Source organism: Acipenser ruthenus, chromosome 5 (genome assembly GCF_902713425.1).
Source record: "Acipenser ruthenus chromosome 5, fAciRut3.2 maternal haplotype, whole genome shotgun sequence".
Taxonomy (NCBI): Eukaryota; Metazoa; Chordata; class Actinopteri; order Acipenseriformes; family Acipenseridae; genus Acipenser; species Acipenser ruthenus.
In genome coordinates this window covers 41,567,504-41,711,682 of record NC_081193.1, presented here as the reverse complement: position 1 = coordinate 41,711,682, position 144,179 = coordinate 41,567,504, and the positions used below count along the sequence as shown (strand labels likewise).

Below are 144,179 nucleotides of genomic sequence, written 5' to 3'. Positions count from 1 at the left end.
TCTAGTGCAAACATGCTGGAAATAATAATACAGTAATTTGGTCTTCTATTTTGTCATTGTAGCTTCCTTTTAATAATCTTTTCCCACTTAGCCTCTACTTTTCGCTTTGATAACTAGAAATAAAATAATGCATAAATCCAAAAGTAATACAGTATAGGAAATAAACAATAATTCTGGAAAGCCCTGTAACTAAGTATATTGAACCACAACAATGGTGAAAGTCTTTGTTGGGCTTTACAGAATGGAGGTGATTGTAGTTTTAAATGGACCTATTCTATGCGAGATGTCTTTGCAAACAGTGTGTTACTTTTTGTGATAGACTAAATAATACATCAAAACAAACAACAAACTAAAATCTCAAACCTCATTGCTCTGGTTTAGCTCAGGCCACGTCTGATTTAATGACGGCATGGACGGCGATTTACTGGGAGGCGCTTCTACTGGGGAGCTTGAATAGCCCACTTCAGCAGTCTGGTCAACAACTTCTAAAAGTCAAGAGGAAAATACATTTGTTATTCATGGAACATGCTTTGTTAATTCATTTTCAATGCTTAACCAAATAGCATACAGAAATGGGTTGCTTCTCAACAATCTGCCGTACTAATCATTAACAATAACAATAATGCAGCGATTTCAAGGCTAGGATTTATTGTAAATCTTCTACCTTACATACAAACACTATGGAAATTTCCAGTTTATGACACATCTGTTGTCCTCCCATGAAATACATGGTTAACATTCAGAGTGTGTTCACGATCAAATTCCATTCTGTGCTATTCTATTTGGTTAAATTATATGCTGGATTACTTAAGCACTAAATTAAGCACTAGATTCTGACATTTTTTTTTTTTTAAGTTTAAAACAGTTTGCTATATTTTACAATTTTATGGTACCAATAAAAAAAAATACGCCGACATTAAAGTTCACAAATAGAAAATGCCAACCTTTAATTTCAGAAATGTGCGCATGTGTAATAAAGCTATTTTTTTTCACGGTCTAGCAATTTCCTGTAACACCATAACTATATACCCTATAATGGGAAATTTTGGCAGGAAATTTTGGCAGGAAATTTATTTTGGCTTTATTGGTGGTTTTGATTGGATTGCCAATAATACCTCCACCAATCAGAGGGTTGCATACAGTGAGTGATCCCGCCCTCTGACAGTTTGGTATGCAGCACAGATTAAACAAGTGCTAGGCAAGGGAAAGAATGTGTCAGGTGTCAAAGTGGATATGAGAATGGCAGTGATGAAGCCAATGTGTTTGAAAACATTAAAAGTAGACTGGACATTTCCATTAATGGATTTTAAAAAATTAGGAATTTATGATCAGGCTCATTAAATCAGACAGTAAAGCAGGTAGACAGTAGCAGAGCTGCATACAGAAACTCAGTTAAATTATGAGCACCCCTAAGCAATTTGAAAGTGATATCTCTTCTACTTTAGAAGGAACATGCACTTAAAAATCACTTGGGAATTTGACAATTTTCCAATTTTAAGGCCCCCAGCAACACAGAAATACTAAAGCGGTGGTACTTATTTTGCATGAATTCTACAGAAGACCTACCTGGCTATCTGTACACTCATAGGGCTACTGACATTCTAAACATCATTTTTAGATCCTCAAAATCACTCCAGAATGAGATGCGTTTCAAGTATGAATACCCTCCCCCCCTTTGTGTATCTCAGCAAATCTTTATCATTGAGCTTAAATATTTGGCCTGGTTTCATACCTGACTTGTATCTTCCACTACACAAAATATAAGCTAAATCAAAATCCTGAGGCAAGGATTTTCCTGGTTTTTGGTTGATTTGACACAGAATTACCCAAATGCCTATCGTTAAAGTTGACTGCAGTTAGTAATTCTTTCCAATTACCGGTACCTTAAAATTAAGGGCCATATAAGAACAAAAGATATTGTAACACATTTTTTGGAAGGCCTTCTTTGTTGTTCTCCAAGTTGCTGCAGTGACATCTGTAGGTGCTATAGCAAGTTACTGTAAATGGGATAGTGTTTTAGCAGTCAGATTTCATTAAGTAAACATGTATTTGAATGTTTTTTAAATTAAAAGTATAAATGCAAAAATGTGTGGCATTTTTCTTTGTAAACGTTCTAAGTGAAAAACAATCCACCAAGGTGCCAAATCCGCCGAACTTAATGCTAGCCAAAATTTCCCATTATATGGTATAGTGAATCCTGTATGCTTTTATTACTATTCTGTTAACACAAACCATTAAAATATGCTTTTACCTGCAGAGTCATCCAGATCGATAAGTTTTGGCATGAGGCTTTCTGGCAGCTTTTCTGGTAGGTCATAACCATTCTTTCTGGCTACTACAAGATGAAATGCAGCGCAGAACTCGTCTAGTGTTAATGCGCCATCTTTATCAAAGTCTGAAAGCTCCCTGAAATACACAGTACAAACATTAATGCAATATCTTAAAAACCAATAGACATTAGAAAGTATAGCCTAGTTTTAACATGCTAATATTACTTGAATCGGTGGCACCAAAGCTACTTAAAATAAGCATGGCCACCAGTATTTGTTACAAGTAAATTACAGCACAATTGTTTACAGTACCCAATCTATTTTCTCAAATCACATGGCATTCTACCATAACAGTTAAGCTTAATAATACAGTATACGTTAGTAAACTTCATAAAAGTATTCCTCCTGGCCAAACACTTCCTTTATCCAACCATGAACCAAACCACATAAAAATACAGCAATGATACAAATGTGAAGCCAATCAAAGTGTTTTGTCTTAATCATCTGTGAAATCAATAATTTACATAACAGCCATATAATGTCAGAGGTTGTTTTAAGTCAACACCACTTTTTAAGTTTCTGCCAAAACAAGCAGGAGCTTTTCCTAAGGTATTAGTGGCTTTGGAGATTAATGTAAGAATGGAGTATTACTGATCTGTATAGTACAATTAATTTTTAAGTATACCTCTGCTTTGCACCCAGTTTACAAAAACAAAAGCATCCCATGGAGTATAATCAAAAGGGCACGTCATACCAGGTTGAATGGTTTGTAAACATGAAGTAAAATAGAAATGTGAAAATGTGGCACTCAAACATTTAATGTTCAGCTGTAAAGGACGTTATAGAGAGATACCAACTATAAAGACCATATGTTAATGTGTGTGGTCTGTATGATATGGCCCAAGTTTAAAGCAATGCGGCAGTGAAATAGTTATTTTCCAGACAGCACTGGTAATGGAACTTAAGGTAAGTATCCTGGATTTAACAGGGTGTATAATTTTTATATTTAGGAGGACTCTGATTTCAAAACTAGTTAAGGATGTTAGAAGCCTATGGCATTCTGAGTATTTAGAAGTTAATCTGATCACACATTCAGAGCACAGCTTCAAAAGTAAATATTTTAACCCCAAAATGTAAAGTGAATAATGTTGATAAAGTCTGACAAAGTCATATAAACTTGTAATAATGGGTTTAACAAAGGTATGATTTTGAGCTGTCAAAATAATAGTTAATTGTATTAAACAAATAATTATGGGGGAACAAAGCATGCTTCTCTGTCAACGCCAATACAATCCAAATAATAAAACATATAACAGTCTCATGACCTTTAATTCATTAAGGACATTCTCCTGACAAATGACAAAAGTAGCGACACACTTGGAGCAACAATCAAACTTCATTTTCTAGTGTTAATCTTGTTTTGTGTACAACTAGTACCTGAAAATATAATTGGGCTCAAGTGTTATACAGCGGATGCAGTAGTTTTGCTTGATGTCATCAAGAAAGAAAAAAAAATGCAAACATCAGGTAACGACGAAGACCAAAATGAAGCGATTAAAAGCCAAGTGACAAAACAGTCACTTGGAACAGAACTGAAACCTCCCTTCATCTCCCCTGTAATGCCAACCCCATGACGTTTACGTTTGTGTTCTTCCTCTGCGCAGGACACAAAGTTTATTGGGCGACTGATTTTACTGAAACGTTGCATCTTTGAAGTAAGTGTAAAGTCATTTACAAAAATCTGGAGATTTATACCGGGTTGCAGGGGCCGGTTGTACTAACGTGATCAAAAAATAGGCCACGTTTTACCAAACATTTTAAAACTATTTAACGTAATATGTTGTTTAAAACATAACACAATATATTCATAATACAGTTGAGTTCTTACCTATAAACAACAGTAACACATTTAAAGTTTGTGACTTGATGTCTGTAGCTTGGTGTTGTTTACATTATCGTCATCATATTTTAAGTGATTGTAAGCTGAAATTACATTTTTAAAACACTCTTTTCTTATAGCAATACAGTACTATAGTACCATTCTAATGGCAAAACATTCACAGGCGGCTCTGACAAACCAGATATTCTAATCCATCGATACAAAGCCCCCCAGCTTCCTTGAAAAAATCTGCGTTTCCCTGGTTTCTTTTGCATTTGTTATGCTCTCATTAGTATCCAACCTGGTAGATTCAGCGTCCTTCAGTTCTGGCAGATTCTACTGTACTTGCTGAAGCGGTTTTCTCCCACTGCCAATTAAAAAAAAAATTTAGCCACCTGGCTAACAATTTCATCCCGAGGGCTACAGTGAAATGTACTGTCTTTAAATTGGGACTTTAGTGCAGTTCGTGCGAGTACATTAATTATTGTAGGTAGTAATTCATAGTTATTTAAACCACTCACAGGCTGCAACCTTCAACTCCACAAACCAGCCAGCATTTTTTACAAATAGCAAAACATGTAATGAACAATAAAATAAACATTTTATTTGTGTCATCGGTGCCAACTTCAGACAGAGCTTCGTGGTCGGCAAGGTGACACTGCTGATAATTTTTCCTGTCATCCTGTCTGGTGTGTCAGTTTTTCAGCACACAAACAGGTGACTGATCGAGCTGTAGGAGCGTTTACTAAAGGTTCAAAAGGTACTAGTACCACAATTTTGTTAGATTCTAACCCTGTATTATTATAACTGCAGTTTTTAACTGTAGTATTTTATAGTACTTGAAATGTTAGCGTAAATGCTGTTTTCTTGTGTTAATTTGGCTACTGTAACTCGGCATATTACTCAGTAAACTGTGCGAGTACATGCTGTAGACAAGGGGAGTTTATCGGCTTCAATTCCCCATTCATCCTGGAAAGTCCTTTTTGTTTCTCTTTCGGTTATTTTTTTGTGTGTATACAGTGATTTTCTGTTTATGTGTATGGGTATACAAATATACAAAATTAGCCACTGCAATATTTTACAATATAAATATAAATATATATATATATATATATATATATATATATATATATATATATATATATATATATATACACACACACACACACAGAGCATCGAAATAAACTTATCACTATTAAAACACATTTAGTTTAGAAAAAAATAAGGTATATAAATGATTGACATTGACAAAATGTTTTAGGTTTCTTTTTAATCACCCAAGCATTCATCCTTGACCATGACATGCTTGAGTGACTATGACAGAAGCATATGAACTTAATCACCTAATTAGTGAGACAGTTGATTGGACACTGGATATGGAGTGATTTCAGCTGTTCAATTGCAGGCTTGAATAAAAGCAACAAAGAAAGCTTATCCAGGCACTACAAGAGGAATGGGCCAGGATTCCACAAGACAACATGCGAAACCTGGTGCAAAGCATGCGTCACAGATGTACTGCTTGTATTGCTTCCAACAGTGCCACACACGCTACTAGCCTGTAACTTTCACAGTATCCCCCATCCCCCCATAACTTGACAGTAAAATGTCAATTGTTATTCAGCAGAAAAAAAAAGTCACTGCACCTGCTCTTTCAATCACATTTAGTGAATTTTATCCTAATAGAAGTGATAAGTTTCTTTTGATGCTCAGTATAATATATATATATATATATATATATATATATATATATATATATATATATATATATATATATATATATAGTACTGTGCAAAAGTTTTAGGCAGGTGTGAAAAAATGCTGTAAAGTAAGAATGCTTTCAAAAATAGACATGTTAATAGATTATATTTATCAATTAACTAAATGCAAAGTGAGTGAACAGAAGAAAAATCTAAATCAAATCCATATTTGGTGTGACCACCCGTTGCCTTCAAAACTACTTTATCCTGTCTCAAAGACAACTGCATTTTAATATTTCATTGCAGTGGAATTACACTGAACGCACAACTTCATAAGTTTACTCATCTTTCTGACCATTAGCTGTTTGCTACGGATTCCAGGGGCGGTTTCAGTCTGAATGTTTACAAATCAATGGCTCGGGAGGGTGGGAATAAGGAAATTCATAAAGAAAAACAGCTATTTTGTTAACAGTGAAGCAGTATAGATGTGACATGTTCATATTCCGAAGATAGATAACTTTAACCACTTTTTTTTCCCCACTATATTTTTTCCCCGCGTACAAGCGTCTGGGTCAAGGGGAGGTCAGTCAAGAGTCTGAAAGCTTGTGTTTAACATTCAAAATGACTAATGGTATTGAGATAATTCATTAAAATTTTTTAATTAGAACAGTGGTTTTGTGTTTCTACTTAGCAACATGACCCGAATGCAGTAGATACTGAAAAAAATAACCGGGTTGTCGATAGTTAAGTTTGTGTGAGCCATAACCGTGGCTGTAGTAATCCCATTGGTATATTATTGTTGTATTAGTCGCTGTCCCCTTTTTAGGGCTCCCAAAACATGCCTAGAAAATCAACTTACACAACGTTTTTTACAGTAACTATTTATCTTAAGCTATATAATTCAGCTTTAATTGCAACCTACTTAGGGCAGCAGTGTGGAGTAGTGGTTAGGGCTCTGGACTCTTGACCGGAGGGTCGTGGGTTAAATCCCAGGTGGGGGACACTGCTGCTGTAACCCTGAGCAAGGTACTTTACTTAGACTGCTCCAGTAAAAACCCAACTGTATAAATGGGTAATTGTATGTAAAAATAATGTGTAAAAAAGAATGTAATTGTATGTAAAGATAATGTGAGATCTTGTAACAATTGTAAGTCGCCCTGGATAAGGGCGTCTGCTAAGAAATAAATATTTTTTTATTTTATTTTATTTTATTTTTTAACCACCTTTCTAGACCACTTGATTTTTTTTTTTTTTTTTTTTAAGGGGGTTGGGGGGTGTGTTGGTGACAGACCAAGATTTTCACACATCTATGGCAGACAGCTATGCCACTGACCTAGACTTAAGGGCTATTCACAGCTGGAGCTAAGCAAACGACACGAATACAGCACGAGTACATAAAAAAAAAAAACCTTAGCTAATCATGAAAAGAAAATACTGTCTGCTTTTGCTCCTTTTGTGGAGACGAAAAAAAAATACAACAAATAAATAGTCTGGGTACACCACACAGTAAAAAAAATGACATTTAACAGTGAATGTTTATATGTGATCTGGTTTAACACGTAAATGAATACATCTACACATATTTCTTTGTAAATACTGAGAAAATTAGTTTAATATACTTTTTTATTGATTTTCAGTTTAAATAAAATCTTCAGTTAGTGTGTGAATGTGATTATTATTATTGGTCAACATTATTTAAACAAAGAAGCGTCATTTTACAGAAATACGAAACCAGTGTGTGGTGCTCCCCGTCACTGACTAAAATTAAGGTGAAATAAAGAGATAGACATACCATCAATTTCCAATTGATCTGTTATTTCTTACCATATGGCATCTTTCTTTTTATTGTCTTTATAACCACTGACACTGGCATCATAAAGAACATTATTTTTTCTTATATCGACTTTAATAATTAAATTCTCATTGATGTCCATCTCTCATTTCTGTGTTAATTTCTGCGTGAACGAGGCAGTGACCACCTGACAGTCTCTCCTTCGCCCGAGTAATGACGCGTTGTGTACAGAAACATAGAAGGCTCGCGCAGACAAACTGTCAGTTTGAGACAACAAGGCAATTCTATCTTTGGAGTAAGGGGGGAGTTTGCGTAGCAGCTACAGGAATATAGAATGGTAACGTACACCTCTTCATGATGACCCCCACCCCCCCCTATCATGTATAAAGGGTTTCGCAGCCTCGCAAACAATAACAAACATGCACGTGAGAATCCATTGCACGGCCATGAGACTCTCAACATTGTGAAAAACCGTGAGTTTCACGGATAAACCTTGAGACTTGACATGCATGATCATGTATGAAATTAAGTAGTAAGTCCATTTCATACTTTTTCTTTTTATAGAGGATTATACAGACAGGATCGCACGGCTATTCCACAGCCGACCGTGGACGGGAGCGGCGCACAATTGGCCGAGCGTCGCCCAATATTTTTGTATGAAACCCACGATCAGACTTAGACTAGAAAACCACAGCATACACTTGTGTACCGAGTATGAAGGCAATATCTCAAAGCGTGGTGGCCTTCTTAGGCCGCAGGTAAAAGTGAAGGATGCCCGCAACACTGAAAATTTGATGTTACTAACTTAAAAACTTATTTGGATATTAGCAGTAGTAGTTGCGAGAGGAAAGCTGGCAAGTTGACTAACTCATATCAACTCCCTTAAACTAAATTTGGCAGTCTATTGAGTAGTGGTTCTAAACAGATTTGGCTATATACTTTTTAGCAACAGGCATATTCATAGCCATAAGAGAACCCACTCATTTTACCAGCAGCATGTATACTTTTTAAACAGAATATACTGAAACCTAGATAAGGTAATAATTTTAACCAATCATACTTACCAAATGTGAGAAAGCTCAAGAATAGGAAGTTTTGATTTTGTAAAGAATTCTTTTGCTGCAGATCCTGGTGAGATGAACAAATAAATAAATAAATAAATAAATAAATACAAACAAGTATGTCAGTGACATTCATCCCTAGCCACAGGTATAAATTAAAAATGTAAAGCTCTCATGAAAAAGTATATACAGTATTCCTTTGAATTGAAGACACTGCCCAAATTTCCCACCCTCATCTTGAGAAAAAAATAAAAAATAAAATAAAAATGCATTTACTCATATAAGAAACGACATATGGAAGCAGTTTACAGCCATCTGCTGTCGCACAAAGCATTACAGTTATGCGCTGCTTCACATTTCCAGCTGTGATTACTCGCACATGTTTTTCTCCCTTTTTGTGAACTGTGGTACTGCTTGGCAAGTTGAAAAATATGGGGGTCTGATTAGACCCGAGTCTAATAACAAAACACTGAAATTGTAAGTTTCTCTTTGAATTCCTCAGGAAGCTAATGATGCTTTGTGATAGGGAGGACCCTGTCGCTGGTTCAGCTGCGCTGCTGCTGTGGTAAACAGGAAGGCTTGCCTGGAGCTGAGCTGATCGGGAGGTCCCGACTGGCTGGGGGGCGTGCCCGGGGAGCCCATGCCTGTTAAAGAATGCAGCAGCGCCAGTTTGAGGCTACTGCACCACGGCCATAGCTATACAGACGGGCACTGGGCGAAAGCTTGCTTTGTTTACAACGAGGAGGAGAGCGTCCACTCCACAGGATAACTGGTTCACTTGATACATACAAAAGTATAAAGATGACAATTCTCTTGCAGGCATGTTTACTCACCTGGAATGAAACCATTTAAATCTGGCTGAATGGTTTTAAACTGGTTAATATAATACTGTCTTTGTTCATCAGTGATCTTCCATGGATCATCGTAACTACTAGATTGCCTTCGGATTTCATTTGCTGTTGCAGCAGAGGCCACAGTTTGTACCGTTGTGCTCTCCTAAATAGTTGTACAGAAATATTTGTTTTAATAAAAATAAATTTATATATATATATATATATATATATATATATATATATATATATATATATATATATATATACACACACACACATATATATATAATCATCCTACCTGAAACAATATGGTATCTTCGTTTTTCTTTTTGAAAAACACTATAGAACACTAGTATTTGAAGCCATCAGATAATATTCCTTAACGAATAGAAAGACGACCAGCGTTGAATTGACAACAGAACTGGCAGAAGGCACAGGTGTCGTTGTCCATCAAATGAACAGTACGCAGGTCACTCTTGAAATCAGGACTAAAAGGATGTGTTGCAATAAGAATACCTCAGTTAAGAAAGGGGAACACGACTAAAAGGCTAAACTATACACAAGAACACAGAAATTGGACTATGGAACAATGGTCAAAAGGTGCCTTGGACTGCTGCTGGATGGACAATCAATCAAACAAACATGTGCCTTCTGCCAGTTCTGTTGTCAATCCAATGCTTGTCTTCTTTCTATTCCTTAAGGATATTATCTTCAAGTATTGCTCATCCTTGTTAGACAGCTTTTTGGGTCTTTCAGTCCTGGGTTTGCCAATTACAGATGATGTTTCTGTGTACTTGCTGATTATGCTTCGGATACCAAACCTTGAAAATTGAGTGATGCGAGCTATTTCACTCAATGTTTTTCCTTCTTTACTCAAGTCAAGGTTGTTATACTAGTTGAAAACAGTAGTGGAGGATTTGAGTAAATTGTTGATGCTCATAATGCATCAGAGTAGAAAAATGCAACATGTCTAAGACTTTTGCACAGCAGTGTGTGTATACATGATATATAATTACAAAAATATCTATTAATCAAATGAACCTGTTAATCTTGGTTTTAATCACTTATTTAATTGATACAATTACTGCATCCATCTCATTTAAGGTTGTTTTATTACTGATATTATTAATAATCATCATCATCATCCAAAAACAACCCAGTATAAAAACCCTGTTTTGCTATTTCTGGATTCTCTAAGGTTTTTTATTTATTTACAATCCAGCATTGTTGTTAAATTGTTTGAACCAACTGCCAAATCACAATGGAGTCAGTTTATTACTCACCTTACTGCATTTACAATTATCAATTTCACTTACTCAAACTGATGTTTTTCATTGCTGTTTTATTAATAATAATAATAATAATAATAATAAATAATAAAATTTTAAATTATCTTTTATTAATAACTTGAAATTGCCTAAATAAAACAACACATTTACAGAGCAACGGTTCTATCCTCCATAATAATATCATTTAAAATAAATGTGGTTATGGATATAAAACAAAGCTACAATGTTAACAGGTCTGCAGTCCAACAGCAATGGTTATACTTATAGTATCGTACTCAGCTTGATTCATGGGTTTGCAGCAATCCTGAATTTCTAAAGGAGTACTCTGTCGAAACTGACAGGTTTCATTTGTTGTTTTATGTAGCAGAAATGTAGTGTATTTTGAGAAGTGAAAGCATGTTTAGCACGCAGGTGGTACAGCAGACTAGATGCACTTCTGTGATACTGGAACTCACTTTGACAGTAGATACAAGTAACCCTCGTTCTATCTAATGAACCATGAGAAAGTTTAAAAAATAAACATCCCATTCACAAGTCCTTAACTTTTTTTTTTTTTTTTTTTTAATTTAGTCGTTGCCAATCAGTTTTTTTTTTTTTTATTATTATTTTCTGCCCAATTATTTTTAGGCTCAGCTCACCGCTACCACCCCTGCGCTGACTCGGGAGGGGCGAAGATGAACACACGCTGTCCTCCGAGGCGTGTGCCGTCAACCGCCCGCTTCTTTACACACTGCGAACTCACCGTGCAGCCGCCTCAGAGCCACAGCGTCGGAGGACAACGCAGCTCTGGGCAGCTTACAGGCAAGCCCGCAGGCGCCCGGCCAGACTACAGGGGTCGCTGGTGCACGGTGAGCCGAGGACACCCTGGCCGACCTAACCCTCCCTCCCCCCGGGCGACGCTCGGCCAATTGAGCGACGCCCCCTCGAAGCTCCCGTCCACAGTCGGCTGTGGAATAGCCTGGACTCGAACCGACGACGTCCAGGCTATAGAGCGCATCCTGCACTCTAGCGAGTGCTTTTACTGGATGCGCCACTCGGGAGCCCACAAGTCCTTAACTTTGAGTGCTTTGCTACATAATGGGGTTCCGTGACTAAGTTGATGACAACACTCATTCAATCCTGGCATGCACTAAAATGGTTCCGCGGGAAATGAATTACGGTATGCCAAGAGGGACAAGACAGGAGTGCGATTAACATGCGTTAATTAATCTCCCCAAAAATGTATGCACTAATCACAGAAGTTAACTGTGATTAATTGACAGCCCTAATATATCTTATCTATCTATATACACACACCGGATTCTGCCGAGTCAACGCCTAGGGGGCGTAAAGTTGTTGTTATGGCAAAAGTGTGTGTATGGGGGGGGGGGGGGGGGGGGGGTTGACTAGGGCAGAGGAGAAATTACAGGCATGGTTGCAGAGGGAGTATTTTTAACATTAGGTAGGTAGATTACGTTTACAATTAGGCATGCTTAAAATTCAAAGGTAGAGCGCAGTCACAATAAAGAATCAAGAAGTGCAGTTAAAATATTTATTGGCTAGTGAAATACAATTCAAAGTATGTCCACTGTTTTGTCATTTCCAATATTTTCACAAAACAAACAAACTTTAAAGCTAGTGTGCAGTGCAAAAGCACTTCATGAAAAAACACATACAATCACAGACAAAAGTATTTGGGAATTTTAAAAAAATGAGAAAAAACCCAAATTAATTGTTCTATTGAAAGATATAAATTAAAAGTAGAGATTCAACTTTATAATAATAATAATAAAAAAAACATTATTACATAACATGCATAAAACTAAAAATAACATGCAAAACCTAATTTCATACTTTGACAAAATTTGGGCACCCTTACATTAGTATTTTGTGTGCCCACCCTTTGTTTCCTTTACAGCTTCCAGTCTTCTTTTGCATTTTGAAACCAGTTCCAGGCATCTTTCCGGAGATATTTTTGCCCATTCTTCAACACATACAGCTTTGAGTATTGCAATCGACTTAGTTTTCCTTTTTACAACAGCAGCCTTCAAGTCAATCCACACCCTCGATGGGATTCAAGTCTGGGGACTGAGATGGCCAATCTGAAATCTTCCTTTTTTCATAAATTCCTTTGTAGACTTCACAGAATGCTTAGGGTCATTATCCTGCTGGAATACAAACATCCGTCCAATATGCCTTCCAGCAATGGGTAATAAATGAGAGTGCAAAAAAGTCTTTTGCAGCACTCATTGATCTTCTACAATACAAAGGTCGCCAGTGCCTGAAGAAGAAAAACAAGCCCATACCATCACACAACCTCCACTATGTTTAACACTGGGCATGATGAACTTTTCTTTAAATTCTTCTCCTCTCTTCCTCAAAACATATTGTTGCTTTGTTAGTGAAAAAAGTTATATTTTAGATTTGTCTAACCATAAATTTGTTTGAAGAAATCATCAGGCTTCTTCAAGTATTCAATGGAAAACAATCGCTTTCTTTTGGTGTATTGTTAAACAAAGGTTTGCATCTTGGTTTTCGCCCATGGACATTCATCTTGTTAAGATATCGCTGAATTGCTCGCTCGTGAATTTCTTGACCATCTTCTCTCAATTCTTGTGTCAAATATTTTGCAGTAATTCGAGGATTTTGCCGGGCTGCTTGAATGATTCGTCTTCCAGATTTTGCAGGAGCTAGTTGCAGTAGTTCCTGTTCCCGTTTGTCAATAATAGCCCACACAGAGTCTTTCTGCTATTTTTCTGGTAGTATCTCCTTTTTTGTTTAGTTGTATCACTGCCATTTTGAGATTGTTGCTGTACTATTTAGTTTTAACCATTTTTTTGTTGCTTTTCTGAATCACAAATTTCCAATTTATTTTGATGACTATTTATTCTATAATTATCATCAGGTGTTGGTTTTCAATCATGACAATTGTCAATAATTAGCAACGAATGGGTTTCATACGAAATATGTTGATTGCCCAAATACTTTTGTCAAAGTATGAAATTAGTTTTCATTTTATGCATGTTATGTAATCATTAATTGTTTTATTATAAAGCTGGATGTCTATTTATATCTTTCAATAAAACAATTAGAAATTATAGAAATCACTTTCTTTGTGGTTTTTCTCTTTTTTTAACTGACCAAATGCTTTTGTTTGCATCTGTATGCAAGTTAAAAAACACTAGAATAAAAGTTGCTCCATTTAAAAAATATATAAACACGTGAAATCTACGTAATCTCTGCAAGTAAGAAACTGCCCTGTCCAGTATGAAAACACAACACGAAATAATAAATTAACATCCAAAGTAGCACTTTAGCATTAAAATGTTCAATACAAAAAAAACGGTGCCCGAGTTATAAGCTCTTTCGGTGTCTAAGAAATATGGATTGTATCGTAACAGGAAAGCATAATCAATCAGACTGCAGTCTGTATCATCTGATCCGAGCCGAACTCCACATCTTGTTTATCTGAACCAAAGATAATCCTAACCTTAACCCTGAAAAATCTTTTATAGCAAATGTTGCTTTTCTGGATGAGTAAAAAAAAAGTTACAATTTCAATTAGGTTCTGCATTATCATATTGAAATTTCTAGCACCTTGTAGACAATACTAGCATAGCATCAAAGGGTATGAATAGTTTTGAATGAGCTTTTTTGGAGTTTTGCAAAAAAAACTTTCCACAAAAAATATTTTTCATATAATTATGTTTGAGAAATTTCTAGAAATTATAAATTTCCATTGGGGTATGTAAACTTTTGACTACAACTGCATATTTATTATTATTATTTTTTTTTTTTAATAAGGAAGTGGTAGTTAAAATGTCTCCACTAAGATGTCCAGTGATGTAATATTACTAAAATAAAGCTACCTGTCAGTTCAGTGTACAGTGATATTAAGTATGTAAGCAAATTCTTAACTTCCAAACAAACATAGGCGAATGTTAACAAACGATGTAGACTGTCACTACTGGTTTTGGAAACCTAACTACGACCAAACTACAGATAATGCAACTGCTCAAGACTTGTTAGCCATTATTTAAAAAAGCTAATAAGTCTGCTGAACCATGTGCTGCACTACCTGGAGTGATGCAGGGTGCATTGTTGGAAGTGTGCTGGAAGGGGGAGTAGCTGTAAAACTGACCCAGCTTTCTTGAAGAGGAGGAGGAGAGTGGGTGGGCCACATCCCATCACCAGTGACTTGTCCTTCCAGAGGAGAGCAAACAGAAAATGAAACATTAGACAACACACTGCCATTATTCGAACATATCCTGAATTTAAGTGACATATATCAGCGATATTAACCCTTTGCGGTCCTATGTCAGACCTGGTCCGACATTGCAATTATTCCTATCCTGTCCAATGTCGGAACCTGACCGACAACATAAAAAAACGGGTTTCTAGTCGTTTTTTCTCCGGAAAAAAGCCGAGAAAACAATTCAATGGCCGAGTGGGAGCGACAGGAGCCGAGACAAGCCGAAAAAAAAAAAAAAGGCGTATCTCATGCATTGTCATACTTGCTCCTGGCATCAGATAACAGCGGCCATAAGGAAACAAGCTGGCTGATACTGCATCAGCGCTCAGAGAATATCACGGACATTTGCAGAGCTTTTTTCAGATGTTATAGTAATAAAATAATGACTTGGATCGCATTATTGAGGCGTTTGGTGATAAAACGAGTGATCAGGAGATGATTGATCGGTATGTATGACTATTATTATTATTATTATTTATTTCTTAGCATATGTGAAAACTATAGCGAACGAAAGGGTGGGGCGGGGCTGGAGATGCCTAGTGAGTGCTTTGTTGATATGCAGGGCCTTTTAAACCCGTTTGAGTGTGGAAAAAAAATACTTTTAAACAGTGCGTCTAAAATTAACTGCGCGTGTGAAAATAAATTGGACCTGACGCGCCTGACACGCACTTAATAAATGGACTGCAAAGGGTTAAGGATGTGTTTTTTTTTTAGTTTTTTTAGTTTTTTCCAAATAAAAATCAACAGCTTTTTGATATGGTTGAAATGTCCTAAAATATCACTGCTGTAATTTGTAATTTCTATGCTGTATACTGTTTGGATCTTGCTATAGGGCAGTACAGTTAAGACTAAATGCACAGGGAAAAGGATTTTCCTACAAAAAAGGAACATACACTGAAAACAAAAATAAATAATGCAATATTTGCCACCAAATTCTGCTTTGAGCTCCTTGTATATTGCTTTTTGGTGGGGGTGGGTTACCACAATAAGTGCATGGTGATTAAATCAAATAACTTAAAGCAAAATGTACTAAGTAAATTAAGGTGTTTTTTTCATATTTTTTCTATAAATGTACATGATCTAAAACAAAGTAAAGCTCAAAAAATATTAATTTCTAAAAATCTATACATATAAACTAATTTCGATGGAAGTCATTAGAGCCACTGGCTTACAGCAGAACACAAAACCAGCCTTTTTTTTCTACATATATGCAGAACAATAAAGCTCATCTGTCATATACCTGATTGTGCTTCTCTGAAGGGTGTCCAGACTGTCCCAGTGGCTGCAGGCGGCCTTTCCGAATTTCCTCCACTGGGATGCCGTCTGTGCTTTGTCCAGGAGTGGGGAGAGGTTGGAGGAGACTGATGTGGGGAGACAACTGGAGATGTGGAATCAGGCTGTAGAGAGATAGAAGTATCAACATACAACTTAAATAATTAGAGAGCAGGGTGAATCAATATGGGCCTCTGAGGGAAAACAGCATCAAAGTAATCCTGGGAAATATTATATTTTTTGTCAATATGCTTTAATGTTTTTGACTGTAACCAAGCGAATGAAATAGAATGGTGGCTTGCTGCATTTTTTAGGGAATGGCAGGTGGACTTGCTTTTTATTCGGGTTAGAGAATAGCCTATTGATGACTGGTGTGTCAATATTTTCTGGACTAAGAGAGCACAACATGTATCTATCCACTACCTGTAGTTCTGCTGTAGGTGCACGAGGTTGAATCATTTCATGACTTCCAGAGACCTTCTTGACCGGTATTCTGCCAGGTGGAGGAATGACACCCGAGTATGTGCCTTGGTTTTCAGAATCTGAAGAGTACATTGTTGTGTGTCTAGATTCTTGTTCATTTTTTGCCACTACAAGTCTAGGCAGAGGGAGATCCTTCACTGTTAAGAAGAAAAAAACACACAACAATTAAATTATTTCTTCATATTAGGAGAAAAGAACTAGTAAAACTGTGAAAACGCCATCATAATGATTGTTATAAAAGTATTTTGAATATCAAGGCATAAGACAGTATGTGCCATTATTTTCTTTTGCAACAATTCATACCAGTCTTGCTACATAAGTCTTTATTCAGAATGAAGGTGGTGGTACAACGAGAGTATACTGCAGCAGGTTTGTCAAAAAAACATGCACATGGGTCAAAAATGGATTATGGATTACAACATTTCAACACCTACTGTAAGAACCAAATCAATGTTTTTTCTATATATTATGGAACAATTCACGTTACACTGCATTCATCCCTTGCACAACAAAGGTAATGGCACTCACCTGTGTTTAGGCTTTCTACCCGCAGCGGCAGTCCAGACTGTGCTACAGCTACAAGTTTTAATGCAATGTAGAACTGGCTACGCCCAAAATAGCCCAGTCTTTTTGCTCCACAAAGTTCTGTAATCTGAAAGACAAACACTTGAAATGTTATTGCAGAATTTAAAATAAATAAAGCATTTTCTAAAGATCTTCAAAAGGTATATTATTTTCTGTGCAATTCATTTCTAAGCACTTACTCGTCTGCTTAAAAATTAAACAACTAACAACATTTAGGCTACTGATCACTCTGGATTTTCTGTTGCTCATTTTGGACTTCACAAACAGACACTAACTGCTCTATAAATTACATACTTGCCAATTTGCATGATTACAAAATGTAGGTCTCTAGAGCAAGGGATTAGGGAATAGGATTTGTTACCCGTAAGTTATCCATACCGTAGGAATTATGAAAGAAATTTAACAGTGGAAAGGTACAGTAAACCCAATTTTGTTTTTTGCACTGAAATATCAACTAGAATACGATTTTTTTTTTTTTGAAAGCATTACAAGTGCTTCATCTAGCCAAAATATCAAAGGTCAAAATACAATACACCATTGTGTATTATACAATGTGTTTTTATTTATTTATGTATTTACTTTTTTAAGATAAGATTACACTCAGATTAGACAGCAGGGCATGAAGGTCATGAAGGGCAAGGCAATGTTGCCTTCGTTGGGCGTGAAGATTCAGTGGCACCAAGGAAGTTCTAGGGGGCAAAAAGGCAAAACATAAATCCAACCCAAGGGCACCAAGGCGATTTCATACTCATTCATAAAACAAAAAAGAAATAGAGAGAGCCTATTACGTTGATTAAATTTGAATTAAAAAATCTATGTTTTCTGAGTGATCCACATACTAATTGTTACAAAAATAAAATATAGGTCACGTTTCCATTGTAAAAATAAAACGGTATAAAAAAATCCAATTTAAAAACAAACTTTCATTATGAAAAAATACAAAGGGTAATTTGCCAAAAAATAAATATTCAGGGTATTTTTATTAAACTCGGTCACACACTACTTACTAATACATAGATTAGACTTGAGGCTTAGATGCCTTGGTGATACAACAGCACAAATAAGCGATAGTTAACAAAGATAGCAAACTGGCTGAAGATTTACTCATGGCTGGAGTTTAATAACGATAGTGGTCAAATTAGTTGTTCGGTCTGCAGCATCTGCACAACTGTATTTTGCAAACCGCTGTTACAAAACCTGTACAAACAACTTGGCTTTGAAAAAAAAAAATAATAGAAACTTCCATCAGGCAATGGAGAGTGCTCTGCATCACAATGATGAAAAGCTGGATGTAATAATAATAATAATATCTTTATTTTTATATAGCGCCTTTCATAGTGGACCACCATCACAAAGAGCTTTACAGAGGTAGGCTGTGAACTGTGCATTATATGGATAGTCACTTACAATAGGACATTGATTTAACATCTCATCTGCAGGATGGAGCACAAGGAGGTTAAGTGACTTGCTCAGGGTCACGCAGTGAGTCAGTCAGTGGCAGAGGTGGGATTTGAAACAGTGACCTTCTGGTTACAAGCCCTGGACTTTAACCACTGAACCACACTGCCTCCTCGTACATGTTAAATATTTATATTTGAGAGACTTTATAGTGTCACAGTTCTTGAAATGTACAGTTGCAAAGGATTTTGTTTTGTTATGGTGCATTGCTGGCCACTCGATTCAGGAAAAAAAGCTCCTAATATACTAAAATGTCCACTGTTTTGGGGAGGGATTCTCTACACATTACACATGTATTTCATAGAGCAAGCGATTCTGAAGAGTTCTGTCTATACTTTTCATTACCTAAAATAATTAGTTCAATGAATGATACGCTCCCAAATTTGCCCCTCCCCCCAAAAAAAAATTTGCCCCCAGGGTGAAAAATGGCAAAACTGGCATGTCAACCATACTGATTGGCTCATGGTCCCCATATTACGTACTGAAATCTATAGCAGACGACTTCATGACAGTAGGATAGGTTCTATTGCTATTAAAAAAAGGAAGCTGCTCGGTACTATCTGCAAAAAAATACCTAAAATTGACGCGTGTTACATTCATTGTACGTATTTACTTACACATATCACAGGGCAAAGTGTCCCATGAATTCAAATCAGGAGTTCTTGTGGAGAATAGTCAGGCTTCTATGTTTTCTCATTTAAAATCACAGACATCAGTCCTTCACTTACATTTTCAATTAGAATGCTCCATCAGTCTAGTTTTGGATCGATTAAAAAATGTGTTGAAGTACATTGTTAGACAGTAAATTCATAAATTCCACCAGCATCAAACCTAATGAGGTAGAATACCTTTATCCAACCCTTTTTCATGTTCCCAGAGCAGTTTGGGTTGTACTCTATCAAAAAAATAGGTGCTTTTGTTTTAGAAAAAAAAAAATCAATAAAACATATTGACCCAAAGCACTATCACTTTGCAAGATGAAAAACAACTGGGTATAGTCGTGGTATGTTGCACATTATAGCCAATATGAATAAATGTTTGAAAGAAAAGCAGAATACCCATCAGGTTTTTGTTTTTTAAATTGTATTGTATTTATTGATGTATTTATTTATTTATTTACTTTTTTTTCAAATGAATGTCCAGTGAACCACAACCTGGACTACTTGTACAGTTATAATCATTAGGCCCTGGTATAGATAAGGTATGTAAAACCTCAAAAAAAAAACCCACATTAGTCCTACAGTAAAACAACACAACAGCTATTTCAATTTGTCATTCGTATGCTTACTTTAGTTTATAAACACAACACATCTGATGAACCTATTATGTTTACATAGGCTAGGCTTAAAAACAAAAGAACCAAGAATTGAACACAATAGAATGCTCAAATATTTCCAAAAAAACAAACGGAATGCGTTTGTCATCAGTCAGAATTGACACATCCCTTCCAAACCTAGGTCAACACTGAGTGTATAAACGACCAAATTTGGCAACTACTATAAGAGAATAAATGTAGGTAAACTGTTCTAAATAAGTATATACATGGGCGTTTATAACATTCGTCCATTTTTAAAATATGTACATAATTAAAATGACAATACAATGTACTGAATAAAATTTACTCACAATTAGCTTCAATAAATCAGAATCAATTTATTTTTCTCCGGCTGTTGCTGGGTGTTGCTGTGTGTCTGATGCAACGGAGGGCTGACTATCACGACATAGCTTGTTGTTAGTAAAACGCATGTCTTCTGTGTCACTCATCTTCAAATGCTTAAATAGCGCATGCTATCTGGTATACCAAAGATATTTGCGTACACTATTGATGCTCTGACGCGTTGGTAGAGAGATACACACATTAAAGTGATACACACAAAATACACCAGAAATCTAACAGATTAAACCACACCAGTGATACGTCTGTGCTGTTGTATGAAAACACATTTATCCATCTGCCTGAATCAATTCGTATACATCAAGGTGAGAAAAAAAGAATGTGTTTAAGCCACACCTATAGTTGTATAAAAAAAACATGCTACTGTATTTTGTCTATTTTGAAACACTGTCCTTATGCTAAAGCCAAAAAGACGTTTTCAGGATAAAAAAGTCGCAAAATCAGTGCTACTGTACCTTTACTATATGTGACAAATCTACCCATATTGAGTAGCTCCCTTCTCTCCAGAGTCGCAATGTAATAGGATGGGAAAACAGAAGCTACAAGTTCAGCATCAACATGGAACAGAAGAATGAGGAACATACACTTGCGTTTATTTCTATTTGTTATAAACAAGCAAGGTTTTAGAAAGTTTCACTGATGTGCATGATATTTTCTATAAGAAATATTAATGTATGTATTTTGTTTTACCTGCAGTACCAACTCGCTGGGTAGTTGGGCCGCCCGGAAGAGCTCCAGCACCCTCCCGTTGGAGGCCACTTTCTTAGTGTTGTCCGTGTCGCAGTAGGCGAATAAATCCGAGTAATATTTCTGTTCCACATCACTTAGGGTTAAAGTTTCCATTATAACATAAAAATAATATCAAAGTAGCAGAGCACGGGGAAATAAACACCGAAACACAACACCAGCCGATCTGGGAACAAATAAACTTTTAAACTGAATAAAAAAAAATAAAACAAAAATAGGTAATTTCTTTTAAAAGTGAGCCCCGGCTTCTGGGATTGGTGCAACAGTCTACTTGTGTCTGGCTAAAGTTATGAATGGTTTTTCTGTCTGTAGCGGGTTAAAGTTTGTTGTCTTTTTATTTTCTGTAATTATTAATAGGAGGAATAAAGTTTGAGGCTATGTGGGCTCCTTCCATCAACAACCAACGCCGCCATTCTTGCGCCCAGTGACGTCACTACACAAACAGGCGAGTCAGTCACCGAGAAGGCGGAGGAAGAGGGACCCGGATGGAGCTAGGCTCATCAGTGACCGCCCTGCCTGCCTTCTTTCCTTGACTGCTCCACAGCTAACAGCAAACTGACAGCTGAAGTTTGTGCTATGCTAAGAAGTACAACAGCTGCGGAGGGCAGCTGAGCCTGCCCTGTATTTAAATTAAAATACATTACATTCTCTTCGCGTTGCCACGAAAGGCAAAGTATCAAGTGTTAGTTCAGACCCCGCCTCGTTTTCATGATTTGTTAAACGGACTGAAGGGGGGAAAACATATAAAACACCGTAAATATATTTTTTTATACAGTTATTATCTTTTAATCCCGGAAAACAGATGATCACGTCTGTTTAGTTAGGGTGCATGTTTTTTTCTGCATTTTTTTTCTTTTCAAATATAAAAGTCAATATTTTGTACTTTGCCCACCCCGTCCCACACAGGTTAAGCATTCTAATGATCTCAGGAGTTCTCCATTGCCTTGCCTTTCCAGTATCTACACTCATATTAAAACCAGCATAATTCACCTATATTTTTAAATTGTGCTCGGATATACAAGTATAGTGTTAATTTTCAGGTACGTGGTAAAAAGTGGTACATGGTGCACTGCGTTTGCTCGCGCATGCCTAAACAACTGGTAAGAAAGCAGGGAAGTGCCCATTCAAATCTGGTACGTTATGCTGTTTTCAGTCTTTTACATCTTTTTAAATTGAATTTATCATATTTTTCTACCATTAAGAAAATAGTATGTTAATATTTATCATATGCAATACATTGGGTCTTGTACCTTTTTTTACTTGTGCATCTTTGCGGTGGGCATCTCATTTTGTCTTGTTCGTTGTGAATTTTTTTTTTTTTAGAGAAATTGATTGTCTGTTTCCAGTTTGAGTTTGCAAAAAATAATGTATAATTAATGGTAAATGTACCTCTGTTTGACAGTAGGAAAACACCCATCAGATTGCAATTGATTGCACCTGTACCAAAATCTGACAGTGTACCACCTTCAATGTGACAGTGTACCACTTTCTGACATTACACGGACCACATTGTGACGATGTACCACTTTCTAACACTACACCTGTACTTAATATATACTCAGACATATTCACAAGAAAACATCAGAACTACATTTCAACCTCTGATTGTCCTTAAAGCTTCCACCCTGTCTGGTGTATGCATAACAATTTTATCTTCAGTTTAATTATTTATATAACATTTTCAGAAAAAAAATACAATACAATATTTTTTTAAAGAACATATTAACAGTCTGTTTTTACTTTTTAATATGGCGGTAAATTATATGGCCCATAAAGTATGTAACACTTTGCCTAAAAATAAATGGGTGGAGCTCAAATATAACAATCTGAGTGCAATTATCTTGATGTCAGATTGGCAACGTTAATTGTTGTACAATATAAACCAGACCTCATTAACAGTGTTATTGCAAACTCCCAGCTATACCTACCTTCATTGTAGCCTTTCTGTACCATGGCCCTGAAGTGCAAAGCATTATACAAATCAAAAAACACAAATAAAAAAAAAAAAACACAAATACAAATAAAAAAAATACAAATAATAAACACAAATACAAATCAAAAAATACAAATGCAAATTAAAAAAACACAAATACAATCAAAAAACTGAAAACACTGTGGTATTTCTGTCAGTGTTACAATTGGTATTGCAATGCTAAGCCATGCCCCCTCACTTTTTGACAAAAGAAACATGTGCACAGCAGGATAAAAGCGCTTGTAGAGCACAGAGTTTAGTTGCGGTCATAGGTGCAGGAACAACTGGTGTTATGGTCTACAGGCCCTAAAATAACGTTTCATCAGGTTTCAAAATGTGTCAGATCATGACTGCAATAGGATTATGGGAGAGGGATGATACGTCATCCAGTTCAGTGGCAGACAGACAGACAGCCTTTCAGTGTGCAGCGCCTTTACTTTTGCTTTTTTTCAGCGCGAGAAATAGATTACTTTTTAAACGGGAAATATTAATTAATACTAGTAGTGTCATAAGTTGGTTGGTCATGGTATTTCTGTCAGTGTTATAATTGGTATCGCAACGGGAAGTATCATGAGTTTGTGTACAGTAACAGCGGTTAAAAACTACTATTTTAGTTAGACAACATTTTTTAAGTTTGACTTTTTTTGTAGCTGAAAAAGGTTTGGCTTCGATGCCTGTGAATTTCTAGCTTACCCTAATATATACACTATTGGTATGGCTTAACATTTCAATAATGGTGGCCGTGCGAAAGATTAACTTTATACTACACTGTACTTTATCTAATAGCACATAGTATTTACCCAACGTTTGATGACATAAAAACAACAACTGAGAAGTGCACTTCGATTTAAATCATCAATACGCTGTGACCCAGAAGTAAACTTTGATCTTCGCACACTGAAATTAATATCATCATGTAAAACTTTTTACGATGCTTTTTGAAAACAACTACAAATACACAGGCATCGAAGCCAAACTTTTTGAGCTACGAAAAAATTAATAGTAATAGTTTTTAACCGCTATTGCTGTACACAAACTCATTTATGGTAAACATGATACTTACCATTGCAATACCAATTATAACACTGACAGAAATATACCATGGCCAACTAAGAGTAACTCAACTTCAAAACTCAGCTTCCGCTTTCTAAACAGCCCCAACTTCTCCAGAAACAGATGGAGACTGTGCAGGGGTATCTGGGGGAGTGGCCTCCATCATGATATATTTCCGTTGTGAAATGACTTCCGTTGTGTTGTGGGCGTTTTGTATTTGTGTTTGCTGTTTTTGTATTTGTGTTAATTGCTTTTGCTTTTGTGTTTTCTGCTTTTGTTTTTTTGTGTTTTCATTTTTTTGCATTTGTGTTTTTTATTTGTAATTTGTGTTTTTCAATTTGTATTTGTGTTTTTCAATTTTTATTTGGGTATTTCGATTTGTATTTGTGTTTTTTTGTTTGCATTTCTATATTCAGTAGGTGCTGTATGAAATGTGTGGAGCACGAAAATCAAACCAAACAAAAAAATATGTTAGAGCAAGGGCAGCAAAGTCCTAATGGCGTGTGGAAAGAGAGTCCTTATGGTTGAGGTCACTCAGCATTAAACTGAGTTATTTGGAAAAGCCTCAGCCAACATCAGTTATACTACCAAAGAGGCCATATGGTCCTCTGTAGTGAAGAAAGCCAATGCTGTCGGTGTTACCAGGAGGACAGCCAACCAGGTGATGAAAAGGTGAAATTCAGCTATTGTGTAGAGACAATCACTCTTTATCACCACATTCTCCAGCATCCCAAACAAAGTGACCCTGAGTTTTAATATGCTTGTCCTCAACAAGAGCCAAGTGTTGCCGCATCAGGAAGTGTACCACAGCAGCCATTCTGAGGTCAATGACAGGTCTCTGAAGGTGTGTGGTTTTATACAGCTCTTAATTACTCACTTCTACAATGGTTTGCACCTTGTAAGAGGAGGTGCAATGTTTTTGGAGGGTCAGCAATTGCCCAAGTGCAAGTCAAAATCCAATTCCCTGCTCTTTTCTTCATTTGAATACATTTCAGTATCATTTAAAGTGCTAATTTGATAGTTGGTGCAGAAAGCCAGGTGAAAAACATTCTTTACATATGCCGCATTTGTAGTGTCCGCTAAAGTCCAATTTTACAGCCGCCAAGAATGTAGATTTTGGCCTCAATATGGGTGCTTTGCAGCCGCAAATCCCTTTGCACATATCCTTACATCAGGTCCAAAGTGATTAGGTACCAGGAAGCTACAGTAAATGGAATGGCAAGTGAAGCAATAGCTAAATAAGTTTATATATTTTAATATACAACATCATCACACAGCTGAAACATATTGTAAATTATATTATGTTGCACTAAACATACACTATACATTTTAATTTGAACTGACTGTAAAAAAAAGTATTTTCATCGCTAGTTATCTAATTGAGAGTTAATTATGTAGTGATTATTGCTCTAGTATCTGAAACCAGGGGCTGACTGTCAGTACTTTCTGGGCACCACAGCTGACTAAGACAGATGATTTCCAGTACATGAGAGTAGATGTTAAAACTACTTTCTTTCTATTGTGCTTGAGATCCCCATCCAGAATCTTTCCGTCTCAACCACAGCCAGTTGCTGCTCCTCTCTGCTGCTTCAGATAAGTTATTCACTGTGCAACGCAACTCTTGGCCACTGAATCCGACATCTCTGAGAAACCGGGTTGTAGAGTGTGCCACAAATCCTCGACAACCCACCTCCACTGGGTAAACCCGGACTCTCCATCCCTTCTGTTCCGCTTCAGCAGCTAGTTGAGCATACCACAGTTTCTTCCTCTCATAGCCTCATCTACAGCATCCTCCCATGGCACTATTAACTCTACCAGGTGAACAAGGCATGCTGATCCAAACCACAATGTCTGGTCGAAGGTTAGTGGTGGCAATCTCAGGTGGAAAAATAAGCCGTTGACCAACATCTGCCAGCATTTTCCAGGCTCTAGCAGCTTCCAGTTGTCCTGGGCGTGACTCGGTTTTAACACCTTTTCTTGGCGGTTGCTCTCCTGGGTGGAGGAATGTTGTCTTTTGTGTGTAATGTTTTGATGGAACAGGTGGCAACTTATTGGTCATGTTATGCTTGTCTTCCAATGCTAAGGCCAAACATCGCAGCACCTGGTCATGGCGCCAAGTAAACTGTCCTTGGCTAAGACCCACCTTACATCCTGTCAAAATGTGCCTTAATGTTGCAGGTGATGAACACACAGGACATGAAGGAGCCTCTCCTACCCAGAGGTTTAGGTTCTGTGGTGATGGGAGAACATCATATGTTGACCTGATGAGGAAACTGATCCTGCTCTGTTCCATTGTCCATAGGTCTTGCCAGCCGATCTTGCCTTGTTCCACACTCTCCCATCTCATCCATTCTCCCTGCTTGGCCTGGGAAACGGCCTTTACGCACCTCGTTGACTACCAGCTTGCTCTGTTGAGCTGGGGCTGCCTTGTGCCATGTAGGAAGAGCTGAACTGAGAGCAAGACCCCCTCTTCCATGCTGAACTTGCCCCATGATATCACCAATTGGAAGGGCAGCCTTTGCATCTTCCACAGCTTTCTTTACCGCCCACTTTCTTCCAGTTTTCAACACAGGTGCTGCCTCCCTCACACATTTGTCGCATGACTCTACTAATGTCATTTCTAGTCGGACATTGGCGCACTTAAACTCCTCGGTTAGAGCGGAGACTGGTAGCTGCAGTATTCCTTTACCATAAAGTCCCACTCTGCTGAGGCAGTGTGGACCTCCCAACCATTTCCTGATGTATGAACTGATTAAAGCTTCCAGCTTCTCTACTGTTGTCAAAGAAACCTTGTACACAGTCGGTTGCCACAGCAGCCTTGGCAGTAGACCAAACTGAAAGCACCAGAGTTTTAGTTTGCCTGGTAAAGCACTGCTGTCTATGCTCTTCAACCCTTCCACGGCTTGTTGTCTAACTTCTCCCACACGAACGGTGTCTTTTAGATCCCCATCGTACCATCTCCCAAGACTTTTCACTGGCTTCTCAGACACTTTTAATGTATCTACTACTTTACCTTTAATTATAGAGATGCTCCTTGATTTAGTGGGCTTGAATTGCATTCTTGCCCATTCAATGTGATGGAGATTAAAGAAGAAAGGCTAAAATCTGCAAGGTACGAATTAGATTGCAACCTACATCCTAGTATTTTCAATTGGGGTTTCATGAGAATACATTGTGCTCAGCATATTTTTTAGATAATGCTTCATTATTGAAAGAGGAAGTTACAGCTTTATATCAGTTTTCCCCCTATAAATAAATAAACACCCTCACTTTTATGTGCTCTTCATTTTCGGTATATATCTTCTGAAAATGAATTAATGACTATGCAAATAATTTTAACACAGATAACTGTATCAACATCATAATCTGCCCCAGTATAGAACTTAATGGAATTTAAAGCACTGGCAGAATTTGAATGTTCATAATGTTTTATCTGTTACAACTTCCATCCAAGCTCTCAATTACATAATTGGTCAAATTATTGGACTAATTGGACATTTAACACCTCTCCAGGCCTCAAAATGTTTTATAGGTAGTGTAGCTTGTATAAAGTGATTTTTTTTAAAAATCATGATCTGTAAAAGACCTTGATAAAATATAAAAAATGTCCAATTGAAGAAATAATTAGATCAATTAAGTTAATTGAGCGCTTAAGTTGGAATGAAAACCAGAAGACCCTGCAGCCTTCAAGGACTGCAGTTTGACACCCCTGGGTTAAACCATTGTTTTCATTGGTGAGATGAGGCTGGGGAGGGTGACACACATTGGATAAGACTAAAACCCAAATATTGTCTGACAGGGATTTTGGATATTTCACATAATATTCGGTTCATAGGTTTCAATGTAGGACCCTGGTACCCGCTTTCTTAAGAACTAGTTTGCACATCTCTAGCTGAAACTCACAGACTCCTGCTTGTCTGCCTGACCATCAGCTTCGCTATCACAGTACCATTCTATTGTTCTACCAATGGACTGCATCATGTTTGTAGCGGCCCTTGGGCTACCATTGCCCTTCAGTACTGAAACCATTAAATTGTCACTGTAGTGCCCAGTGGCGGAGGAAGAGAAAGATAGGCCCCAGGCTGGTGCAGGACCTTATTGTGGGCCCTGTCTTTATGTAATACTTTCATAAACATAAAACATGCCAAGTCAAGTGTTCAATATTTAACAATATTTTATTCTCAGAATGTTAGCATGAAACACTATATGACTACATGAAATAAGAAGCTTTTCTACTCGCCTACTTGAATTGCATTTTGCATGCATCTTTACTTCCAATACTAAACTCTTTTTAATCAAAAGCTAATAAGTTCATTTACCAGTCCCTCCAGGATTCCGCAGAAATTCACAGACATTTTCTTGCACAGAAAATCTTTTTTTTTCCAATGAGAAATACAGCCATATTAATTTGCGTTCGTTTATTTTGGTACCCAGCAGCATCCGTTAACAACTTCCACCTAAACTACAGGACAAATCGTGCATACAAAATATAACTGCAAAAGACTGCTGAACAGTACCCCAAAACCATCAATGAAGACAATAGGAAACTGTTTTGCAATATTGAGAGACCAGTAGGCTAAAGTACAAGTGACCGCGGCGTTCGAAACAGAGACGCCAATGAAACATAAAACAGTGCCTCATACCAGTCTCCATGCAAAGACAGTTACGAGGGAAGAAAAAAAAGTTAGAAAGCTCATTTTAATTCAACCATTTAAAAAAAAACATAATTAAGAGAATAGAAGTATCTGACAAAACGAGGGAAAATAAAAACATAATTACTGTCACTAGTAGCTACAGTGATATAAATATAAAGGTAACATCTGCAAATATAAATGTGAACGATATATATCACTGTTAAGTTTTTTTTTTCCAAACTTTTGTTCCCGTCTAGGGTCCTCAGAGTACGTGGGCCCCGGCTTCACCGACTATTCCTCCGCCACTGGTAGTGCCACTACATAGCCATTTAATAAGGGTAACTGGAGCAGTGAATCAGGTCAACATGTACCACCCTCAAATAACAATGGTTACTTTTGTTTTTTTACAAAGTTTTCACTGAGACAGATGGTAAATATTATTTAATGGACCATGGTTAAAGGCAGAACAAAGAGATCATCAGTCATCTTTATCGTTGTTAGAGCTCAAAGCTAAGCTTCTGAACTAGATGACTCACAGGAAAACTGTGATGAAAATGAAAGAGGGAGAAATATTATTCTGTTCTGTTTATTGGCATGAGAGTTGCATTAGCCATAAAAGTTTCTTATTCTGGCTTGGAGGACTGCGCTGCTGCAAGGACATGGACACACTGTTTCTTCAGCTGCTTTCTAGCTCTTGATAATCAATAACTATTTTTTTTATAACTATAGTGAAACCTCACAAATGAATGCAATGCCTTATTCATGGACAGATAATTGGGTATATATGGCTGTAACATGAATGGAAAAAAGGGAAATACTGTATTGTAACTTTGACTGCTTTTAATGAGATGTGGGGCTGGTGGGCAGCAGTAGGGTTATGCCACTGAATTCTTTGTGAAGCACTTCAGTGAGACTTTGTAAACACTTTCATGTAAGTGCTGTACCAGTCACAGTAAACTAACTGAACCCAAAGTATAAGCTTTGTTAAACACTTGATTTACAAATCACAAATAACTTAATAGGTATACATACTTGTGTTGGATCTTTCAGGTTGAGAATGTTTCTTCAGCTCGGTCAGGGTGGGGCTGGGCCTGTGCTGTTGGACGTGCCTTCTTTTCGATGAGACATCAAACTCAGGTGTTATCTGCTTTCCCTAAAACCAGTTTCTTGGTTAAATCCCCTCTGCACTCCCATTATCAGCACTAATCTGAGACACAAAAATGTGTGTGTAACAGGGCAGAAGTCCTGCATATATAAATTGTGTATTTTTGTATTTAAGTTTAGCTGGAATGGAGTTAATTACATTGTCCATTATCATTTTTTTCAAAGGCGGCTCCATTGATTCATGTTGTTTTTCATCATGCATGCCAGCAAGGTGCTCCAGTGCGTTGATAGAGTTCTTCCTTTTTTTCGGGGCTCAGTCCCTTCAAACGTTTGAAACGTGGATCCGCTGCTGCCGCTTCCTGTAGTAAACTGTGAGCCGGCAACTCCTGCATGTATTCATGGAATGCATTTCTGAATCTGATCACATAGGCCGTAATTAACAAAAAGTTTCAACCCATGGGAATATGCTGTAATATTCACACCCCCATGTGACCTGTTTTGACCAATCAGGATAGAGTATTTAAAACACCCAATAGAACATTTCAATATCAACACGCAAAATTAAACAACTAAAAATATACATGATTTTGGTGTTTTGTACAGATCTGTTCTACAATAGATGCCACTGAATATTTTCTTATTCCATGCCGAGAATGTTAGTTTTAGGTTCCCGTAATTTCGTATGTAGATGTTTCAGGCAACACTATCTGGCAATGTGTATAGTGGAATTTTAAATTCTCTTTTCTCTACCACGCTAAATCAAGTGTTATATATGAAGTAACCTATCCACATCTCATTTTCCTTGTTCAGACGGTAGATAATGGCTTTGTGTGGATCTAATATTTTATGATATTGTGATGGATTTTGTATTTAGCCAGCGAGAACATATACAACACTTGGTTAGGGAAATAGGGAGATCTCTGAAGGATCTAAATACAGCTGCTCTGTAACTCTCTATTAAACATTCTGATGTTCTTCCCCTAGAGTGATTGATTGACCCACTTATAACATATTTGATTACAGTAAAATTACAATGAAAGTAGGTCAGGAGCAATAAATTATAGTGGAGTTGTATGAAGATCCACCACTGATTGGATCAGGGGAGTCAAACTCAGTTCCTGGAGGGCCGCAGTGTCTTCTGGCTTTTGTTCCACCTGACCTCGCAATTGCTTAATTGGTCTAATTATTTGATTAATTGAACACTTTTCTCCATGTCTCCAAATGTTTCATAGGTAGTGTTCCTTGAATCAAATGTTTTTTTAAATCATCAACAGTAAAAGACCTTGAAAATATGAAATATGTCCAATTGAACAAATAATTAGATCAATTATGTTAATTGAGATCTTAAGTTGGGCTGAAGTTTGACACCCCTGGATTACATAATTTAACTAGATCCCATCCTGTTTTAAAATGTTTGCTGTGACATGTTTTTTATTTTTATTTATTTATTTATTTATTTACAGAGAATGGATATGCAAGTGGAAAGTATACCATGTAATAACACATTCAAGATTGTATGATGATGCACCTCCTGAATTTCAGATTACCAGAAGAAATGAATGTGCAGCATGAAGTACAGTTATTAGTCGAAGAGATACGATGACTTGGCAGCCCGAGTAAATTCATATTAAGTTAACTCTCAGTAATTAAACTCTCAGTATTAACTATCAGAACTCTCAAATGTGTAATGTTATTTGCTAGCAGTTGTGCATGGAAAATCATGATTGAAACCCTTAGTGGTTCTGTAAAGTTTTACTGAAACATTTTTGCCATTTATAACCCAAATACAGTAAAACCTACATACAGGGTCATACAGTAGTTTACAGAAGTACATGTAATATTGTACCTAAAAACAAAACAAAACCAAAAACTATTTGACACTTTAGAAAACTCTACTAGAGTACATTCAGTAGGACTATCCAGGTAAACCCTGTAACGTACACACGGGGCATGTGCATATGTATACAACATACTTGATTAAAAGATAACTTGGTGCCGGATTGCACAGTCATATTTACATCGATTTTAGGCAGACAAGACTCACAAATCATGCCAAGTTCCAGAATAGATTCAGAATTGCAGGGGGATCAATAAAGATTTGGTCATGACCCAAACGTTTTGATTGTCTGCCTGACTATGGTCTGTATGTCACACTTACATTTATATGTCCCCTAGAACCGCTTCTCCAGTTGTGATGAATAGGACATTCTTTACAACAACTTATTAACAGAATCAGGGAGCATACGGAGGTGCCCTATCTGTCCACATTTACATTTTTACATCTAAAAATGTAATTGTGACGAAATTTGGTTTGCAGTCAGGGGTTACATGTCTGTCTGTATCAAACTTTTACATGCACATATAGGGAGTGTACATCATGGTGATCTTTATATTTACAACCGTGTCAGGGGATGATCATTACTGACATACTTGACTATGTACTCCCTTCTGGTTTAGATGCCGATGGAAAGATCGGCGTGAATTTTGGAGTCTTGTTTAGAGATGGCCGATGTGCAAACCTCTTTGAAGCAATGGTATTAATATTAAAGGGTGCCAAACGCAAGGAGATTATCTCTTTCCAGGGAAAGCTGCTTCTGCAAGGTGTCCATGATGATTTGGATGTTGTACTGCTTCAAGTATAAGGCATTCCATACATAATGTGCTGTGTATTGACTTAATAATATATATGTGGCAGTTTGCATTTTGGTAAAGCAGTATTTAAATGTTTTCTCCTTAATGTCACCTATTTTATACAGTGAAAATGTGTATAATGTTAAACGAGGAAAGTTCACATTTTACATTTATACTGTACAAATATGTATTTAAGTCATATATATTATCTATGAGTATTGTTGTAATAAACCATAACAAATAGATAATCATATGTTACAATGTCACTGTATGAAATTGCACATTTAGTTAATGGGTTAAGCAAAGCACTGTAAGACAATGAGGCCAAGCAAAACCGGTTTATATGTACAAGCTTGGATAATGTTGCATGCATTTTTGTATTATACTGCTTATAGCAGGGATGTATTTTGTGTGGCTCTAACCTCTACAAAATGACACAGAAATATTTTTGAATCATCATGTGAGCCAGTTTATTGAGCATTAATAAATACTGTACACATTGAAGCTGGGAAAAGAACCATTTTCGACATAATAAACATTTGTGAAATTCATTGATATTTTTTACATTGTTAAACCAGATACACGAAGAAAATATCGCACCATGAATATTATCTTTACATACAGTTCAAACTTTTTTTTTTTTGCCGACTTTATTGACCCTCAAAAAAGTAACCTACAGTAGCATCTTGAGTTGTCTATCAACTGCCACAGCAGCCTTACAAAACAAACGTGCTAAACTACTTTAATTAATTTATTAATAGTTAACAATCTTGATAATAATAAACTGCCTCACTGTAAGGTCGTTCTTGTTTCTTGGGGTTCCCCTGCCAGTCCTATTTATAACGTTCAGTCAATGTGCGGAGGGAGGAGTTGCGTTTCGTCACTGAGACTGGAAGAAAACAGCGTCTGCAGTCGGGTTTCTGGCTGGGTTCCGAATCGGAGTCAAAACAAGAGACACGCCTTCTTCATGGTATGTATAGTCAACTGCTCAGAGCTGGATGGGAGTACTTAAACTGACAAGTACAGTAATAGAGATTTAACATATCGTGATATCCTTTGTAAACCGAAGAAATGATCGACATTAGCTTCTGCTAAAAGAGCTTTAAAATCGGACAAGCAAAAACGCCATGCCCAACCAGAAAAACAACAGGGGGAAGAGAAATAAACGCGCCAATAGCAGTGGCGATGAACAAGAAAATGGAGCCAGTGCAGCAGCAACAGCAGCACCGTTGGTAACTACACCATTATTAGGGGCTACGGCTGCACCTCAAAATGAAAATAATAATGGTAAGAGCGGTACCGTTGCTTAAAATAATGTTATATGTGTGTTGTCCCATTTCGAGGGGAATGACAAGTGGACGGTATGTTTGCATACATAACCCCAGCAAGGAAGGAAGCAAGCAAGCATACTGTACTTCGACTTGCGTGATGCTGTGTAACTTATGTTTTTGTGCGGAAAACGTGATTTGTGGTTGTGTTCATCTGAACAGCTTGTGCTTTGTGTTCTATTAACAATTCTATAGACCAACAGCACTATTTGGACAATACAAACTGGAGGTTCTGGTTGGAAATTTTAATTTTAAAGATAAATACAGTGTATACTAGTACATGCTTTCAGTAAAGAGAAAGAGGAAAGAATAGGCTTGCAAGTTCTGCAATATGGAGTAGTACCTGTACTGTGCCAAAAATGACAATTCATGTGAGCACATACGGCCACTGTACTGGAATATTGCATGTGTTCCGGGCAGTAGATCTTTTTCAAGTTTGAAAGCATGGTTAACGCTATGGAAGGCATTAGCTAAAACATTTATCTACTTGACTTGGGTTTATTTTGTTTTGCCTTAAGCTTTTGTTTCAGCTCCCACTAAAGCAATTTTAAATTTGATCATAATTGTTTAATTTGAGAAATACTCCATTGATGGAAAACATCTCAGTATTCAAAAACTCAGTTGTTTGGTCTTAATAATAATAATAATAATAATAATAATAATAATAATAATAATAATAATAATAATATTATTGTGGTTGTTATTATCTTACAGTAACAGCATCCATGCAAATCACCAGTTAAATGTATCAGTTATTAGATGCGGAGGTTGACTCTGGTCATTCAAAATGTGTTGATTTCATGAATCTAACCTGCTGTGCACTTCCTTCTGCTTTATTAGTGTCAAATGTGCAGTTTTGAAAAAGGCACATGTTATAGTAAACTTTTTATTATTATTTAAAAATATGAAATCTCTGACTATATCTATTGTTGCACTAAGGCCATTTCTTTAATGTCTTCTTACCTGTCATAACCAACCAGTTCTAATTGACTGATACTGTATGCTTTGACCAGGAGGCCCCAGCGGAGGTGAAATGACTCAGGAAGTGAAGCAGTCTTCCTGAGAGGAAGGCATGGAAAATGAGAACTTTCTTTAACCTGTACCAGACACTATGAACTAAAAAATGACATGTTTGATACATGCTGTATATCTATCAAAACTACACAGTGAGAGCAGGTTTTACCATATAGGATGCTACATGCTGCCAAACATGATTGGACTCTACAGGGAGTTGCTTTACGTTTTAACCTTTTTTGTGCACTTTTATTAAAACAACCTCCAGATAACACTGAATTCACAGAATCTCACTATGACTTGTGGAATTGCAGATGAACTACTGTAATTAGAGTAAGTTTATTATTATTATTTATTTCTTAGCAGACACCCTTATCCAGGGCGACTTACAATTGTTACAAGATATCACATTGTTTTTACATGCAATTACCCATTTATACAGTTGGGTTTTTACTGGAGCAATCTAGGTAAAGTACCTTGCTGAAGGGTACAGCAGTAGTGTCCCCCACCTGGGATTAAACCCACAACCCTCTCTCTGGTCAAGAGTCCAGAGCCCTAACCACTACTCCACACTGTTTAGTTTGTTGAAGATCAAGGAAAATACTCTGAAATTCAAAGGCAGATTTTCTGATAGGAAATAATAATTGGTAAATGGTATAAATTAACAAAGTAATGGAAATGCAGGAACAGTTTGATATTTGTGAAACTGATCTAGACTGAAGTTGGCTTTATTTTAACACAGTAGTGTTTTTTTTTTTAAAAACAGACTATAAATAAGTAACGCACCTATTAGTTCATTGTGTAAGGGCCCATAAACAACTACTACAGTTTCCAGAGGGTCCTTTGAGGAAACGGTAGTCCGCAGTACATAAAACAAGTAGTGTATAATTATTCAGTATAATTATACAAGGTAACATACAAGAGCAAGGTGATCCAACAACACTGACTTCTAATGAGCTTCTATTTAGTCTGTGGTGTATTGTAACCGTTTCTTCCTCACAGTATAGAAAAGCAGCTTGTTAATTTCTTAAGGGATTGGGCCAAGCCATGACGTTTTGCTCTGAAACCAAGGAAGGAAAAGGCCAGCTTATCCACATTTTGACCAATTCATATTGTTTCTCTCCTTAAAAAATAAAAACAAAAAAACACAGGTGTTCTATATTGACATAATCAACGATATTAGTTTTATGCTGATTTCATCCCAGTGCCAGATTGCCTAACTGTTTAACAATAACTTATATAAGACAAGCTGAAACACATCATAGTGAAATAATTCAAGAAACTGTCACTAATTAATTGTGTATGACTGCTGGAAAAAAAACTTTTTTTTCACAGTTTAACAATTGAAGGATGTGCTCAACTATATTCTTGAATTTAGGGATCCAAAAATGTTTTTTTAACTAGCAGTTTTGTGTAAACATAACTGCACTTGATTATTTTCATAGATTGGTAACATTGCAGCTAATAGGTCATTTAAATAGTTCCACAAACCGCACCTGCTGTGCGCTTCCAGAGCTCATACATCAACAGGTGTTATGAAGCAGCGGAAGATACCAAGCTACTGAACCCTGGAGACAAGGGCTCAGCCTCGACTCATTGGGAGCCTGGTATAGGAAGTGAAACAGTAGGTCACTTCCTGCAAGTAATCATGCAAACTGAGCTTTATTTAATCTAGTATGGTAAGAGAGATTATTCTTATTTTCATTAAAAATTTACACAAAAAGAAAAAAAGTCTCTCCCATCACAGAACTATTGCTACAATACATATGCATATAATATACAGTGGAGCTGAATGTTCAATATTTTTTGTTGAAGAGATTCATGCCGAGTTCAGCCCCCATTTACAGTACATTAAGAGTTATTATAAAATTAGCCACTTTTAGGGGGGGTTTTGTTGGTTAGAATTGTATATGACAGAACCTATTGCAACACTCCCCCTTAATATCATTAATTGGTTAAGCACTGACCTAGGGGAAACAGTTTCCCATAGTGGTGTGGCAGCAGGCTAAATCAAGTGCATCTTATGAATTATTTGCAATGAATACTAAAATAAAAAAAATGTTACAGAATTTTAACTTGAAAATTGTTGATAGGTTACTACCTCCAGTACCCACCAGCAGCACCCCCTCTCTTAATCATCCTTTTGGTCATTTTAGTAATGATGCCACCATGTCGGTAATGGTACAGTACAGTTCTGAATCCTCCAACTTCTTTCCTTTATGTTATTATACCTTCTATTGTCCACCAGTGTAACTCCAGGCAGCGCTCCAGATAAGGCTTTGGGTCTGGGAGTAACTTACCCTCTAATTTTAACACTGAGAAAAGTAAAATGTATTTTCAGGGTGTAAAATTCAACATTACCATGAAGTCATGAGTAATCTTGATAAATACTGTACAGTCTTTGATGGTAATGGGGTAGGCATTAAAAAAGAGCCTTCCATTTTTACGCATTAAATTGAAATTTAGTGTGTATCTCTGATTTTTTTAATGCGTAAAAAGTGGCAGGTACGTAGCTTATCTGGAACACTGACTACAGGTTCCTAAAGCCTGTTTGCCCTCATCAGCAGCCAGCCATAGTTGGTTGTCAATGTGAGTTCCCTAATACTGTTGTAGCTACTGTACATAATTCCATAAATCTTCCTCGTTGTGCACTTCCTTTCACTATGTAGGTCTTAATATAAGTGTAAAGTAACGCAGGCATAGCAAACATGTATTTTTAATTTTAAAATTGAGTTTAACACTATGTTCAAGTAAGTGTTCAGTTTGCTTGTCTTGCCTTTGAGGAAGTCTGTTACAGTGTCACTTCCTAGGTCATGTCACCCCAGTGTCTTAAGGGTCAAAGCATGTTACTGGCTGCAGAGCATGGCAGTTTGTAAGAGAAGCATCTGGTTGGTTAATAACAGGAAAGAAGGCCCGGAAGGGGTGGGGACAGTTTCACTCTCCATGTGAAATGACCAAGGAATTATAAAACAAGCTGAAGGAAGGTTTGCAAACAGGAATCTCTTTAACGTACCAAATATCATGTTTTAAAATGGAAATACAAGCTTGCTATAGCATGTTTCTTTGAAAACTGCACATTTGAGACATAATGAATGGAAGGGAGTGAGCCAGATTATTTACCCATAAACCCTAGATCCATAACCCCTGAAACACAACATTTAACTCTAAAGGGCAGTGTATATTGAACAATAATGAGGATCTAGGATATTATGGTTATGTATGGGCACTTCCAAAAAGTGTACAGTGCCTTGCGAAAGTATTCGGCCCCCTTGAACTTTGCGACCTTTTGCCACATTTCAGGCTTCAAACATAAAGATATGAAACTGTAATTTTTTGTGAAGAATCAACAACAAGTGGGACACAATCATGAAGTGGAACGAAATTTATTGGATATTTCAAACTTTTTTAACAAATAAAAAACTGAAAAATTGGGCGTGCAAAATTATTCAGCCCCCTTAAGTTAATACTTTGTAGCGCCACCTTTTGCTGCGATTACAGCTGTAAGTCGCTTGGGGTATGTCTCTATCAGTTTTGCACATCGAGAGACTGAAATCTTTGCCCATTCCTCCTTGCAAAACAGCTCGAGCTCAGTGAGGTTGGATGGAGAGCATTTGTGAACAGCAGTTTTCAGTTCTTTCCACAGATTCTCGATTGGATTCAGGTCTGGACTTTGACTTGGCCATTCTAACACCTGGATATGTTTATTTGTGAACCATTCCATTGTAGATTTTGCTTTATGTTTTGGATCATTGTCTTGTTGGAAGACAAATCTCCGTCCCAGTCTCAGGTCTTTTGCAGACTCCATCAGGTTTTCTTCCAGAATGGTCCTGTATTTGGCTCCATCCATCTTCCCATCAATTTTAACCATCTTCCCTGTCCCTGCTGAAGAAAAGCAGGCCCAAACCATGATGCTGCCACCACCATGTTTGACAGTGGGGATGGTGTGTTCAGGGTGATGAGCTGTGTTGCTTTTACGCCAAACATAACGTTTTGCATTGTTGCCAAAAAGTTCGATTTTGGTTTCATCTGACCAGAGCACCTTCTTCCACATGTTTGGTGTGTCTCCCAGGTGGCTTGTGGCAAACTGTAAACGACACTTTTTATGGATATCTTTAAGAAATGGCTTTCTTCTTGCCACTCTTCCATAAAGGCCAGATTTGTGCAGTATACGACTGATTGTTGTCCTATGGACAGAGTCTCCCACCTCAGCTGTAGATCTCTGCAGTTCATCCAGAGTGATCATGGGCCTCTTGGCTGCATCTCTGATCAGTCTTCTCCTTGTATGAGCTGAAAGTTTAGAGGGACGGCCAGGTCTTGGTAGATTTGCAGTGGTCTGATACTCCTTCCATTTCAATATTATCGCTTGCACAGTGCTCCTTGGGATGTTTAAAGCTTGGGAAATCTTTTTGTATCCAAATCCGGCTTTAAACTTCTCCACAACAGTATCTCGGACCTGCCTGGTGTGTTCCTTGTTCTTCATGATGCTCTCTGCGCTTTAAACGGACCTCTGAGACTATCACAGTGCAGGTGCATTTATACGGAGACTTGATTACACACAGGTGGATTCTATTTATCATCATTAGTCATTTAGGTCAACATTGGATCATTCAGAGATCCTCACTGAACTTCTGGAGAGAGTTTGCTGCACTGAAAGTAAAGGGGCTGAATAATTTTGCACGCCCAATTTTTCAGTTTTTTATTTGTTAAAAAAGTTTGAAATATCCAATAAATTTCGTTCCACTTCATGATTGTGTCCCACTTGTTGTTGATTCTTCACAAAAAATTACAGTTTCATATCTTTATGTTTGAAGCCTGAAATGTGGCAAAAGGTCGCAAAGTTCAAGGGGGCCGAATACTTTCGCAAGGCACTGTAGTTTGAATTTCCTTTTCTGTAATACTGCATTGGGTATCTGAAAAGGATAAACCTTTTCACACCTGTTCTTGTTATCTTATGAAAGGATTTGTAACTGTTAAACAATATACTATTTGGAATCCAGTTCACATCAGTCTTAAAAAAACAAACAAAAAGGAAAAAAAAACGGCTTTTAGAAAATTGAAGAGGATTACCCTCCTTCAAATACACAGATAATCCTCTTTGAAAGCGATGTTAAATTTGAAACATCTTGCTGTCACATTAAACAATAATACTGTAAGTCAGTTTACTATAACATAAGCCTAGTGCCAATTGTGATGAATTGTGTGGTAGGGTTAAGACCACCAGACTTATTTCAGTAAACGCAAAGCTCCACTTAGGCCTACAGAATTTTCACACAGTACACCCACTGCATATAAAGTAGTTTAAACCTGTGGACACGGGTACATTCTGGTTTTGAATCCCATTTTTTTCAGTAATCCTATAAAATGTGTTTCTTTGTGTATCAGATCCATCGAACTGTATAACTAGTTACATGACGGAAATTGAATATGGTTAAAGTAAATATTGATAGGTACGAAAGTTTACTTTTTTTGTGCTTATTTATCTTTGTTTTGTGCACGTTTCATTTTTTTTTTTATGTAATATTTAGTCTCTTGCTTGCCGTTGGAACATTAAAATCATTATATATCTCCCTTGCACCCCAATTTTCTTTACTATGCATAACAAACTTTGCAGTAAACTGCAGTTTTTTCCTTTGACGTAGTTTCCGGGTGCACCAAAAAAGGTCCCTGAAGAAATGGTGTTTTTCTTAGAGCAGAGCGTGTTCTGTCCAGACCAGAGTGACGTGTAACGCTTTGCAAGAACGCATCCAGTTTGACAAGAAATACAAGTACTGATATATCATTACTGTAGAATGTTAGTTTGTTTAAAGATTTTTATTTTAAATAGCACTTTGATGTAGTCATGTTTTCCATATATACAGTAGTGTATCATTTTAAGGTCATTGCTGATTTAACCACAAAATCATGTTCATGTGCGTATCCAAACACTTCATACAGGCGTCTGTTGTAGCTGAAAGGGCACTACAGCCATAATGGCCGTTAATAGACATACACTCTGAGGGGCATTGCGACAATTGAGAAGGGCACCCACAGCAATTTCCTGCATGGCCGGCATTAATTTTTAGCCCTATCAATCATTATACCAAGTTGCACTATGCCACGTTTTGAGAAGCTACAGAAAACAGCTGTGGACAATATACAATGAAACAAATGCATTGTGACATTCATTTAACTATATTCTTACCTACATGTAAATCATATTTAAGAAGGGACCCTTATAAAAGTTGACCATGGTAAATGTGTGCAGTAGTTTTATAGATTACTATGATTTCTCCAGGTTTTAGTCTGCATTTTCCACACCTTTTCTACCTTGTATTTTTTACATGCTTTACCATAAATCTGTATGAGTTATTATGTATTCCTATGATGTACTGTACCATGTTTTCAGTATTTTTTTCTACACTTTGGTAAAAAGTGTAAAAGCTGTTGAACAAACTGTAGTTATTTATTATTGTCCAAGTAGGTTCTGTTCTGGACTAGAAAGGACCAAAATAGGATAGATGGGTCTAACCGGTTAATGTTTCTTTCTGTGCCCTCACAGAACCAACTTGATGTATTTTTAAACGTAATATTGAACTTAACCTTTTGTCTGTGAGTGAAACAAGAGCTTCAAAGTGCAATCAACTCTCAATTATCCAGGGTAACAAACATGGATAATGCAAAGCCTAGAAAACATATAAAAACATATGCCGTTTACTGTACTGATTTTTCCATTGATTTCCTCTTAGACAAACCTCTTGAAGAATCAGACGTACTCATGTATGCAATTAATCAACACTTCCTTTTTTTTTTTAAATTCATGAACTGTCTGTTCAGCATTTCCGTATTCCACTGAAAGTTGTTTTATGGAACTACCTTTTTACAGCTTCTCAGCTATTTCAAGTTTTTCTTGAATTGTTAAAACCACACGTTTACGTTTACTTGTCGACATGTTTACAGTCACAATGGCACCGAGTCCCTGACCTAATAATGGAACCTGCACATGCTTAAAAGAATGCATACTATTACAGGTATAGTATACCTGTATTTTTCTTCCTTTTTTGCAAGCATGGGTAATCTGCAACCCGGATAATCTGCCCATGGATAATAGAGAGTTGACTGTACATTGTAACCTGTTGAAATATGCAGATTGTGGTTTATAAGACTGTCTGGAGATGCTGGAAGGTTACTTGGAGCACTCAGACCTGACTTTGAGAACACTATTAAGTACGAGTATTATATTGAGTATTATATTGAATTTAAGAAATGCCACATACTGTAGAACAAATTGGTTATTTCTTACATCCACGGGACAGAGTGTTTTAGGGAGAAAAGTCTGGTGTACCATCTGTTATTGAAGATTACTGTAGGCATGTTTTGATGTATCTTCAGGGTATCGGTGTATGCAGTCTGCAGTAAAAGGCTTGTTTTGTTTGAAATGGTGTCATAAATTGAATGATTTTGAAGTTTTTAAATAAAAAATCAGATTTTTTTATTTAAACATGAAACAGTTAAACACATTTTTTGTGTAAGTAGGGAATTAATTCTATTGATGGCAAGACCATTTCATTAGTGAGACAGATTGTCACTGATATCTCCTGAAAGTAACTTTCTGTTAATAGTGTCAGTTTTTGCATCTGTTAAATAATGACTGTAAACAGATACCCATACTGTGTGTACTGCTGGAATGTGTGACCATTTTTAGAGCATTTTTTTTGGAAAGTCTCAAAATATAAATCTTTTTTTTTTTTTTTTGAATAAGGAATTTTCTCAGAGGAGCACAACAATTTAAATTATTTTAAGGAGCAAGTAGGAAGATAATTGTTTTGGTTTAGGAGTGTCACTGTATTTGTATCCTCTGCAGGGATGGATTGATAGAGAGAAAGCTGTATACAGTATACTGTAGATTAATGTAACTCTTTTGGCTTTTACAGAAGCACCGTGCGCCACCCCTTTGATCTGCAATTTAGGCGGACTTATCGACCTGGAGAAAGATGACTACCAGAGGGTGGTCTGCAACAATGAGCTATGCCCTTACGGAAACTGGATGCACCTGCAGTGCTTCTTCGAGTGGGAGAGTAGTATTCTGGTGCAGTTCAACTGCATTGGCCGGGCACGCAGCTGGAACGAAAAGCAGTGCCGGCAAAACATGTGGACAAAGAAGGGATATGATCTGGCCTTCCGCTTCTGTTCCTGCCGTTGTGGCCAGGGCCACCTTAAGAAAGACACAGACTGGTACCAGGTGAAGCGTGTGCAAGATGACCGAAAGAAAAAGGTGCTGTCTGAGAAGAGCCTTGGCAAGCTTAACTGTAGTGCTGATGGAGAGTTGCCTGAGGTCCCCAAGAAAGGGAAGCATCCTGCAGGGAACAAACCAGCGCACAGGCCTGTGGGACTTGACCTGCCGCGAAGGCAATCCATAGACAGACAGAACTCGCAGGAGAAAGGTGCAACAGGCTCCTGCTGCAGCAACAACTTGGGCCGTCGCTCACCCTGTGGTTCACCTGGCCAGTCCCCACTTTTGGGTTTCTCCTTCTTCTCTTCGCCCTCCTCCGGTGGGCCTCGCAGTTCACGACACTTAGGCGAGTTCCTCAAGAATGCCGTCCACATGGACACCCACCGCAAGAACTTGTCCACTAGCGCTGGGGCGATACGGAACGCCTATTTCGAGCATGCGGCAGGACTGCAGATGCCCCGGCTATCCTCTGGGGATGCTCCTGTGCAGTTCCTTCGGCGGCTCGACCTGTCTGAACTCCTGGCCCACATCCCTCGCCACAAGATCAACACCTACCATGTGCGCATGGAGGACGATGCTCAGACCGGCCAGGGGGAAGACCTCAGGAAGTTCATCCTAGCAGCGCTCAGTGCCAGCCATAGGAATGTGGTCAACTGTGCCCTGTGCCACAGGACACTGCCCATCTTCGAGCAGTTCCCACTTGTTGACGGGACTCTTTTCCTTAGCCCCTCACAGCACGATGAGATTGAATATGATGTTCCCTGTCACTTAGAAGGTAATCACTTTCTATTTGTCTGCAGTGTGTCCTCGTATGTATGCATTAGTACTGTTGAAAACATTAGAACAAACTGACATACTTTAAAGTGCATAATTATGCTGCCCTATCATAAGAACCAGTGTTGTTAGTTGTATAATGCTGGAGCAGTGTGTACCAGTCTCCTTCTAGAATGATGTACTGTACCTACATTCTTGTACAATTAATTTTTTTCAGGGCTCAAATTTCATTTTTGTGTACTAGGGGGATTTCCCCCCTATGCTGCAGCCAATGGGGGGGATTCCAAAATTTTAGGGGGGAATGGAAAAAAAAGGCAAAGGCAAAAAAACTTTTACTGCATCATCATTCACACTGGTGAATGATGATGCAGTAGAGAGAGGTGGTAACACCAGAATTTTCTTGCACTGAAAGTTGCAGATATGCAGGAGCAACTTGGAAAATGCGCGATTCCCGCACTGAAATTCAAGCCCTGTTTTTATGAAAAGGTTTTCTGCAATATTCGTTTTGTTGCACTTTCACAAGTACACATTTTTTAGGTCCATTGATGCAGACATATTTAAAGATGCAGGCAAATTCAGATGTTAAATACAGTTCCACAATATAAAATGTTTGTTTTCTTTAAACTGTTCTATACGGAACAGACCTAGGGTCATGTGAAAAAAAAATGTAACTCAAAATGTTGATATTCTACTCCTAGAACTACACTATGAGCTGGGTCTGCGGAAAAACCGGAACAGGCAAAACTCGAAAGCCTTGCTGACAGCACTGCTGTCTCAATTGTCTATTCAGTATAAAAATAATCAATTATGGTGGGGCAAGACACATTTCATTGAGAAAACAACCTTAAAAACTAGGGCTGTCAGTTAAGCCTCCAAATAGCAATCGATTAATTGGGCACACAAAATCGAATTGCAGTTAAGTAAAAGCTTGTGCACAACAATTTAATGTGAGGGGTAATTACGCCTTGGTAACGTCAAGAGAAAAAGAAAATGCGGAAATCGCTGCCTAAAACATCATCATCATCATCATCATCATCATCATCATCATAATAATCCAAATAAATTCATTTACTAACCACAACATGCATACATCATTGATGTGTTTTTTTATGTTATTGTATATTGTTAAATATTCATTAAATGACAGTTCATTTTGAAACTCCAAAGAAGCGCAAACTGTATACAGTCAGTTTTCTTCAATGTGCACAATTTATTTACAGGCTGTTTGCCAGGAATACAAGCCTGTCGTCCTGCTCTTGGTTCAAGGTGGCGCGCTTTTTTGTTTGTTTACATCGAATACACAGAGGGGTGTACTTGCAAAGCATTTTCAAAACTGATTCGCTGGTAGGATGGGACCAGCAAATCAGATGCTAGCTAACACAAGCAGGAAAAGAAGAGCACGCCCACTGCTTGCCTGGCAGAAATACTGTAAATAGCAAGGCAGGGCGTTCGGTGCAGTTTCGTTGATAAACTTAAATAATGTTATTAGCTATGCTCGTTACAAAAATGTAATTATTGAATCGATTATCCAGTATTTATATCGATGTATATAATGAGGAATGGAATCGATTGAAAAATCGATTTTTGATTTAATCGTAGCAGCCCTATTAAAAACGATATATTGCCTAAAGGGAAACATCGGCAAGAGTTCCAAGGTCTGTCTGTTCCAGCTTTTCCCCAGACCCAGATCTAGGTGTAGAATGGTGAAATTGAGTTCTTAAAGTCAAAATTTCGAGTTTAAAAGTCGAAATCTGTAGTTTTTTAATTTTTTTTTTCTCACATGACAATAGGCCTCTTGCGTAGTTCTAGTGCTAAACCAATAATATAAAAACATGGCAGGCAGAATTATAACTTAGACAATTAATAATCGCTGGGAACGTCCTTTCAGAATAAGCTTCACTCCCAGAGCCAGACTGCCTTATTTGTGTGCCTATGTGAAGCAAAATAATCAACAGAAAATGTTCAATTACATGTACACTGTCCAACAGAATATTAGCTAAATATTATTTATCATCAATAGCATGTGGTTTAAAACTAATTCAAGACTTTTGCAGAAACAGAACTCAGTTTTGGTATTGACTGTATTGTTCTTACCTGGCAATTATTTTTTGTTTAAACGTGATAAGTGCATCCACCTCCTAACGTTACCTAAAATGAAATAATTGGTAGCTGAAAACTATGATTAACAGGCATAGACCCTACTCCATTTGTAGAGGCATCGTTCCTGTTTATCATTAAAGCATTTTGCCATTGATCACAACAGCGAATTAACAGTGGCATTGATAAACAAAATGGCCTAATTATGAAACCATTGTTAATCCTTTTAAAACCTGCAGAAAACACTGTACTATACTGCTGCACAAGGATAATTACTGTTCTTGCTGGTTAATTGTGATATGGCACTGGACACCTATTTTATTTGCATAACAGTGTGTGTCTATAGTATCTTGCGGAAATAGCTTGTATATTTCATAGCTACAGTATTTGCGCTTTGAGTCAATAGGGTAAAGGGTCAATAGGGATTTACAAACACACACACACATGTGAGAGCAGAGTTAGTTGCTCGGATCCAGCAAATGGTGTGTCACCAAATGTAGCAGGAGAACAATCCCATATGTTAAAATTGGACTGAATTTTGTTTCCTGTGCGTCACAAATGTGACAAGACTTTAACAAGACTCTGTTTTTAATTGAGTAGTGTAGTCATTCCATGAATGAGGGGAGTGGGTTGTTTACTGCTTTCCTCATGCATGAAATTAGCACACTGTGGAGTATTCTGTTTAAATCCAAAGTATAATGTATGATATGTGTTTAACAGCTGATTTTGGAGAAATACTTTAGTTGAAGCTCTGCATCAGATTAGTAGTGTGTCGTAATTTAGAACAATGAGGTTTGCCTGATTATTCTGTTGTTGGATTATTTAATACAAGATAGATTCCAAAATGAGATCCGGTTTAAAAAATAATAAATATGAAAATGTTTAAATATAACCTGAAATGTTCCACCTAAACTGAAGGGCTAATTTCATGTATCAAATAACTTTCTTTTTCTCTTTTGAAGGGAGGCTGATGCACCTGTATGCAGTCTGTGTAGACTGCTTAGAGGGGGTTCATAAAATTATATGTATTAAATGCAAATCCCAATGGGACGGTCGCTGGCACCAGTTGGGAACCATGTACACTTATGACATACTTGCTGCCTCTCCGTGTTGTCAAGTAAGTATTTGAAGGTGTTGGTAGGGGTGGGGTAAGGCTTATTGGTATCCATAATTTGGAATATTCTGTCCTACAATGAAAGTACAATCACACATAAAGTACAAACCCAGGGAATTTATAAAAGTTTCCTTTCAAGTACGAAATGTATCCATTACATAATGCCATCCATAATGGGTTAACTTTGTTTACCTGAAAATTGGGAGACTTACCAAAGCTGTCATGCAGTGACCGGCAACGTCATCACACCATGATGACAGTTGAACAGCATCATTTTCTTTTCAGCCTGATTCGAGCAGCTGCAGAGAGATTCATTGTTTCAAATGGTTTCATCAAAAGCTACGTTTTTGTTTAAAAAATGTATTTAATTCGATTGTATGTTTCCTTGTGGAATTAATCGCTGAATTATTTAATAATTTTAGTTTTTTTTTTTCCTGGAGGTTTTGAGTGTGTTTTGTGAGTCCGTACGGGGCCTTGTGGCACGCCGGGAGCCTGCGGCTTGCCTGCACTTCCCCCCCGTGGATCATTTCACCCTCCTCTCTGTGTCACGGTTCACTCCGGCTGGAGTTGTATCTCTGAGGAGATTTTTCAAGCTATCTGGGCCCAGATAGTCTTGTATTAGTGCTACCTAGTCTGGGCTCAGGCTGGTGTGTGCACTTTTGTATTGTGTATAGTATATATTATTTTGTACAGTGTCTGTTACTAAATTATTTGTATAGTGGTAGGAACTGCCTGTGTGCCGCTTTCTCCACTGTTTTCTTTTCCAGGTGCACTACGTGAGTTGCTGATATTTTTCAGCTAGCAGCATTTTCTGGAACCAGACTGTGTTTGGTGACTCACGCTCCTGTACGAACACTGACCGATCCGTTGGCAGGAGCCTTCCGATCGGAGAGCTTGTCTCTGTGTCCATGCTGCAGGTGGGCAGCTTTTAGCAACACGCTGTGAAGGCTTTTTAGCTCAGACTTTCAAGCGGGCACACACAGGCTCTACTGCAGTACCCCTGTTTTTGTTGCTAGTGGTCTGTGCGGTTCCATCCAGCCCCACCTGATACCACTGGCTGCACCAGCAGCTCCGGCCCATGCATTGTTTACCGGTACCGCACTGAGTGCCGCACTGGCCCGTGTACTGGTAATGAGACTTGCACTGTACAGGTCCGTGCATCATCCGTGCACAGGACTTAGTAGCAGTAGACCCGGCTTCCCTCCTTGATGCGCCTGTCACCCCAGGCCATACTTTTGGCCTGGCAGTGGATGAGCTCTTGAAGAGGTCGCAGCAGGTCAGAGTCCACCAAGGAGCTGGCTCACCTGCTGCCAAAGAAAGTGCCACAAGTCCGCAGATCTGCGCCTCAATGGTGACCCATGCCGCAGTGGTGCCCCAGACCCCAGCAGCCCCCCACGGGGCAGCCGGCTGACCCAGCTCAGTGAGGCGCCCCGTCCAACAGGGGACATGGCCGCCAGTATCGCCGCCCATTGCAGGCTCAGAGAGCGCAGGTGAAACCTGCCATGGCTCAGCAGCCCTGAGGGTTTGCTGCCACAGGCTCAGGGCTCCTTCTCTCAGAATTACCTGGCAAATTGGCAATCATGCACCAATGACATCAGGGTGCTGAGCTCAATTCAGCTCAGCTACCAGCTCCAGTTCAAACAGGGCCCTCCCCCCTTCCCAAGAGGTGACAACCTTGTTACTGAGGCGGGCTATCCAAGTGGTAGACCCCCTCAAACTGGAGTCTGGTTTTTACTCTTGGTACTTCATGGTGTCCATAGGAATGACGGTCTCCGACCCACTCTCAACCTTAGACAGCTCAATCTGTTCCTGAGGAACGGAAAGTTTAATATGCTGTCCACACAGCAACTCTTGCGCACAGTCAGGACAGGCGACTGGTTCACCACGGTGGACCTGAAAAACGCCTACTTCAATGTCCCCATACTACCAAGCCACAGAAAGTACCTGCGCTTCTCCTTCCAGGGAAAAGCGTACGAGTTCCGTGGGCTGCCGTTTGGCCTCTCACTAGCTCCTTGCACTTTTGAGACTCAAGGGAATCAGAGTGTTAAATTATTTGGACGACTGGCTCATTTGCTCTGACTCTCCAACACAGGATGCAGCTTATACTGATCTAGTTATCGAGCATTTAGGCAAGCTCGGTCTTATGGTAAACGTACCAAAAAGCCAGCTAGTGCCGTCCCAGGTTGTCACCTACCTGGGAATCTGCTTGAACTCAAGCAGTATGATCGCCACTTTGCCAGACGAAAGAGTTCACAGGTTCTCGTCCTGCCTAGAGCTTTTTCAGCTCGGCTAGAGACTGAAGGTGTCCACCTTCCAGCAGCTCCTGGGCCTGATGGCAGCAGCTTTCCAGATACTTCGTCTGGGTCTCCTCCAAATGAGCCATATCCAAGTGTGGTTCAATCGCAAGGTTTTTTGGAGTTGAGACTTCACCCCGACGTGGTGAACATGATTTGGGAGAGCAGAGATAGATCTCTTTGACTCCCAGGAATCAGCCCATTGTCCCCTCTAGTTCTCCATTAAGGAGAGCGAAGCTCCGCTAGGTGTAGACGCCATGACCCACAAGTGGCCGAGGGCTCTACTGTACGTCTTCCCACCGATAGACGTGCTACCGATGTGCCAGGAGAAGATCAGACGAGACCGGGCCAGGGTGATCTTAGTAGCCCCATTCTGGCCCAGGAGGACTTGATTTTTGGCGCTGTCGCAATTACTGTGCGACCACCCCTGGCAACTGCCTCTCCGCCGCGACCTGCTCAGTCAGACGCGAGGAACCCTGTGGCACCCTGACCCATCAAGCCTACAGCTCTGGGTCTGGTCCCTGAACGGCTGCATTTTAGCCAGCTAGGGCTGCCTGAGAGAGTTATTTCAACTCTTCAGAATACCAGTGCCGCTTCTACGCGAGCCCAGTATGGGTATAAGTGGGCTGTGTTCCAGCCCTGCTGTCTGATGTGACACTTCAACCCCACTACATGTCCCATGCCAGTCATTCTATAGTTCTTGCAAGACCTCTTTGATGAGGGGAAATCACTCTTGACATTGAACTTGGCAGCGATTTTTGCTTGCCATGTTAAAGTCGAGCTCACTTCCTGGTGGGGCAATTTTTGAAAGGGGCTCGGAGGCTGCGCCCTCCCCTTAAGGACAAGGTTCCTCAGTGGCGGCTTAACGTAGTGCTTGAGGCACTCATGAAGCCGCCCTTTAAGCCCCTGCATTCAGCCGAGCTGAAGCATCTGTCTTTTAAGATAGCATTTTTGCTAGCCATCACCTCAGCCAAACGTGTGAGCGATATGCAAGCCTTTTTGTGGAGAAAGCTTGTCTGTTTATCACGGAGTCTAGGACCAAGGTCACGCTTTCTTGCCCAAATGTATTTCTACCTTCCACGTCAACCAATCGGTGGAGCTGGAGGCTTTCCGCCCCCCTCCTTTCCAGTCGGTTAGGGAGCGTAAGCTCCATGCGCTTTGCCCTGTAAGGGCATTTAGCGTAGTATGTTGACAGAACAAAAAGTTGGAGGCAATCTGAACAGCTGTTCATCTGCTATGGAGCTAAGGCCCACGGTAAAGCCCTGTCTAAGCAGAGGCTGTCCAGTTGGTTTGCAGAGACAGTCAAGGTTGCTTATAAACGAGCCAACTTGCCCCCTCCTGTGAAGGTCACTGGTCACTCACAAGAAGTATACCTCTTGGGCGTTGTTCCAGGGTACATCTGTAACTGACATTTGCAATGCTGCAAAGTTAACCCATTATGGATGGCATTATGTAATGGATAGATTTCTATTTCAGGGAACCAGGGTTATGATAATAACATAACGTTCCTTTTTTTTCTTTTACATTTTTTGATTTTGGTGGTCATGAAGTGGCTGTGGCAGCAGTGGTGAATGATTGCCATTTAACCCAGAACTGAAAGTCTTGTGCATTAACAGAATAATCTTTTCCAAATGTATATTTTTGTATGCAGCCACAGGAAAGGGCTATTCACACTATAGCGTTTATTTGCTGTGTTTTCTATGGTAAAAAATTGAACCTATAGAATTGAATACTACCTTTCATACTTGTCCTGCTAAATTTGGATATAATCTAAAGGCAATATGGATTGGGTGCTTAGTTGCTGCATGGTTATGCCCCAAAGAAGAGAAAGAAAGAGAAGAATGTGGATTCACCCTATGATAACGAGCAACGAGAAACCCTAGGGGAGTACCAGCGTCTTGTGCAAGAGCTGAAATATACTGTATATATTTATATAATCTCAAATTGTGTTATGGGTAACAAATAATCTCAACAATGTTATTGGTAACAAAAACAAAATTTAGAAATACAGACAGGACTGCCAAACGCGATCATTTCGATGCGTCCTGATGTGTGTGTGTTTTTTTTTTTTTTTTAAATAAACAGTACAGTAAACGCAGGTAGATGGTATTGTCAATGCAGATCTAATGTCAGACAGCACATACAGTGTTTTACATTATTGGGGAAAAATACACATATAGTAACATATATGACATTTAATTTGCTGTAAGTACAATACCACTTACCTGCGTATTGTGCAGGATATAATTAGATACATGATTTTGTTTTGTAGTTCAGTCTATATTTAATAATGGGCCACGGTATCTCATGGCATGCACTTTCTAGAAGCTATATACCCAGACATTTAACAGAAACCTGTAGTCAAAACAGTGTGTTTATTTGAACATACCAATAGGGCTTACTTTTGGATTTCCTCATATTTTTCCCATAATTTCTTTATCTAGATATTTCTTGTGCTGCTTATCATAAAGAACAAGGTATTCTGCACTGCTATAATCAGACGTTCCCCCATCTTGCCTGTGACATTTGACGCGCAAGTCTGAATACAGAAATAGCAGTGAAACGTCAGGTGTAAAAAAACGCAGCGAATAAACGCTATAGTGTGAATAGCCCTTAAGAATGTTTTTTTTTTTTTTAATCAGCAGTCTGGTTCTTGTATTTTTATTTAAACATAATTCTTGGTAATTTCCGGTACATACGGTTCTAAACACATAACACATGACATGCAAATTTACTCCAGCTGTTTCTTAGTTGCAGAAACATCCAGATAAAGAGAGTAGAGTTAGATCCAAAGCACTTCATTATAGTGTCATGAAATGATGCAGTGTTATTTTCTTCATTTTCTAAGCATGTATGTTTTCCTTATCATGTATTGTTATTAATATTTTCTAATTTCTTCTTTTCATTCTTGCCTCCCGCCCACTCCCAGGCCCGTCTCAACTGTAAGCACTGTGGGAAGCCTGTGATCGATGTGCGCGTGGGGATGCAGTATTTTTCAGAGTACAGCAATGTACAGCAGTGTCCCCACTGCGGGAATTTAGACTATCACTTTGTGAAGCCATTCTCCTCTTACAAAGTGCTAGAGGCCTGTTGACGAATGACGTGCTAGTGTAGTATCATTTTTTCTTTTTTAGGTAGTACTATTTTATTCATATATTAAAGTGTTTTTCTGTGGAATGTTTTCTTTAACAAAAACATCCTATTTTTTCTAAAGAAAATAATAAAAAGGGGGGAAAGGCAAAATGTTAATTCAGCATAAATCATTAAGCACATCAACCGGTAACTTAAAGAAAAAGTAACAAGAAAATTCCAAATGTATACAAAGCTGAGGTAAAAAAAAAAGTTAAAAAAAACTTTGACGAGTGAATGTATCAGTAAACCAGATATTATTATTTTTTGTAGAAAAAAATATTTTAACGCAAGTTTTGCAGTATCATATATGTATGGATTTAACAGTGGACCTCCACAGCTATTTATATGACATGGATAAATGTCAGTTAAATGTTATTAACTTTGGTACCGTTTCAAACACATTTCAGTTCTAATTGCTCAGCCCTTGCTCACAGTAATATACAGAATTTCAGTTTCCTGCTACATTAGTAATATTTTTTGTAATACCTATTGGAATTTATATGGCCATGTTATACACATGTTTCAATTTTTAGCAGTTATTACACATTTATGTTGCTTTTACAAATTGTGACTTGATACAAATAAAGTCACATTTTATAATCCTAGTGCTCTTTTAGTTATATTGCAGGGATTCCCTGAAAAGTGCATCTAAGAATTAGTGATAATGTTTTCTCTTTGACTGTGAAGTGCCTTGACCTTGATGTAAATGTGTGCTATATTTTATGCCAGTCAAATGTCCCTACTTAGGGTTTTTTGCCAATATGAAACCATCAAGGTTGATGAATGTCATAAAAAATACATATCTATTGCAGTTTTGTGAAAGCTTGAGAAAGCAGCTGAGGTGGAAGTAATGTCTTAAGTAAGTGAAAATATGCAGCTGTCAAAGAGACAGATACCTACTAAAATCACAAAGACAAAAAAAAAAAAAACACATCAGTTGAGTTGCCTGCATTGGAACTGACATTTATTGATAACATGTAAAGAGTGCCTATTTAAAAACCCTTTGGTAAAAATGTGGGAATGCCTTGTATCAAAGTGGAGTTTTCTTCAGGGAACTTTTTCACTGCTTACTTTTAGGATACACAAAGGGAAAAAAAAGATGAAGCCATGCTGACTTGATTGTGGTCATGAAGTTAAAAATCCACAAACATAATTTTCACATGCATGCCACATTAAAGGCAATGGACCATGCTTTTGGTGTCCTTTGAAAACAATTGTTTGAGATCTTTTCTTGTGATATATAAATTCAGTGATCTGTTCCCAGTTGTATCTTTGTTAAAAGGACACTGCGCGTTGCATGTACCCTTATAAAAAAAGAAAGGTCCTTTGCACTTTATGGATCTTCATAGTAGATGAGAAAATGTACTTACTGCTTAAGTTAAAGGGCAATACCAAAGAAACGAAGTACTTGATATTATGCACTTGTAAGGGTCCTTAGCCATTCTTTTTGTTCAATCAGCAATAAAGCATGTCGATACCGGATATCTAAAGCATGTTGATAGCGGGTATCTAAAGTAATGGAGCTTACTGCAGTAAAACTAGAAGTCACTTGCATTGTGATGCAGTATGTTCTGGTAATAATACCAGTTATGTCACCCAGTGATCTGCAGTAGTGTAATACTCCATGGTGATTAGACTGTGGTGCTAATAGTGTAGTGTACCAAAGGGTCACGTAAAACACGAATGATTGAATTGCAAAACCCTACAGGGCATTTTAAAAAGGTTGTATTGTGTCGCATTGTCAGATGCCAAAAAAGATTCCCTCTCAAAAACCTCATGAAATAAATGTGCAAGTGACCTTTCAGTTCTTTAAAGGTAAACAAGCAAAGTTTTGTGTCCGTAAAATCCACTGTACATAGTAGTAGAAAACATGTGTGGTGTACTGCGTCTTTGAAAAGGCAAATTGAGGATTAACATAAAGACGGCTTTCACATTTTAAGTTAGACAGGCTTAACTGTTTTGATGCATTGATGCAGGCAGGTCCGTTGATTGAATTATACTTCTATTTTACATTATGGAGATTTAGTTTGTCAATCAGAACCAATATTCATGTTCTCTCTCCTCTGTTTTTTTTGTGTTATACATGGCAGAGAGCAACAACTGATGAAAGCAATACGGACCTGATTAGTGAGATATTTGCCTGACTTGTCTAAGTTATTAATTTCTATGTCATGTCAGGTTCCTTTATTATCCCTGGAGTTTGGGATATAGTGGGGGGATGTCTGTCTGTCAGAGTTTTACAGATACATAGAGAACCGCTTATCCAGGTGTGATGGAAGTGGTGTTTTTGAGATAATCAAAATCTGGGTATCGCAGTCTATCCCATGTATATACAATTTACATTTGACCAATTTTATTCTAGTAAACCACTTATCTAAACTTGGTAAGCACAGTATTTTTTTTAACAGTTCTAATTTGAGAGGCCTTGACTGAAGTGGTGTTTTCACCCATCCAAATATCACATTTAATTGTGTAAATGTATCTTGAGAACTACTCATTCAATTGGTATCAATGAGCAATTCTCAACATATATATTTCCCATGCATGTAGACACAGTTCTGGTAAAATAGGGACATCTAGAGTAGGGATTAGATGTTTCGTATCATACATCATAGTTCCAAGGTCTGCAGAAGAGCATATCCTGGTATGTATTTCCTTTGTGTTCACAGAGTTAGAATACAATTTCCAGAAAACTTTGGATAATTTATTTGTAAAATTTACATTTCTAAATTTCTATAGGGATGTAGAGCTTTTGAAATCAGGTTTGGTTGTGGGAAAATAAGTGGTCCTTGCTATGTTAGTGTTACACCTCTTATTGTTATCAGTCTATGCAGATACCTGATAGCCTTAAATCTGATATGACAGACAGAAAATTCTGATCCAGTCCTCAATTTGAAAGTTTCTATTTTAATGAACGGCCTGCTGTAAATGAAGTTGAAAACTTGACAGAATGTGAAACAATCTTTTTGTTAATGTATTACATGGGCAGGACCTGAGAGAAGCCTTTTCAATGTTAAGTGCCACTTTCATACTGCTGACAAGGGATGGGTATTTTGAACTTGAAACATGTTGATTACTATGCTGAGTTTTATTATGTGATACATATTCATTATTTTGTGAAGCAGAGAAGATTGGGTTTGAAACTGATTAAAATAATACAATTTGTTACAGTATTTGGTATCCCTTTGTACTATACGTATGTGGGAGAATTCCCCACACTGTATCTCCTTAACCTTCACTTATACTGTTTATTTTAGAAGAGAAAATAAATGAAGGTCTTGGGCAGCCTATCAATTTTTAACCTAAAAGTACTAATTCCCATTCGGTGTTTTTTTTATTTTTTTATTATCTTTTTTTATATCCCTTTGCTTGTTGAGATATGTAAGCCAGTACTGATGAAAAAACGGTATATTATTATCATCTATTGCACTTTATCAGATGTTTTCAGAACACATTGATTCTTGACTAGTATTCACCTTCAGTTCGTGACCATGAATCAGTGCCATATACAGACCCCCGAGCTATCGCCATACGCCGCTGCTGTCAGTCAAATTTGGTAACCCTGTGACCCTGACTGAGTGCTGCGACTGGTTGCTAGGGCGAACGCATTTTCCCAGCCTCTGCTAACATTCTTTTGGTTGGCCTTTTGTTGTGCGTAACTGTACTTTCACTTCATGCCAAATGAAGATTACCCTGAAGCTTGAAATGCTGTGTTTATGTGGTCCATTTAGATGCAGGTAGCAGCAGATATTACTGCAGGTGTGTTTTATACAGTTTACTAAAATTCCACAATTTTGCCATTTTGTAACTTGTTTATGTTATTTTCATTATACCATGTAGCAGCAAGGCTTTATAAAATAAAGTTTCATGTTTAGTGATTGTTTCTATAATTAGACTATGAAAACAAATACAGTGCAGACTTTTATTTAAGTGTGTTATGTGGATAATGATGTACATATGATATTGTGATGTGAACGGGGGAGCTGTGCAAATGTGTTGCATAGCGCATAGGATCATGGGTAACATATAAAAGAGCAGGGGATCGCTACTGACCCAGAGAAGATAGCTGTTGTGCAGCAGTGGCCTGTCCCCTCCTTGTGAAGCAGCTACATAGTTTCCTGGGGCTGGCATCCTCTGTGGAGGGAAGAGAGAGCTGTAGTGTACTTCAGTCGAACCCTCAGCCGTGCGAGCTGCTGGCGGTGCTGGAAGCCATCAAGCACTACTGCCCCTACCTCTGTGGTTGCCGGTTTCTGCTCCACACCGACCATGCTTTGCTGCAATGGCTGCTGCAGTTTTGGGAGCCGGAGGGGCAGGTGGCACAATGCAACATTGACCTGGAGTGAAGCACGGAAATGCAGACGCGCTGTCCCGGAGACCATGCAGTGAAGCAGGGTTCCGTCACTGAACAGTGGGAGGCCAGTGAGCAGGAAGATGTGGGAGAGGAGAGCGAGGTCGTGCACATCTGGGAGATGCAGGCAACAAGCATAGGATCCTGACGTCAGCTGGCTGCTGCACTGGAAAGAGGGAGACAGGCGACCAACTTGGGAGGAGGTGGCTCCCCTGTTGGAGGTTGTCAAGGACTTGTGGGCTGCCCTCAGCCTCCAAGGGGGCGTGCTATACTGGCGGTGGCAGGAGCCAGCCCGTGGAGAGCAGCAGTGGCAGATTGTGGTGCCAGCCCCTCTCCAGGACGCCGTGCTGCAGGCAAACCACGGGGTTCTTGGGTAGGGCATTTTGGCATCACAAAGACGCTGGCAAGCCTCTTGGCTCACTTTTACCGGGGGTGATGCCTGCGAGACGTCAAGACCTTCTGTAGCCACTGCGACAACTGCACAGCGAAAAGGGGGCCAGGTGAGCGCTCCCAGGCTCCCCTCCAGCAGTACTAGGTCAGTGCGCTGATGGAGCGAATCGGGGTGGATGTCTTGGGGCCCTTCCCGGCCACCGATCGGGGTAATCGTGTGGTACTGGTCACCATGGATTATTTCACGAAAGTAGCCTGAAGCCTACGCACTGCCAGACCAGGAGGCTCTGATGGTGGCAGATGCGTTGGTGGACGGTTTCTTTTCCTGGTTCGGGGGTTCCCCAGGAGCTACACTCTGACCAGGGGCACAATTTTGAGTCCCAGGTGTTCGCTGGAGCGTGCCAGGACCAGGACCACCCCGCTGCACCCCCAGAGTGACAGTCTGGTCGAGCGGTTTAACTGGATGTTGAGCATGCAGCTGGCCATTGTCACCAATGAGTAACAGTGAGACTGGGACCTGCACCTGCCACTGATCCTGCCTGCCTGCCACATTGCTGTGCAGGAATCCACCTTCTGCACCCCTGTGCTGCTGATGATGGGTTGGGAGCTGAATACACCGGCAGATATCTTCTTTGGGCAGCCACTGGACACAGGGAAGCCTCCCGGGCCAGAATACACTTTAAATGTGCACTTTAAATATATAGTAGACTCTTTCAGCATACCGATGAAAACAAATACAATAATAACTTTTTTGTGTGCAATACAAATCCTTAGGTCAATAATTTGCACCTTGCTAGTAATTATGTGGACACAATTAAAAATAATGAAAATAATTCATAATACATTCATGTGTTGCGCTGTTTATTTTTGTTACATTGTCACATCAACGTGGCTTTTTCAATTTAGAAGTTGCATTTTTTCTGCTAGTCCGAGTAACCAGTCGCTGTTTTTTAAAGTCAGTCATAAACCTAAATTCACCTGGATCCGGGGTCTAGTGCCTTATGAAGCCCAAGAATAGATAAAGTAGTTGGGAGATAATTATAGTATATTTGCATTGAATGTTTCTGGTTTTAAATGGCCTGCAGAAGTGTTGCAAAAGAGTAATAGATCATTTTTGAGATGCAACTTGAGTTTTAAAATCTTACATCTTCCTGTCTTGTCAAGTTTGTTGTACCTTGTCATAATCAATTTCCAATACATCAGGATGTACTGTGGTGTTATTAACTTTAAAAAGTTTTACAATCAAACATGTTATTTATTCATTAGACCACACGCTAGACCTGAAGATGATGCAGATGATGCATTTTTTCCATAAACTACCATAGTTCTAGCATTACAGTTAGGGCATTGAGCATTGATATCTGTACTGTATATAAAATGCAGTTATTTTCTTAAATGTCTAGTTTCACAGGCCCTGATTAGCACTAATCTTGGACTACTTAATATTAAGTTAGGTAAGGTAATCCAAGAGCTACAGACATCAATACTGGATGCATTTTTACACAACCAATACTTTTTCATCTGCATCTGCAACAATTTACTACTTTTGAAAAACATTTTATTCTCTATTTATGTCTGGGTTGGACCTAAATTTGAAAAAAACTGGAAATAAAACACAATGAAAAGCAACACAGGCTGCAAAACATTAGTTTGGACATCTTCAGAATCAGCAATGGAAAAAAATAAACAACCACAAAGCAAACTTGGCATGGACATATATAAATTGGGAACGTTTCTAGCTACCTGGCCCTGTCTGTTCTTGTTTGTGAAGCGATTCTGACTGTGATTGATTAAAAATCAATAGAAAATAACATCACGGGAAGGGTGATCACATTTCATTATCTCAAAAGGGGATGATTTCCAACACATTTTAAATCTATCCCCCACTCCTAACCAATTTATTTCTTTTAGCAGCAGAGACCAGTATTTTTGTACATGGTGTGAGTGCATTTAAAAGCCATAGTATTTTTCTTCATGTTTTTAAACTTCTGTGTCTGTTTTACAGGTATGAACTTTAAAAAAAACTGTATTGTATTTGTTGTTAATGATAATAAGCCATAGGTAGTTTGTTCTGTCAAGTGTTTGGTCAGTCTGGCTTCCGAATTTGGCTAATACCTCTAACCCCCTTTTAAACATCAATGGTGTCTCACAAATGTACAAAAATACTGGTCTCTGCTCCCAAAAGAAATACAATTATTTCTACTTTCTTGCGAAAGTAATGGATTTGTCTCATTCCCCAGGACCATTCTTTTTTTAAAAGGGTCTTGCCTAGTAGTAAGAGACAATTGGTCCTGATTTTAAATCCTATCTTAGACCTATTGTATAACAGTACAACTGGACTGATGTCAAGATGGCTCTGTAGGTGTTGCTGGTTCATTTAATGTGTTCTTACCTATAGTGTATTTTATTGCACTCTTCTAGTATGTTATGCTCTTCTTTACAGAGCAATATAATGCTGGAACAAATTATATTTTGACCTAAAATATTTTGTGTGGCTGTCTTCAGTCATTCCTGCACCTGTTTTAGGGTATATTTCTGAACCCTAAAATAGCATGGAGACTGACATGCCCACTCACTTGTAGAGATACAAGTTCCTCCATGGGCAGAGTGGAAGCACAGCAACAGGGCTCCGTGGGTAAGTGCTCCTTTTGCCCATACTGTTGCTTTTGAGTAGATATAAAAGAGCTTCAATCTCCTCTTCTGTCAGACTCTAATGAGAAAACTCAAAACAGGAGCAGTGGTGGAATAACCTGAAAGGCAACATGTTGGAAACACACTCATAATAAAACTCTTGCATTGTGCAATTGTTTGAATGCACTTTTTTTTTTGTAAAATGAGATTATTAAACGAATGTAAATACTCTTGATTAAAGTGTTTGACAATATGGTATGCAGTGCATTGTGGTATTTTTTTTCTTTCCTTTTTTTTTTTTTTTTTTTTTTTTACTGGATTAGAAGTGTATTAACCGATTTAAAAACTAGCACATTATGGATGAGTTTGAATGATTATAAAATTAAGTAATGAAATAATCCTTTCAAACTCTTCACTAATAACTTGACTTCCCAATACTAAACACATTCACAAACAACATGTCATAACCCGACTTTTAGCCTGTTCAGGTGTTGGTGGTATTTGATTTGGTGGAAAAGGAATGCAGATCTATGACCATGCATGGTGAATTAGCACTTTTGTAGTTGCCATCCTTGACTTGGACCAGTACATTTTTTTTATATAATACCTTTTAAAAAAAAAGTTAAAGGAATCCAGAATTTACACATGGGTGTGATTTTCAAAGCTTACGTTGAGTACATCTCTGATAATAAAATAAAAAAAAGCAAGTCCCATTTTTGCAAGTTTATGTTCACTGGACAAAACAACATATAATTTAAGTTTAAATACAAAAGCGAAGCAGATTTGTACGTTTGAGATTAGGTAAATGTCTTCAAAATCCATTTGCAAGGTTTTGAAAGTGAGCCTCACCTGGTGGATCCCCTGCATGCCTTGTTACGCTAATGTAGGATTCTTACATTCAATTACTTTGAAACATGTTAGATGCTTGTTACCTAATCTTAACAAAGAAGAAAAACCCTGACTGCATAGCCTTTTATTATACACTGTCGGGATATGTCAATAGTGATAATGAGCAAGCCTGCTGCCTTGCATGTCTACAGTCACCACCGTCAGCACACTGTTGAACATCTGCCATTGTTAAATCTCACTCTGTCAACTGGAAATGATTCCCTTTTCCTTCAGGGCAAATAAAATAGATTTTACCTATAGCATCTTATTTAATGGCATTAAAGTGAGATATACCGACTGGGTTCTATTTCAAAGGCAAATTAGGGAAGGATCATTTTTGTTCTTGTTATGGCAGCTGTAGGCACCTAAAGCCACATAATAACTACTGCACTAAAAACTGTCAAAGATCATTTATTTTGATTTAGCTGGATTATAAATACTCCTTGATTTTATTTAAATGTACTATGCACCTATAAGGTAATTTACAAATGAGCATATGTGACCTGTTCTAAGAAAACACAACCAGGACATGTCCAGGTTCCTAGATAGATAGCACCACTAATTAGATCCTGTACCATTTTAATTAATCAGATAGACCCCAGAATGCCACTGTAAGATAGATATGGGCTTCAATTTATGCAGTTTTCCTATGTTTTAACTTGCTCTTTATTTTATTAATCAGAATAAACTCATACAAAATTTAATAGATCAGATTGTGATTGTAACAACATGGTTAAAAGACAATTTTCACAAGTTTAAGCGAGCAAAACAAACTTATAAAGCTGGTTCAAAGATTTCAAGGTGAAGCATTCCAGGAACCTACACACTGATCCATATAAGCAGGTAAAGGGTTCATTTCATTACCAGGTCTATGAAGTAGGGAGATTAAAATGATGTATATACTGCCGTGCTTTCACTTGATAGTGTTTGGCACCAAGGATTTATTGCCCCTTTTAATAGTTTTATTATCACTATATATAATTCCATTGCTTTTTAAAATAGGTCAGGGATAGGGCATTATTTAAGATCGATCATATTTACCTTTGTGTAACATTCAAGGACCCCATATATACTTTGTAAATGTTGAAAAAAATAATAATAAAAAAGTCAGGTCTGACAATATCTAGCAGTGCCAAATACTTTTAAGAAAATGTAATTGGATGATGGCAGTTTTATATGCTTGTGGTGTTGTTCAAGATCCTTCTGATGTTTTGAAATATATTATCTTTGCATCACTGTCTTGCTCCTTACATTTCTATTTATTTTTATTTATGGTTGCTTTGCCCATGGCAACTAAGAGTATATTTGACTCTGAATGTAGCTCACTACCTGTTGCCATGGCTGTTTAATATGTTTTTTGTCAATGTAAACTATTGCTTTTATAAGAAATTTCCTCGGAAACAACAAACATTTTTTTATTGATGCATTGACTTTTATTTTATTTAAGTGATGTTTAAACATGATACTTACAACTTGAGAAAAGTATGTCTGGTATATCATCACAGCAAATAGAAACAGAACTAAGTTAAGGGATTTACTTAGTTGTCATGGTAACTAATTATAGACAGAATAGGCAGCATAGTTATTTTTTATTTTTTTAATCTCACTTAAAAATCTCAACCAAGGACACAAAAGCTGTTACAGTACTTTCAGTCCCACCCTTCAGATCTCAGTTTCATTGTCTCTCTCTTCTCTCCCTTTTAAATTCTCTCTCTGCCAATTTGTATTTAAGGGGTCAAAGACAATAAAAAAAGCCATTTTATTCTTAACGTTTTTACTTTGCTACTGTGATACAGACTTGTCTTTTGGCTTAAATAATACAAAATATAAATAATCTCCATCAAACTGTATTTTTTCCTGTTTTAAAATAATTTACAGGATGAAAAAGGCCTTATTAGAAAACTTCAGACTCTGCTAGGGTTAATGTAGAAACTGAATTCAATTTAATGACAGTCCAGTTTTAGTCAACTGCTTCCATGTCCCTGTCTGTTTGTTCCTGGGTGTTCTCCTGGGTGGCACTTGGCTTGTCGGAGGTGGGTTCTGCTGGGCTCTCACTGTTGACTGGAGCAGCTGGCCCAGGCTGTGGAGTAGGTAAGCTGTCAACCTCTGCTACTTGACTTGCCTCTAAAGGGCCCTCCTCCTCATCTATGATATGGGAGATTGTGAAGGCAGCCATGGGATCCTGAATACAGGGAAGCTGAGGCAAAGGGAATTGCTTGACTTCCTTGGCACTCTGGTCCTCGCTGTCTTCCTCCTCCTCCTCCTCCTCCTTTTTTTCCTCCCGTGTGCCACGTATTTCTGAAATCTTCTTGTATAACACGGTCCTCTCGTCCTGCAGGGCTCGGCACAGTTTCTCCAGCCTCTGAATCTTAAGCTGGAAGCACTCAAACTCTTTGTCCTGCACAACTTTCTGCAGAAAGATAAAGTCAGTAGGCTTTTCAGTAAAATTCTGTAATTTTCTTCATACATAACTGAGGCCACTAAAACCTGATTTTCTCTATTCACAGATCTGTACCTACACATAGAAGAGCATGCAAGTCAAGGAACTCTGGCAATACATTAAATCACACTGTGTTTTTTAGTTTCCTTGTTACAGTCTGGTATCCTTAGATGATTTGACTATTTGGGCATCCTGTCCTTTACAAACTATGATAAATCCATCATCCCAACAACTAGCTAACCTAGGTATGTACCCACCTTCTGCTGCTGAATATTATAAGTGGATAAAAAAATATTTATTTAAGTTTACCAAATAAGACAACCTGCTAATGTTGGTGGTTCTGACACAAGCTTGCCCAAGATTGGTTATGACACAGCAGATGATCTGTTGGCTCAAGATATTGATTGGTCATCCTGATTACATACAAGAAAATACAGATACAGTGAATACATGCCAACTGCTGATTTTCTGATTGAATGCTACTTACCTCTTCAATCACGTCTAGAAGTGCCTTGTTACAGCTCTCAAAGCGAGTTCTCCAGACAGTTGTTTCTTTCTCTAACGTCTTCATTTTCTTTGACATCTACAAAATGATTAAAACAAAACAAAACATCATAAAGTATTTTATGAAAATCTTATAAAGCCCACCATTTCAGGGATTGCAAAACTATCTTTAGCAGACTTCGTATCGTTATAAGAACCTACATACAGAGATCACGTGTGCATGGTTATGGAGTAAGACACATGATTAAACTGCTCTGCAAAAATTATTTATTTTTTCACTAGCAACCCTCCAAAAGACCCGATGATTCACAGGTCCGATGATTTTCGCTTACACAAGGCATGGGTAGGGCAGTTGTTCTATTCTGGATTTTATGGCAAGACCAGGGGTGCTGCTGTTCTAGTCCATGAACACCTTTTCTTTCCTCTCAGGTGACCACAGACCCTAATGGTCGCTATGTCATTGTCTCAGATGAACTTTTCAATGTCCTATAACCTATTATCCCCTCTTCGAGAGCTAAACTGTCACCACTTGATCTTGTGGGGACTTTAATTGTACATTAAACCCAGCCTTGGACCTCTTCCTCAAAACTGTCTCACCATCAAAGACTTCTCAAGTTATTCGCTCTTTTCTTGATATTTATGGGGTTTCTGACTCTTGGCGTTTCCTTTTTCATACTTCAAAGCAGCACTGTTTCTTTTCTCCTGTCCACCATACTTTCTTTTGTATCGACTATTTCTTTCTTGATAACAAATGACTTTGTTCCTGTACTTATGGTAGCATAGATATATCGGGCCATGTCCCTTAGTTTTGGAAATTGCCTTTCTTAATTAGAATGTGGCATTGGGCAACTGGCGCTTCAACCCCCGGGTTACTTTCTGATCAGAGTTTCGTCCAGTTTATTTCCCCACAAATATCCTTCTTTTTGGATGTTAACTCAACTCCTGGGATTTCTTCCTCTACTCTGTTGGAGAGGTTGAAAGCCCACCTTTACTGCCCAAACCAATGAGCGGCACACAGGGAGACTTTCTCAGATAACTCATTGTATCTTAAAGTTAAATTAGAAATTTGCCTACTCTCCTACCTCCGAACTTCATGAGAAAGGCTGGCCTTGCAAACTTGTGTGATTTGCTGTAAACAAATCAGGCCCAACAGTTGTTATTAAAATCATGCCATGCTATTTTTGAACATGGCAACAAGGCCAGTAACATCAGCTACAACAGTTTGCCACTTCATATTTCATTACCCTGTGTACTCAGTGAGGTCTGACTTCTGTTGATCAACAGGAGATCAACAACCAAACTGTAGATTCATTGTTCCTTGTTATTCCTACCATCGATCCCCAATATAAAGCTTGCCTGGAAGGAAATTAATTACTTTGAAGGAAATTAAATTGGGCCATTAAATCGATGCAGAGTAGCAAATCACCAGGTCCTGATGGTTTTCCAGCAGTTTTTAAGAAATTCTCCCCTTAACTTTCCCTTCTGCTATCTTCTGTATTTTGGGAATCTTGTCTTTCTTTGTCATCGGCCTATGACTCTTTGTAAAGCAGAAGATGTATCTTTATGCAAATTATATTTTTTGACCCCACATCTTTCCTCTGTCACATTCTTTCTATATTAGATCAACTTGGTAAATTCTCTGGGTATAAAATGAATCTCCATCAACTCTGCTGCCATAAATGACCGCATTTCCACGTTTCCTTTTAAAATTGCTTCCAATAGATTCACCTACTTGGGTATGTCAGTAACACGTTTTTAGAATGACCACTTTAAATCTAATTTGACTCCATTACTGGAGCGTACCAAAAAAGACTTGGTGCATTGGTCCACACTGCCTTTGACACTCGCTGGCCGTATAAATACGATAAAGAGCAACATTACCTACAATTTTCTGTTTTGATCACTAAATCCTTATTTAATTAATTTGAAACAAATGAGGAGCATTGGCAGGATTGGCGCTGCCTAGCGTTCAGTTTTATTATTGGTCTGCTAACTGTCATAGTATTACATGCTGGTTTAATTACCATTGGCATCAGGCTGACCCTGCATGGCTATGCATCAAAGCAGCTTCTTGTTAGTCTACATTACTACCCACTCTGCTCTGTTCCTCCTTACCTCTTCTTTTTCTTTCTCTATTGCCACCGTTTCTACTCACTATATTATTTCTATCAATTGCAGTGTGCATTTAAGCTATGTTAATTTTGCTCATTTTAGAAACACTGCTTATTATTGTATATAAATGTACTTGTATTGACATTACAAAATCAATAAAGAACGTTTGAAAAAAGAAACTACAGTATATACTGTACATAGATATAACTTAAAGGCTAAAAAAAGTCTTACTCTAGTAATGTTACCCAATGTTGTCTACTGAAATGTATATCATGTATATATCTTTACTGTTGTGAAACCTGTTATTTAAATAATATATATTTTTACAACAGTGAAGCTGGGTTAGTTTTTGAATTTGACCATTTCTATAAACAAATGCTTGGGTAAGAACCAATGGAATGGGTTGTTTTTATTCCCTTTATATGTACTGTAATTTTGTGAGCTGGTTTCAGTAACAAATGAAGGAATGAAACTTGGTATAGTGATTCAGCTAAATGATTCAAATGATGGATCTGCTCAGTACTCACTCTGTCCATCTCCTGTTTGAAATTTGCAAACACTTCATTGCTCTTTGTCATTGTGCCCTGGAATTCTTCAAACTTCTCAGTGTACAGGGTCAGCTGTTGAAAGAAAATGAATTAACCTTCCACTCAAAAAGAGGAACATTTTCCAGAAATATCTGAATGAATCGTACATTCTTATCTGTACACTGTCTTTGTAAGGATCTGATGGAACACTGCTCAGTTAAAATCTGACCAAAATAGTTCAGACATCCTTAGGCACTGAGTTCCAAAATTGGGCAGATAATGGCACTTATACCGACACACTGCAATTGATGTAACAATTAATAGACCAGCATCAGACGACATCTGACCAGGTGACCAAATCACTAGAACGTCGCATTAGTTTCTTTGTTTCTGAAATTATCTTTACTGAGGTAAACTGCAGTCTGCACAACAATACCATCAATGGTTAAGCTGTTGGTTTTTTTAGTATGTTGAAGTGTAAAGCACAGCATTCATCTTCTTCTTAATATATAAAGAAGAAAGTTTGTCTGTCTGTCTGTTCCTTTATGAATTTGGACCCCGCAGGAGCCAGTGCAACCAAACTTTGCATGGCCCCCTCTTTCATCCAGGTGAAGGTCGAGGGCTATGTTTGGATCCAAAATTTTGACCCCCGGGATACTTTATTTAATAACCCCATTGCTGGATCACTACAGCAGCCATGTATCTCAAATTAAAGAAACCCACAAAACCAAAAAATAAAAAATAAATAAAAAAATTAAAAAAATGGTAACCATCCCAAAAAAATAAAGGGAAAGGGGTCCGAGTGCATTGTGCGACACCCAAGATCGGTAACTTATAGGAAACCATAAGGCTACCATTCCCCAATTTGTCATGCATGAAATATTGAAATATTGAATTTCCCCGGGCAATAACGAGTACTTCAGCTAACATACATAATAAAGATATAATTATTTTTTTTTCTGCAATAAGGAAATAAAGCTTTTGATAGTGCTTCAGGTGTTTATAATGGTGAGAACAGTCAATTGTGTTTTTAAAATTTCCTATGACCATACAGTACCTCTTTACTTAACTTTCTTTTGCTTTAATGCTGAATTCCCATCTTCCAGCCTCAAGGCAACTCTCTATATGCCAAGCAGCTTTTTTGTAGCTTTCTGCTTAAATTGTAAACTGTTTTTTAAAAGCAGTCTACACAGGCACAGTAAGACTAAATAAAAACAGTTATCCTTTTTTTTGTAATAAAGAGTTTTAAGACTTTTTAAAAATACTGTTTTTTAATAAAAGAACGTGTGATTACGTGGAGTGGTGGGTTTGCATGTAAGCATACCGTTTATAGATCATTTGAGCAGTTTATGCGTCAAGTGATTTATCATCTGTGTCTGACCTTTTGTGCCTTGTTGAACTGAACATATTTTTCGATGTGCAGATGCATTCTGCATATAAAAAAAAACATGTTCAGTTCAGTTAGACATAAAATGTAACTCATTTCTAATATTTTGCAATCATGTGAAATGGGTATGAAGGGATGCCTTCAAAATGAATGTACAGACTTTTCTGACGTACAGTATTTATTTCTTATTTTCAAAATGTCTCGTGGTCATGGGTATTACATTTTTAAGTTTTTTTTTTTTTATGTATGTATGTATGTATGTATGTATGTATGTGTGTATATATATATATATATATATATATATATATATATATATATATATATATATATATATATATATATATATATTTATTTATTTTAAATATAATTATGAGTTTACAAATATTGTCTCATAATAAGTACTAGCTGTTATACTGCCTGACTTGATTGTAATGTGCTGTTTGCAGCTGCTGCAGTCTGGTTGTGATGTGTGGCCAGTATTTTACTTGATAATGAGGCTTTAGCCTCAATGGGTACTTTTCAGGATAAACAAGTAAATACATATGCTGACTCTCAAAGGGTGTAATCCCCTGTCACCTCCAGGTGGGTCTAGCTGTATGTCAGGATAGATGAGGGGTGGGTGTGTGTGAGTGTGTGTGTGTGTGTGTGTGTGTGTGTGTGTGTGTGTGTGTGTGTGTGTGTGTGTGTGTTGTCCACTCAGTCACTGTTCCAGCCTAGTGAACTGAGGACACTAATTACTAAACAAACTACCTTTTAAATATATCATAAAATATAGAGATATAATAAATATAAAATATATGAAACACGGTACATTCTTGAGAACTAAGCACCTGCCAGCAGTAGGATGGTAGACCATTCCCATTATTTTATTTTGGGACACGCTTTATTTTTTTTTGGTTTATTAACTGTTCATTTTTAGCTAAGGGTTAGGGTTAATAAAAACCTGATTTAATTAGTTAAACATTACTACAGTAACAATTTGAACTGATTTCAAGCATATGATCGACTGTTGTTTGATTGATCATCCATAGGGCTGTGGTGTTTGCAGTTTTAGTTGGCCTATTATATGTTATTAACTAACAGTTAACAGAAAACAAATAATGTACATTAACATGTTTATTAGCTGTTCTTTAACAGTTAATAAACAAAAATAACAGCCCTTAAAATAAAGTGTGACCTTATTTTGTCATTCAAATTGATTTCCCAGAAAATCAATCTCATGAGAGGAGTGTCGGTCCTAGATTTTGGTAATATTGAAATTAAAAAAAGGGAAAACCACAGGAGTAATGAGTCTATGAAAGAGGTAAGTGAGAGTGGCTGGGCAATGCCCACATTGCAGATATTCACCTGCTTTTGCATCAGTGTATCTTGTTCTTTCAGTATCTTAGACTGTAGCTTCCACTCAGCAGCCTGGGTCAATAACTGTTGTTGGATACAAAATATTGGAAACAGAAGTTGTTAAAGAGTTATTTTACCTGCTTCTTCAACTCCTCATTCCTTGGCATTTCTTTGTGCACTCAATTGCCTCTTTAAGCAATTATTAAATGGGAGGCATAACAAAAATAATCAGTCATTACTCACTGTAATGACTGAGATTTACATCATACCCAGCTAAGCTAATCCTTTTAGGGGAAGAAAACTTAACCCATATTCAAAATGTTGTCAAATGATGTTAATTGATATACAATATATATATATATATATATATATATATATATATATATATATATATATATATATATATATATATAATTTTTTTTTTTTTTTTGTTCAACCCTAGGGAAAAAAACAATATCAGGAATAAAAGGACATCATTAAAATGGCAGGCTTAAGGGCGTTGAATATTTATATCCGCTCATTAGACTAGATCCAAGTGTATGATACTTTAAATGATTTATTAATTCAATTGTTGCATATAAAGAAAGGCATGCAAACATAAAGCCATTGATATATTCACATTATGTTTTGAAAACTGTATAGCTTCTTTAATAAAGCAAGATCAATCAATGAAAAATGATACATCTCTTACATATTCCTTTTCTCTCTGGTGACAATCCTCAGCTTCCTTCAGCATCACATTTGCCTGTTCTAACTTGGCATCCACCAACTGCTGCTGCAAATCACGGTGCTTGAAGATTTTATTTAGGTGCTAAAGGAAAAGAAATACACATCTTAATCTGGTCCCAATTAGATAGTTATTAAATTGTTGTTCTATATTCACTAAAATAGTTAATAGCATTGTGAATAGGGCACATGCCTTTTTTCTTAATTAATATATAATAATAGATACATACTCCTGTATATTCAATACATTTTCCATTCAAACTTTAGGGTTAAAATGTAATATGTGGGAATTGCATGTTAATTCATATGATATGATTTCCATTACACGAGAGTAGATGTTAAAACTTCATGCTGATTTGAACTCGGCTCTCGCCAAGATAAGCACTAACTGACGTAGCTTTACAGTAAACTAATGTGATCCATCTGTGTTTCCATGCATTTGCGTTTCCTTCCATATGATGATGTAGATATCCTTCTGCCTGGTGTTGATGGCTGAAGTGTAATGCTGGCTCCAGGGCTCAGCTTATTTGCCTCCCTGGTGCGTCAGCACACACAACGGCTGCGATGCTGGCTCTGGGGATCAACCACAGTGCGGTCTCCCCAGCGCATCAGCATGACAACTGTCTGGATTGAGCGAAGTAGGGTACATCTCCGGGGTCTTCAAGTGGGCACCTTCCATCCTTGGTGTTTCGTCGACTAGCCCACGACACCTCAAGAGGGCTCGATGGTGATTCTGGCGTCCCAGCATCACCCCCTCCGTCCCCCGCTTACTTACCTGTACATCAGCATAGCATTTCTTTCTTTCTATTGTGCTTGAGATCCCCAGCCAGAATCTTTCTGTCTCAACCACAGCCATTTGCTGCTCCACTCTGCTGCTTAACTAAAGTTCTGTATGGTGTTTTTCATAACGTCTGTGATTTTAGATTACAAGTTTCATTAGATATATGTATTTTAAAATAAGTGTCAAATGTCAGAATTATCTGGGAGAACTTGGATAAAGCACAATTTATAAACAACTTGCTGAAGTACCTGGCGTTGCCTGGGGAAATTCAATATTTCAATATTTCATGCATGACAAATTGGGGAAATGGTAGCCTTATGGTTTCCTATAAGTTATATTGCAATACCACTATATACCATTAGTTGAAAGCTTAAGCAGTTCACTGATTTATTGCACATTCTGTTGTGTTATATCTGGAATGACTCTCAAGAGTACTTGAATACATTTAATGTACATTTAGTGTGAGGGAAAGCTGTCGATCAATGTGGATGGCCTGGTTTGGTTACCTCCTCCCTCTGCTCATACTGGTCGAGGATGCCCTTGAGTTTCTCTGCCAGGTCGCTGTTCTCCTGACACAGCTTGTTGTTGCGGTCACTGTGCTGCTCAATCTGGCTCTGGATGTCAATCAGGGTGTTCTGGAAGTGGGTGGTGATCTCCTTGCGTTTCTCTTCATCTTCACGAGACCGCTGGAGAGTTTTCTCCTGTAAAGGAATCAAAGAAGACAGTTTTTTCAGTTTTTTATTCAAGTACACATAGGCATCCAGAATATCAAGTTTCCACATGCCATTTACTCACCTTTTTTGTTGTTCGTATGATATCTAGAGTACTTGGATTTATGAAGCATTATTCATGTATTTCCAACTAACTATTTAAATGACGGTTTGTTCCTGTGTTAGAACTAGGACAAGACTATAAATCACACCCAGGGTCAATGCTTAGTCATTTACACCCCTTTTCCGAATAAAAAATAAAATGCAAATTAAAGTACATTGAAGAAATGCATGGTCTAAACTTTAGGCAGAGAACTGAAGCATATGTGTCAAAAAGCAATATTTATAGCACAAACCTGTTACAAGCATAACCCGGTGTTTCAAAAAACACCTTTAAAGTACTTGCACTTCTAATTTCAATTATACCTTTTATGAAATTCCTTAAAATGTAATTATAATTTTCTATGAACGTGTTTTGTATGAACAATGTAATGCTTTCCCTCTTTGCAATGAAAAACAAACTACAACTGGTGCTTCAAGAAACTGAAATTCAGTAATGGTTTAATCATAGTTTAGATTTTAGCCACGATATTGATATATTGTGAATCTTGCTGTACATCAAAGAGAAATAATTTGTTAATATATCCAACTGCCTGCCCAAAGTTTCTACCTAAAACTTCCCAACAGACATCACATGCGAAATAATTAGGTCACGCTAACCTGAGCTGGACTGAAACCTGCCCCTGGGGTCGGCAGCCAAGGTCCTTGGCAGGGGACAAATCCCTATGACTACATTTCTCTTGTCTACATCAAGCCTGTTCGATTCAGCCTGAACTTTTCATTTGACACAATTTTAACCTGAAGGTCAGGCCTACTTTAGTTTCCACAGTAGATATAAAAAGATCTAGGGAGTTTTCTAAGGGGGAAACTTGGATCAATTCTGAAATTTTGAAACGAACACAGTACTCTCAAGAGGATGACCCAAAGCATACCTTGAATGAGGCTGAAAAGAAGAAAGGATGTGATCACAGCTGAGTATTGGTGCTCTCTCCACCTACAAATATTCTATATATGTTAAACATTTATTGTTTTCAAATCAACATATAACTGAATGTATTTATTTAATACCTGCCGATAAGTACTTCTTAAAGGCGTAGGAGTATCAGCACACCTCTGTAGACAACATTTTTCCATGCATACACCCAATACTTATAATACTTCCACCGTGTTCTGTTCCTGATCCCGTGTTTAAAAATCCTAGTGGAAGACTGTGTGCACATGTCATAACACTGCCCTATGAATAATAATCTAAATCTAGATGTTTGCTTTAACCTCTTGTGGCAGGGCAAAAGCCCAGCCCGTATGAAATGTGTGTGGGTGTAGGGAATATTGGGTTGGCAGGGAGGGGGTTAAATTCCTCCCTGTCAAAACACGTGGGAGTGTGGCTGGAGCCGTAAATTGAAAAAAATGATTAATTAAGCTCCAGCCACAGGTGTATAAAAAGGTGATCATGGGTGTTAATATTAGAGTTAATGTTGGTGTTGGAGAAGGTATGTGTTGCTGTTTGTCCTGTATTGTTGTGAGTTTTTGTAGACATTTTGTTTTGCCCCTTGTGCCTTTTATTTTGTTAATGTGTTTTTGTTCGTGTCTGTACTGTGTGTGAAATAAACGTGCACATTTTGGCGCTCTTCTGGCCGTGACACGCCCTGTCACACCTCTATATATTTCTTCAAATCCTTCTGCACAACATGTAGCTGATAGTATTTGCACTCTTAAAATGTATTAGTTCAAGTTTCAAATGATGTAGTAAGTTAAATATATTATAATAATCTTGTGTTATTGCTGTTGTACAAATGAAGTAAAACATAATTACAAAAATAATGCTGAATAAATAAGAAACAAATAAATAACGAAAAACAACCTAGCATAAACATATTACTAATACAATACAATGATGTTTCAGTTTTTCCCATTACCCCTACCGGTATGTATCATTGGAGACACATGCTATATAACCTAAAACAAGGACTACAAGGTCAAGTCCCAATGTCAAACTATATTAGAGTGTTTGTGACCTGTGTCATCAGGGGTTTGGTTTTCGTCCTTGATTTATGTTTTTCAGGCAGGTGCCAGAGAACTGTAATGAAAGCATCCCTCTTGAGTCTGGAGTGTGGCACATGTGCTATGATTCTTAAATATGCATTAATGTAGACCCAAGCAGGGTCTTGGTAGGTCTACCATGACCAACACAAGTAAAATGCTTTCTTAGAGCTGGTCCTAATAGGAGGCTTCCAGAGTGAAAGGGACTGACAGTGATTTAAACAGTAGGCTTTATTGACCAAGTGTACAATTATGACCCACCATGTGCCTGTTTACTACTGTTATTTTATACTTCATGAGGAAAAAAACATTATTTATGTAAAATACAAACTAAACCAGTTACCGACATTTAGTTTTGAGCAAACGTATAGTACATGTACTTGCACTACCAACTTGCATTTTCATTTTTAAAATAACACTGAAAATAACAATTAGATGCCCTCAACCTTTGTATACTGTACCAATATTACGCATGAATGCCATTAATAATTAAGAGTAACTAAATAAATCTATTGAATACATGTGCCAAACTAAAAAATAAAAACTTACTATGACTTATTTATCAGTACCGTTATAAATGCTTTTACACTAATGGGTTGATTTGATCAACCTCTATACCCTGCTGGAATAAGCCACTTAGATTTTTTTATAGCATTTTACAGCACAAAGGAACCCCCTTGGATTGGATCAACCACTTATTTTTATGGGTAAAATGCTGTGACACCTTTGGTCAATGAAGGTTCCCTTAATACTGGAGTTTTTTTTTTCTTTCTGGAATATAAACAATATCCAGTAATGCAGAGAGAAGCCTCGTCAGATGCTCTGTCACAGTACATATTCAGTAATGTTTTACTGTCAAAAAACAAAATGTATACCTTTATTGAGTAATGTATGGTTCTGTTTATTTTCAAAAATATAAGCTCAGCCTCCTGAATACTGATGTACAGTCAGGTGGCCACAGTAGCCAGACCAGCTTTACTGACAGGGAAACGGTCCATTACTCACCTTGAGTGTCTTGTTGTGTCGCTGCAGCTCTCGACATAGACTCTCCAGCTTGCTGCGTGCGAGAATGGCTCTGCTGTGCTCACTTTGCAGATGGTCCTTCTCCTTCATAATCAGAGCCTGTTTCTTCTGAAGGACTTTCAGCTGTTTCTGCTCAGACCGGTGCTCTTCCAGCTGAATGGGGTCAGATTGTAAAGAAAAGCTATCAGAGGAGAGGAAAGAAGTGGAATAACTTCCATGTGTGTGAGCTATTGCAGACAATTATAGATGATGTACTATGGGAAACACTTTAAGCTGTTTCGCAAAATTTGAATCAGTCAACCTGGTCTAGTCTGTGTTGATTGTTTCCACAAATATTCTCTTCAGGTTTTATGATTATTTTCTTATTATTTTTTTAATCACTTTTAATATCTTTTTAAGAAAGTAGTCCCAGGATTTCACCTCTGTATTGATGATCTTTTGCAGTCATATTTACTGATGGGTAATTGCATGTAAAAAAGAATGTGACATCTGTATAATGTGAAATAATGTATAATGTGATAGTTTGTAACAATTGTAAGTCGCCCTGGATAAGGGCGTCTGCTAAGAAATAAACAATAATAATAATAATTGTGGTTTGGAATATGGGTAACTTACCAGTTCTGCATACTTCTTGAAAAGAACTTCCAGTTTCTCCTCTGGGGTATTCAACTTGTTTAAACTTTGCATAAGCAGTGTGGCTTCCTTCCCTGGAAACAGAGAATTTACCAAGAAATGTGGATAAATTAATTCATGCTGAAATTATATATATACACACACACACACACACACACACACACACTGCTGTGCAAAAGTCTTAGACACATTCAGGAGTTACAATATATATCGATGTTATGAGCATCAACATTTTACTCAAAGCCTCCACTAGTGTTTTCCACTATTATAACAACTTTGACTGTTATTAATACAGCTTAGTTTGACTGAGAAGAAACCAAGCTTGTCATTTAGCAATCTTTAATTCACATTGATCAGAATCTTCAAAAACTTGTAATCACAACCATTCAAAGTCAACTATACATGAGCAGCTGATATGAAGTGTTGTAGTAGCTAATCCATCACATTTACCCAGTGGTTCTCAACAGGAGGGGGTGCGAAGCGTCCAAAAAAAATATTTTTTTGGTTTTTTAAAAATGTATACGTGACATGATGTTCTGCAGATGGCGCGGGTTGACTCTATGGTGTGTGTATATATATATATATATATATATATATATATATATATATATATATATATACTGATGCACAATGAAAAAGCAACAGTCTAAGTTTTAAATCAATTGGGCACATACATAATGCTATTTACATTTTAAATGTAATAACAAAATAACAAAATAATGAGCTGAAGTCATGTGATTTAATAAAAATGCCAGGTGCTCAGTGTTTAGTATTTGAGTTGAGTTAAAATTGGCAAAATGAGTTGATTATGAATCTGTATAAATAGCCATTCGAAAAGACATGATTTTAATTAAACGCAAGAACAGCGAAAGATACGTCCATGCCCCACTTGAGTAATGAAGATCGCCAGATTGCTATCGGCCTGATTGAAGGCGGCCTGTCTGTGAGAGAAGTTGCCCGGAGAATGAGATGTTCTGCTTCAACAATCAGCAGACTAGTCCAGAGAAACCAGGAAACCGGCTCTGTGAGGGACAAGCCACGGCCTGGAAGGCAGAGGGTCACCACACCGGCCCAGGACCGTCACATCCAACTGATCCATCTGCGTAATCGCGTAAAGACAACCGCGACCAGCCAACCGCTACCAGCCAACCTTCACCAGCTGGCTGTAGCTGCACAGAAAGAGTGGTGGAACATCCCACAGCAGTCTATCCAGAAGCTGATCAGGTCTATGCGTCAACACTGCCAGGATTGTGTTCATGCTCAGGGAGGTCATACCCGATACTAACTTTGTAATGTTTTCATTTTGACAGTTTGTCACGTTTCATACTGAAATGTTGATTGTTTGATCTGTATTTTTGTTCACATTTTCTGTGATCTAAAGGTTGCCACCTTTTCCACAGACCAAACCCGGACATATTTCTCAGTCAGCCTTGGTCTATCAAAACTGCAGTATACTGTAATACAGTTTAACACAATACCACTAGATCTTGGTACAAATCAATAACCATGCAGTATATCCAGTATTGTCCTCCTGATAGTTCTAGCAATCGAACTTGCAATCAAATTCGATAACGATTTCTGTTCAGTTTTCAAGTAGCCTAAAATGATGAATGCAGTTTTCATTATTGTGCATTTAAATATGTTATAAACTGATGGTTAAGTGATTTCATATAAATATTTCTAAAAAATTGGTTATACAATTAAGCTAAGAGATATAGCGTCAGAGGGGGTCATAATATAATTCTGTCAGTGTATGAAAGTAACAAAATTTAAATGTACAAAGGGGGATCTTAAACCATTCTCTGTGTCTTCTTGGTTTCTCCCCCACTGACAAAGAATGCTTTTAAAAAGAGTCATAAAATAAGTGCTGAGCAAATGGCTTATCTTCACGATCGCAGAATAACAATATCGGCGCAGCAAGCCACACAGTTCTGGGTGCTTTGACACCTAAGACAGGAACTAGTCTATCACATAAATTCAGCCGACAGGGGGCGGACCAATGGAGAACAAGGGATTGCATCCGAATGAGAACAACCAATGAGTAACAATCCACGTGGACTCAGGCACTGCCCAAAATAACCAAACTATCCAATCACAGGGGTAAAGAGAACATTACAAAAGTATGAGCGCGACACTCAAACAAGGCTCCTGACACGAAATCCAAGGTTCTGATACACAAACCAGTCTTTGAACTGTGACAATCTGGAGATCCAGCCTGCGGCCAGCTGGAACAGAGATACCGTTTTCGGACACTAATATGAGATAACTATTCTAGTGTTTGCCTTGGTGTCGGAGTCCGCTGCGTTAGACGTCTAAAATCATAAAAGTACTTCAAAAAGTAATCAAATCTCTAACTTAGCCCTGATTGATCACCAGAGAAAGAGTTGGATGAACATTTGAAGTCGACATAAATTGAAATATATTCAATTTATTGAGCTAGCAGTGCCAGAGTTTGCGGTGGAATATCCCAGACATAACCGAACTAAGAGTGCACATATTGGTGAAGGAATTGCTGTTTCAGTGGAATACCTGAATAGTTAATGACTCTAGTTCTTTGCAAAGACATTTCTTTCGTACCCTGTGAAGTGCAGCCGAAACGCGAGGAAGGCAGACCCCAGAACCTGGACCTGTCCTTGCCAGGAGGAGAGCCTTCGAGCGCCTAAGAAACGGATCAGCTGGATGAGGCAGCGCACGTCCGTTAAGTATTCAATGTGTAGTGTTTTAATCCTCTTATGAACTCGAGAATAAGCAGACCTTGAAGTAAAATTAATGTTTTGTTTTAAATGGAATGTAAAAAAAAAAAAGTATTATTGCTTTCAATTCATGCTTTGAGTTAATGAACACTATAGTATTTGTTTGTATGCGATGAATACAAATTGATGCGAGTTTCAAAAGGCAATTGTCATTCTGCGTTTAAGGCTAGAATCCAAATTTAGCTTGATAATAGATAATTCTCGATAGGTTGTCTGGACGCAAATAGCGTCTTTATCTCGCAAGAGTGAAAATTGCCTTCTGAACCAAAATTATACATATGAGACTGATTTAACGATGCTTTGATTATCAAATATTAACGAAAGTAAATATTTGTGTTACTAACGATACCCCTGTTAAGACTAACCTTTGTCTTAAATAGCTGTCAGGAATGCAGTTGTAACCTTTAAGGGAATCTCCCATAGATTGCGTTGGATCGCTAATCAACCAGCAGGAGTGGGGTGTCGTTGTTTAAACTTTATTTTCTGTACTGTTTAGTTTCGTTAATTCTTCCTTTCTGTATTATTTTAGTTTAATTGTTGCACCTTTAATTTTTCCTTTTATTTAATTTTATTTCTAATAAAACGGTTCCTTTGTATTCACTGGAAACGTTGTCTAGTCTGATTATTTCGATAAAGGTCGGGTTCTACATGACTTGAATTCAAAACAAGGTATTTTATTATTACAATTTAAAGTAGTCCAAATACCACTATACTTTGCACACTACAGAGACTACTAAAGGACTATGCTGTGCAAAAATGAGCACAGCGTTAACAATATTTATGTATGTCGATAACGATATCTGTTCAGTTTTCAAGTAGCCTAGAATAACAGGTTGATGAATGCTGTTTACATCATTGTGCATTTAAATATATTATAACTGATGATGGTTCTGTGATTTCATATTGAAGTTCAGTAAAATAATTAACTAAGCATAATGCATTCTGTTAACGGTAAAGTAATATTTTATGTAATGGCTGGGAATCCCCAACCCACTTAAGTGTAATCTCTGTTTAAGTGTGTAAATATTTGTGAAAATTGGTTATTATTATTATTATTATTATTATTATTATTATTATTATTATTATTATTGTTATTGTTATTGTTATTGTTATTATTATTATTATTAGGCTTCCAAGCCTGTTATTGTTAGGATTGTTCTTATTAGGCTTTTCTTATAAGCTGCTTCTTCTTCCATCAAATTCAAACTACTCCTGTTCACAGGCGGTGTAACCAATTAGCATTAAACTTGGTAGGTATCATCCCATGTAGATTACAGTTCAGATGCAAAAAAATTGTGCTCCTGCATCAACCAAGATGGCCGCCTGACACATTTTTTGGAAAGACCTTTGAAAATCTTCTTGGGAAGTGGTGAACCGATTGATCTGAAACTTCCCATACGTCATCAGCAACAAACCTGCTTCAAGTTTGCGAAGCAGAAGTTGCTGAGATAAATTTTACTATCAAAATGGCTGCCACCAAAACCCACCCCAAACGTCAAACTGCTCTGCTTGCACACCATTTAACTTGGTAGGCGTCATCCTGGGTACAATGGAATTCAAATATGGAAAAATGGTGTTCTTTCATAAAACAAGATGGCAGCCAGACATACATCTTCTTAAATTTAAAACTGCTTCAGTTTAAAAATGGTTTACTTGATTAACTCCAAACCTGAAAACCATCATGTCTGTATCAGTACAACTGACTTTTTCAAAAATTGTGTTTTTTTTGCGTGAACCAAGATGGCCGGCCGACACATTTTTTGCAAAAAAACTTTCAAAATCTTCTTCTGGAGAACTGGTGAAGTTACTGATTTCAAACTTGTCAAATATCAAGAACTAAACCCGCTCCTTCCAGTAATTACTTAAGTGTTTGGTACTAGCACTGGGGCTTGGGAGCGGTAAAACTGCCTGGCAGTTCTAGTTGTTATTATTATTATTATTATTATTATTATTATTATTATTATTATTATTATTATTATTATTATTATTAATAATATATTAAGTGTAACACGCTTAACCATTTAGCTGTCACTTGCTGAAGTTGATTTTTACAGGAACAAAGAATCTACAGATAAGAGAATAAAAAGCGGACAATCCGTTTGCGCCTGCAATCCCCACGTCTGTCCATTTATTCTGCTTTTCTTAAAAGAAAGAAGAAAAAAAGCTATTTATGTTGTTTAATTGGGACGTCACTTTGTTTAACTGAGATACAGTATTTTCAAATGATGAACGGAGACCGCTTTTCAGAGCAAGACAACACAGTGCAGTGAGTACGTGATTACACTGTGACTTGCGTAAATTGCGTAAACTATGTTGTACCCTGTCTCTTGAAGGAGGAGTCTCCTGTGGTTTCTCAAGCTGCTGTTGCAAAGAAATTTGGCGTGTCAACATCGCAGGTGCCTCGCCTTGTGATAAGATGTGATTTAATTATTTTTCCTTTCATGTAGAAAAACCAGCGATTCATTTTGTTTAGGAATAAAAAAAACAAAACATTTGACATTTTAAATGATGTATTTAACATTTAATCATGTGATGTGATTTCATTTTTTTTCTTTTCATTTAGAAACAAAAAAGTGTGACTATGATCATCTCAGATGCCTCTAATTTGATTGGGACAGCAGATTATTCAGGATATTTGTACTTCTCCCGAGGCGTATATGCCAACTACAGTAATATGATACAGTATTGTGTTACATTATTCTTTATTTGACTTGGATATGGGGCTCATCCAAAATTTCTTTAATCTGCAGGAACCTGGAATGTTTACACCAATTGGGCACGTGTATGTAGACTGATGTGGACTAAAAACAGACAGAAGGGGAAAAACGGAGTAGTCCACATCAGTCAGTCTCATATTATTTTACATTGAGTTGGGAAGTTTGATCACAAAATTACCATAGGTGCTTCCAAATTTAAAAATAAATAACACTTATTAAAAACACTTAGTAGGTGATTTTATTAAGAACAAATTATGATATCCCTCAAAAGAAAACAGCTTTGCATGATACTGTTGGAGGATAAAATGAATCTCAACAGACTTGCAAATTTACAGAACCAGGAAAAAATTACATAATGTCTCTCTCCAGATTAAAACTCAAAACAAATGTATTGTTAGACTTTTCAACTACTACTATTTCATTGTATATTCCTGTTGAAATTTTCACCAAAAAAACCCCCAAAAAACAATCTCAGCCATCTTAAAAGCTACTCAATTAAATGTTTGACTTTTTTGATTTGTTAATTTGGTGTGTTTTTCCTTTCCAGGAAATAAATACATGTGTAGAAGCCTTGAGAATCTAGTAGTTCTTGTGAGGCCTACATAGCAATACAAAACAGGGAGTTATTACATTTCTGGTCTGGTTATCTGAGCATCTCGAATTGTTGAATTGTTGATTAAGCTGCTGTGTAATTGTATAGCCCTTGCCTCTTAAATTTGTGGTAGATTCTGATTTCTTGAGTTACCACAAGGCTTTTAAAAGTTTCTGTCTGTCAGAGAGGCTACAATTTCAGCAATTCTAATCTTAAACATAGACACTGGAAATTAGTATAACATGAAACAGTCAAGAGCAACATTTTGACAGGCTATATTAATCAGATTTGATGTATTTTTCTAGGCTATCAGACTTGGAATAATGAGCAGAAAATACACAGTCAACTGGAATGTACTTATAGTCCATCTTAATTTTGACAAATACCCTGTCAATTTATTATGCTTTGAATCCTGACTCTAGCACAGAACTCCCCAGGGTACAGCTAGTGTACAAATGAGCACTGCCTCCATGTTGAATTCTGTCCAATCTAAATTTGATTAGATATAACTGTACAGATAGATACAGACAGATATGCATATACATTTATTGATTTCTCTAAAAAGGGTGCTACATTTTAAAAGAAAACAATCATTATCAACAACATTTTGGCCAGTAGGCCTCCAACTGGAGATAGCTAAAAGGAAGCAAAGGTATGGATTTTCCATTTCTCTTAAGATAATTAATTTGGTTGTAATGGCTGAACTTTACAAATTTCTGTGTGTTTTTAACTATTTTTTATTAGGATGCAAATGCACATGTTCTCAATAGGTTAATAAAAGACACAACATTCTTCCTTCATTTTTAAGTCAGAAAGTAGTATGAACTACATCTAATTTATCTTTGTAGAAGGCACAGTAGCCAGCCATCAAAGCCAGCACTCAAACAGATGCGACTGATGTATTTTTAGAACAGACAGTTCTCTTTACTGCTACGCATGATCTAAAAATGCAGTTTAATGCAGTAGTGCCTTAAAAAATGTCCTGCTGATATTTGGAAAATATTTCTTCCCCCCTGGGTTGATGCATAGACAAGGTATGGTTTGTTAGCTGTCTTATAACAGGAAATAATTTTATCTTATGGTTAAACCACAGTAAAATGTAGTGAAGCTTAGGAAAACCAGTCAACAGAGAAGCAGGATACATTAAAACATAAAAACACAGTAAATTCGTTGTAAAAACATGAGGAAAGAATCTCCACATACCCAGTCCTTTAATGATCTTCTTCTCTAGCTTCTGTTCCTTGCCAACACTGGCCTCCTTGGCTACAGAGGCATCGCTGGTGACTGGCTGCTCACTGTTGGTGTCGTCAGATTCCCCCTTATCATCATCTTCTGGCTCCTTGTTGGTGCTCTCCTGCACTGAGCTTGCCCCGGACCCATATGTGTTAATGATGTCTTCCAGTTGTCTGTTGAGCTCTTCAGAAATGTCACAGATGCTCGTCTCCATTTTAGACTCCAGGGTAGCAGCAGGTCAGTAGTGGGTTCTAAGAATTGAATATTGTTCTCCGTTGTTTCTGGTTTACCTGATGGGTATGCAGAGAAAGAAATAGGGAAGCTATGAGGAATGAGCAATATGTTCTTTTTAAAAGTTAAAAGGTTCAGCAGCATTTTCTCGTTTTACTTTTAAGGTCTGCACCGCTGAAATTACAATCCCCTTTCTAGCAGGAACTGTGGGCCTAGTGTCAAACTCTGTGGTTTTGCTTGTTTAATTGTACTGTTCATGAGGCTTGTCTAAAACTATTGGTAATGAGAGAACCACACAAAATACATTGTTTTGTAACAGAAAATCATCAGCTTCATAAATACAAGGAACTGTTATTAGCTTCTCTGCTGTGCCTGCCTGATTTCCTGGTTACTGGAATTACAGCACCTGCTTGTTGCCTGAAAAACGTTTGAAAACATGTTCAGTCTCTGAGTGGGGGCAAATAGCAACTGTCAGACCTGTTTGCACTACTTAAAACAGATCATATACGTATTGTCTGTTTAATAGCAGTACCATAATGAGTGGAGTAAGTAGCAACATTATTTCTTTCTTTCTTTATTGCAGCTAATGGTTTCTTCATCACACAAACTCTTTTGCCTAGAGAAGGAACAGACATTTGCATTTTAACAAGTGTCAGAGACAAGTGTGTCAACAGGCCAGGAAGATATTCACACTAAAATCAAAAATAGCTTTTGAGAGATTATATTGGTGTAGATTCACAACAGGGATTAGTGTGGTTTAGATGATGATTTAAATATGGTGAATTTCTTGTGTATCTGTTAGTTGTGGTTATATAAACAGGGATTGTATTGCAGTTACACAGTCTGTGAGTGAAATATGTTACAAGACATTCAATATGTTACCATGTGGTTTAGTTTGCCTCTTAATACTCAACAGCCAGCAAAGAAAAAAATTCAGCTCAGAATCATATTTGTTTAAAGGGAGTACAAGGCAGACTTGATCATTTTGTGTATGGCACTGTAGTACAATGCAAATTCTAATGTTTTCTAAAAAAATAATATGAAATAATTTGTCAATATGACATTAGCATACAGCTTATTTAAGTTCTACAGTACCCCAGTACTAAATAAAGTTATCAACTTTGAAAACATTAAAAGAGAAGTCGTATCAATGTCTAGGAATGAGTCTTGGTAAAGTACTAAAATACTTTTACAGTACAAATGCCTTACCAGTTTGTGGTTAAGGGTTTGTGGAATATGACTGAATAAAAAATAAAAATAAAAACAATTGCTACAACTGGGTCTTTGCTCTGCATTTTATTATTTATACCATTAGGATTATTTGTCTCAGCTGAAATGGGTTAACTTATTTGCTAGTTGTTGTCACATATGACATGAGCAATGACACAACTGGGTCTCCAAGCACAAACATTAGCCATTGCTATGCAAGAAACAACTGCAGTATCCAGCAGTTACTGTCTATCAAAGTGTAATGTTTCCCAATATCTGACCTTGAAATGCCACAAATTGGCACAAAATCACACTGGGTGGAAGGAAGGAGGAAACACTCCTGATATTTTACTTTGAAGGAACCTTAGTCACCCTACACCTTGTTTATCTGTTTTGTTTTTCTGTAGTCCTGTATCTTATCAGGATAAATTTAGCTGACTCCTCCCTTACCATCCAGCAGACAGGCACATGCACCTGTTGTATAGCCAGGAGCTATTTTTGACACTTCTAAATATGGTCACGCTAACTCTTATTCTTCCCTCTTCTAAAAAGAGATCACTTATAATAATTCTGTATATGAATATATTTCTCATATACTAATGATGTTTTTTGTATGTCTATACTAAACTGTGTCTAATACTATTGGCTAAAGTGTAAAATAAATAGTTAAATCTTGAATATAAACCAGCTACTAGACTATATTTAAAATATCTATAATAATCATACAGTACACAATAAATAAACATCATTTTTGAAAACACAAAAATATTACTTAAATGGTATATAAAAAAATAGAATGAAAATCAGAACATTTATATATTTAGTAACAAAAATAAAGACATGTAGCGCAGCGATTTCTAAAAGTTTCTGCAACAATAACATTTATCACCATGTAGTTATTCCTGTAAACATGTTTAAATCAGTTGTTACTTTTTTATCTAACCTAAAATGTGTTCATTTAGGCAGAATGGTGGTAAGCCAGTTTTAATATATTTAGCTAGTTAAGGAACTGAAAGCCTAATACTTTGTTATAACACTTTAAATATTCTTATTGTATAGACCAAGTGAATACACTATATAATTGCATGTGTGTGGAAAGTTTAAGAGACATGGCACATGTGTGGAGAGCAACTAACTCGAGCTACAGCTGATCAGGCTACCCTAAAACAAGAAAGAAACAATTATATCATAGTTCAATAGCAGCAGTTAATTGCAACAAAAACTTTACACAGTGCAATTTCAATAGCTTTTCCGATTAAACAGAAGTAATAAAAGAGCTGAGACTTACCAGAGCTTGCACTGAGGGGAGAGAGTGATGAAGAGCATTCAGTGACACAGCAGATAGAGGCACAACAGCTGTGTGGAGCAGGCTCCTAAAATAACTTCACAGTGGGATCGGAACACCAATGGAAAAAGAGATTTTAGAACAAGGGTGTACAAAGCAGTGCTTTTGAACAGGGAGGGCTCCAGATTGCTGCCAAACTTTGGACAAAGTGACAAACCATAAAAGTACGAAATGTAACAACTACTGAATGGATATTAGCCTCTTTAAAACCCGAAACCTAAAGAAATATATCAAAGCTGCTCGCAGAGCCTCTGTGACGCAGTCATGCCTGCCCCCGAGGGCATAAAAGGGCTGTACACACAGAACTCAGTGCCTATTCCGCCAGTGTGTTCGCCGCACAGCCGGGCAATTTTAACAGCATTCTGGTAGCCTACCAGTCACACTTCCTGCGGTCCCTCTCTGACAACCACAGGCCATCATCACTACAGCTGGATGAGCTGCGCCTGGTTAATAAAAACCTGCTCCACCTGTCTTAACTGAATTTGGTCTCATGGTGGACGAGATGCTGCTGCGCTCTCACCACGCGGGAATTCATGAAGGAGCTAGTGCGCTTGCTTCCAGAAAAGCAATCACCACCAGTGCGCAAACCAGCATCAAGCTAGTGCCCCTGGCCCCAGAAGCCTGTGCTTACTACCATTCAAACCAGCTACTCTCTGTAGTTCAAGCACTATCCCCCTCCCTTTCGTGACCCCAACATCAGTCACGGACCCGCAAGACGCCTCAGTGGTGTCTCAGGAGGTAGCAGCCCTGCTGCAAAAGTAGGCTATTTGTATAGTACACCCCCTCCAGTTGGAGGAAGGGTTCTACTCCAGGTACTTCCTAGTGCCCAAGCGGGATGGTGGCCTCAGACCAATCCTCGACTTCAGACATGTCAACCTTAATCTGAGCCGAAAGAGGTTCAAAATGTTGACGATGCAACAACTGTAGCAGTCAATCAGGCCAGGCGACTGGTTCATCACGGTGGACCTCAAAGACGCCCATTTCCACATCCCTATAAAAACCAGTGCACAGGAAGTACATTAAGTTTCAGGCCTTGTCGTTTGGCCTCTCTCTAGCTTCCCATGTCTTTTTGAAGTACATGAAAGCTATACGGGCCCCATTGAGACTCAACGGTATCAGAGTACTCAATTATTTGGACTGGCTCATTTGTGCCCAGTCTCCAGCTCTGGAAGATGTTCACAACAGTTGGGTGAATCATGCAAAGAGCTAGCTCACGCCTACTCAGACAGCCTCCTATTTATGAGTGTGCTTAGACTCCGGGTCCATGCTGTCCACTCTGTCGGATGGCTGAGAGAATAGCCACCTGTTTAGATCTGTTTAGCTCAACAGAGTGCTCATGGTAGTGATGTTCTAGAAACTTCTGTTCTTGATGGCAGCAGCTTCTCAGACCATACCTTTGGGTTTCCTGCACATGGTTCCTCTACAAGCCTGGTTCAATAGCAGGGTTTTTCAGCCCGCAATGAACCGTGACCGCCTATTGTTAGCGTCTCCTCACTATCTAAAGGCACTCTCTTGGTGGAAACTGCCTGCCCATCTATGCCAGTCTCCATCGCGTGGCCTGTAAGCTTTTGCTCTGGGCACACGAGAACCTACTCTCACTGCGGGCTCTCAGTACATCTGCCCAGGGTGAAAAAAACTGGGCTGCGGACTGCCTCTCAAGAAGGGTCCCAGCGCCTCAGAGTGGTGGCGAACCCTGAGATGATAGCCCCATTTGAGAGAGATTCAGATGAGCAGAGATATATCTCTTGTCTCCCAGGAATCAACCCACTGTCCCCTCTGACTCTCCATAATAGGAGGCGAGGGCACGCTGGCGACTGTTATATGCCTTCCCACCGCTCGCCTTGCTCCCACTGTGTCTGGAGAAAATCAGGCCCAGGATGCAGCTCCTGAGCAGCCAGCCATGGAGACTGCCAAGCGCTGTGACCTGCTCAGTCAGGCATGGGAGACCTTATGGCATACCGACCCATCGAGCCTGTAGCTCGCTGGAGGTTAAACGTGGTGAACAATGGACTCTTGAAGCCCATGCATGCAGCTGAGCTGAAATTTTTATTGCTTAAAGCAGCTTTGTCATTTGCAATCACCTCTGCAAAACGGGTGAGTGAGATGCAGGTGTTCTCAATTGATAAAGTGTGCTTAACTTTTGCAGAAGTCAGGACAAAAGTTATGCTCAGTAGCAATCCTTTTCTTTTGCTCTCTCATGTCAACCAGTCTGTGGAATTGGAGGCCTTCCATCCACCTCCTTTCCAGTCTCACAGAGAGCAGCAGCTCCATATGCTCTGTCCTGTGCGTACATTAGCATATTATGTTGACAGTATGAAAAGTTGGAGGCAGTCCGAACGATATTTTGTCTGCTATGGGACGAAGTCCCATGGTCAAGCCCTGTCTAAACAGAGGTTATCCAAATGGATAGCAGACAAAGTCAGGACTGCTGTGAGTGAGCCAACTTGCCCCCTCTTTTGGCAAGTGATATTTTCAGAATCATATTGTTATGAATTAAAATAATTCTTCTGTTGAAAATATAGTACTGTACCAACAAAACCAACTACAGTACATCTAAATGGAAGCCTACTTATTTTAAAACACAATCCTTTCAGCTATGTATTTTTGACATTGTATCTTTTTTGTGTTCCCTGAAAAAACGGACAAGTTTTTGTCTTTTACTGCTGTGTTATTCCCCCAACTCGTGTGCCAACAAATTTCAAATAAAGAATCAATAAAAGACCCCTCTAGATGAAAAACGAAACTAACAGGAGGCCCGTCTTCAGATAGTTAAACATTCGAGACAGATTGGTGTAAATATCCTGCCTTGACCCTGCAGAATCAAATCTTCCATGAACCATCTACCATCATCACGAGCCATGTCTTGTGATATGTCAGATATAAGAAAAAAATAAGAAAAAGAAAACGGCAACAGTGCCAAAGAAAAGAAAAATACGCACTACAATATACTTCTCCCTGTACAGTTCCTCAAACCCAAGTCATGTTTTTTTTTCCGTATGTGTGTGTGCAAGGCAGGGGGTTGTTTGAGTGGTAGGAGGCAGGTTATAACGTGCTCCCCTACATACGTGAAATAATCAGATATGCGTCACACTCGTTTAACCGTCACTGAAGTCAAAATTTTATAGGGTTGGATAAGTGCTGACTGTAATAACAAAAAAACAGTAAGGAGTATGCTGACACTATATAAGTGTATTGATAACAATATATGATCATGATTAGAGTTGATTATCAACACACCACACACCAAATCAAATATAAAATAACACTCACCCTCTACACCTATAATGTATGATAAAACAGCAGAAGACTATTATTATTGTAATGGTATATTTGTTTTACTTATATAACAAATAGTACCTACTTAAAGGAACATCATAAAGCTGAAATTTCCTTTGACAGATTCTAGTTATAAGGTATGTATAGTTTTGGCGTATTTCACACATGGTAATATACATAATAGACAATGGCAATACTAATATTTAAAAGCACGTACTAAGAAATTAATTGAAACTGTTATTCCTTATTATATAACAAATGTAATCTATCTGCCATTTACTTCCATTGGCATTCCACATATTATTATCTTGTGATAACACGATACAATACAATATAAACAAACATCACAATGACAGCAACATTTCGCTAAGCTGAATGACTGGACTGCATATAGTCACAACAGGAACAGCACATAACAGACTTTTTTTTGTTTTTTTAATTGAAATCCAGAACTTTAAAAAATAAATGTATCCACTTGAAATAATCAATGTCAGCATATTTACTAACGTATTTTATATGTTTATTAAGGTTTATCTTACAAACAAGTAGTACAGTGTATTCCCTCTATTACAACCACTGAAGGGACTGACTAAAATGACAAAATAATGCAATATAAAAACTGTCTGTAAGGGGCAAAATGTAAACCCAAAAAAGACTGCAAACTGATATGGCACTCAGCAATTGTTAAATATAGTCATTGTGTTCCCCATGACTTGGTCAGTCAAAATTCAGCATTCTACTTTGACTAGATAAGCCACAACATGTGAGGATATACCCAAAGATAAGCTGTGTATAAGCCAGTAAACTAGTGAGTACTTGTATTGCTGGTTTTATAAGCAGGGTTTGTTTGTGTTCAATTTATAGCTTCTCAAGTTTAGTAGTTCTAATTAACACAGCTGGATCATTTCCAAACGGCCCTATAGCTTTCATAATCCAGACCTGGTTTTGATGAATTTATATCAGTCAAGAGCAAATAATCATTGCACAAAATTGCACTGTGGTGTTGTTAAAATGACTGAAGCAGAATTTTAGCTTTAGGTCAATTATGGTAGTAGGGATCGTTCTCCATGATCAAAATGTTGACTGTAACAATTGAGCGCCTAATCATGTTCTGTTGAAGTTTATTTTACTAACACTGCAAAACAAAATGCGACTGATCTTTTCCTTGTAGTCTGTTGACATTATACTGTAACCTTAGATACGGTGTACCCATAAATGGATTGTAAAAACCCTTGGGAGACTGTGCATATTAACTGAACATTAACACTACAATAAACAAAAATGTTAAACAAACAGGTAACATACCTAAACTCTACTGTCCAAGACTAGAAACAATCAGGCTGTTTGTAACCAGCCGTTTAAATCTTATATGAAATAGAAATATGTAAATATTAACTGCCGTGTAAAGTGGTCACCATCAGCAGCAGTGTGGAGTAGTGGTTAGGGCTCTGGACTCTTGACCGGAGGGTCGTGGGTTCAATCCCCAGTGGGGGACACTGCTGCTGTACCCTTGAGCAAGGTACTTTACCCAGATTGCTCCAGTAAAAACCCAGCTGTATAAATGGGTAATTGTATGTAAAAATAATGTGATATCTTGTAACAATTGTAAGTCGCTCTGGATAAGGGCGTCTGCTAAGAAATAAATAATAATAATAATACAGCCCTATGGTTGCCTCCTGACCCAGTCATGGTCAGCCCTACACAGTGCTGCCGGTGGTCGGGAGGGTGAATTATAACAGGGACTCCTTCTACTCCCATCACAAGCCCTCAAATTGTCTCGTATCATACAGCACTACTATTATTCAATACTCTAGTTGGCAATGCTATTGCATATAGGTAATGACAATGTTAAAGTACTCACTGTCAAATAGTCCCTGTTAAATAAAAAGGCAACTAAGGAAGAAAGGGCAAAGAATATATTTATCAAGTACGGTATATGAATCACTAAGTAACAACGACACCTCTGTAATACAAGATATGATATTGAAATTCAAGGCAGCTGTTCTGTGGCCTGGGTCACATTATCAGTGAATGACGGACTCAACAGTCCTTTATTTTGCCATCCCAGAAGGAATAGATCTTAGATTAGATTACAAATATTGCTGTTTAAAGGCTAAACTTGTGGATTATATAACTAATCATTCAGAGCACTTGATAGATCTCATTTTTGTTCGGTGTTTAAGGATTTTACCTTAACTATTTGTATCTACCTCCCAATATTGACTACACCAGCACCTGCTGAGAATGGCTGAACTCCAGCAGCTGCAAGCTCACCCCAACACTTCTGTCCATACGACAGGGCTGGTTTGCAATGACCTCCAAGGGGCGCCAATTAACTAATGTAGGTGCAACAGGCTTGTTGTATTTGAATGAAATTGATTAAGCATTAATGTCTGGTGAAAGACAAAGTCAATTAACTTCATGTAATGACCACTGTGGAGGATCCTATTCTTATTGTGAACTGAACAAAGGTTTTTTGTGTATGAAAGCATTTTTTTAAACGTGCCTTGTGGTTATATTTTGGTCTGGACCACTTGTTTAAAATGTATGTAGCTTTTACAGGGCATCTACCAGTGGTGTAATGACCTCTCTAATCAGAACCTGATTGGCTGAATTTTATCTTTGGGGTTTACAATGTGTATTAAAGCACTTTTTAACAGTATAATTTTAGCAAAAAAAGGATTGACCTGCTCCAACCAGTTATTTCTCAATATATTGAGTTGATGTTAACACCCATGAATAACACAAAAGTGTCTGTTAGAACAGAAAAGAACATCAATTCACACTCTTTATAATAGTTTGTCCAAATAAGTTTTTGTTTTGAAGATAATATATTACAGGTATTACAGCAGATATTTCTTACATTAACATGAACAACCAACATCAAAACAAATATAAGCGTTTCAAAATGACACAACTAAAGGCACCTACAGCAGGGATTTAAAGTTACACCTCTAGAGGGCAGTATGTTTAAGCACTGCAGCAGCATTATCTATCTAACTAAGACAATGGCGCATTCACTGTGCTTTTATGTGCTACTATTTTTTTTAAAAATGTATTTCTAAAAGGGTTATCTGGGATCAAAGCATTTAAATTTGCAAATAAAAATTGTAAATCCAAGAGGGGATATTTGGCTTGATCTGATCATTCAAACTCAGCATTTTTGTCCCCAGTTTAACTAAAATGTTATTGGTTTACATTAGGATTAATTTTACACTATTTGTACTTGACGTGTGTTAGGGTGTGGGCTTGATTTAAGGCTTACAATTCAAATTAAGCCTCATTAATCCATCCTTGTTACATACAACTGGTACACAGAAACATACTGTATATAATAATGCAGATTAGTCACATTTAAAGTCTTCATTGTTATGCATACAAGAATGTTAATGTAATACAAGAGGATTAACAGCTATACCTAATGGCCAAACACAGCCTTTAGTTCAACTGCCTTTGGTTCACATTAAGAGGCTGATGTAAGGATAGGCGCAGTGCAAACAATTGCGGCTGCAAAATCCAAATTGCCTAGCAGCCAGGCACTTATTTTACACTGTGGCCTATGTAAGCTTAAGAGCAATGCAAATTACTCAACATGCACAAATCATGAGCTGCAATCATGATAATGAGGCTCGCAATGAGCGCCGCCTGTGCATCGGGGTATTTAGTGGCCGCACATACAGCCCAGAGGTGAGGTGAGTTACAGAAGTACAGAGAGCAGTAGGCACTGTATGAGATTTGTGGAGCATGGAAATCAAACCAAACAAAACAATATGGCAGAGGAAGGGCAGCAAAGTCCCCTTGGCGCACAGAAAAATAAAGTTTCTGAGGAGGAACTGAGAATCCTTACGGCTGAGGTCACTTAGCATTAAATTTGGAAAAGCCTCAGCCAACATCAGTTATGCTAATAGTCCTCTATACTGGAGAAAGTCAATGCTGTCTGTGTTACCTAGAGGACAGTCAACCAGGTGATGAAAAGGTGATATTCAGCTATTAGGTCTAAGATGACCTGTGGAGTGAGATGATAACGCCTTACCACCGCATCCTCTGGCATCCTAAACAATGTGACCCTGGGTTTAAATATGCAGGGTCGTCGCATGTGGCAGTACCACAGCAGCCATCCTAAGGCCAATGGCAGCCCTCTGAAGGTGTGTGGTTTTATACAGCTCTTAATTACTCGCTTCTACAATGGTTTGCACCTTGTAAGAGGCTGTGCAGTTTTTGGAGGGTCAGCAATTGCCCAAGTTCAAGGCAAAATCCTTACATCCCATTATAATGCTTGTGCCCACATAGTATTCCAGGTCACCGCCCAATTCCATGCTCTTTTCTTCATTTGAATACATTTCAATGTCATTTAAATACATCAATGATGGCAAAGTGCTAATTTGATAGCAGATGCAGAACGGCAGGTGAAAACCATTATTTACATACACCACATTTTTAGTGGCCACATTTTAAGTCTCACTTAACGGCTGCTAAACACGGTTTGCGTATGCAAAACACAGATTTTGGCCGCAATATGGGTGTTTTGCACCCGCAAATCACTTTGCACATATCCTTACATCAGCCCCTAAGTATTTACTTAATATAAACATGTGCAAGCCTATCTGTAGAATACTCTCACTCAAAAACATTGGTGTAAACTAAGTAATGTCAATTACTTCAAAATGTGTACATTTCTGACAAATTAAGAGTACTAGCAATACTGTATCTAATCAGCAATGGTTTTCTTTGAAGATAACATAAACTGCTTTAAAGGATATTTAAATTAATATGGTTGCATCATTTATTGATTAACATACCCTTTAACGTTAGAGAAAGTATGGTGGAATCCCTGTATTCCTGCCAGTGAAACAAGCTGGTAATAAAGAGGCTGACTGAGTCTTAAATGGGGCTGGACATTATACAGAGCTAGTCACAAGGACAAAATAAAACTTTTTGCTGAAGACAGCAGCCACCTGTCCTATATTTTTTCAGGTTTCATTGTGTTAGGATCTAAAAAATATGGTGCTTAAAATATAGTTAGAAGCTAATGGTACTATTTGACACAGAATATGAACTGTGACTCTGTGTCAATTGCCAGACATTGTCCAAGCAGGCTGCTAAAAACTGTATGCACCCCAGACCGGAATTATAGGTTGCTTTCAACATCAGCCAACCACCATTACAACCGGCCCACAATCTGATTCTCTCTGTGTTGGGTATTATTGCTTTAGTAGTCTCTGAACAAGAAATTCCAAAGCGAATGAGTTACATTTGTAACTTTTTATTGTATGAAGCAGCAAGTGATGACCCACCACTGTGACATGGTATTTGAGACCAGTTTAGAGACAATCTCCCCTTCCAATTCCCCTGCCATGGATTCCATAGAGAGCTCTATTTTAATGCAGATTTGGCACTGCATTCTTCATGGATACAGCAGAGGGCGCAAGCAAATAACACTTGAAACCCCTTGGGCATGAACAGAATTCATATGGACAACTGACAGGTAATATGGAACTTGTGAATTAAGGGCAACGTTAATAACACACTCTATTCATTCATTGATTTGGGTTGTAAATATACTTGAAAGTGCAGTGACTCAAATTATTTACTTTGAAGACTGAAAAATGAGACGTCTGAAGTGACCTGAGGTCTGGTAGACCTCATTCACACAGCAGTGCAACAAAGTATGCCTAATGTAACTGTATCAAATTAGAATTGTTGATTTCATAATAATTATAATTATCCAGACTTCTGCTAAAATACATTGTTTTACTTGGTTTGTTATCCAACAATAGAAGGTACCTGTGCAATAAGGAATATGTTGCTGTTGCCATAACTGAATATCTCAAAATGAGGAGAAAGAATGTCTGGAGTTGCTGGTTTTATTTATTTATTTATTTATTTGAGCTTTTTATCATGGTTAGCACTAATCTTACATTAGTACAGCTTGTTCACCCCTCACTGAGATTTCACTTATTTTTACTTCTTTAAATTACAAATCAGTGTATTAAGCACATGTTATGAATAATATGCCATGTTTATATTTGGAAAAAGCAGCCCCATTTCAACTGTCTCGACTGCTGTATAAGATACTGAAAAAAAATGTTGAGAGCAGAGGTAATTGTTCCCTAGGCTGGAACAATGGGTGCGTAATGGGTCTGGAGTGTACTAGGGTTTGGCCTGGGGTGTCCCTCTCTGTCCATGCAGTAGCCGTGGTGCAAGGCAGTGGGAGCTATTGTTGCAGAAGTAGCGGGGGAGAGGTACTGTTGCAAGAAACACAGACCAGATGTGAATGGGGCTCCAATTAATAAAGTAGGGGTGAGCCCTCAGTCTGCCACCTGAAACATGCCAAGGCTAAAATTAATATAAGCCATCAACCAGTATTTAGTAATTGAAACCCATGAGTGTCTTCTTCAGTCTAAAACAATTATAATTAAATTATTAAAATAATTCTGTGAAATGCTGGGTTAGACTAGTGTTTTTGTCTGTATTTATTCAGTCTTTTTCAACATGCGAGTTTGTTTCCTTGATCCAACAGCCATTAAACGCTAGGTCATTGCCATAAAACACCTACTGTTAGTAGTCAACTGGAAATTTTGTAATGTTGTTTTTCCATCTTAAATTGCTTTTGGCATTTAAACATAAAACAAATCGTAATGTAAAACAACAAGAGATCAATGTTGTGAAATGCCTTTTCAGTTTCTTGGAAAAACAACAGAAGATAATTGTTTTGCACTCTCAATCGCAATTTATTTATCTCAGCTCCATGAGGCCTCCTAACAAGGAACATGGAATGTGGAAACATGCTGCTATTAGCAGTGAGTTCATCTGTGTTTGTATGCGATCATGCAAAAAGTCTTTTATAAACACTACCACCCTGTTTAACATAAAAATCTTGTGTCTGCATTCCAGTGCAATGAAGTATTGTTTTGTTTTTAGTGACAACACATACGAGTCCCCATGAGTACTCTATGTATCAATATAACCAGTTGCATATTGCCTGCTTTTGCAAGTTGTAGAGTGTAAACACGTGCAAAAGTAGTCTGGCTGGAAACACCTCACTGTGTTGCCCAACCCTGTTAAATCAAATTAATTTGCATTTTTCCTCTCCCACAACTACTAATGTTGTTAAACAAGATTCTGGAGTTGCTACTGTTTACATTGTCAGCAGGAACACATGGAAAGTAAATCTAAAAAGTTCTCAATCCATGGCCAACACTTAAACATAGTACTATAGTAATAAAACATGGTAATGAGAGGAACAGGCAGGAAACAATGTTCCACTTTGGAGAGTACAATGCCTGTAATCTCTAGAGAGGTACTTCTTCTGGCCATTTATGTGTACCTTTTGTAGTTTTAAGTAAGGATTTTATTAGACTAATTTGTCTTCAAAATTGAAACACTTTTTGCTTTATTTGTAATAAACACAAATGGGATGCAGTCAACACTGTATCAGAAAGATATGTATCCTGTTACTTTTAGACAATATATGAAGTACTGTAGCTTAAGGGTTTGACATTTTACATTACAAGTTTGCTTTTGTATACTCTTGCTTTTCATGCAGTATTTACCATCTCAACTTAAAGAACATTAACACTATACAACTCATAACCAACTGAAGCATCGCTCATATACAAACCTGGTTACTTTTCACTGAGAAATTTTAGAATGGAAAGTCACTGCAAAAAATAAAAGCATTTGGAGTTTGAAGCCTTACCAGCAAATTAATCATTAAATAAGAAAAGGGTCACACTTTTTTTTTTTTTAAATGGAGAAACAATAGTAACCCCCACACAAAGAAGTTTATACCATTCTGTGGCTGAATAACCATGAATATTTCCTTCCTTAAATAATGCCTGTAGTATCGGTCACTTTAATACAACTGTTATTACTAGTAATAATAATAAAGCAATATTGTCTGCCAATTGGGCAATATAATTATCTTGGTTTCATAGTATGTAATGCCATTACGTTGATACATGTGATATAAACAATTAGGAGGTAGATTTGCAACCCTTTTATAAAGCTATCTATATGTGAAAAAAAAAAAAAACATTTCAGAACTTTGCCAATCAGGTGCCTTGAAACAAAAACATGTTAGATTTGTCCCCAACCCACATAATTGTTATTCTATGTTAACTGTTTATAGTGTTAAAAAACAGAAGCATCTGCACTCTTGATAAACTAATTGACATAAAATATGTTATATAATGAATAACACATTATTAAAATGGCATGATCATGTTTGCCATTTTATTATACCGCACCAAAGCTGTAAATAAGGAGACATTGTCAAATCAGAAAGAAATTGAGCACTTGAACTTCCAGAATACATGTTTAGCTTTTATTCATGTCCGCAAATTAAAATATAATAAATTAACATTTTCTTTTCTAAATAAAAATTACAAAAATACTTTCCTAGAAAGCTTCAACACAGTAGTATTGCCATGTATTGCGTAAACTATATTTAGCACAGTGGTGGAAATTCTGGAAACTGAAAAAAAATAAAATAAAAAAAAAAACCTTAGTGAAATGTATGCCACTAACTTCTCAACATTCCACACTGTTTTATTGACTATACATAAAAGGATGGTGGGGGAAGGGTGGCAGCAGATTTTCTAGAAACAGTATCCCTTTCCTTGGCCTGACCAGGTTTGCCTAGCATATGTTTAAAGACACAATAATCCTTTAGGGAATACAAGATCAACCATAAAGCAAATTGACAGTTTGCTTCCATTGCTGGCATATACAGTGGTATATTAAGAAAAAAAGAAAAACACAATAAAAAGACGAAATACATTTCAGACAGTTGGCACCAAAGCGCTCATGTGTAACACATTTTATAGTTTTCTTCCTTGGTAATTAGACAGATAACAATTTAACAGCACAACTATCTGAAATATATGGCCAATACATTTTACTGTGTATTATTGTCTTTAACAATTACACAGTACTTCCCTAAAAAGCATGTCTATCCATCTACATAATTTTAAATATGCTTCATTTATATTATTTTCTTAACATCTTTATTACAAAATAAATTCCAGAAGAATGCAGAAAATTAAATATCTGTTTCTAGCACAGCAAAGGAAGCTTGGTGTGGTCCAGTGGTTAAAGAAAGGGGCTTGTTACCAGGAGGTTACCAGTTCAATCCCAGCTCAGCCACTGACTTACTGTGTGTGACCCTGAGCAAGCCATTTAACCTCCTCTTGCTCTATCCTTCCTATGAGATGTAAAACTGAGGTCCTATTGTAAGTGACTCTTCAGCAGCAGTTGTTGATGCATAGTTCACTCCCTAGTCTCTGTAAGTCACTTTGGATAAAAGCCTCTAATAATAATAATAGTCAGACTTTCACTTGGGGGGTAGTGCTTAGTTACCCAGACCTATGAACCAATTTAATTATCACCCAAGAACACATTTGAGTTTTTTTTTTTTTTTTAATTAACACTGGTCTGACAAACATTATTTTGACCAAACTGCACAATTTCTGCCAAGTCAATGCCATTAAGAAAAGAGATACTGTAGCCGTCAAGGAATGCTTTTTTTGTACTGTATTTAAAAACAACAAAACAAGTCCTGTTGGTGAGATTAACAACTCACTCTGCTGGGCTGCTGTTTGCAAACAAAGTCTGTCATGAAATCAAACTCGTTTTGTCCCAACCAGAGCTCTGGTAATTCTTTTATTCTGTCCAAACCCATTTCTATAACCAAAGACATCAAGACTTCCTCATCAATAAAATCCGTGTCTATGACATTGGGGGGCAGCATTGCTGCAGGCACATGGTGGTGAACAGGAGGAGGCAAGCCTGAGGTGCTCCGTTTTGGATTGCAGTCTCTGTATTGCTGGCCTGGCCCGTTCATCTGATGGTCTGCAGGGTGCAAGTCCGGCATGTAATGATGGTGAGGAGCAGGCTGGTGATGGGTATAATACTGGTTGTTGAGCTTCTGTAGCTGCATGCTAGCAGCTAGCTGCCCTTGGCTATTGACAGCAGGCCCCACGTATTGTGTATTGTATCTTGCGTTGGGAGGTATGTTGTTGTTAGGATGACCCCCATTTACATTCACATTCCCTAGCGCCATTGCATGCCTTACCCCGTTGTTTGAGTTCATATTTCCCCCTCCGTAGTGTAAATGATCGCCCATTAACCCGTTGTATGCGTGCTGTGGCTGCTGCTGCTGTTGGTGGTGGAGATGAGGATTCGAATACTGTCCCATTCCCATCCTGTGTGCTGGGTGGTGATGGTGAATGCCGTTTGCTGAGTCGGGGAATCGTCCGTGGTTCATAGCCATCATGCGGTCTGCCATTCCCCCTATCTATGATGGACAGAACGCAACATTTTAATAATAGTGCAATGATACAATGTCCTCCGAGGCAGAAGATATTCCTACACTTTAACATGCATTAAACAACCTGTGCCATGTTTTATTTTGCTTTTAGTTTTTAACTTATATGTGCACTAATTTTCTGGTCATTTCATAATGATATACTAAAAAAAAAAGTGGTTTACGTCTTGCAAATCATGTTTTGCAACGCGCAATTTAGATATCACTGCCCTTGCACATACAAAATAAGCACACAATTGTAAAATTCGGTGCATTTCAATAATTGAAGCACTCGGAAAATAATACAATCACAATATAAATCACTTTTAGGGAATGTATTTTAATCTTGCATTCATAGCAAGTATGACAACAGGATAAACACACTCTGCTTATAATTTGTTTTCACTTAGTACCACGGAAACTTAAAAAATAACGTATAATGTATCTTACCTATTGGGTTGTATCTCCTTTTACGGTTTCACTCAGTCAGCACAACGCAATGAAGTGTAGAGCTCCAACAGTTTCTGTATACAGTATGTATTCCAAGCGCTGAAAACTGTAGCCGAAACACCAATACCAAACACTTCCAACCTCTGCCCAACAAATATAAAGAAGCGCTCAATGCCCCTTTGGCCACTGCTGATATAGGATCATTGAGGGGCGGAGCAAGCACAAGCCTTGAAACTGACAAGAAAAACAAAATCTGGATACAGGATCGTGTGCAGATCATGCTACAGTTCCGCGGATTTGCATCTCCAATATATTTAGCACAACACATGACGGAAACATCACCTAACTGCACTGTTCAGTCAAAGTATATTATATAGAAATCCGTACAATCTTAATTAACACATTGAACAGAACAATTCCCTAGCAAAATGAAGAAATAAAAAATCAGAATAAAACCTTGCTGAATGATAAAGATGTCTCATAATAAAGAGTTTGAATGTAGGCTACTGTTGTATTTTGGTCCATTTTGAGAGATAACAGTTTAAAAGCATAAACGACGAAATATCAAAACGACAAGACACTCATTTTCACGGGTTTAAATGTATTGATAGGGCCTATATGTTTTATGTCAAGTTGTTTTGGTGCCCCAAAAATGTAAACTGAACTATTTTGCATTTGGTCACACGTGATACTCGTGTTTTTGGTTGATGCGTCAACTTTCTATAGATGGGGAACGTGCGTGTTCTCTTGTTCGTGGTAAACCTTGAGTTCAGTTGTTTACATTTTTAGAGGCTGTTTTACCTGTGACGTTAAACAGTGGATGCAGTAAATTAATAACATGCTTTAAAGAATTGAAAGAATCTGTAAATTCATTTACAGTCCCATAATGCTGGAAGAAGAAAAAATATATATTCCAGAATGTGCCAATATTATATGAAAGCGTGCTTTAAGAATGACTATGAACAAATGAAACTGTTTATCACAATAGTGTCATTTTCAAGGAATTTGTTTTGAAATTCAGTGCTTTCTGAAAACAAAAACAACAACAGGAAAACGGAGAGTGTTGACACCATTTCAGCCAACGCTGTAATTATTGTAACAAGGTTCAGAATTATTTATATATTTCCCTCGTTCATTCTCGAGCTCCACGTTTTCCACGTTGCCTATCTTCTGTATACGTGCGCTGCTGAGTTTGTGCTTGACTCTGGTAGCTTTGGCATCCAAGCTGAGACAGGGGAGGCGTCTCTGCTCTGTAAACAAAACTGTTCACTCCAGAGATGCCCATTTCACGTACACCATGAGACCTCCCGCAGCTGGTCTGCAGGGTGCAAACTCAGCTTCCCTTCACGCGTCATCTAGGGGGCTGATTGAGGTCCGATCAGGCTTGTAATTAATCAAGGCACACTGGATATATATTAGCCATGCATGACTGGGAACATCAGGTTATTAGAAATCACAATATTAAGATGAGTTGCTCTACATGCAAAATACAGAGCATGGGACACGTTTGTAAAATTACCTAACAGCAATTAGTTTGTTTTACATTGACTAGTACTGCATGTTGTAAGTATTATATATATATATATATATATATATATATATATATATATATATATATATATATATATATATATATATATATATAACTGCACCACACTTTAAAAAAGAGATATAACTTTGCCAGAGTACAACATTGTTTTAATTTTATTTATTAAACATGCCTGGGCTACTGACCTGTGCCTCTTTCGCTGTGTGTTGCTTGACCGTTCAGTATCAGTGTTTGGCTAATGTTAATATTTCTTCTTACCTGGAGGACTGTAAATCCTTATAAATGTAATCACTTTACTAGGGCATTTATTTACAGAATGAAGGTGCCCAAAGACCAATCGGATAATCTGCAACAAACACTCTAACCTTAACTCTTTTCAGATGAATTACATTTTCACAGCTGGGCAGGTAGAAATGAAAAAACATGGTGTCTAAACTATAATCAGATTCGATACTCTTGCAACTAGCCTCTGGATACAATGTTTGCAACGTATACAACTGTATAACGTGTTTCAATTATGACTGAAATAATTGAAAGGTGAATTGAAAAATCCATTTAAAAGTCGTGTGCTTTTTTATAGGGAAAAGTACAGTAAAGTACCTTCATGCGCTGTTCTTATTCGTTTGGATTACTGGATCTGTTTATTGCTCATTGGAGAATGGAAAAAAGTGGGTTGTGAATGTATTTTTATTATTATTATTACTTTGTATAACAAAATACACAACAGAGCCTTAGTAATTTAGAACTGTCCACTGCTTTGCATTTTTCCTGGTTGACTGCTATATGCATTAGTTTTAAATTGCTGTACAATAAATTAAAGTACTTTTTAATGCGTTTTAAAAAAACGTGCATTAAACTTGGGGATATATAATTAATGAACCAATCAAGCAATTAATTTAATGGTGAGGTTAAAATTCAAGAATTACCTAAGAACCTATATGTACATGGATTTCTTATCCTAGTGGGTTATAATGTAAATTTAAAATTGCTGCTTTTGTATTATTAGGTGTATACTGTTAGTTAAATAGTATGACTGTGGCAGTTGTATGTGTGACATGGTATATGGCTATTTTTTTTCTTCTGCTATGTTCTGTACAGTGCTTTACAATACTTTTGTATAAAAAGCGCTCGATAAATGCAATAAATATATACACAATACGTTTTCCATAAATAAAAAATGAAAATAGAAACATAGTTTCATATATCATGCTCTGTTTTTATTTTTGTTACGTCTATTATCCAAAAGTTAGTCCTTTCTCCAGTACCTTTGGCAGCTCCGTTTTCCATGCGTGTTGAATGTGCTTGTCTTTTCCTTTGACGTAAGGCGTACCAACATGCCCACTTTCGATCATGGCTAATGCAGAAACGATTTTGTGCGTGCACGTAATTCCCAAACAGTAGCTGTAGCGTGGGGGAGGAGAGCGTTTTGCAGTCAGCCACTAAATTTGCATTAAAATGCATAGCTCTCCATATAGGGAAATGCTAAGAGAGGGGTGATGCGAAGTATCCTTGGGAGGCTCCTTATGCTGGTGTAAGATTTTTCTTTAAAAAGGTATACCCCTGTTCCATAAATGCACTTAAATTCAAAATTAATTCTTACTGGCAATTTCTTAATTACTGTAGCCCTCAACATAAATGCAAATGAGGTGCCAATAAACAAGCTGCTGTTAAACAGGGTTAGATAAATACTTTTGATGCACTGATCATCCAATAGCTATTCAATGTAAACTGAACTACTTCCCTGCCAATATATATTACTATGTGTTACACATTTACATATATGAAAAAAAACACACCTGTGTAAATGTTTCATATAATGTACCCCATTTACAGACCGACACATTGATGTTGTGTATGGGGAATTAGCTTGGTTACAGGGTGTGACATGGAATTCTTGCCCAGGAGTGCAATATTAGTTACAACCAAAGGTCAAATATACAACATATTGTAAAGTATATACATCAATAGATTTACACATGGGTTATATATCTACATACATACACTCGCAGACAAAAAGTATTTAAGCAGTAAGAAATGAGAAAAACCATAAAGTGACTTCTATAATTTCTAATTGTTCTATTACAAGATATCAATTAGATATTCAGCTTTATAATAAACAAATTACATAACATGCATAAAATGAAAAACATGCAAAAACTAATTTTATACTTTGACAAAAGTATTTGGGCAATCTGCATATTTTGTATGAAACCCATTAGTTGGTAATTATTGACAATTATCATGACTAAGAACCAACACCTGATAAATACAGAATAAATATAACATCAAGTGCTGAAAAATAAATGGGAAATTTGTCATTAAAAAAAAAAGCAACACAAATGCTTAAAACTAAAGAGCACAGCAACAAATCTCAAAATGGCAGTGATGCAACTAAAATGAAAAAGGTGAAACTACCAGAATAACAGAAAGTTTACTGAAAAGCGTGGGCTATTATTGAGAACCACAGGAGAACAAGAACTACTTCAACTAGCTCCAGGTGTGGAAGACCAAGAAAGATTTCTGAAAAAATCCAGAAGAATCATCCAAGCAGCCCAGCAAAATCCTCGGATTACTGCAAAATATTTGACACAAGAATTGAGAGAAGATGGTCAAGAAATTCACATGCAAACAAATTCAACAATACCTTAACAAGATGAATGTCCATGTGTGAAAACAAGATGCAAACCTTTGTTAAAAACAATACACAAAAGAAAGCGATTGGAGTTTTCCATTTAATACCCGAAGAAGCTTGATGATTTCTTCAACCAAATTTTATGGTCAGACAAATCCAAAATAGAACTATTTTCATCAAGAAAGCAACAATAATTCATCATGCCCAGTGTTAAACATGGTGGCGGTTGTGTGATGGTATGGGCTTGTTTTTCCTCCTCAGGCACTGGCAACCTTTGTATTGTAGAAGGATCAATGAATGCTGCAAAATAGACATTTTGCACTCCTTTATTTCTGAAAAAAAAGGAAGATTACAGTTATGGATTGGCCATCTGTCCCCAGACTTGAATCCCATCGATATGTTGTGTATTGACTTGAAGGCTGTTGTTGCAAAAAGGAAACCAGTCGATTACAGAACTGGAAGCTGTATGTGTTGAAGGGGCAAAAATACCTCCAGCAAGATACCAGGAACTGGTTTCAAAAGTATAAAAAAACAAAAAAACAAAACTGCAAGCTGTAAAGGAAGCAAAGGGTGGGCACACAAAATACTAATGTAAGGGTGCCCAAATATTTTTTGCCAAAGTATGAAACTAGTTTTTGCATGTTATGCAATCATTTGATGTTTTATTATAAAGCTGAATCTCTACTTGATATCTTTCAATAGAACAATTAGAAATGATAGAAATCACTTTCTTTGCAGGTTTCCTAATTTAACTGTTCAAATACTTTACAATGGGAAAAATCTGGTTCACCACAACGGTGTTCCCTTAGACGAAATGTTCTCTTGAGGTGTTCCTATACGCAAAGACTACTGTGTATGTGTAATATGCCCATCCTTACAGTTCAGTGCTATTTCCTGTGCCATAGAGTTCTTGCTGAAACACTAGCTGCTTAGTTCACTAAATACAAATGGAATGGAATGCACTTTGCTTGGTGCTCTGCAATTAGGATGCCCAATTAAAGTCAAAGAAAACATTAGTTCAAATATGCTTAACTGTCTGTGTCTCTCAGTGTGGGTGTGTCTACTTTACACCCTGAGCTATTACAATAACAAAGACTCTGGATAACGGCAGATCTTAGTACTATAGTAAGAGCAGCAAGTACAGTAACCTGGCACTAAGCAGATTGTCACAAAATGAAATAAATCATGTATTTTATATTCTGGTTGATTAAATATTACAGCATTTTTTTGCAGCAATGTTGAACTAATGTTTTTTTGTGCTGCAGAAGAAAAAAAAACCCTCTAAACTGTTGTCAGGCTGATTGGAATCCTTACATTCCAATCCCTTGCCTCCTATTCACTATCATTATTAGACCAGACACAAGTTGATTAGACCAAGTTGTATAGGCACAAGCAGACCAAGACATGGGTGATTGGGGTAGCGAGATCTTGATCCTTCTATATTTTTCAAAAGATGTAACACAAAACAACCACAGTCATGCGTTTACAAGTAAACTTTTTCCTATTTATTTTGAGTCACAGTAGTTACTCCTACTAAGTAAAAATAAATGCCCAGCGCAGGACCAAAGTATTTCAATTGTTTGTACTTCTGCACAGATCTAGAATCTCTAAAAACTGTTTATAGGTCAGGTGCAAAACTATTCTACTTGATCTTTCTATGCTCATTTGGGATTGAAATTGAACCTATAGCATCTATACGGATTTATGTTTTAATATCTGAATGTTTAATTGCCACCATGGTCAACAGGGGGTAATGGGCACAAGCAAAGTTTATATATATTAGAACACACATTTAGGAAGCAAGCATCTCTATAACCTAGTGACCTAAAGCACTATGCAGATCCAAGTCTCTTTTGGAGGTATGGTTTTTTTTTATGTCCCTGGATTTTTATTTTTCACAAAAGTTAAATAGCAAATAAAGCTTTGTACATGTGAAATGCAATTGGTCAGATTATGTCTTAGTCATTCTGTAAAAATCCTTGTGTTTATAAGTTGATAAGAATGGTCCCCCCCCACTGAGGTCTACTGCCCAGGGCCTCAGAAAACCCTTTAATTTCACTGGACAGTTACCTCTTAATTAGCTTAAGACAAGCAGCAGGAATGTGGATAATAGTTTGTCAAATGGCTATGTGGCAGGGTGGTCGAGTGATGACGTCAGGCCAGAGTCAGGAAAGAAAAAAACACTGACAGATACTGCAGTCAAACAGACACTCTGCAGCGTTTATTTTAAATACAAAACTAAAATAAATATTTAAACAAAACAAGTCACGAACACAAACAATAAATAAATGATCCAGGTCAGGCTGGGCAAATCGCCTTCACTGTTCCTAGAGTATTTTTTAAATACATTTCTCTCCTCTCGCTCTCCCGTACGCTCCTCTGTACAACCCACCCTGAGTGCAGAGAGCTGCAGGCTTTTATATCGTGGCCGAGGGGTTTAACTGGCTCGTAATTATCTATTACCCCTCAGCCACAATCTGCACGAGTTTATTAATTACTGTGGATGGGGCGTCCCAACCCCGCTACTAAACAAAACACACGGCTACGCCGTCACATTTATAAACAAAACAATAACACAACCCGCGGCACTTCGCCGTCACGTATACATAAATCATAACACAATAAATCAAAATAACACAGGGGCAGAGGGGGAGACCCCGTTCTTAAAATAAACAATATATTTAAACAGCAAGGCTTTCTACTGCCCTGCTACAGGCTAATACTTCAAATGTGAGTGATAAGGCATATTGAACTTCCAGGAAACCCAGTGTGATAGGAGTGTGACCTGCACGAGTGCTGATACTTTAGAAGGTGACAATATCAGCTTTATTGCTGTTGCCAGTAAAAATACCCCAAAATTTGTTTGGCTTTGAATACAGGACATACAGTTTCCTACTGTTAGGGGAAGGTTGTGTCACTACAGCTGACACTACCTTTGGTGAATGCAAGCATAATAGCTCTGCCAGCATGGTATTAACATTGCATAAACATACACTAAATTATGTCCTATTATATTGTTCCAGATACCAAAACCTTCCTAAAATATACCAGCGTCATAAACCAGTGATCCAAAACTTCCTATGTAATTTAAACACAAATTAATTTACAAAAGTAAACAATATATCATGGGATTTTGATTAAACTGCAAAAGATGTAAATAGTTTCATTATTACTCTCCCACAGGATACTTACTTATTGTACCCTTTATTAACATCACCAAATATTGAAATACAGAGGATTTTAGATTAGTAAAACAAAGAGTAATTTGAAAATGTGCATGTTGTGTTCAATCTGTTAGTGTTTTGGCAAATTATTTCTCATTCACATATTATTAAAACCAAAAAATAATGCAGTTGAAATTATACTTAAATTACGTTAAAGGGTTAATGCAGGTTGTTTCAAATTACAATGGCAATAAATCAATAATGCTTTTCTTAAACTGAGCCAAAGAGAAGGCCATCGGCTAAAGATTTTACAGATGCAGAACATTAAATGCATAAAAACATTGCATGTGATTTTGTATCTACTTGGCTTTGGTTTGATGATTTAAATATGTTTATTGTTCATAAATCTTTTACTTGAGTAAATTTGGAATGCGTTCTGCACTTTCAAAACACCTTCTTACCAGAATGTTTAAAAATACTAACAAAACCAAAGAGCCCAAGAACACAATGGGCCAGATACTCAAACCTATTACACCTATTGAATTGTCACAAGCACAATTACCTCTTACAAGCAACTAAATAAATGCGTGTGTTGTTTATTTGTTTTGCTACATTTAATTAGGTGTAGTTTTCCTTTCTGAAAATGCCAGTCACATTTGGAGAAAATATATTTGAGAACCAATGCTTTTAATAACAGCCTATGAGTCAGCTTTACAGTTATTACCATTTAAGTTACCTTCTTCAAATTTGAATTGGGAAACTCAACGGTAATGTTAAAAAAAACACAAAACACCACACACAGCCGTTGACTCTCCATGAAATACCGCTACATTCCTGGAAGGTGAGGCCAGTGGACTTATGTTTGTACAAAACAGTAGAAAGTCATTAAAATTTGTTAAATGAAACAATTGTCATCTGATTTTATGTGAATGGATAGGATTTTATCGCAATAAATTGTGATAACACCCAGTTGGAACAATGAGGGAATCTCATTGTATTTCCATATATCACGTGGATTATGTACTGCTTCAATACTAGGAAAACAACATTGATTTTAGACATTACCAAACCAGCTTACAATCATGCAACATCTATAATATTACTCTAAAGGATTGCATAAATAAGTAAATCCAATTCAAACACATTGCAAATACATACATAAGCTGTTTACCTGTTAAAACAACAACACAAATAAACCTTGCGGGTACTACTCGCCCTGGACTATGGCTGTATCCTCTCTAACAACCGGGCTTCTTCCTTCAGCCCCAAATAAACTACCTCTGGGGTGTATATGTCCCCAGAGAAACAGGTATTGGCAGCTGGCTTCAATTTAACAATAATTAGGCCAACTGCCAAAACAATAAAAAAATAACAAATGATAATTAAAGAAAACAATAATACAAATAAATCAATTAAACAATTAAATTAAATAAAAACAATTAGCTTGGCAGGGAGGCTTTTCACCCTGGCTCTGCCACAAAACATACATTTTTACACTTGCAGGGCCACTGCCATACTACACAGGTTTCATTCGACTGTGAAGCAAAATGTGTTAATTCTATAGGGTGTTGCAAAACTTTTGGCCCTAGCTGCAGGTTAGTCCCCATTATCGGTCTAACTTGTTCCATTTGTTTCCGATCAGTTAAACCAGATACTGGGATCATCTGTTTGGTATGCTGCAATTAAGTTTGTACAGATTTGCAGGATTTTCTAGTCTGCATTTTAGTTCATGTGATGTTCCTTTAATCTGATTGGTCAATAAGAGTAAATCTTTGTTAAATGACCTTGAATGCTTGCTTTCAAATGATGTTTAGTCACTGTTCCAAACTGATTAGCCGGAAAATACGTAACTACAGCAAATATCACTGTCCTGGTCACAAAAGCTAAGTTTGTGGGGAATAATAGCCATTTTCTATACTTTTGAGGCATAAGCAATTAGGAAATAACACTTACTACCCAGGAACAAAAATTGTGTTACATAGTGTTATTGATCACATGGGGGGGGGGGGGGGGGGGGGGTTACATATTGTTCCTTTTGGGATTCTGAACAGATCTTTGTTAACAAATAAAGCATGCAAAGCTTTCCATGTTAATATACAATCATAAGATCATAAGAATTTAAGAAAAATTACAAACTAGAGGAGGCTGTTGACCCATCAATGCTCATCCGGTTCCTACTAGCTGACTGATCACAGAACTTTGTCAAGTCAGGTCTTAAAGAATGCCAGTGATATGGCATCAACAATGGTCATTTACATACATCCTGTACAAAAACAAAAAAAAACATTAATACCTAAGACATACCAAATACTGCACCTAATTGTAGGTAACCTAATAAGTTGGAAAAAACTACCAAGATAATTAAAAGTTCCAAAAAATCTGATTACTAGAAAACATTTTGTTGGTGCGGCACTTCCCATCACTTCACATCTGGCTAACAGGATATCAAAAGTAACCCAAACACAAGAGTTTCTGTTTTGAAGATGTCTCCACCCCCATGGACTACTAGACATTGTGACATATGAATCGGGGTCAGATTGACCAAAAAAAAAAGGTCAATACCCCCTAGATATAAAATAAAACCATAAAGTGCCTGGCATATGTTCATTTTTCCGACTGTGATCTGACATCTGTGATGACTGTTCATTAGCTTTACTTTCATTGTCTTCAGTTTTTTTTTAATGAGAAGCAGGAAAAGAGAGTCACCCAAATAAAATTAAAAATAAAAAAACTCTGTAAAGACCACGGCCCATATTCATAATAGATGGAGGTAATTTCCGTGCAGTACTTAAAACGTGATTTATAAAACTACAGGCTGGTTATTTTACCGTCTGGTAATGTTTTCTTTTTCTACCGAGGGATGTAACCAATTGTCAGAGGTATGCTAATGAGCTGTGTCCCCTACTTAAGACGTTAGCAGCTACTAAAAAGGTGCTGGACATGAGTGCGAGGTTAAGAAAACTCACTCCCCAGGAACTAGCACTTTTAAAAGAAGAAGTAGTTGCCAACACAGATCATCTGTTCGGAAATAAAATAGGTTCTGCGGCTGACTGAAAAAAAAATAAGGTAGGGTGTAGTTGATCAGGTTAATGCTGTTGGTAATGTAAAAAGGGACATTATAGACTGCCAGAAGCACTGGGAAGATGCACGTCAGATTGTAAAAAACAAAAGCTGCGGGTATTCGTAGAGTCGCATTGGGAACAGGTGGAGGAGTAACTCCTGGGGTCTTAACTCCTGAGGAAGAAGCCGTGCTGGGTACCATTCCCACTGAGGCATTAGAGAGCATCGGAGGGGATGATATTGCTGCAAATGCCATAAAAGAAAAACGCTGTGCGGGAAACCCCACTGCATATACTTCATGAACCATCAAGTAAGTATTTTAATACAACAGGGTACTTTAACATTCCTGTTGGTGTAAGAGCCAAAGCAAATGTACATTTATGAGAAATGTATAACTGCAAAAAAACGCTCGCATCAGAATCCAACCCATTGTAAAGTACATACAGGTTATGTGATCACTGAAATCATGTCATTGCATTGTATTGCATTGCATCTGTTAAATCATGGATTTTCACATTTGTTAAACATTGTTCATTAACAGTAGCATATCCATAAGTACATATACGCTGCAAAGCCACCGTGTAATTGGTACTGGAATTTTCCAAACATGTTATACATGTCATTCAAAAACAGCATGCAATCTATCTATCTATCTATCTATCTATCTATCTATCTATCTATGGCTACGTTTTGGGGGTTTATGTTTGATCACATGACACCCTTTTAAACTTATTTTGACCTTATTCTGATTCTTAATGTTAATGACAAAATAAGGTCACTCATTTTTACCTTCATATCTTGACTAAGTCTGTATTTGAAGCACTTTTTTAAATCTTTAACTCAGTTTGCAATGAATAGTTTTCTCTTAATTTGAATTTGGAGGTGGCTTACCAACACGTTTGAAGGGAGGTAGAGAAAAAAAAAAGAAAATATATATACAGAATATAGATTATTTATTTACGTCATCTTACATGAAGTCAACACAAATAAACTATCAAATTGAAATACATTTGGTTTTACTTGAATTATGTAAATTAAATTATTTATGCCCAGCGTATAGCCTATACATTGGGCATAAATAATTGAATTTACATAACCAAATGTATTTCAGTTTGATTGTGTAAGCAGCAACATAAAATAAACTTGATTTCACCTTTTTTAATATATAACCTGCTTCAATATTTGACATATCTGTTATATTGCATTACTTTAGCCATACAAATTCTGCATTAAAATTACTTTTTTTTTTTTAAGAAAATTGTGTTTTTTCCATGACAATAATGTCATCAATTATATTACAGGGGGTGGTTGGCAACAAGACAAAGGTACTGAACCTTATGCAAGCACACGGTCGGCCTCTTGAATTTTGTGATAATCCTGTATTACAAAATAAATAAAGTAGCCTATTACATTTACATTGATATATAACACCAGATAAACCATCTTTCTATTTCAGGCCTTTTTTTACATTTTAAACCCAAATATTTAGTTGTACTTTGTTTATTACAATATGCGGTCTTAAAATGTAATTCATCCTTCAAAGCTATATATTTCATTTTAATCTATGAAAACCAGGCCGGGGGGTGGGGGACATTTTTCAAGGCTGGTCTATGATAAATAGTCCGGGGGACCATTCTCCAGGGGGGGCCCAATTTCGCATGACATCGGAACACTTTGAGAGTTCATCTGAGACCTTTGATCCAGTCGAATCAGCACCTGTGTCTTCTTTGATCCCTCAGAATCTCCAGAATCAGTAGTTTTGACTGAGAAACCACTAGGTACTAAAAGTAAAAAGAGAGGTCAAGAACCAAATAAAGTGACCGTTGGCTGTAAAAAAAATTGAAATGGTCAATACCCTATGTCAAGTTCTAAATTTGCAGAAAAAGTAACAGACTCAAGGCTAAATAAAAATGGAATCTTATTTGAAAGTCTTTTTTCTATTAATATTTTATGTTTATTTGTACATAAACAATGTTTTTTATGTTTCATGTTTTGTTAGAAACCCCAATAAACAACAAAAAAATGAATAGTCAATAAAGGTTATTTGTTTTGTAACTGTTAATGTTAATGGCAGTGGCCATCAATAACATGATCTTGTGCTTGTTCAGCCTCATCTTCCACATTATCTTCATCATTATTTTGTATTTCGTCGGCAGGTGGTAGTCCATCTTTGATCCTCTTATTATGTAACATGCAACACACCACGAAGAATTCCCAAGTATTTTTTTTAGGATTATATTAGCAAGGCTCCACCTGTGCAATGTAGGCATCTATACCGAGACTTAACTATACCAAACACTCTCTCAATAGTGTTACACGTGGAATGCTGTGCTTGGTTATACCTTAACTCAGCAATCCTCGTGCGTTTGCCACAGAAGTCATCAGCCAAGGTTGGAGGCCATATCCCACATCAATAATAATAATAATAATAATAATAATAATAACAAACTTAACAACCAGCCTCTTGTCACCAGTCTGTTTTTAAACAGTTGCCACAACCCTGACTGTTGTAAAATATAAGAATCGTGGGCCAGGGAACTTTGCGCAAACATCAATTATTTCATATTTGGCATTACAGATGACTTAATGGAATGATAATGCATTAATGGAATGATAATGTTTTCGATTCCTATAGACAGCCTCATTTTCTGCTGGTGCCACAATAGCAACATGTGTACAGTCCATAACTCCAAGGACTTGTGGAAACCCTGCCAATTCATAAAACATGAGTTGTGTTTGGTGTTGCTCCTCTTCTGTCACTGGAAATTTTATATATCTCGAAGCTCACCTTAGCATGGCAGATGTGAACTGTGAAATATATGACTTCACCCAGAACCCATACCCACTGATCTTTGAAAGGAGCCTGTTGCAAAAAAAAAATGCAGTAAATTTGTAACTTTCATTGCGGGGACAGCCTTGTTTCTAGCAGTTTGACTTTTTACTTAATGTTCTAGTTCTCCACAAAGGTGAATAATTGAGCTCCTGTTAAGTCGATACCTGCTACGAATCACATCATCAGAGTAATCCAGAGGGTCAAGTCGCAGCTCAAATGGGGTCTTCTCACTCTTCTGGGAGGATCATCTCCCTCCTCCTGATGTACAGCCCACACAAGCACACCGAAGCCTGCCATTTTCTCCACTGTGATGAAGAGGCTATAAATGTGATTTATATGTTTTCCAACCAGTAAGTACCCTATCCTGTTCGGACTAGTTAACAATGCAATTTAATGTATGCGTTACAAGTAGCAAAATACTTAAATTACGTAATTATTGGATAATTAAGCGTAGACATTTTTTTATTATTACTATTGGCTTAAATACATGTTTCTAAACACAGAAAGTATGCTAGGAAATTATACCGTTAAAGACACATCTCATTCTCTGTCTGATCTGAGGCATGTGTTAATTATGATACCGGTAAGGGTCAATTAACGGCACAATACAGATTTATGAATCAGGCGAATAACATGCTAATGAGAAAATTGGTCTCTAAGGGCACGGTAAAAATGGCATTTATGCATCACCCGATGCATCATGCATCAGATTTATGCATCACCCGTGTTAAACACTATTACTGGCATGATAAAGGAGACAGTAAGTTTTATGAATATGGGCCCATGAATCATAAAAAATGCCCACTTTAATCTTAATGCAATACTTCAAGTCCTTTATCTCTATCCCCCCTCTCCCCTTCTTAGTGAGACAGATGATAAATTATCCCTTAACATATATTTTTGTTAATTCAGATAGTTATGTTCCTGCTAATACCTGCAGTAGTGAAAGTTTATAAATGACATTTTCAAGAAGCACCTACAGGGCTTATGCTTCAATATCTGACTTTATGTATACTCTAATATCTTAAAAATGTAATTGTAAGAAACTTGTGTAAAAGTGTAAAAAATGTATTTTTAAAATGTTGGACCCAACAGCAAGTGTGACCAGTTTATTTATTTTACAGAACCATATACCCACGGCCCTATTCATAAGAATGCGTTTGATTTTCAGATGGTAACAGAAGATAAATGTATGTTTTTCTAAGAATAAACACTTTGACCTAAAAAGCAATTAACACAAACAGATTACACTATGTAACACAATTTTTGTTCCTGGGTAGTAAGTGTTATTTCCTAATTGCTTATGCCTCAAAAGTATAGAAAATGGCTATTATTCCCCACAAACTTTGCTTTTGTGACCAGGAGTGATATTTTGAAATTTACCTATTTCCAATGAGAAAACGGGCGAATTTGTGTCTTTTCGTTCACATAAAGTCAGAAAAAAACAACATATGAATCCAAATTAACATGTATTTATACTAAAGTAATACAAAAATGACTACAAAAGATTTAGAAGTGAGTAGTTTTTCGAGATTTACGATTATACTGTAAATCACTTTCACGAATCAGCCCCCAAATGTAGTCTCCCATCATGTTCTCGTTATACTGTCCTTCACTGACAGCTCATCCAGGAGCCTCAAAGCCGTGCTGCTCCATAATGGTAACAAGTACCCGTCTGTTCCCCTGGTTCACTCGGTGCACCTCAAAGAGGATTACAACAGCATCAAGACCTTGCTGGATGCCTTGAAGTATGATGAGTACGGCTGGGACCCCCGGAAGGTGCTGATGTCACCACTGCACATCAAATTGGGCCTTATGAAACAATTTGTCAGAGCTCTAGATAAGGAGTCGGCAGCCTTCAAGTACCTTCAAGACTTCTTCCCTAAGCTGTCTGAGGCAAAGGTCAAAGCCGGTGTCTTCATCGGACCACAGATAAAGAAGATCCTGGAGTGCAATGAATTCCCCAAGAAGCTCACTAGTAAGGAGAAAGCGGCTTGAAACAGCTTTGTCGCAGTGGTTCGGGGCTTCCTGGGCAATCACAAGGCTGAAAACTATGTGGAGCTGGTTGAGACTCTGGTGAAGAACTACGGCACAATGGGCTGTAGGATGTCCCTCAAAGTCCATATCCTTGATGCTCATCTTGATAAATTCAAGGAGAACATGGGAGCGTACTCGGAGGAGCAAGGCGAGCGCTTCCACCAGGATATACTGGACTTTGAACGCCGCTACCAAGGACAGTACAACGAGAACATGATGGGAGACTACATTTGGGGGCTGATTCGTGAAAGTGATTTACAGTATAATCGTAAATCTCGAAAAACTACTCACTTCTAAATCTTTTGTAGTCATTTTTGTATTACTTTAGTATAAATACATGTTAATTTGGATTCATATGTTGCTTTTTTCTGACTTTATGTGAACGAAAAGACACAAATTCGCCCGTTTTCTCATTGGAAATAGGTAAATTTCAAAATATCACTGTCCTGGTCACAAAAGCAAAGTTTGTGGGGAATAATAGCCATTTTCTATACTTTTGAGGCATAAGCAATTAGGAAATAACACTTACTACCCAGGAACAAAAAAAAAAATAATAATAATAATTGTTACACGGTGTTATTTAACACGACTACAGCTAACCAGAGTCAGTAACACAGTGTGAGGGTTACCGTTTAACAAACAGGTTGTGTATATTTAACATCTGATTGACTTCTTTAATAGCTGACATTAGTGGTAGACAATGATAGGCATGACAATAGATCTCATTGACCTAATCTGCAAATCTTTTTGTTGTATATGCAAATGCATACTGGTCGAGGAAGGGTAATACTTTCAAAGTACAATTTTCAGAAAACAAAAGTATTTTTCCTGACAGGTACAGCATTTTTTTTTTAGCGATAGCGAATCAGACTAATGACTGCTAACCACAAGGCCACATGGTAAAAACCTAAAACACAATTTTATTCCTCAAAACATTTTCACATGTTTTGGCCAATTACTTAATGTTGAGTCAGATAAGCCATTTTCTTTCCAGAACTACAGGGTTTTACCACCATATTAGGAAGTATTACTGGTAAGAAATAACAGTAGGCTAATCTGAATAACATTCAAAGCGCTATACCATATGGGATGTAACTGTGTAGAGTACCAGGCAGTTAGATGATAGTTACTTGGCTATAACATTTGTAGAATTCACTTAATTGCTGATAAGGGAAGGTTATATATGCAGAGGACTGTGATGTAAATTTGAGTTTAAATTTCTGAGTTAAGAATATTGGAGTGTGCTATTATTATTATTATTATTATTATTATTATTATTATTATTATTATTATTATTATTAATTGCTATTTTTAAAGCTGCAACACCATACCTTGACAAATTCACATTCTATTGTTGATTTAAATGTTTTGGTGATTTAAGAGTCAATATTTCTGATAATGCCTTTATCATTTTTTTTATCATAGATTTTGTATTTATTTTATAAGGAATTTCACATGGGGCTTCAGCTGGTCTTTTATAATGCCAGAATATTTTGGGCTATACCAACTTTTTTTGGAAACACAGTATTAGCAGACCATATTCCACAATGGAGTATCATGTCTAAAGTCATAATAACTCACGTCTGAACTTTGAGGTTCTGCCTTCTCACATCAATTCAACACTGGTTCTGCAGTCACTAGGCCATAAAAACAGCATTTTCCCATGACCATGCTCACTTGGCTGTGATCCAATGTGTTTTTGCTAGCACTGAAGAATTATAACTTTGCTGATGTCTCTCTTATAGAGCTATAGGCTATTAAAATGTGATTTTGTGTGTGTGTGTGTGTGTGTCACGTGGGTCTTGTTTCTAGCTACAAAAAACAAAAAAGAGTCAATCATGAGTATGCAAAGCCATAAAAAAACGTGCTCTGTCCAATGTACCAACAGTAATCCGAAGTTAAACAATAACGTTAGGAAAACAAGATGGAAAGGCAGAAAGAAGCCATTGATTAACCGTGTGTTACTTATCAAAAATTTCCCCAATACATACTGTAGGATACTGTTCATCTGTACATGGTTGCTGAGTAATACAGATAGTTATAAAGTGGAGATTTCTGACTTAACTGTAGATCAGAAAAGTTACTGGTTACACTGAAACTGTGGGAGTTGAGATATTTAAATACTCGCTATGTTGTCTGTTTCCAGAAGCACTGCAATTGTATTATTATTTCAAGACTTTTTTGAAAAACCCAGTGGGATTCACACCCCATTTACCTTGTAGACAGACACAGCACATCTGCACACTAAAATAGAGTTACAGAAGAACTTGCATCACTACACCTGGCCAAGCTTGCCAACTCTTTGTTGTAATTTATTATCGATATTCATTATTGTTACTTCCAATATTGAATTTTCCCCAAATATCAATTTCTATTTTTAACTGGTTTTAGTTTATATTAGCATTATATTATGTTTTTATTTGTTATACTTATATATTCTTTTTTTCTATATAGTGTACAAGTAATATAAGTAAATGTATATTTTTCTTTTGGAAGCGGGGCTGTTGCAACTAATTCTGAGTATAATTTATAAACAAAAAATACTTTTTATTTGTAAGCAGATTTATTTGCTGACTTACATGTTTTTATTGATTGAATCCAGTCAGAAAAAAAGACTTACTCTTTAGATAATCTTTAACACACATTACCTAACCAAGGTCAAGCCCAAAACACACTTTGTTTAATCCAACTGACCAGTAAAACACTTTCATTGATCAGATTCACCCCAAAAAACTTGTATTGATCCTACCTAGCCTAGATAAGATATTCTGAGCCAGTCTAGTCTTGCACTACTTCAGTCCTTGAACATAAACACCATTGTGAACATTCAAAAACACCACAATGAATACAGTATAGTGACTATGATTATACTTTTGTCTATGATACATTTATTTATTAATACTTAAACAGTCTGAGCAGTTTGGACAGGAATTTTGGCAATAAAGTTCTATGAAAAATTCAAAACCTTTGCATTGTTATAGAGTGAACCTGTAGTAGTTTCAACTCAGACAGGCAGAAGACAGAGTGGGGAGGTGGCTTCTCAGCAGTAATCAAGGTGTGTTTTGTGGTGTATGGTTTCATAGTTTCTAGGAGTAGGAATGTGACAGTTTCAGAAAAACAAACTTGACTGATGATACTTTCACTGGGACACACTTAATCTCAACTGTTCTTTGTTACATTATTTTGAATAAATAGAATAAGTAAAAACGATTCTAGTGTTGATTGTTTACAAGGTATTTTCATTCAGAAGGCGTTTTCTATAATTTTGGGAGATGGGAATTTGCTTGAAGTCATACATGGGTTTGACAGCTCTAGGCTTCTGAAGATAAGGGTCAAGTAAGGCTGAAATTCAGGAAAATGTTTCTTTTTTTTTTTGCTTTGTTTTTACTTTTCTTTGGCTGAAGGAACCTCTCTTGTAATAGACTGGGATTGCTGATTGCGCTTGTTTTGAATTGCTGCCAATCAGCTTCTGTGCAAGCCAGCTGACATACATATAATACAGTACTTGAAACTTGCTTGGTGGGACCTTTAATTCTGCCGTGTACAGGTCCAATCAAGTGCCCAGTTTCAAAGTAAAGAGATATGTCCCAACATACCTCTGTGCATCAGGAATCTTATTCGCCGAACTCTCTAATTTCAGATATTAAAATGGGGTCCTTGGTATTGGTATTTTCATTGCTGAGCTGGTCTAATACCTACTTTATTTTGAAGATTGGAGATGGTAGCTGATGTGAATTGTAATGTTTATCTGAATTGTTTTAGCATATACTGTCTGCTTTTAATGAATGTACTTGCTTTTAATTTGGTAACGTTCTTTAACATCACCAGGACCACACACAAAAATAATTTGTATACCTTGAAGATTCATTATCTTGGTAAAATAATTAATAAATTAAATTAAAAAACATACAATTATGTGTAAAAACCACATTATTCACAAAACTTTAGGAACTGTTTTAAGGACTGTTCTGTTATTTTAAAGATCACTAATTAAATCAAGTTTGCAGTTCCTAAACTGTTTTAGAAAGGGTTTATTATGTTATTCTCATTTTTTTAAAACACTGTTTAACCTAAAGATGTTGAAAATCACCCTGTAAAAAAGTATAAAAAGCAAAATCTTTAAACATTCCTTAACGTTTTGTGAACATAGTCCTACATAGCACGAGACATGTTATTGTTCACATCTAAACCAATATCTTAGGCCATCACATTGGATATACTTTTCATTTTACTTTTCGGTTTTAAGATTGTTCCTGAACTGGATTTAAAACATATGGTGCAGGGAATTCTCTTCTATCCAGGCAATTCACATTTAAAATTTAAATTCACAGACAAAATGTTTTTGACAAAACAAACAGCAAAGATAAATCAAATTCCTTTATTTCGTAAGCTGAACATCATTGGAGGCAGCAGTTTTTGAAGGACAAGTCAGGGTTAATGTGAACACAAAATATCCACAAGACACCCAGAATTCCTGTTTATTTGTTTAACATGTTTATATAGCAACTCAGTGGAAACAGCCAGCTTTCAAGGCAGGTCCTGTTACAAGAGTTACTAATCACTGTACAGGTAGCTGACAAATTTATTTTTTGAGATAAGATCATCAATAACAACAGAACATAAGACTTTCAATATATATATATATATATATATATATATATATATATATATATAAAATGTAATAGTCGCCAATTATTTTTATTATTTTCTCCCAATTTGGTATATCCAATTATTTTTAGGCTCAGCTCACTGCTACCACCTCCACGCTGACTCGGGAGCGGCCAAGACGAACACACGCTGTCCTCTGAAGCGTGTGCCGTCAGCCGACCGCTTCTTTTCACACTGCAGACTCACCATGCAACCACCTCAGAGCAGCGTCAGAGGCCAACGCAGCTCTGGGCAGCTTACAGGCAAGCCCACAGGCGCCCGGCCAGACTACAGGGGTCGCTGGTGTGTGGTGAGCCAAGGACACCCTGGCCGACCTAAGCCCCCCCCCCCCAGATGGCGCTCAGCCAGTTGTGCGCTGCCCCCTGGGAGCTCCCGTCCATGGTCAGCAGTGGGATAGCCTCGACTCTAAACGGTGACATCCAGGCTATAGGGCGCATCCTGCACTCCACACGGAGTGCCTTTACTGGATGAGCGATGGTTAACTGAAATTGCACTATTCAGCAAGCATTTTCCTTTTAAAACATGTGGTTGAGTAAGAAACTGCAGGATATTGGGTAACATGTTACAGGACTTTTTTTCTGTAAACAATTACCTTTATTACACATTAACCTACAAACAATTAATAGTTTGTGCATGGGGGCATAAATGGCAGGGTAGTGCCCTAGAAAATGCTAGGAATAAAAATATCAATGTTGGGCATTAGTTGATGTATTTAAAACCTTCATGCAGAAATGAAAGGCACATACAATACCTGTTGTTTACAGTAGCCAGACTCAAATTAGTTTGTAATGGAGCACTGTACCTTTAAGACGTAGACAGTTAACGTGGGGAGGTGGAAGGTCACAGTGTGAAAGGCGGAGTAAAAGAAAAAAGGAAAAAAAATTAAACAAAAAAAAGAAGACGAACAAAAGAAAAAGGAAGTGTGCACGTGTGATAACAGTGAACTGCTACATATGGAAACAAATAAAGAAAATACAACTAAAAATGCTAGATCTGTGAGCAGAAAAAAACCCTGAGTTGTATGTATGAAAGAAGTGATACGCCTTGCTTTGTTAAAAACTGATTCGGACCGTGGCTTAATAAAGTTGCAAGTGGAAGAAGAAAGCGGACTGCTGCATGTTTCTTTTTAAAGATGCAGCAGTAGCCAGTGGTGAGACATAGCAGAAACCTCAATGGAAGGCTTACACAATTATTTTGTTTACAAATACAACTTTCCTAGGTTTGTTTCTTATCCAACTTAAAATGCATTCCTAGATGTAGGGAATCTATACTATTTTTATTGTATGAGTTTTTAATTCCACAGAGTTTGGATGCACAAAGACTTCTCAGTAATACTATCTGACCTCAATGGCAAGCTACAGAAACCTCTCCAAATCTGTTAGATCAGTAGCTAACTCACATCTACATGTTGTTTGTGTTTCTCTAACAAAGTGCAAATCAGCTACCCTTTAGTCGTCAGTTTTACACCTTTCTTTATACTTTGTTTAATATTGTCTGGCCTTGCAACCAATATTGAAGGAAGAGATACAGTTACAGGGTTGAATTACATTTCGGCCTACATGCATAAAAGATAGCGGTAATTTCCGGCCATTAAAAAAAAACAACTACTGGGCAGTATTTAACACCGATGCAATGAGCTGTGTTCCCTACTTAAGACCTCAGTGGCATACACGATCTGTTTGCACCATCACATTATGGCTACGGGTCATGTCTGGAAGCAGACAGGTTTTCCAAAATATCGAGGTCAGGTTTAAAAACAAATATATAAATTTGTGCTGGATGTGAGTGAGAGGTTAGAGGCAGTGTATGGTTTTTGATTACAAAAATTATGATATTGTAGTGTGCACTGGGTTGGGGTCAGGGCTGGTAGGTGACACAATCTAAACATAAAGACATAAGCCCGATATCTGCTCCTGCAAGGGAGCCCAGCTCTTTTGTACAGTTGTATTGGTGCTATGCAGTGTGGAGTAGTGGTTAGGGCTCTGGACTCTTGACCGGAGGGTTGTGGGTTCAATCCCCAGTGGGGGACACTGCTGTTGTACCCTTGAGCAAGGTACTTTACCTAGATTGCTCCAGTAAAAACCCAACTGTATAAATTGGTAATTGTATGTAAAAATAATGTGATACCTGTATAATGTGAAATAATGTATAATGTGATATCTGTATAATGTGAAATAATGTATAATGTGAGATCTTGTAACAATTGTAAGTCGCCCTGGATAAGGGCGTCTGCTAAGAAATAAATAATAATAATAATAATATGCTTCAAAGCGGGAGGTCCCGGGTTTGCTTCCGACCTCTGCTTGCCGGAATCAAGGTTCGCCAAAATATTTTTGTATAGCTTATATATGTACTTCCTGAAAAAGAACTGTACCACCAGAAATGTAATTTTTGTCACAGTTCATGATATTAGACTTCCGGCTGAGAAAAAAACGATCCTCTGTTAGCACATGTTTCCTTTCCAACGCACAAGAAGAAAGGACTGGAGCAATTAATTGTTAATGGCAAAAAAGTATGTTTTTATTTGTTACTGTATTCCCTCAGTTTGCAAATACCTGCACAATTCATACATGCAATAATAATACATCTAAACTGTGTTTCTCATCACTATAATTTACATGTTTAAATTATAATTAGTGCGTAGTTTAATTGTGTTTCCAAAATAAATACCAAACTGTGTTTATTATCTGTTTCTTGTAGGTGTTTAATGTCATGTTTAATATTTAATAATTTGGTATTACAGTAATACAGTACATCTTACCATACAAAAAGCTTATTTTAAACTAAAATAAATAAATACAGCTAGATTGAAAAATCCCGCCTGTCACAAAATACCACTCGGTTTCATAGCAAAATTGGATTTGAAAACGCTACATATTTCTTGCAATTAGTTACTAAAACACAACTTCTTGAACTAATCCCGTTTGACACGAATATGCAGCTACAGCCAAACATTTAGCATCACCTAGACTATGTGTTTTTCGTTGGAAAACTACAAAGTAGTAATTCAATGTTAACGTAACATCAAGTTAGCTCTTATTAAACAGTGTGTCACGAAGAGAGAACTTTCAAGATGGCGGAAAACACAGCACCAGCGTTGTTTTTGGATGACTTTATGGAAGATTGTGCAGAAAATCTGCTGTTTAATGCCTCTAGCCACGAGCCAACACAATAACAAGCAGAGCAAACAATAACAAGCTGAGCGTTTCGAATGTTGCATGTGATGCTGCAGATACACTTTGTTTAAAAGTAAAAACGGTCCATTAATTACGCTGGTAATTTAAATAAACTATAATATTTTTTATTTTATTTTTTTATATGATAGTCCAATATGTGGGAAATTACACCACAGTCGCCACACTGGTATTGTACCTCCGCCATTTTGAAACGCCGCAGAGTAAGCTCCTCAGAGTTAGCCAACGTTACAAAGCGCTCTTGGCAGGTCGTTCAATCCAGAATTTAGTTGCATTTCAATGTCATTGGAGGAGACAGTGCTTGGCTGGTTTAACGTCAATTCTTCCCAACAATCTGATCCCAGGAGGCAGCTGATGAAAACTGTGAATCCTTTACGCTCATTCCCTTGCCTGGAACATCCTCTTCACAATTTCTACATTTATTCGAATTGCTGTTATCTATACAAACAGCTTGATGCAAATCTGAATTTACAGAAATAAAATACTGTTTTCACGCACCACCGTTTTGTGAGAATTTGTGACGCTAATCAGAACATACACCTTTTAGAACACTGTTTGTGGTGCCAGATTACGAATGTTTCTGAGGTTTTTTTTCTTTAGATTTTTCCAGTCCTTCACTCGATTTTCAGTGAAAGCAGGGTCTTTTGAAAAAGTGTCTGCAAGGAAAACAGAAAACTGCATCTGCCTGCTTACTGTACTCTAAATATGAAAACCTATTTTAATATTCTGATGAAAAGTAATGGTTTTGCTTACCGGATAGTCAGTATTAATAAATCATTTAAATTGGTGTGAACTGATGGAAGTGTTCAAGGTTGGCGTAGGTACTGTAGGACTGCAGAACAGGTTAACTGATTTAAAGATTTTAAAAAATAGCGCAGCTTGTTATCCTTACTGTTTTTCTATAGGCATAACATGTTTTAAAGTACAAGCTAGTGTTATGTTAAACTTCATTTATTTGGCCACCTTATGTTGGGAAAAAAAAAGTCAAATATATATATATATATATATATATATATATATATATTTTAGCTCAAAGAGCCAGCTGCCCATATATATATATGAGTGGTTTCGAGGTCTGTTTTGTGCTATAAATTATTCTACAGTACAAGTTCTCAAAAAGACTCCGGTTTACAGCTTTTATTTGTGTCCGTACATCGTTGGGTTCAATAAAGGAGGAGGAAAAGTGTGGAATAGCCTCCCCAAATGAAAGACTCATCCGCCGCCTATGTTAAACATTATTACTGGCACGATAGTATTACTGGCAAAGAGTAAGCTTTATGCATGTGGGCCTTTGTCTGAAAAGATTATATTTCTGGATGTAACAATAATTGTATTATACAGTAATAGGGGATATTCAGGAGTGACATCTTTTATAATTTTAGAGGTAATATAGCCCATTTTTGGAACAAAGTCTGTTTATACGTGGAACATACTGCAATTACCTCCCACGTTTGTGAAAACTCTTATTTCCCTAGTGAGGTAAACCACAACTTTACACTTATCAGTGCTCATAAACAAACACTTTAGCTGAATGTAGAACAAGAGTGATTTAGCACAAAGGAAGCACAAGGGATCTAACATGGAACAACAACAATAAGGCTACTACATAATGTCTTGAAAAACACTTTGGAATGGCAATATGCATTTGAGGCTTCTTGAACCAAGATACGACAAGCCACAGTAATAGGCCTTTCTTTGTTTCACATGGTCAACATCCATGTTTTTCAGTATGGTTTTCTACTACTGTGGCCTTTTGTTTAATTGACAATTAATTTAAAAAAAATACACAATTAATAAGAACTTCATCTCTATGTAATTAGGTTCCTGCTTTCATCTCAGGTTTCAACCTCATTATACCACCAAGATGTAATTTCTATTGTGACATAAAAGTTGAGTAAAATCAGGATGCTATTTTTTTTAGTTTACCATTTGGGTTGGATAACTTAATGCTCATGTAGTTTTTTAAATATTAAAAATATTTTTCTTAACAGATGCCCTTATCCAGGGCAACTTACAGTTGTTACAAGATATCACATTATTTCTTTATACAATATTTTTTACATACAATTACCCATTTATACAGTCAGGTTTTTAGTGGAGCAATCTAGGTAAAGTACCTTGCTCAAGAATACAGCAGCAGTGTCCTGCACCTGGGATTGAACCCACAACCCTCCAGTCAAGAGTCCAAAGCCCTAACCACTACTCCACACTGTTGCCCTGACATAAATTGTCATAGATTGTAAATTGGCATAATACACAGCAGAGTGTAGTAATTCATAGTAATCTCAAAGTGAAATAATGGTAAAGCACATTGTAAGCCTGGTAAAACTTTAGATCTAAAATACATGGTATAAAGCATTGTAAACTGCAAACTTACTGTGCAAAATATTTCAAATTGTTATACTGTAATGTTAAAATGTTGCTTTTCTTTAAAACAATCTGGTTTAGTTTTCTGCCCTTTTTTAACCTTTTTGTAGCCCTGTTAGGTTGACCAGGTGTTAACAATATAATCCACAGAGCTTTAGAACTCTTAACACCTTCTTCTCAAGACATCTTACTCTCATTCGTGGAATACTGCAAATCCACGGAAGGAGGGGGAGGATGTGTGGCATTTTTTGGGTGTACACAAGGCGTCAGAGATACTTTGTATTATGTGAAGGCATGTACAATTTAAAACATCTTTTCATGCTAAACATATCCGTGTGTATATAATGTACAATAGATGACAAACATCAATTGTAAACCAGGAATTTTGAGAATTACCCCAATTGTTAAAGTAACACCCCTAAACTGAACAGAAACACACATGCAATTTGTTTGGTGACCAAATGTAAAGGAGTGGTAATTGGAGTAGGATAGATAGAAACTCTTTTTACTTTCATCATAACATATTTAGTCATCTAAATAATGTGTTTTGTTATTTGCTTATGTCCATCAGTGGATTCAGTAGATTACCAGGAAAATGGTTCCATCTGTCTACAAAAGCTACTAATGGTAGACTTGCATGTTTCTAAATGTTTAAAGTTTTTAGATGAAAATGATACTAATGTCTGTTGGGTTGTTATATTTGCAGTGGAGGCTTATTAGTACAGTTGTTAAAAGGAAAACTAATGTGACTTTGAATAGGTCAATTGGTAGATTAACTCTGAAATGTACCGATTAGACAAGTGGATTCATTTTACACCCTTGTTTAAACTGCCATACATACTTCTCCTTCAGATCTGCCTCCTGTTGCCAGGCAACTCAGGACTGCAGCATAACATCGTGACAAATGTTTAGTGCTCAGAACTTATGGAGTGACTCACTTCTTGCAGCCTCTCACAGGTGATTACAATTTCTTGAGTGCATTAGCAAATTCAATTCATGGTATATTCTGTGCTAGTCAGACCTTTTTTTTTCTCAATTGAACCAACCACAAATTGCTGATAAAGATTTAATTCCCTATATGAAACAAGGATAAACAGAAAACAATCTTCAAATTGAGGTTTTTGTATCCTCTATGATGTTTATTTAGAGTAGCAATCTTGAAATGAACCCTACCTGTTTATTCTATGCAGTTTTCCTACTCTCGCTACTAAATACATTGCAAATACTGTTAGAACTAGCTGAATAGTTATTGCACTTGTTTTAAAAATGTGTTAATAAAAGAAACAGAATTTTCATCTTGAATACTTCAAAAATATGTCATACTTATAGGAGGACTCCAGTTGGTAAGAAAGTCAGTAGTTTATTTAAGCTTTAAATAAATAAAAAATATTAAATATTGTGTTAAAGATAACTTATATTGTGCTTAAACCTCTAATAGCACTCTCAGAAAAAGTGCACATTATTAAACAATAGTCTCATCTTAGATGTATACTTTCTAAAAGGTTTGATGTCTAATTTTAATAGTAATATTGGTCTTCACTGTAAAATTCTTTAAATAGCTGCATTTTAAGCCTGCGTAAATAAAGCCAGGTCTTTTTCAACTAAGAGGAGACTGGGGGTGGGGACACCAGCCATTACAAAGTTTGCAACAAATGGAATTTGTATTTATTTGCTTAAACCATTCTTACAAAAAGACACTTAAACATACTGTTTACCAAGTTCACAGAAAGCCAGTATCTACTGTAATTTGCGCTTTGAGTCTGCATTTTCTTAGGGTGTACTTTTTTTCATTTAAAGCCATTTGACTTTCACATTCATTCATTTCTTTCATGTTTCTTATTTATAATTTAAATAGTGGTTAAACAATTGTCCTTCGACTGCCCTGGTCCCAATCACTTTCAAATTTGGAACTGCCTATTTGATGAGATTTTACACCTCTGAACTAAATCAAGCTCTAAAAGAGGTGCTATACCTTTAATCATTCCTCAGCAGCTGTCTGGCTCATATGCGCTTTGCTCAGTGGGGGAGGGGTGCTCTTGCAGCTGACTGTTTTTCCTTCTCACATTTTTGAGTGTAGCTGGTCTTGTGTCAATCCTGTCACAGTCTCCAAGCCAGATTGGTTAATTTCTCTAGCTGCCTTTTGTAATCATTAACTTCTCTTTGCATTTGTGTGTGCACCTTAGGTTTTTTTTTTGCTTTTATATAAACACACCTCTCACTTTAAAAAAGAAGGAAGAAAACCGAAAGTGTAAACAAACACAAGATGTGGAAATGTGATATGTTAATGTCACCTTTGTACCCCAAAAGGATTCATGTCTCATGATGGGCTGCAAAGGTCACTTTTCCCAGCAAGCACAGGGCTTCAGTTATATTCAATATTTATCAGACAAGCTCCTCCCTTATTATGTGGAGTGTGCATACACTTAACCCTGAAATACAGGAAGTGACAAGGCAACTTTAAGTAACTGATTCAGAAATTAGTTTTCAGTGTTTTCTAAATTGCACATGGTATTTTACCATTTAAAGTAGTATCAACTTTAAAAATACAGGGAAAAGTCCTTGACAAGAGAAAGATGACATTGTCTATGACTGAACACACACAGGCACGGACTAATAGTGGAAGCCCATACATTTACAGACAGTCAGTAAATCAATTTGACATTTTTTAATCTGTCCATAAATCCATAAAAAAACAAACATGTTTTTGGCTGGAAGTAAACACAGGTAGATTTTTTTTTTGCTGCTTAAGTGACAAAACCATCAACATAAATAATTTTATCTTCAGAAGTGTAAGTACTGTACTATCAATGTAAAATGATAGTAATTAAAATATTTTGCAATGTATTTTTATTGTTTCTGACCTTTTGTTTTGTTGCAATATTGGCAACCCATAGAGTGAACACATTCTACCCCCAGTTTGGCCCGACTCACTCACACACATGCTCAGAGAGATGTACATGCATGGGATTTCATTTATAATGGTAGGTATCTTAACTGTTGGGCGCCACTGTAATGAATTGTAGTACATAAGTTATTTACTTTAAACAGTTCAATGGTGAAATTGTCTGGACAGCAGTGAAACTGATAGCCAAAGAAGCATGTGACACTGGGGAATAGCATATGTAGCAGGGTAGCAGCTGGAAAGAGACTCAGAGACTTACAAACTGAAGTGAAAGTGCTAAAGCACACGTTTAATAAACAAAATAACACAAAATACAAACAAAAGGGCACACGAACCAAAATGCCGTCTCTGCCACAGCATACTTACCAGAAATTTTGTAAAATTTTTTTTTTAATTACCAAGTTGAGTGGGCTCCCGAGTGGCGCATCCAGTAAAGGCGCTCCATGTGGAGTGCAGGATGTGCCCTATAGTCTGGACGTCGCAAGTTCGAGTCCAAGCTATTCCTTTGCCGACTGAGGACTGGAGCGTCCAGGGGGCGGCACTCAATTGGCCGAGCGCCGCCCGGGGGGAGGGAGGGTTAGGTCGTCAGGGTGTCCTCGGCTCACCGCGCACCAGCGACCCCTGTAGTCTGGCCGGGCGCCTCCAGACTTGCCTGTAAGCTGCCTGAGAGCTGCGTTGTCCTCCAATGCTGTAGCTCTTGGGTGGCTGCATGGTGAGTCCGCAGTGTGAAAAAAAGCGGTCGGCTGATGGCACACGCTTCGGAGGACAGTGTTTTTTCGTCTTCGCCCTCCCAAGTCAGCGCAGGGGTGGTAGTGGTGAGCTGAGCCTAAAAATAATTGGCCATTTCCAAATTGGGGGAAAATAATAAAATAATTGGCAATGACTAAATTAAAAAAAAAAAATGACCAAGTTGATTGATAAGATCTGTTTTGGGAATTGTACTCTTTTTTCCATAGACTACACCAGCACTGGTAAATGTGTGTGCCGGTGTCTTTGCTATGCAGTGCATATTTCACATTTTGTGAGAAAGAGCAGTCATTGGCATAGGAGTGTATAATCCTTCATGTGTTGTTTCTTATCTTGCTAACATTTTTGAAATCTTATCTGTCCAGGGAGGGAGGGGGCTAAAACATTAAACTCTATAACCATATGGATTTAGATGTGGGGATCCCCTTCACTTTTTACCTTTCTGTTATTTTTCTTTTATTGATACAATCTGAGTCTATTCAGTGCAATTCCTGCATGACTTGACAAAGACCTTTATCTTTTTTCCCCGTCTGTTTTCAAAGTTCTTACTGCCAGGTAGAAACCCATAAGAAGAAAGGCTTTCAATGACCTGTGAATAGACCAGCTGTTACCAGCTCTGCTGCTCTACAAAGACAGCTTCTCATGACGCTTTGCATTGTTATGCAATGATAAACAGCTTTTATTTCTATATGAGAGACCCTCTGTCTTGTAACAATTTGTAAGGAGGTAAGTACCCTGAAGTGTAAAACACGAACAATTAAAACATTACATTAAAATCTGACAAAGATAAACTCAATCCCTCCAAAAAATCTGTAACATTTTAAAAAGTGATAAAATAAAACCTCAGAAAACACTGTGAAAACTCTATAAAACAAATGCTACAAAACAAAAAAGGATTTTGGGAAGTTCTATACCCCAGTCTACTACATTGCAACAGCATAAGTTAAATGTAATAATGGATTGAAACTAGTCTTTGTTAAAAAAAAAAAAAAGAAAATAAGGGAGTATATATAATGTTACAATGTTATATTTGAAAAAACTTAATTGGGAAAGATAAATCTGTTACAATTGGCAGACCTACTTAAATTGCAATTAATTTTGTTAAACCATCAATAAAGTTGGTATAATTTTTTTTTTTTCATAAATCACGTAGAACAAAATTCCTGTACAACTTACCTTGTGTATAGATTTCATCCCGAGCATAGTGCAGATATCACACTTTTAAAATGAAATAAGTAACTACTCTTTGTTATATGTATTTTGTTTTTGTAATTTATGTCTGTCTCTAAATATAACAGAAACAGGCAGAATAACATATTTGTTATAACAATCCTTTCCCCCAAAATACTCGGAATCCTGTTTGAAAACATTAGCTGCAGAAACGACTGTGTGCTCGTCAGAACCCTCTCAAGAAGAGGCTCTGTTCCTTTGAGATGTGAATGAGATTGCATCACACTGTCTGATTCTCATCCTCACCTTGAAGGAACAAGCAGTCCCCTTAAAGAACCCTCCAGATGTGGCTGCAAGAAAATGTATTAGCACAGGCAGTATAAATGCCATACCCGGTACCATACTTTAGCAATTCTAACCATTCCTACCAAAGTGTAATGGAGATTAGAAGAATCTTTTTATAAAGGATACCAATTGTTACTATGAATAGGGAGGATCCCTCTCACTGGATGCAACAGTTTTCTTCCAAACTCACTGAGTCTGTAATCCTTGAATATGAGGATTAGTGGTAGTGTTATTCATGTGCTGCTTAAATAATTGAATGGCACACCTTGCATTATAATCATGGCAATTCCTTATTGGAATTTACTATATTTCTTTATAGAGAGGTGTGACAGAAATACAATGAGTTTTGGTTGTAAATCTCCCTCCCGACCTGTGAGGGCGCTAAGCAGCGAAAGGAGAAGTCTTTGGACCGGCTGACCTGACAGTTCTTTCCCCTGGCCGTGAAGTCGGTCAGTCTGGAAGAAGGTGAGACTCTGTTGCAGGAACGTATTGACCCGGAAGGTAAACAACATAGCAGCTGCAGACAGTAGAGACAGCTGCACTCGTTTACCAAGGGGTCATGCGTGATAGCATAAAGGGGACGGAGAATCGCAAATCTTTTCCTTTGCTTGGTTCAGAAAGATAAGGAACTGGAAGGACCGGGAGAAATCCCTTTAAAAACTGAAAAGAGTTTGTGAGTGTTTTGTTTGTCGTTGTTAGTAATTGTCTTTTGTTTTTGTGAATTCACTAGACGGCTAACACATCTCCGGAGCTATTGCCTTGGGCCAGCACTACCCGGAGCAACATTACACCACAGTCACTGTTTAATTGTTATCACCCACCACGAGCACTACTGCACGAACCCAGGACTGATGACCGTGTTAGTATATTGTGGGACAGATATTCGTGTTTATTATTTGGAACTGTAACCCTGTTGTTATTTACTCCGTGCTCTACACATTGCTCTGTATTGCTGGGGATTATTATTTGGTCACCAGCCCTGGATACAATTAAAAACTGTTTCAAACTGGATTATAACTCTCTGTGTTTCATTACTCCACTGCATCACCCCTGCACCTGCACGTACCACTTACCACTTTGCCACAAGAGGACATACCTATTATCATGCCTGGTCACAGCGTAACACAGTGAAATAAATGGTACAATTGCATACCTACAGCATTAGTCTGCCACTAGCGTTCATTCCATATTCAGTTAAAGTACCTTCTGACCTGCAGCATACTGTTGCTATGCACACTTTCAATTAGAAAAACATTTCAGCTCCTGTAATCTTCAATGTATGCTGTATTTTTTTCATAAACCTGTTGTTACTTACTGTACTAGGGTCAAATCCTGATAATGTATATACTTATACCTACATACCTTAAGGGCAACTTGGCTTGAATGTGAAATAATTGGTACACTCTGGTCTACAAAATGTAATTGGAGTTTGGACGTGATTCTGAGCGCTACAATGAAGCCAAAGAAGTTTTAAAAAGTCACCAGGATGTGATGATTAAAACAGAAAATGATATATAATGTGAATATAAACAAGAAGACAACAGTGAGGTTGCTCATCAAGGGACCTCTATTTTGTGTGTTGGACCATTGTGCATTCTGAGGAAAGCCAGATTTCTAGTGGTACAACCCATCAGATATACAATGTAGTTCCCCTGGTATATTATTGTAATATCCTCCTATCTTCGAAATGTTATCCCTGCTGTATTATACCACAATATGGTAAATCATAGCACAGTTTAAATCAATAGACTTCAGTGTATCGTGGCATAAAAAATACATATTCAGTGAAAGTTAAGCTTTGTTGCTGGGTTCTTCTACAAACTTATTTTTTTATTTTTATAATACTGTATGTGTATTACTAAATACAGAATATGTTATCAATTTATCAGCTGCTGCTGCCTGTGTTCTTTTTGTAAAAAAGACTTCACTATCAATCCTCTCCCTAATTAAATTTGATGCCAGCTGTTATGTGAAAATGATGCTTAAGTATTGCAGGCTGTGACAGGGCAGAAGCCCTGCACATGTAAATAGTGGGTTTGTATTTAAGTTTGGCAGGGATGGGGTTAATTCTATCCCTGCTGAATACACGTGTGGAATGTGGCTGGGTTTTGATTGAATAATTGGTCATCAATCAAATCCCAGCCACATGGTATGAAAGGAAGAGAAAATCCTTTGTTTGTGGGTGGTGTAAAGACAGAAGCCAGTAAAGGTGTGGCCTGGCCTGGCCAGGCCTGGCCGAGTTTATTTTTTAATTGCTTATTTATATTCCTTGTTTGTTTAACCCTTTATTTTGGCCCTACTGGCCTATTTGTTTGGTTTTTGTTCATGTTTGTATTTAAATAAGCACAACAGTGTTTCCACCGCAGTTTCCTGACTCTGGGGCTCATTACTGACGCTATCCTTTCACACAGGCACAACTTTCTTTTACAACTTTCTTGTGCAAGTTAGATGCGCAGCTCTAGGTTGGAGCCTTAGTTTATCCCAATTAAAGAAGAAATGCCTGAACATGTTTGCACATTTAACTCAAAAGATTCATTTCTACACCTACCCATTAACCAGCTAATAACAATCCCCTGACACCAAGAAGGAACCATATCCTGAAGAGAAAGACAGAGAGGTACATTTATTTGTATTCAAGGACACAATCTGTCATGCACATCCCATATTAAAAACATACACTATTACCATCCAAAAAACTCTTCTTGTAAGTTTCTTCTTGTATTTTTTGTAGTTTACAATAGGAGACTATAGTGTTAGGAGACAATACTGTACTGTAGTATGTTTTTTCAGACTGATGCTTTCCACAAAATGGATATACAGTCTTTGAAGATGTTTTTAAATCATCAAAACATTTATAAAAAGTACAACAATTTGTGTTTTTGTTCGTAATTAATAAATAATAGCTGACTTCATCAAGAAATGCTTGTGGAGTGTAAATGCTTTTCTATTTCTTAGTTTTAGGAATTTCAGTAACCTACTCTATTTGTTTTTATAAAATAAATCATCAGCATTTTTGAGCTCATCAGTCGCTGTGACTGGTCTTCCCAAATTAACATGTATTCTGTGTTAAGATTCTTCAAATGCTTTAGATGGCAGCCAATTGTTCACTTTTGTTGCTACAGTAGAGTGGGCTTGTGGCTGATTGACTACTGTTATATTCTGTGTTTCTGCTCATTTAAGTATGCTTTCTCAATGCAAAAAAACATGGCCCACTTAAATGAGCCTATAATATTTTATAAAATGCTATAATTTAGAATTCCAGACAATTTACCTATTTTGTTGAGTAAGTCACAGTATTGTGATATGTTAAATATGCACATATGTAAAATCCAATAAAAATGTTGAGTTAGTGAAAAGGCAAACAAAATATGTTCATTTATGTATTTAAATAAATGGCTCACTGTCACTCCAGCGAATCTGATTGAGATCAGTCAATTTAATGGGACGTTATCAAGCAAAAATCATCCCATATCAATGGGCCAGTAGGTACCTATTAGCCTACTAACCCCTAAATCTACCCCCTAAACCTAATGTCTACAACTAACCTAATCTCAACCCTTAAACCTAACTGTGTTACTATAAAAGTAATTATTACTATTTCAACACCGCTTTTTAGCGCCCTCTAGTGGCTACTACATCCGACATCCATTAAAGCGCTTCATCCCAACCTACTGTACCTGTTGGGAGGCTACTAGGTACCTACTGGCCCATTCCTATAGGATGATTTTTGCTTGATAACGTCCCATTAAATCTACTGATTTATTTGAGGTTTTTCAGCTCCTATTGTGATGCACAAGTAATATCCTTTTGTGACACAGCAGAGGCTCTGCACAATGAGAAATGTGTGTTGTGTGGCTGGCAGGTGCAGAGGAACAGCCTGGGGCCAAGATGGCTGCCTTTGCACAGCCACATGGTTTATTTGGTTTGCTTAAATGTTAAATTAGTTTGTTGAAATGTATGGAATGTGGCCAGGTGGTGGTTGAATTCAATTATCAATTATCCTCTTGCCACACCCTATAAAAAGGAACAAAATAAATGTTGGTTGGGAGTGTGTGTAGCAATGTGGAGAGTTCAGTGAAGGTGTTGCCCAGCATGAATACGAAAAGAGAAAGAAAGACTGCTGTGCTTGGGTGTTTTGTTTTGTAGTGTTTTGGATTTGTTTTTTTAAAACATTTGTTTCCCTTTTATAGGGTGTGGCCAGGGATAGATTAACACATAAGTAGGTGGTGCAAATGTAATGTTATGCATTCAGCTATGTTAGCTGTAAAGGACCTGTACTGAAATTATAGACATTTGTCCAGACAATGTAATGAAAACACTTGATAATTAAAGGCTTGGTGAAATATTTGCTCATACAGTTTTCAGTACCTTTGACAAAGCTAAACCCTCTCCCAGGGATTGTGATGCTCTGAAGAGGATACATTCACATGTGATGAAAATGAAGCTCCCTCAATCCAAGTTAATACCTCTTTGTGCAGTTGGACCACTAAACCTCTGATTGACAAGCCTAACCTTTGTACTATTCTAAGCATCTCGTAAAACAGTAGACCTTCTGCAGGATCTCTGTCAGTGTGCTGGTATCCCGGAAACCCTCTTCTAACCGAGGTTACACTTTGACTGCTTTTGCAAAGAGAGCTGAATACCGACTCTGGAAAGCAAATGAAGGTCAAGCAAATCATCAACTGTGTTCTCCCATCCCCCACCCCAAGCTAATACCATTCCTCATAAGAAAGACCAACAGGTTGCATATTGGAATGTGCTGACAACGTTGTTACGTCTTTGGTAGATTACACTAGGATACATACAGACGTGCTCAAATTTGTTGGTACCCCTCCACAAAAAACGAAGAATGCACAATTCTCTCTGAAATAACTTGAAACTGACAAAAGTAATTGGCATCCACCATTGTTTATTCCATATTTAATAGAAATCAGACTTTGCTTTTGATTTTGTATTCAACATAATATTGTAAATAATAAAACAAATGTAAATGGCATGGACAAAAATGATGGGACCGCTAACCTAATATTTTGTTGCACAACCTTTAGAGGCAATCACTGCAATCAAACGTTTTCTGTAGCTCTCAATGAGACTTCTGCACCTGTTAACAGGTAGTTTGGCCCACTCTTCCTGAGCAAACTGCTCCAGCTGTCTCAGGTTTGATGGGTGCCTTCTCCAGACTGCAAGTTTCAGCTCTTTTCATAGATGTTCGATAGGATTCAGATCAGGACTCATAGAAGGCCACTTCAGAATAGTACAATGTTTTGTTCTTATCCATTCTTGGGTGCTTTTAGCTGTGTGTTTTGGGTCATTATCCTGTTGGAGGACCCATGACCTGCGACTGAGACAGAGCTTTCTGACACTGGGCAGGATGTTTCGCTCCAGAATGCCTTGATAGTCTTGAGATTTCATTGTGCCCTGCACAGATTCAAGGCACCCTGTGCCAGGCGCAGCAAAGCAGCCCCAAAACATAACCGAGCCTCCTCCATGTTTCACTGTAGGTATGGTGTTCTTTTCTTTGAAAGCTTCATTTTTTCGTCTGTGAACGTAGAGCTGATGTGACTTGCCAAAAAGCTCCAGTTTTGACTCACCTGTCCAAAGGACATTCTCCCAGAAGGATTGTGGCTTGTCAATATGCATTTTAGCAAATTCCAGTCTGGCTTTTTTATGTTTTTCTTTCAAAAGTGGAGTCCTCCTGGGTCTTCTTCCATGGAGCCCACTTTCGCTCAAAAAGCAACGGATGGTGCGATCAGAAACTGACGTACCTTCACCTTGGAGTTCAGCTTGTATCTCTTTGGCAGTTATCCTTGGTTCTTTTTCTACCATTCGCACTATCCTTCTGTTCAATCTGGGGTCGATTTTCCTCTTGCGGCCGCGCCCAGGGAGGTTGGCTACAGTTCCATGGACCTTAAACTTCTTAATAATATTTGCAACTGTTGTCACAGGAACATCGAGCTGCTTGGAGATGGTCTTGTAGCCTTTACCTTTACCATGCTTGTCTATTAGTTTCTTTCTGATCTCCTCAGACAACTATCTCCTTTGCTTTCTCTGGTCTATGTTCAGTGTGGTGCACACAATGATACCAAACAGCACAGTGACTACTTTTCTCCATTTAAATAGGCTGAATGACTGATTACAAGATTGGAGACATGTGTGATACTAATTAAAGAAACTAATTTGTTTGAAATGTCACTATAATCCAATTATTTATTATCTTTTCTAAGGGGTACCAACAAATGTGTCCAGGCCATTTTAGAATATCTTTGTAGAATAAGCAATAATTCATCTCTTTTCACAGCTTCTTTGCTTTATTCTATGACATACCAAAGGCATGCAAGTATACATGATAAAATAGCTTTTAATTTCATCACTTTTCAGGAGGAATGAAGCATTATTTCAATGAGCTGTAAGGGTACCAACAAATTTGAGCACGTCTGTACATAAACTGGACATTACCAACTATAATAATAAAGGTATCAGGTAGTTAATAAACCAGGAAGTATATTCTTTATTTTTCAATCCCTTCTTCATTTTAACAGGCATTTTGAGGGTGGTGGACAGTTTGGCAACAACCGGATATATTACTTTAAAATCAATAAGATATTTAATGGTCACATTTATATTGTCAGATGCATGTATTATTATCTGCAAAAGCCACAACCCTATTATAAAGATCAGGGTTAAGGGTCACTATAAACCTCCGTGACCTTAATAGAGTTACATTACTTTCATGACTCAATGTGGAGGTTATATTAGATATCAAAAGAATATTGAATCGGTGTACAGGCTATAGGCTATAGAGCCAGCTCCATTTCAGAAGACCATAAGTATCTTATTTATGAAATTGCTGTTTTTGAAGAATGTCTCTAATATCCCCCGTATGATTGATGTTACATCTCTCTGATACTTGACATGTTCGCTCTTCTTTCTCTTCAAAGTTAAAAATTAACTTTTAAACAGATCTCTATGTACAGTAAGGACATAAACTAGATTAGCTTCATGGCCTTTTTTTTGTCTTTTATAATCACCAGAATCTGCCCTCACTAGTGGAATATATTGATGTTTTTTTTTTTTTTTTGTTCCACTACAAAGAAAAGTTCTAAAGTACTGCACATTAACAAGCTAAATAAGTAGTATGGTTTGATTTAACAAACCCCTTAATTTATGAAATACAGATACACTTCAAAATACAGGTGTGTCAACTGCATGTAGCTAAACCGCACTTACTATTTTCTAATATTCTAATATTCTATATTGTCCTAGTCAGCATAATTGGGCACTAGTTTGGGCTGCTCCATGTAAGTCTACATGGTCATCCTGAGGTGGTAGTAATTATTCAAATCTGGGAGGGGCTTCTGCTAAACTGAATCACCCACATTTAGGGTTCTTATTGGGGTTGTTTTGGGTCAATCCCTAGGAATACTAAAGTGGGTGGTTTAGGATTGGTTGTAGCTATGGACTGGACGTGTGTGATGTGATCGAGGGAGCTGGAGTTTATACTAGCAGAAATACCAGTACAGAAGAGGAGCACCAGTGAAGATCAGCTTTTGTGAATTTAACATCCACCACTCCTGGCCCTAGGGGAAATGTGGCGAAGTATGTCTTCTTCTTCTTCTTCAGTTTGTTATTTGAAGCCCATAAGAAAATAAAAGTGCCCTGAAGTGAGATGCTTGGGGCTGGTCTGTGATATACTGTCCAGTGAAATTAGCTGGTGCACTTGTTGACATTATTGTATCCGGACACAGCCAGGTTTGCTGTGGTATCTAAACAAATACTTCCTAAATAATGCCTCAGAATGCTCTCTGTTGTCTGTATACCCTATCCTTGAGACAAGAAGAGTACCTTATTTCCACTGCCTATTTCGACCGGCTATGGCTGCCCATGGCAACAAAATAGGGCATTTCCACTGCTTGCCCAAGCAGCTGAGCACGGCTATCTGGTCAGGTTTTGTATCTCATAATTAATGTAGCTGGCTACAAAGGAAGTCCGTGTAGAGAAGAAACTGACGGGGAAATCGCTATCATTGTGGCTGAGTTTCTTTCATATAGGTAAAGCACACATATGACATTTTCTTTATTCTTTTTCTTTAAACTTTAAGCAGAGAACTTTGTTGAATTGAACGGTTTTCATCCTGATTCAAGACAAAAATCAGAAGGAGCATGGCTTTTTTATTTTTATTCATAACACAAAACCTGGCTGTTTGTTTGCCTGTGCTCTCCTTCTTAACCTTTTTATTTGTAATGAGCTAATGGTTAAATGTATTTGTTAGCGCTGGTTTCTTTAAAACAGTACACAATACGATTCCACAGTCCCCCAGTGGCCAGGTTTGGGAAAAAAACACTGAAACTGTCTTTTGATTTTGGTGGTTAGCCATGGGCAGCCGGAGCCTGTAGCGCCAGGCAGTAGAGACGAAGCAGAGGTCACCTGGTTCCTATAATTAGCGCACCACTAAACTTTTAACCTTAGAGACATGAAGTCTGGTTGGACTGTTGTTGCTACGTAAGACTTGGAAAAAAGATCAGGCCATTGCAAGTAAACACCTGGCACAAGAACACAAAGTATGGCCTAAAGTTATTCTTATATAAGCTAATGATTAAATCAAGTTACATCTTTCTTAAAGACAGAAATTAGTATTAGTTCAGTATCAATATTACTTGATGCACAGACCAATTTACTTAAATTTAAGATGTTGCTTTTAGAACAAAGCTTCCCGTTATCTGTACTTAGACTTCCCCTGACATCATTCAATTACAATTATAAAGGCTTCAGCTCGTATATCTCTTTTCAATAACTTTTGCCTCTAGGGACTTCTTCAGGTTGGAATGTATTGCCTAATAACATGAAGTCATCTAACAGCCATGTGTCCTTTGAAACCAAGCTACCTTGTAATGTGAAACCACAATGTGTATGTCAATATTATTAATTGATGTTGGTAAGGATGTTTAATTTGTCATGATGAGTCTGTCTATAATGTAAGGTATTTCTCTTGATAAATGCCTTACATTGATAAATATCAGACAGAAACAATGGATTGGATGTCCCTTTATTCATTTGTGCTTAACATACCCATTAATTTATAAAATACAGATTCACTTAAAAATACAGCTGGGTCAACGTGTAGCTAAACCGTACACGCATTTGTAGAAGGATCGTGAACTGGCAACTATGCACCACAAGCAAGGACCTTAACCACTAGTAAAAGACCCTGGCTCATCTGCATTCATAGAGCTTTTAACCTAATCTCACCAACAGGGGACAGACATAAAGGCATCACACAACACAGCCTGTTAACTCTTCCCCCTTAAACCTTGATGATCAGCTGCAGCCAATCTATGAGGCCCAAGTCATGGCACCAACCTAACAGGGTGAGGCTGGCGCACACTGGTGACCGCACACTGCAAGTAAATGTATTACCCATTATATACAAAAGCTGGACTCTTCTGCATTTGTGGTTATACAGCTTTTAACCTCATTTCATCTCACTGACAGGGGACAGAATATAACAAAAGTATAACTACATTGTAGCTACATGTAGTGGCATGTAGCGCATTGAAACATTTAAAAACAGTAACTCTTGAGTGTTAAAATAATATATTTTGCAGAAAACTTTTTTATTGCAGAATTAAATACCCAGAAATATATTGATTGTTTTACAAATAACAAAATATTACTGTTCAATTGGTGACCTGTTAAATTGTTTAAAAGCAAACAGACAGGCAGATAAACTGATTTAAATATATGAAGACAGTAAATAAAGTGATAAACAGGCAGTTTGTCATACCGACAAACAGACAGACACTGACATGTACACCCTAGATACATAGTGAAATACATTAGCATTATGCCAACAATTTATTTCTAATCTGCTCACAATTTATGTCAAAAGCATCAAAGTCAACATCAGATGCTGTTGTCATTTCTAGGTAAGAAAGACTGAGCAGACAAGCAGACATGGAGGAAAAAAATACTGGAATATGATTGCTCAAGGACAATACTGGGTTGAACTTTGGCTGTCCTCTCATCAATTGATTGGACTCCACAACAATAGTCTGACTATACTTTGAGAAGCAGCACCTGAATATATTTGTTTTACTGGTATATTTTTGGATACAGAGACTTGAAACACTCACTACCAGTATATTAAATATTATTTAAAGGAATTGCAATAATAAGCATCCTCAGTATAGATAGTTGCTCTTCAAACCTCCATTTGTTTTTTTATTGTCTTTAATGGGCATCCCTAGATATGTATTCATACAGGTATTTTTTCCTAGTCTGGCTATGTGAAGCAGAGAGTGGAATTCAGACTATAGAAAAATGTGCCTGAAATAAATATGTCCAATTTGCTTTGTCTAAGTTGACACATTAATAAGCTGTGCAGAAGTAACATTCTTTAATCAATTTCTTTACTTTCACAGGAGGTATTTAAAGCTTTAATTTCAAATTTAAAGATTTTGTTGGCTTCCACTTAGCATATTCTTAATTTATTTAGCCTCCTGTATTCTCTAATTTATAACAAAGCAGATTTTGTTGATTGTTGAAGTTGGCTTCTGTTGTGGAGACACAATCCTCCAATCTATTTGTTACTGCCTCAGTGGTAGTTGTAATGATACGTTCATATTAAATCCTAACATTATTAATTATTAACGTGGATTTTCTTTTCTTTCTAATGTCAAATAAATACAGACTCAGCAAATTGGAAGCACTGCACCCAACCTGGTTGCTACTGCCTCACTCTATGAGCCAAACACACAGGCATGTTCCTGCTGCTCCTTCTCTGCAGTAGTAGGATATTAAGTGTCACATACAGTATGTCTGTTATAATTAAGGAAAGCAAAATTAGCAACTGTCAATGCTCCAGGTATCATAAAAGCTGGCATCTTTGCGGTTTTGCATCCATGTATTCATAGCTGTTAGTTCTAAGGTCAGGTTGGGGTCTCTGTTTACAACAATGTTTTCTCAGAAGGAAAGGATATTATGGTATGTATCCAGATTAGGTCAACGATTATCATACAAAAACAGCCTCTAAAGACCTCAGGAATCGCCCATAATGAAATTCGACTAATGACTGAAGACAACCAGAATTTACTAGGGGCAATCATTTAGAAATTACAAATACAACCAACACAATAAAATGTGCGGTTCAAGCTTGATCAGCAGCATACAGAGATCAGAAAACATAATACATAGGATATCTATTTTTAAATGTGATTGTGAACTGAAATAAAGTATTATCATACATTATCATACTTAGCTTGATATGGACTTCCACTTTAGCAGCAGGATATAATGACAGAATTGGTATATTTTTGGCGATCATTTTCAGATATAATTTTAAAATAGATTCAACTAAAACTGTGCTAAATGCCTAAAAGCCTTGAAAAGTGTGATGCATGCTTTTAAGGTATTTTCATACTTAGGAATAAGCAGGTTGGTGGTCTTAATTCTTGCACTAAAGGAAAGTGTGCTGATTATAAATCTAATTTCTAATAAAAGTTAAAAAAAAGAAATAAAAAAACATTGATCTAGCAGTAACACCATTAACAGAGCAGAGGGTCCAGACATTTAAAAGTGGTCTATTTTTATAATATTGTACAACTACCACTCAAAATAAAACATGCCAAGGTCTGCACTGTTGTAAAATTACTGCACAGTTAGGTGGTGGCCTTGTGCCTTACAGCACACACAGATGTGTGTAATTTAAAAAATGTTCTGTTAGAAAACGAACAAAACAAAAGCTAAGTGATCAGGAAGAGAGATCCAAACAGCGCACTGTTACCTAACGTTGTCCACAACAAATCAGTTCTGTTCACCCAAGTACTCCCTATAATGCAAATATACAAATTGGGGTGCATTATGTACATTTTCATTTTCTAAAATTGCACAACACAGGCACCAAAGTGGCCTGTACTAAGATTGATTTTGACTATAAACCTTCAAAGATTTAAAGGCTTGAGTGGTTAAGCAAAACCAAAAGGGAGGAGGATGTTTAAAATGACCTCTGCAAAAAATCAAGCCTGTGGATGGTTTTGCTTTTGCGGTGTCATGTGCAGTGGACTTTCAGAGAAAGCCATGATCTATTAGGAAATAAAAGAGCCACACTCTTACACTGTCTTCTGTACAAAAAAGGGCTTGTAACCAGGAGGTCCCCGGTTCAAATCCCACCTCAGCTACTGACTCATTGTGTGATCCTGAGCAAGTCACTTAACCTCCTTATGCGCCGTCTTTCGGGTGAGACGTAGTTGTAAGTGACTCTGCAGCTGATGCATAGTTCACACACCCTAGTCTCTGTAAGCCTTGGATAAAGGTGTCTGCTAAATAAACAAATAATAATAATAATAATAATAGTGATTCAGAATGATACATTATTGGTACACAAATACACCGTACTAAATAAAAAACAAATTTCTTAAATTTGTCAGGAAGCCTTTTCTATGATGAGAAAGCAGATATCTTCTCTTCTGAAAGCCAAACAGACAACAGGCAAAGTTATAATAAATATTACAATAACTTTAGCAGTTCCCTTATATTTCCTGCATCAGCATGAACCCCACCCCCGTCCCTCAAAGAATTAACAGCTGGTTATGGTTACAGCAGCCTAGCTCATAAAGGAATTTTATTTTATTCAGATATTCTTATAAAAATATTTCAACAGTGGAATTGACTGCCACAGTCGGTACAGTCTACGACACAAAGACAAGACTACAAGATTATCTAGCATGTCAGAAACATACATCCCCTCCACAGCTATAAATTCTAAATTATAGCTAGTATGATGAAAAAGTTCATTACCATGTGTGGCGGAGTGTCCCGCCCCTATATATATATTTGTGCACTGTTTTTTGTATTATTGTTTGCGGCGTGGATAAAAGCGGCGCGTATTTATTATTGTTTTTGTATTTTTAAAAACCCTGTGAGGATGTGTGACTGATCAGCTAGTGATTTATTTAGCTAGCTCATCCTTATTAAACTCGTGCAGACGGTGACCATCTCCCGAGTTAATTCATTGATTTATTGTTCCTGTTTTGTACTGTTTTGGTGTTTGTTTAAATCTTTTGTTTTTGATTTATTATTTAATAAATACACTGAGCGCCGTAGCGTTCAGCTTCACCAGGTCCGTGACATCACTACCCACATGTCACTGCAACAACAGCTCGGTCACATATGGTGCCCTGCGTGGGACAAACAACGCCTCCAGGAACCGGACCAGGAACAGCAAAGGGTGTTTTTTTTTGTTGTTTTTTTTGTGTTTGGGGGAAAAAAAAAAATAATCGGAAGAGGTGGACAGAGGAAACAGCAGCGGCAGGAGCAAGTGCATCAGCAACAGCGTGGGGCCGGTCGCAAGTCCTGCCGGATCTCTGCTATGCTGGACGTCTGCCTCACCTGTCTGAAAGGTGAGGAATGGTGCTTCGCCGTTGGTGAGGTCGGGCATGTAGCACCCAATCAACCCCCTCCATGGCAGTTGAGAGAGGAGCCTGAACATCCTGCGCCCATGTGGGAGGAGGATGGCCCAGAGCAGGAACCGGAGGATGAAGGGTCGGTCCGTCCACAGCCCAAGAGGGGGGAGGCAGAGTGTCCACAGCCCAAGGCTCCACTAACAGGGGAAGAATACCTGCTGGTTTCACCACCACCACCACCATCCGAGGGAAAGGAGCAGGAGCTGCCTCTGCATCCTCCGAGGCGGACTGGTCCACTCTCCTCAGATGGGATCTGGGACTTGCTGGCTGAGCCTGAGAGGGATATCGTGGAGGCCCTCCCTGCTGTGACTAACCTCCTGTGGGCGAGAGATGGGGAGCGCTGGGAGGCCTGAGAACAGAAACACCACCCAGCATCCCTCCCAGACATCGCAGCCATGGTGCTCAACTACCTGGCTGCAGATATGGGAGGGGCCCCGCTGCTGTGTCCAGAGGGTGAGGAGCCATTGCTGCCATCTAAACCGCCAGAGGGAGAGGAGTCCTCGCCATTGTTCCCAGCGCCAGAAGGAGAGGAGCCATTGCTGCCGTCTCCAGCACTAGAGGGAGAGGTCCCAGCGTGGACATGTCCAACGCCAGAGGGAGAGGAGCCCTCTCCACTGCCTCCACTGCCAGGAGCAGAGCAGCAGGAGCTGTCTCTGTCTCCAACACCTCCACCGCTAGAAGCAGAGCAGCAGGAGCTGCCTCTGTCTCCACCGCCAGGAGCAGAGCAGCAGGAGCTGCCTCTGTTTCCACAGCCAGGAGCAGAGCAGCAGGAGCTG

The 144,179-nt window shown here is 37.5% G+C and overlaps 4 protein-coding genes and 1 pseudogene across 11 annotated transcripts in view; 2 read left to right on the top strand and 3 right to left on the bottom strand.

The window, feature by feature from the left end:
* The window catches only part of LOC117402913 (ralBP1-associated Eps domain-containing protein 1-like), a 37,560-nt gene extending 15,657 nt beyond the window's left edge, over positions 1-21,903 (bottom strand). The window contains exons 1-10 of one of the 8 annotated variants that reach the window (XM_034004553.3): positions 21,216-21,313; positions 17,972-18,081; positions 17,336-17,459; positions 16,748-16,944; positions 16,293-16,449; positions 14,879-15,003; positions 9,533-9,695; positions 8,703-8,766; positions 2,252-2,406; positions 364-485 (exon numbers count right to left, since the gene is read on the bottom strand). In XM_034004553.3, the coding sequence (XP_033860444.2) occupies positions 364-485; positions 2,252-2,406; positions 8,703-8,766; positions 9,533-9,695; positions 14,879-15,003; positions 16,293-16,449; positions 16,748-16,879 (918 nt within the window). In that variant the 5' untranslated portion in view covers positions 16,880-16,944; positions 17,336-17,459; positions 17,972-18,081; positions 21,216-21,313. Of the gene's footprint in view, positions 1-363; positions 486-2,251; positions 2,407-8,702; positions 8,767-9,532; positions 9,696-14,878; positions 15,004-16,292; positions 16,450-16,747; positions 16,945-17,335; positions 17,460-17,971; positions 18,082-20,476; positions 20,668-21,215 lie in introns of those variants that run through there. The other 7 variants (XM_034004549.3, XM_059024198.1, XM_034004552.3 and 4 more) reach the window with 7 other exon arrangements.
* A 9,687-nt stretch (positions 21,904-31,590) lies between these two features.
* LOC117403164 (costars family protein ABRACL-like) lies at positions 31,591-32,677 on the top strand (annotated as a pseudogene).
* Positions 32,678-33,642: 965 nt separating this feature from the next.
* Positions 33,643-58,208, top strand: LOC117403088 (headcase protein homolog). Its single transcript, XM_034004999.2, has 4 exons — positions 33,643-33,953; positions 42,919-43,992; positions 47,051-47,205; positions 52,426-58,208. Exons 1-4 carry the CDS (start codon positions 33,794-33,796, stop codon positions 52,588-52,590), a joined length of 1,554 nt encoding a protein of 517 aa, XP_033860890.1. The 5' UTR covers positions 33,643-33,793; the 3' UTR covers positions 52,591-58,208.
* Positions 58,209-62,295: 4,087 nt separating this feature from the next.
* On the bottom strand, positions 62,296-85,337 carry LOC117402441 (beta-taxilin-like). Its single transcript, XM_034003576.3, has 10 exons — positions 85,190-85,337; positions 82,432-82,751; positions 75,149-75,240; positions 74,516-74,686; positions 71,207-71,401; positions 69,885-70,004; positions 69,203-69,277; positions 66,469-66,561; positions 63,813-63,908; positions 62,296-63,295 (listed from the first exon to the last, which is right to left on the bottom strand). Exons 2-10 carry the CDS (start codon positions 82,673-82,675, stop codon positions 62,846-62,848), a joined length of 1,536 nt encoding a protein of 511 aa, XP_033859467.2. The 5' UTR covers positions 82,676-82,751; positions 85,190-85,337; the 3' UTR covers positions 62,296-62,845.
* Positions 85,338-96,834: 11,497 nt separating this feature from the next.
* Positions 96,835-99,459, bottom strand: LOC117402712 (cbp/p300-interacting transactivator 2-like). The gene is made up of 2 exons (XM_034004104.3): positions 99,279-99,459; positions 96,835-98,819 (listed from the first exon to the last, which is right to left on the bottom strand). The coding sequence occupies exon 2, from the start codon at positions 98,808-98,810 to the stop codon at positions 98,094-98,096; it is 717 nt and encodes a 238-aa protein (XP_033859995.3). The 5' UTR covers positions 98,811-98,819; positions 99,279-99,459; the 3' UTR covers positions 96,835-98,093.
* Positions 99,460-144,179: the final 44,720 nt, after the last annotated feature.

Excerpts from the sequence above, each read along its gene's own strand:
- LOC117402441 (XM_034003576.3), bottom strand. The coding sequence starts at position 82,675 with ATGGAGACGAGCATCTGTGACATTTCTGAAGAGCTCAACAGACAACTG. Across the intron at positions 74,687-75,148 it reads TCAAGAAGTATGCAGAACTG|CTGGAAGAGCACCGGTCTGA; the intron begins GTAAGTTACCCA and ends GACCCCATTCAG. Across the intron at positions 66,562-69,202 it reads ATACACTGATGCAAAAGCAG|CTGACCCTGTACACTGAGAA; the intron begins GTGAATATCTGC and ends TTCTTTCAACAG.
- LOC117403088 (XM_034004999.2), top strand. The coding sequence starts at position 33,794 with ATGCCCAACCAGAAAAACAACAGGGGGAAGAGAAATAAACGCGCCAAT. Across the intron at positions 43,993-47,050 it reads TGTTCCCTGTCACTTAGAAG|GGAGGCTGATGCACCTGTAT; the intron begins GTAATCACTTTC and ends TCTCTTTTGAAG. Across the intron at positions 47,206-52,425 it reads CTGCCTCTCCGTGTTGTCAA|GCCCGTCTCAACTGTAAGCA; the intron begins GTAAGTATTTGA and ends GCCCACTCCCAG.
- LOC117402712 (XM_034004104.3), bottom strand. The coding sequence starts at position 98,810 with ATGGCAGACCGCATGATGGCTATGAACCACGGACGATTCCCCGACTCA.